Genomic DNA, 144,179 nt, shown 5'->3' on the forward strand with positions numbered 1-144,179 from the left:
AAGTCCTAACAAGCACACACTCAAATAACTGAACATGTCCAAAAAGTCATACTATGGCTAATATAGGGTAACTATAGTAAAGTTAAAGGGAACATGGAAACATGTAATGAAATAAATAGTATTAGTCCCTTCAGAATCAGTGCTGTAACAAATAACCAAGCTTGTCACTATCCATTCTATTAATCCAAAATCTGTAATATTACAATCTTTATTGCAAGCCAAAGTATCATTATTACCAGAAAATTAAGTGAAGGTATAAAGGTGGCAGTCAAGAAGTACAATTAACTGTAGAAATTTTAAATCTGAGTATTCAGGAGATCATTATGTATCTAATTTAAGAAACAAATAGACTTTATTGATGGATTTGTAGACAGAATTCTTGCAACCGGAAAAAAAAAAAAAAAAAAAAACCTGTAGTCTAGAACTAGGCTAGCCTATTGCCTTTCTGTGAAGCACAATCTTAGGCTATAGACTCTCCTCTTTAAGATCCAGGCACCTAAAAATGTGTATTCCATCTAATGAACAGAGAAACTGTGTAACTAGATAATGCCTTATATTTGCATCCAACACCAACATCCCTCTCTCTCTTCCTCTCTCTCTCAGAATACTTGTGAATTCAGTAAATACCTACCACAGATTTTGTACTGTCACTTTATTTATTTCATGTTTCTGCTGTTACAGGCTTGCTAATCATCCCAGATAGTATTGGCAGGTGCCTACACATTATGCAGTACCTGCAGGAAATCTCAGATTGTACCTCCTTTATGCTTGTGTGGCATCCATTTTATCAGCTCAAATAACTGAGTTCTGGATGAGTAATGAACAGGGTGTTGCTTTGGCTTTGCATCCACAAACTTGAGTCCTACAATCCCACAGACACCAAAGGCAGCACGTCCTCCTGGCTCACCACTGGCTTCCCCTCCCGGTGGGATGTCTCAGCAGCATTGCTACAGCCCTGCTTTTCAAAGCCAAACACTGAATTCAGATTCCACTCTCCTGCCAACTCAATGCCTCATTGATTTTCCTTTATTGTTTCCAAGTATATTGTGTAGATAAATGAGTGGTGGATAGGATTTAAAGTTTGTGCAAGGATTTAGTGAAGATTTTTAAAAAATCCAAATGTTTGGGTATTCATACATTGCTTATCTACTTCCCTTGGAAGCCAATGGGAAACCATCCAAGAAGGATTTTATATCTTTGCCAACATTTCCTGCTTTAAGTTGGGTGAAAACAGCATGTGGTCCTGCTTCAATAGTTACACATTTTCAATTTTGGTCATAGTCAGAAATTGCCTTAATAAGAAAGTTTGGGAAATAAATAGGTAAATCAACTCAACTTGAAATTTGGAAAAACTTAGGTTCTGGATGTAAATATAGGTATGCTTCATTTTGTCCAAAATGGTCTGGATGACCAAAGAGAACAGAGGAAGAATAAAAAGCAATGGTTTAGAAGGTGGAAGTCTTGGTTTTACAGTGATTCATTGGATAAATCTGAATAGATCTTTTAGAACCTTGGTTGTTTCATTGGCAAAATTTGCATATTCCAGCTAACAAGTTTGTCAAAAAAAAAAAAAAAAAACCCTGGGTACCTTATGACTAGAGGGAGTTCATGACTTTCTCTGGGATGACACACTGTGTGCAGAAAAATCCCAAGGGGCTAACATCATAAATACATACTGTCAAAGGGCCATTATCTGTATGCGTCAAGTTCCTAAGTGCCTAACTTGACCAAGTGATGACCCAACATAAGAGGAAATTAGGTCCATTTTATCAGAAAATAGGTCTATGTTATCTTTGTGTAAACTTCTCAGACAGTTTTAGTTTCTTACTCCTTACTCTCCTAGATTCTGTTGGCTATTGAACAATACTCAGGAATGTCGTCCTCAAACCCTGTGTTATTATATCATTTGCTTGATCACATACTTACAGGGAGCGTAAGTGTGTATATATCATCGAAGTTATTCTTAAAGGCTCAATACCAACAGCACTCCTTCCTTAATTCCTGATGACATGATTTTACATATGATGGCTAGGTATGCCGCTGGTTATGTTTCTCTAAAGTTCAGCCATGGGTGATTTTCGTATGATCTTCCCAAAGGTCAGCTGGGCGTTAGTTATTGGCTGATCCCTCCCCAATAAATGTGCTGACATCTAGGACATATATACCTCTGAATAAATGCATAAAGGCTTTACATAGCCTAAGCAGGAAAAACATAATAGGTACCTATAATATAATAGCTACCATTTACGGAGTCTTTAGTCTATAAAACATACAGAGCTAAACATTTATAAGCATAATTTCACTTTATTTTTATAGTAACCCTAAGAGGCAAGACTATTACTATTCCTGTTTTAAACATGAGTAAAACAAGATTCAGAGTGGTTAAATGTGTTGCCCAAAGTTGCAGAACCTATAAGGGATACGATGGGGACTCAAGCTTAGGCCCTAGCTTTCAGAGACCATTTTCACCTGGTTGAGCTATTACCAACATCCCTCACTATGCAAAGACAGGAGTATGGGATGGTTGTTCAACATCCAGATCAGCCCTGACCAGACCCTGACTACACCACCTCCTGCATGTCTTTCATACAAGGACCACTTCCTATACACCAACATTCCAGACTGCCAATTCATATTTAAGGGATATGGACAAACCAACAACTATAGACACAGACCACTGTCCCCAGATCCTCTACATGTCCCCAGCCCTACAAAGGAGACAGGAGTGTGTTGGGATTGTGTGGAGATTCAGAGGGCCATCTTTACTCTTTATCTACTTTCTAAATCCCTTAGTTACTCCTCTTAAAAGTCCAGCTGTCTATGCTTTTTGACATAATTATTCCAATAATGTCATGTCTAAACATCAAGTGGTAATGTGGAAAACCATGTGGGTAAATTTCCAAGCAGTCACAGGAATAACTGAAAAACATTCAGCCAGTGACTGTTTATCTTTTGAAAAAGTATATATTTCTGAGAATATGATACTTTAAACATGTTACTCAAAAATTGTAAGTAATTTCTATAATCAAAATGTGTGTTAATTCTACAACATAAATGTGTTAAGTTTTTGGAACATAAGAGTATGGTGAAATTTATGAAGTATGTATATGCTTTTGAGTTTGTTACAGGGATGACTTTTGGTAGAATCTGCTTCTGACTTAAGATCTTTACTTAGTTATGGACAATGCCATCCATGTTGCTTTCTCAAAATCCAAACAACAAATTGTTTTACCTGAGGATAGTGAGACTGGTAATTATGTTTAAGATAAAACACATGAATAAATGTGTAACATTTATCAACAATAATAAGTGTATTAAGAGCTGCTTGACTCTGGGTATAGCCAGTTTCTCATTATTAACTTACTATAAGGTCAATACCATCGAATCAACAAACTTTATTTTATTCACAGGCATGATTTAGGTCATTTGTTCTGAGGAGTCTCCTTTAGACTCAACTTTGAAGTCAACCACTATCCAAATTTTACCTAGCAAAAACTCGTTTGATAATATTTTTAGTTTTGACAGTATAGATATGCTTTCTGCTTACAATATCAATTAATCATCAGTGGGAAGGACTTATCTTTACATTATTTTTTAGGAATCCATTCAAATAGTTTTCACACTCTTTCTAATTTTAACCAGGACATGCAAAATCATTTAGTGCAAACGAGACTGTATTTAGTTAAAATGCTAAAAATTATCTGGGCACAGAACTAAAGATTTTTGTTTGGTCATTACTGGTCACGAATCTCACATACTCTGCAGCCTTTTATGGAATTGGTGATATAATCTCTTCATGCTTGTTGTACCCAGAAATATACATTACGCATGTTGGGCGGTGCAAAATAGGAAAATGAGGACACTTGATTGTTTCCTACAAGGGCCTTTTCGTGGTTTTATGGATTTATATTTCATTATTACCACACAGTGTTTATGTGGCAGCTTCTTACACAACTGCAAAGAGCACTTATAGAGGGTATAAAATTAGGGAACACATCCCTCCAGAGCTTCTCTTTTTTTAAAGATTTTATTTATTTATTTATTTATTTATTTATTTATTTATTAATAAATAAAGACACAGAGAGAGAGGCAGAGACATAGGCAGAGGGAGATGCAGGCTCCCTGTGGAGAGCCTGATGCGGCACTCGATCCCAGGACCCCAGAATCAGGACCTGAGCCAAAGGCAGATGCTCAACCACGGAGCCACCCAGGCATCCCTCCACTGCCTCGCTTCACTTGCTTCTCCTTCAGTGTCCTGTGGCGGTCCAGTGCACAGTCCTTCACCCATTCTGAATCGAATCAGAGGACCAAATGGCAGCTTCCATGCAATTCACAGATTATGGTGGGCAATAGGCAAAATTGTTTGCTTTGAATTTTTCTTAAACTTGCCAATAATTTCAAAGAATGTCTCGAGGAGCAATGATTGCATATTTTCTCCCATTCTTCGCATTTTTGTTCATGCACACTCTTCCTAATTCTGATTTTAAAGAAAAATGCTAATTGTACGTATCTGTTTATTATTTTAAGTTACCACACGTGACTTTAAAAGGAAAACAATTTAAACTGACACTATTCTCACATAATATGTCAGCAATGCTCAAAAGAGAGTTCTAGTTAAATTTTTTAAAGAAACACTTTAACTTACTGAAAAATGTATGCACACGCACATACTGAAAGGGAAATACTGAGCAACACTTCCTTCATATTTTACTCTAGCAAATGTCATGGAAAAACATCAACTTATTCTCAGGTAATGAAGCCTGGTGTGTCAGCCCAACTAGGAGGTAGTCATACATTTGTAGAACAAAAACTGCTCCAAGGACAGAATTAGGTAGGAGACAATGTCAAAGACCAGCTTTTATGTGTATCAGCAATTTGGAATTATTAGGTCCAAAATACATTTCTGAGAGAAAGCCATTCAGCTCTTAAAAGAAGATTGTGAGAACACACGAAGGCACTATTTACAGCTCTGTTATGTTCTGCAAAATACTGACCCAATGCCAGAAGGAAATTCTACACTTTACAAAAATAAAGTCACAATGGACTCTTCATCAGGTCTCAGTTTTTCCTAACTAATCATTTTGGATTATTTTGCTCGTTTTGAAATTCTATTCTATTTCCCATAGAACACCTATGTTCCAAAAAAATGGCCCAAAGCCTCAAAGGTGAGATGAAGAAATGATTAGCATAATGTGTTTTTATAGACCGCAAGATGTTCCGCATGCCTGATGGATCTACCACAATGGAAGATAAGTCAGCTGTGACATCAGTAATGACAAGAGTGCTACTAAGAAGGAAGTCATCCTTTGTAGGCTCAACTGTAGAGTGCCCTCCAGAGAGTCAAGAGTTCCAAGACTGCATCACAGGCAGAAGTAGATCATATCCTAAAAGCTCAGAAAAAGCACAAGAACGAGGGGAAGAAATTATTTCCATTGGATTATTCTTTCTATTTCTATATGATTGCATGAGCATGTGTACACGGACTAAACATCAGCTTCTTCGATTCTGGAAATAAACACCCTGCTAACTGCAGAGAGCCAGAAAACATAAAACTAAACAGTTCAGAGTGGCCCGAATTTGGAAGCTGTGGCAGCTTAAATGCTCCAAGTCCAGACTGCGATGTTTTCCCTCCTCTGTCAGAATATATACATGATACATTTTATATATGTAAAAGTCTATGATGCTTTGCTGTTTCTTTCCTTTTAATGCATGTGGGATACCTATAACTTATGACACACAGCAATGGCTTCATCAATTACATTTCCGTTCAAACTGAAGCTAAGATTGTAAAGGGAAAAAGCTTCACAAGTTTATGGTGGGGTCCTATCTCCACTTTAAAACTGAAAGAATAATTAATAGCTAAACAATTATTGCAAGAGATGTAAAGGCATTATGTGTATAGAAGCATGCTAGTCATCGAGGATTACTGGCCACATTAAAGATCCGATCTTATAACAGAAATTCTACCACATCTGCATCACTTGCCATCAGGGAAATACAAATCAAAACCACAATGAGATACCACCTCACACCAGTGAGAATGGGGAAAATTAACAAGGCAGGAAACCACAAATGTTGGAGAGGATGCGGAGAAAAGGGAACCCTCGTACACTGTTGGTGGGAATGTGAACTGGTGCAGCCACTCTGGAAAACTGTGTGGAGGTTCCTCAAAGAGTTAAAAATAGACCTGCCCTACGACCCAGCAATTGCACTGTTGGGGATTTACCCCAAAGATTCAGATGCAATGAAACGTCGGGACACCTGCACCCCGATGTTTCTATCAGCAATGGCCACAATAGCCAAACTGTGGAAGGAGCCTCGGTGTCCATCGAAAGATGAATGGATAAAGAAGATGTGGTTTATGTACACAATGGAATATTACTCAGCAATTAGAAACGACAAATACCCACCATTTGCTTCAACGTGGATGGAACTGGAGGGTATTATGCTGAGTGAAGTAAGTCAATCGGAGAAGGACAAACAGTGTATGTTCTCATTCATTTGGGGAATATGAATAATAGTGAAAGGGAATATAAAGGAAGGGAAAAGAAATGTTGGGAAATATCAGGAAGGGAGACAGAACATAAAGACTCCTAACTCGGGGAAACGAACTAGGGGTGGTGGAAGGGGAGGAGGGCGGGTGTTGGAGGGGAATGGGTGACGGGCACTGAGGTGGACACTTGATGGGATGAGCACTGGGTGTTTTTCTGTATGTTGGTAAATTGAACACCAATAAAAATTAATTAAAAAGAAAAAAAAAAAGAAATTCTACCACAAAGCATCCTACCTCAAGGGTATAAAAAACCCTATTCAAGACAAATAATAATAATAATAATAATAATAATAATAATAATAATAATGATGATGATAACTGACTTACCAACCTGATAAATCCTATAGAAAATCTTCAAGAAAATTCCATAGAAATTTCCAAGGAGATAGAATCTATGAGGAGAAGGTTCTATTTTCTGGTGGAACCAAGGGAACTGGAAAATTGATTATAAATGCAAATATTTATGCCAAGGGAATCTTGTTGCAGCAAGGGGTCACCATCGGGACTTGGCTTTTGTTTAAGTAACAGGGGAGTGTGACCAAGACAAGGGTGCCGGCAGCCAGAATTGTCTGAGAAGATGGTGTGTGCACTTCAGAGCATGGATCAAGAAAAAATGGAACACATTCTAGCAAAGGGGATAGCAGGAACCAAGCTCGTGGTCCAAATGGAGCACCAAGTTGAAAAGGCAGAAGCCAGTCCCAAGCCCACAGAATGCAAACCAAAGATACTAGAATAAATCTATCAGGAGCAGAAGAATGCTTGCTGCTGGAGAAGCCTTTACAGGGATTTTTAACCTCATGTCTCGTGGGAGCCAATGATCTGGCTCATCCAACATGAGGACCACATAGTCGGATCTGATTTTTCTTTTTTTTTTTCTTTTTTCTTTCTTTTCTTTTCTTTTCTCTTCATTTCCTTCCTTCCTCCTTCCTCCTTTCTTCTTCTTCTTCTTCTTCTTCTTCTTCTTCTTCTTCTTCTTCTTCTTCTTCTTCTTCTTTTTCTTCTTCTTCTTTTTAGTTTTATGTAAAGAGAGAAAAGGAATAAAGAGCTTCAGTGTCTGTGTGTGTGCATGCCTCTGTGAATGTGTGTGTGTGTGTGTATGTGACATGCATACACCCATTTGCAACCTTGGCTTAAATAATAACCAAAGCATCGTAACGACATAACCCCTTAAGGCAAGGTCTGTGGCATGTTTTGTTTGTTGTATTTTCTGTTTGTTTTTTTTCTATGTGTTTTAATCTTTCTAATATTTCCTGCAACTAAGGTATTTTATGTATAACAATGAATGTTTGTTTAATGAATGAATGAGGAAGAACCTCTGTCTTGTACACTGTGCTTTGCAGTTATATTTATCAGGGATGACCAACTTCATTGAAATACCCGATGCCAAAATAATAAAATTAATCACAATATCTTATCACACTATCTTTTTAACCTTAAATCTGCCCTTCCCAAAGCTTCTGTGCAAGGTATCTGGTGGGAAGGGAGAGTCTCGGGAGGGAGATGAGAGCCTTGTGGGGTGCACCAGATGTTCAGCATCCTGGGACACATAAGTATGACTCATCATGCCATACACCTCAGATCTGTGCATTTGATTGTATGTAAGTTATACATCCAATAATACCACTATGCAAACAGTAAAATGTGCCCTTCGGTAAGATATGGGGAAAAAAATCTGCTTTTATCAAAAGAATTGAATGCAGAAATAATTTTTCTCAGAACACAGCAAGGTAGATTTTTGAATAGGCATCTGAAGATGGGGGGCACAAAAAGGCTTTTGGTCCTGAAGTATACCTTGCATGCTGCAGAAGCATGACAATAAATGAGCTCATCATGTTATAGTCAACTGGCAAAAGAGAATTCAGAACATCTCTCGACTCTTCAGTGACATAAACTGAGTCTAACACTTTCCTACAAACCCACCTCCTTGGATGTCCTCCAGCCTCCTCCTCACAGCCCAAAAGGGTGAATGTCAGGGAGGTGGTTTCACTGTGGTTGAACACAGAAGGACCGTCCTGGCTGTTGGGAAGACTGGTTGGCCCTCTGCATCCATTTATCAGCTTCAGGACATGTTGCCTGTTTATTTTCTGTTAGCATGCTTCCCAAAGCACTGCAGATTCTCAGTGTGCTGGGAAGCCAGAGTCGGCAGGACTCACATGTCTCTCCAAGTTTGTGTGAGAAGAACCCCATGCAGCTCCTGAGACCAGCAGACCTGGCCAAAACCCCGTTCCACACTTTTCCCTGCCACACAGAGAAATGGAGAATGATCTGTTTGGCATCCAAATGAGTCACATAATACCAGCGGCAAAGAAAGTTATCATTTTTTTATTTTTTTTAGTTTACTTGGAAGGCGTGAAGAAAAAAATTAAATAAACAAAGATGGATTATTTTTTATAATGAGTGCAATCTTCTTAGACTAATAGTCAGAGAAGGGCTATGATGGTTACATGTCTAAAAATCCCAAATGGCAAAATATAATTAAAGTTAAAACTGTTGAACAAATAAACCTGTTAAATACATAATATTACCAGGCAAAATAGCTCTGTGTTTATCACTTTGCCACTGTAATTATGTTCACTGCAACTCTTCATGCATATATTAATATCTTGCTAACATTATAGAGGCTAAAACATAAATTGCAGAGCACTGAGTATAGCTTCAACCAGAAAAAACATGGCAAAAACTTTTGTTATTAAAAAAACAAAAATAAAAAGGACCTTTGGATTTAATATTACTACTAATTGCTTTACTGAGAAGTAAAAGATTCTTCTAACAACATGTGTACTGGTCTCAAATGAATAATCGTTACATACCCCCACATGGGTATCTTGTTAGAAAAGTAATTGAAATTATCTATTGCAGGTCTCCTCGAGCATGAAGCACAGAAATTGTTCAGTCTAACCTGAAAAAGGAAATACCAGGAAGTGGACCTAGGTTGTTATTCCCATGTAAATAGAAGTCAAATATTTTTAAGTAATTTTAACTAATTTTCAAAGATTACAGATAAACCATAATTGCATAGATGTGGGTTTAAGTGGGTGTGTTAGTTATTAGGAACCAGGAGAGGTCAGGAAATTAATTCCCCTGGGGTGAAACCCTGTCTCCAAAAATAAGCAAGAAGAGGCTTTGAAATGATTTCTGAAGGCTTGACAAAATCAGTGCCAAAGGATGCATGGGAAAAAGTAAAGAAAAAAATGATTACTTGCAATTAATAGCAAAAGAAGGAAAAAGAGGATGAGGGGGTAGGGAAGGGAGAAAGAAGACCCAGTGTCTGTAAGAACAGAGCACATCATGAATTTCTACTGCCTGGGTTCACAAAACACTGTTAATACCACCACCAAGTTATAGAAACAGGGGCTGGAAATTATAATAAAGATCACAAGCCCTTAAAAACAACAGCACAACAAAAACCTGACCTCTTGAAAACTCCCTAACATTAACCGATTTACTTCAGTGTAAGTGGAATTCATTCTCACAAATTAATTTTTACCACTAGAACATCTTAAGAAATATGAGGAGTCTAGAAACAGCAGAGCCGACCAATGAAGTATGGTCACGCGGTAGATGACAATCGTCACCATTATTTGCAGCGAACCATAATCATAGCCCTCTTTTAGAGGAACAGTTTTTACCACAATGGCTACATTTTATTTGGGAAATCAAGAGAATTAAATATTTTGTAAAGGAGAAATGAATGTGTCTTTACTTATGACCAAGCAAGTCATTATCTTTTTTTTTTTCTTTCAAATTTCTTTCAGTTCTCTTAAAGTAAATGCCATGAAATGACAGTCAGGTACCACACCTCCATGACACAATGCCTGCAACTGCCCTAACATATCCAATTTAATGGCCTTTGTGCTTGTGGTTTTAGAGTGCAAAGTTCTATTTCCTCTCATTTGGATTTTAATCAAATCACTCATTCAAGTCAGACCACTGAACACCTACCAAGTTTTAGTGACTAAAATTACTCCCATTTAGAGATGGATTAAAACTTAGATCGTGTTGAAGGACATCACCCAAACAGTTAATGTATATGTATGTGTGTGTATGTGTGTGTGTATGGGTGTGGAAGGCTGCAAATCTGGATGATCTCAAAATGGAACTATTATATAGCAACTGGTCTCCACACCCAACATGTCTGCACACAACCATGGCACAGATTTGATCTCTCTTGAGACAACAGTCCACTGTTTGCTCAAGCCTTGGAAAAGACCAAGATTTTTACAGGGATTGAAAAGGGGTCCTGGGCACCATCCTTGTCTCATGCCCTGCCCTCTCTCCACCACTTACATATTGCTACAGTAATACAGAGCCAGTTTTGAATTCCCAAATCCTTAAAGCTCCATTACCCTTGAGCCTTAGTGCACACTATTCTCTTTTGATGGAGGTGCCTCCTTGCTTTGTCAGCTTGCCATTTCTGGCATTTTTTCCTCCTCCCCTCATTTGAAGGATCACCTCATCCAGGAAGTCTTTGATGATGACAAAAGCCCATACAGTTGGTTTTGTTGGGGTTTTCAAAGGCTAATCTCTAGTTTGGTGTGTCCCTTTTATGGGATTATAAACTATGTAAAGAAAGAGACCTGTGGTATTAAACTTCAAAACCCTGGGACCTATCACAGAACCTGATGCATACTTGGAATTCATTAATTCGAGCAAGTTGAATGAAAAGATGAGTCAACAAAAGCCAAAATAGAGGAGAGGAAAAAGGAAGGACCAAATGAACATCAATGACATCTTTAACTTCAAAGCCGCTCTATGCTTGTGCTGGTCTGCTCGTCTAGCCCTGTGAGATATTCTCCAAATTCTCTTACAAATATTGCCCACATGGGACATAGACATCCTTCAGCTTATTATGAGGATATTGACCCTCAGATGGATTTTAACGATTTGTCTAAACGAAAGCAGGTAGTTGGTTACAGGGTGGGAGCCATGCCTCCTAACACCCAATCAGCTTCCTTCCACTCAGTTGGCATGTGTTATGTGCTCCAGAAGAGATGCATCTGGAAGAAGGAAGGAGTGATAAGAAAAAGAGTCTCCCCAGAACAATTCTTTGGACACAAAACCTTTCCTTTAACAAATGTAGAGAGAAAGCATCTCTTTGTGGTTTGAGTACAGGTAACTTCAGAACAAAATGAGACCGCTCAATAGTGAGTTGGATGGCCAATTTTCAGGGAAGAGGAGCTGGAGAAAAAGAAGCCTTGGTTGTGGTGCCAAGGTTCCAGGTAGCAGCTCAACTAGAGCAGCACTACATAAGAGCCACCCCCAACTGTGAGATCCCCTATGGAATTGCAGGGGGCAGAAACCGGTGATCAGAATGGGTTGACCTTTATCAGCAAAGAATGAGTTCAGGCATGGAACAAAAATCCTGGCCAGATCACTCAGCTGCTATCACAAAGAGGTCCTGGGAACTCAAGCTGTCATTGAAAAGATGTGGCTTGAAGTCTTTCCAAGACATTGGCAGGGTCCAGGGAGCCATATCCACAGAGGTAAGGATGGAAAGTCCCCCGAGGTCATCTGGTGTAGAAAGCCTCAAGTATTTTCAGTTATTCTTTAAGCATAAGAACAAAATTCCTAGTTCTCTTTAACATGATACTAAAGTCCAGTGACTCAGTGACCATGTTTTACTCTGTGCAGGAAAGCTTGCAGCAGAAATTCTCTTCTCACTTTGGAAGAATGGATGTCTTCTCTTGTTTAAAAAAAAAAAAAAAAAAAACACCTCTGTCCTCTGTTTCCCACTCATTTTAGAGGAAAGATCCAGTTTGGGATCCAGGGCCATCTGACCCTGAGGGAGATACTTGACTCAAACAGTACTGTAGAATATGCACAAACTCCCAGAATTGACCTTGGATGTTTGCAACAACCTTACCTGACAACACTGAATCCATGTTTGCTCCCTAATAAGCACAAGAAGCATTTGCCATAGGAACTTCAAATGGAATGAAACATTAGGATTCTTCTTCCAATCTGTAGCTAATACGACATCAGCCATCCTGTCTTATCTCTCTGGACCCCAAAAAATCTCATCCTTCAACCCACATATGGCCTTCTATAGCACTACAGGACTGAGATTCTAATGCATTAGTAAGATCCTGAGATATTTACTTAAAAAAAAATCACTCCGGGGGCACCTGGGTGGCACAGTCAGTTGGGCATCTGCCTTTGGCTCAGGTCATGATCCCATGGTCCTGGGATTGAGCCTTGCATTGTGCTCTGTACTTGGTGGAGAACCTGCTTCTCCCTCTCCCTCTGCTGTTCCTCCTGCTTGTGCTCTCTCTGTCAAATAAATAAAGAAAACCTAAAAAGAAAGGGGGGAAAAAAAGACTCTGAAAAGTACTAGAATGAAGAGGTGAATATAGGCAATTATAAGCAACAGCTCTCATGGGGCCAAGAACAAATCCTTGGAGACCCCCTACCAGAAATAAACAAACAAACAAACAAGTAAACAGACAAACAGACAAATCTGAATTTCTCTGCTGTTGCTGTGCTGAGGCCTATAAACATTTTATCACTTGACTATAAACCTCCCTTGAAATGTGTTCGGCACCAGTTGCAGCCAAGGGTTGTGTCTTACTAGGCTGTTACATCCACTGTTAACACTATTTTGGTACCTTTGGGGACACAGAACTCTCATTCGTCAGCATCTGAATTAGGAGTGTTTATTTTTTTAGAAATTTTTACATTATATTATTCCTTACTTTTTTTTTTCTAATTGAAATTCATTAAATTAAATCCATGCCATCTTGTCCCTCTATATAGCCATGATACCCAGAAAGTCGAAAGACTCTCCTACTTATTTGCTTATTTCTAAGGCCCTAGTGTTAAAAACACTGCAAGGGTAGAGGTACCCTGGCAAAATGCTGTTGGCTATTTGGAAGCTATACACTAGACAAATCTTGCAAATAAATAAATAAATAAATAAATAAATAAATAAATAAATAATATCTAAATGCCCTGGGTCTTTTGTTCACCAGATTTATCTGGCACAAAAGTGATACAGAGGACTGCCAGTAACTTTAAAATATATAAATACCTGCACTGGACAATTCAGGCACACAAATATATTGTAACTTGGTGCATATAGAAATGCATGTTTTCTGTGTTTCCATTGTATCAGTTAATAGATTTCTTGGTTTCTACATTCTCTTAACACCTAGCATACCTTGTCTTTAAAGTTTGGCACAAAATATCAAGAAAGCATTAATCTACCAAGTTTCAATCGTGTTTGTTTTTACCAACCATCCCAAAGCAGAGTTTCTCTCCATAATGAGGTATCTCCTAACGGCATGACGGAGTATTTTTAAATCAGGGGTGACAAGTTTATTCTGAAACTGACTATTCTCGAATGCATGCTCGTCTATCTCTGTACACACCATGGACACCACTGTGAGCTCTGGGTGGATTTTTTTACGTTTCCTCTTGTTCGGTCTCAATGGCCTGAGCTGCCAAAATGTTTCGTATGCTCGCAAAGGAGTCAGTGTTGATTTCTTAGGTTGGCGCGCTCTATTTCCTCACTTAATGTGAAGGAATAGAGACGAAGCATCTTTGTTTAGCTCCACAATGGATGATCTTCCAGCCACACTGCTGCACTGTTGTATTTGGCAAGAGAGTTCTGGAAATCATTACTTGCTTTGTATTTTCAGGGTTTTACTATTATTACTCAATGCAGCTTTAGAATTAAAATGTGTATATTCACTCCTGATTTTCCTAAGACAAATATAAAAATTTCCACCTTGGTCACTCAACCAGTTTCTCCTTCACGTGGGCAATCAACCAAAGGCAAGGTGTATGATTGTGTGGCAAGCGTTTAACTAATGAAAACTATGGAAGCTTTCTAGTCACTTAGGTTTGAGGAGTGTGTGCAATTGTTCTAAGACCTATTGGATCTAATTTACCTTTCTACTTCTGCCTCATTTTTGATAGCAAGAGATGATTTGTTTTAGTTCTTTCAACTTCTCTGGAAATCATAGAGATGATGGCACTGGCTTTTCTCCACCCTTCAAAAACAAAAACAAAACAAACAGACAAAAACCCTACCCTGTTGAGAGTCTAACACTGCACATATTTGGAATAAAAAGCATTAGGTAGTGGTATTTTCCAGTAGGAGATAGGTTTTAAAGAATGGCCTAGCTTATATTTTGAAAGACATTTCTTTGGATCATTTATTTATCAATTTTCACTTGCTTCTGACTTGACATCAGACGATTGACCAAGTCCCTCTTCCATTTATCTTTAGTTATCCTTCTACATGTGCTGGACTATAGCCCTGTCCCACATCTCTTTAGGGGAGTCAGGGATTTAGGCAGTCAGCATAAAATACGGGTGAGCTCTTTTCTCTAAAAACACTATTAATGGTGTGTGGTAATCGAGCCCCTCCTCCAGCCACCCAGGGCAGACAGTTTACTAGTCGGTGCAAGGACAAGTAAAATCAGAGCTGCTGCATGAAATGAGGACTTGTACACAGAAGATACGTTGAAACAAAGGAAATGGAAGGAATCCAATGGTCCTTGTGCCAACAATGAGATGTGTAAGCAATTCCACAGGTGAAGAACACTGAAACAGAAATGGTTCTGTTGTAACTGTGTTTCATATTTAATTGAATCAAACTAACATAGAGGATAGATTCCTTGCCTGGGGCTCACAATTTCGAGTCATCATCAGAGAGATAAGATAGTGGCACACAAGGAGACAAGAACAAGAAGGCAGGGGCAGAGGATGGGAAAGAAGGAGGGGACAAAACAGGCCCAGATAAACGGAGCCCAAAGGTGGGTGGGTCACGGAGGCAGTTGTCAACAGGAGCTTCTTTGGAACATTCCACTCCTGCGCATGTGCTCCATTCAAGTGGGCTTTTACAATTCCTATCATCCAACCAGATCTGTCATTTTTCCCTTTGTCCTCATGCTTTGTGTTCTGCGTTTCTTATAGCTTATCCAGTGTGTATTCTGTGTTGATTAATTATGTTTATGCACAAGGCGTCGAAGGCCTGTCAGAATTCCATTCAGGTTGCTTGTCATGGGCTCATCAACACCTGGCAGGTTTGTTCTTCTATCCTCTGGTGTGATCCAGACAGAACTCTGATGCAGAGAGGCAGGCTCCATGTCAATAACCAGGACCAAAGGTAAACCCACGGGTGTCACTGTGGGGTGATTTGCAGGTAGCAGGATATGGGAAAGGAGGATGTCAATTAAGCGCAATACAAGTGTGCCATGTGTACGTATTCCTAGTGTGGTTTATAGTTCCCAGGGCTTTTAGATTGTGAATAATTGACACCCCTGTAAGGTGGATCGCTATAATTGTCCCCATTTCACTGAGGAGGAAATTGTCTTGCACTCTGGAAAAGCTCATTTACGCTCTGTGTATCTTTGCTGCATACCCAGGTACTTCCCAGGGGTGCTGTGAGGACCAATTACTAATTATCAGGAAGAGCTCTTATGCTCCGATGAGATCCTCTGGAATGTGGGTATCTATGAAACACTGGTGAAACCTTGCTCGTATTTTCTATAACAGATGGCATCAGGCCAGGCACCTTCGGTCATCTGATCAGCACTGCCTAAACTAAATGGAGAAAGGAAAGAGAAGATCAAAAAGAGAGACAGGAGAAGTAGTGCTCCCCCTAGGCACGATTCGCAAGACTGTATCAGTAGAGAAACTAACCTTACGTGACCCTCCCATTAAAATGATAAAAAACAGAACGTTAAACAATTTTAGAATTGGAAGGGTCTTTATGGCTACCAGGTACTAAATCCACAATGATAAACACTTGGTACAATATCCATGAAGAGACGAACAAAGAATATCACATTGCAATAGGTAATAAAAACAAGGCAAATGACCCAAAGGAAGAACAGTGATAAAGTAAAATCAGTGCCCTGGGGTGCTTAGAGTTAACCAGGGAAGAATTTCAAGGGAAGAGTTTTGATCAAAGTTCCAACACAAAGTGATAATGGACCAACTCCTCAGATTGTCTTATGTCCCCCCGGTAACACGGTGGTTATGAGCTGGTGTTTTTCTCGTTGGCAAAATGGGATGAGTAATGGTATGTACTCCGTGAAGATCTGGGGGAGAATGAGTCAGGTGACACCTGTCAAAAAGTAAGAAGAGTCACTGACACTTAATAAATTATCAATAAATCCACCGTTTCATCACTGTTGGCAACTATTGCTTTGCTCCTGGCACAAAATAGTTACTCCACAGTATTTACTGAATGAATGCAAAATTCATCTCTCCTGTAGGTCATTTCTCTGCTTTGCTACAGTAGGGTCTGAAAGGGAAGGAGGGAAGTAGAAATCTTAGAGATGGGCTGAAAACCTAGGAGTAAAGACAAAACACAAAATAAGAGAGCAAACAATTTTCTTTGTGTAACAACATTAAATTCCTTATCCACTTCTCCAAAGCCAGCCTTCTTTAAAGCATCTTCCCTTCTTCCCGCTCCATGTGTTCTTCTTCCACCGCTGCCATGTGGTTTCTCCCCTTTCTAGTGACGGGGCTCCCCAAAGTCCTTGGGGCTTCCTCCAATCAGTCCTGAGGCAACAGCCATTCTGCAGCCCTCCTTTTCCTCAACTTCCCTGCTGCACCTGACACCCGGCTGGCCGCACTTTCACAGAGCGAATTTTCTCTCTCTCTCTCTCTCAGTGCCTTTTGTGATTCCCTGTTCCTGGGTTTTATCTTGTGTTTTTTTTCATGTTTTTAAATATTTTATTTATTTATTTGAGAGAGAGAGAGAATAGAGAATGACCATGTGAGCAGGGGAGGGGCAGAGGGAGAAGGGGCAGCAGACTCCCCCCTGAGCAGGGAGCTCAACAATGTGGGGCTCGATCCCAGGACCCTGAGATCATAACCTGGGCCAAAGGCAGACGCTTAAATGACTAAGTCACCCAGGTACCCCCGTCCTGTATCTCTGACCCCTCCTGTTCAATGCCTTTATAGTCGGCCACTAGTTGTTAGTGGTATCCAGGACTCTGCGTGCTCCGTGCCCCCCTAATCCACTGTGCAGAGGGTCCTCTGGACTCTCCAGCCTCATCCCTGCCACTCCTTCCCTCCTGCATGTGATCTAAACTTCTCTCAGTTCCATGAGATGTCCTAAGAATTACCATCTCTTCTTTCCATTGGTCTCATTTCTGGTGACCCCTCAGCCTGAGGGTGGACTTCTCCGACCTTTGCATGACTGAGTGCCCCCTCCAGGTACTTCCTCCATTGTAATACTCAGCCTATTTTCTTTGAGTGACTTATAAGTGTTTTTGTTCCCTGAAGAGTGGCCACTGGTGTCCGGTGCAGTCTGTTCTATAGGCAAAGGTTCAGAGGAGAAGAGGAGAACGGGCAGAGAAATCTCTTCTGCACTCTGGGATTCCAGGAGTGGGGAAGCTCTGCCCAGAGGCTATGTCTTTATCTAATTTGCACAAAGAGAACTTTCAGGCCAACAGAAGCCCTATTCTCTAATAACTGGAAAGTTCAATGAAGAAGAAACTGTGTCCATGTTGTTCACCACTGAATGCTCAGCTCCTATCACAGGTGCCTGGATCCTCGCAACTAATAATGGTCAAATAAATTCTATCCATTACTATGCTCTAAAGCTGCACTGTCCTCTATGGCAGTCCCTGACCCTTGTTATGGCTACTGAATACTTGAAATGTGGCTTGAGATGTGCTTAGTGTAAAGTATACACTGAGTTTGAGACTTAGCAAAAGAAAAAAAAAATGCAGCATGTCTTGTGAATAATTTTAATAACATTTTAGATTTATGGTTTTAAATAAGATATAAAATTAAGAGTACTATTACCTGTTTCTCTACATTTTTGTGAGGAACTACCAGGGAATTTGCATCTGAGGCTCTCACTAGGTTTCTGTCGGACAGCATCACTTAGACTTCCTTCTGAGATGCTGTTCTATATGCAAATCTTTCACCAGACATCTCCAGCTCACATCCCATAGCTACCGTCCCACTTAACCAAACTGCATTTATCACATTCCCCAATGACTTGCACCACTTCCTCAGGTGTCCCTCGTCGCAACTCACCTAGTCACCTAATCTAGAACATTGGACTATTCTACAACTCACCTTTCCCCATAAAAATGACTCTCTTTCTCCAATTTGCCCTTTTTCTAGTCTATTCTTCTTGTTGCTCTGAAAATGGCCCCCAGACCCTCCAATATAAATCATGTAATGACTCCCCATTAGCACCATGTAAAAGACTCTTTTTAGCAAAACATACATGAAACAGCTTTTCACTATGATCAGGTTGCTGGCTTCTGCTCCAGCTTACCCATTCTTTTTTTTTTTTTTTCTTTTTCAGCTTACCCATTCTTGTTTCACTAACTCTCTCTGCTTCATGCTAATTAAAAAAAGCCACTGAGAGAGCTGTTCCAAAAACATATCCCTGCAATACTTTATCATTTTCATTTTACAGGTGAGGAAACTGAAGCAGAGAGGTTAAATAATCTGCTGAGCATTTCACCTAAATAAGTGATAGGGCCAGTACTTGAACCCAGACCACCTGACAGTGAGTCTGCCCTCAACCAATGTGCTGGATTTCCCTCTCACAGTAATGAAATCATTGCTATTCTCAGGGTACATCAACACCGTATCTTTATTGTTTTAGTTTGCTAATATCAAGCACAGGAACTATGCAGTTCCTGGTTCCTGTTGTCTGTCTATTGGGTTTGGGGCCTCAGGGGGGTGGCTGGAGGGGACACTGCTTTGAACACATCATTGTTGGCTAGTGAGGCTGCTAACTGAGTCAACATTGTCTGGACTCTTGAGATTTCCAATTCTCATCTGAGAAATGCTAAGTTGAGAAATACGGGACCAGACAAGAATGAAGTTCATCCTAGTCAATCTCTTAGTGTGGAGGTTTTCATTCTTGGGACTATTTTTGACAAAGTGTCAGAGAATTTCAGGACAGTTTTAGAGCTGAGACAATTTAACGGCGAACGCCTTAACTATACATAGAAATAAATTGAGACTACAAAGTTCAATAACTCATCCACAATGATATTGCAAGTTACTGTTAGAGCATATACTTGAACCTGACCTCCTGCCTTCCAATCCATAGCCCTTGGTTCTTTCTCCTGGACACATAAACACCAGGATGATTTTACAGAGGTGCGTGAACGCACACAAACGCATACACATCCCTTCACTGCTAATGAACTCATTGAAAAAAATGCATGTTTCCTTACTTAAAACCCAGAGTCCTTTGTGGACTCAATGAATAGAAATTTGGTGATTTATACAAAATATCTCCTCATTTATTTCTATACAAAGAAATGCACTACTTCACTTTCCCCAGGACAGGGAAAATCTGTCCAGCCAACACTTTTCAAACCAGTCAGTGCAAAGAAATCAAGTTTACTCCATTTTGCTGACTTACTTTTTCTAGTTTTCCATTACTTTCATAATTATCACCATAATCACAGCCAACATTTTTTGTCATAGCTATTCTTGACCATGACTTCTACAAAATGCTTGACCTGCCTGACCACATCGAATCCATGAGGTATGAGGATCCAACAGCTATGAGGTAGATCACTAATTCAATTTCCCATTTTACAGTGAAAGATACTGAAATATAAAGAGATTTAATAAATTCCACAGGGCCACAGAGCTTTTCTATGGCAGAAACTGCAGTTGTATTTAAAGTAAACCTGACACCAAAGCTTAGACTCTTAACCAGTAATCTAGTCCATGTGTCTTCAGCAGTGTATTCATTTTCTGTTTAGAAAGATGGAATCACAGAACGAAAGACCTAGAAATTATTTAGAGTCTGTCTGGCCCCGAAGAATTATTTGGTAGAAACACAAAGTAAGGTCCTGGAAAATAAATGAATCAACCTCCTCTGGACTTACTGTTCTTAAAATGTTTTCCACATTTTTTGAAATCACTCAAGAAAGTGCTTCTCATAGTGTACATGGTAAATAGGGATGACTGACTTTCATGATTTCTTCCACAAATATATACAACCATATAAACACATGCATATGCATATATGTCTGTCAAAACCTAGTCTATGTAGCTCTAATAATACAGACCCTTGGAACAGCAACCAGCCTGTCAAAACATCGTAAAAAGGACCACATTTTGGAGAGTATTACAGTATCATTACCATTGACACGGGTAGAATAGATGAGTGTCCCTTAACTACTGCCTGTCAGAGCCCACTCCTATCTTAGCATCCAGTTTAAATAGTACTCAGCCAGCTGCCTGTGGATTTAGCCAACATTGCATGTTAATGCAAGAGTCTGATTGCCCAGATGGCTATTTCTAGGCTCTTAATCAAGAATAGTAACCGAGCACGGCTCTAAAGCATATCTGGGCTACACACAGGCTAGTGGCTTCTTGCTTTCTTCAGAGATCCCTCCTTTGTACATCCTGGGCATGTCAACGGCAGCTAGTTTGATAATTCCCACCAAGGACAGGAAGAGGGAAACAGAAAGGACTGGACAGCAATCACTAAAATCTGTGAAAATCTCCACAAAACTTCATCCCTCAGATGTTTGCACTCTTCCTCTCCTCACTGCTATGATTGCATATGGAGTATTATTCCCTCTATATGTGAACCTCCCTCGAGTGACTGTTCTCCCCTCCTTTATAGATCCCATGCATCACCAGCACAGTGGCTTTGCACTTACAGGCCAAATAAAGGCTTGGTGATTGAAGCAGCCACAGAAGAAACAGACAGAACAAACCAACCCTGAGTGCTCCCTGGGAGTCCAGTGGGAGGAGTTCTGGTTTTGAAGCTGGGTTAGCCCTCTGGTTGCCCCAAGAGAAGAAACAGCTAGTATACTGAGGAAAAAACAGACCTCTAGGACAACACCTTTGAACAATTCCATTAGTGACCAGAAGTAGAACGACCTTCAGTTTTTCATCGAAGTAACTTTCAGGAGTAATTCTCTTATTTTCTTTTATTAGGATGAAAACCACAGAGGTCATAAAGGTGCTGGGCACCATCTCTGCCTGGCACTCCCTGGATTTCTGGGGAGTCCCTCCTGATTACATTTCTGGCAAGAGAGAATTCCACTGCCCTGTAGGAGGGCCTCCCTTCCTATAAATTACATTCGTTCAGCTGTCATTGGCCCCTCTGGGTTCTGTTGCAAGGAACAAATGTAAGAATAAATAATCTCCAGCCTGCTTGCTTGCTTTGTTGATCTCATTTCTTTCCTCAACCAGCAAGCTTTTCTAATCTTTCTACCCCTGAAAAGCAGGGAATTTCTACAGGGTGAAATTGTTCATTTCCACTTCAGCATTTTTCTCTTACATTTGGAATAACTTGGCTCAGCTCCTCTGACCTTGAAATGCAGCCCCGCCACCCTACCAAGAAATCAGCAGGAGCTGTAAAGTGAAGAACATGAAGTTTCCATTTCTTCGCAAATCCATATTTACATGGTGAAGGCTATGCTGGATCCAAAGGCAAAGGGACAGCCTATCATCCAAAAAGAATGATAGATAAGGATTAGGCTTAATACTGGAAAACATTTAGAGACGGAATGAAAGACTGCATTCACGACAGAAATAAAAGGGGCCATTCTTTGGCAAAACATAAAACAGCATCTGTTGAAACAACTCAAGTTCTGAGCTGCTTTGCATGGCATCCTTTGTTGCCCAAGGATGGCAGCATCTCTCAGGCCTTTGAGGACATGAAATGATGACAGATAAAGGACGTGTGCCAAGAACCAAGCAAAAAATAAATAAATAAATAACCACATTTTGATGTGCAACTACTTGATTCTCAGCCATCTAGAAACGCAGAGAGAAGGCTGTCAAATGTACTTAATGAACTGCTCTGCTAGCACTGGGTGACTAATTTCCAGTTTTGCCCTGCTCGTCACAGAGTAGAGGGCACATTACCAGAGCTTTCTGGCTCTGAGGAGGAGATAAACTCCACGTGTATAATCTATTCCAGGTGTATGAAAGTGGGCTCCCTGCCCTCTTTCTTTGGCTGAGTACCCCACTGACATTCTGGTGTGATATATTCACTTTTTCTATGTGAAATATTCATGATAACATAGCCCATCAAACTCCTAAGTACTATATGTGTGTGTGTATATATATATATATATACTCATTTCTGTCAGTGTTTTTCACATATAATTTTTGGCATAAGATAGGGAAAACAAAAAAACACTATCTTGATCATGCCTTAAACCAAAGAACTAAATAACTGAATTCACCTACCATTTAGAGATTATTAACAAAGCTTTTAACACATGCAACTGGGCAGCCCGGGTGGCTCAGTGGTTTAGCGCCTCCTTCAGCCCAGGGCGTGATCCTGGAGACCCAGGATCAAGTCCCACGTCAGGCTCCCCTACATGGAGCCTGCTTCTCCCTCTGCCTGTGTCTCTGCCTCTCTCTCTCTCTCTCTCTCTCCCTGTGTCTCTCACAAATAAATAAATAAAATATTAAAAAAAAAAACCTTCTAAAAAATAATACATGCAACTAATCCTAAGTATCATAAACAGGGCGGAGACTTTTTAAATGGTCAAGGTCATCGTCACTTGTGTAGTGTTGAGAAAAGTAAACATAAGAGACAGAAAAGTTTCGATATTTCATAGGCATTCAAAAACACTTCAGATACCTCTGATAAAGAAATAAATAATTTTATTTCCCTAACATGTGAAGTAGCTAACAGATACTAGCCACGCATGCCAAAGGAGGAAAAATTACTTTGTTTTACTCCAAGAAGATTTTATGGCTTTTTCTTCTGGTGTCTGAACCATGAAATATGCCAGAGGTATTTTGATGCTGTTTACCTTTGTACACTATTATTAATGCATTGCCAAATTTTACTTCCTATAAGGAGCCTGGTAGTAAAGCATTTATCTACATATTGAAAAACTCCCTTAAATATGTTCACATTTCCAAAGAGGCAAACTCCAACAGTCTCCATTAGACGCTGTTTCTAAGAATCTCCATTTTGTCTACGTCTGCAGTTTAGCTATTCATGGTAGCTTAGAGGTTGAGAGACATGCCATTTAATTGAAACCATGATTGACAAAGGAGAATTTGGTTTCACCTGTTTTAAAGATATATGTTAAAAATGGGACAAGAAGTCCAAAATGAAGTTGCTTGTGCTAAGATCAGCACTAGTCAGGTCACCCGCCTGGTAGACCTCTCCCAGCCCCTAAAGGAAGGTAATCTTGCCATAAACAATCTGCTTTTTTGTCCAGTACAACTTCCTTGCTCTTGTTCCCTTTTGCCTATAAAAGTTTCATTTTATACACTCCTCAGAGTTCCTGTCTACCTGCCACATTGGATTCTGTTGATTCACAAATCATTGACTAAAGCCAATACAATCTTTAAAACACATTCAGTTGAATTTTGCTCTTTAACATGGATAATCTAAGACAAGGGGTATGGGTACTAAATCCTGAGACTTTACTGATAATGATCCTAATTTTAATTTCATTTTAGCTTCTCCTATACAATTTGGGAGGTGATAAGACAGTAGAAAAATCTTTGTGAAGAGTTGCCTTGGTGGAAAGAGGTTATTTTTGTTAATCAGACCCAAAGAGAGCAGTTGAGGCATTAGGGCCTATGTAATAGGTATCTTGAGTTTCTAGTTCCATGATGCAATGGAGTGGTTACCCAGCTTGAGGCCCAGTTAATCTTAAGAACTGCTGAATGTTGTTACAGAGGTAGAAATTATATGTACTGCAGAGGGGAGATGTTGAGACGATGTGAATCTGGGACTTGGAATTTGGAAAACAAGGTCATGGAACCTATTCAAACTCATATGTAGCCTCCTAAATTTGTGAGCAGAGTTTGGAACTCAATTCCCACAGGCTATACATCCTGAACATACATAGAAGACCCTACAGCCACATCTGGGGTTAAGGAAACATCATTACCTACCTCAAGGAGACATATATGCCTTCTCCTCTTTGGTGAGCATTCCTCATTTCTAAAGGGGAAAAAGAGAAAAAAAAAAAAAAACATATCACCTACCTTCTTCCTTTCACTTCTAAGAAAGAATATCATCTTAACTTAGGCAGAATGGTTTCCCTACTTGAGAAGAAAGAATGACATTTCTCTGTTGTTCTAATCAGTAAAGCCTAATTTGACTTTTTTTTTTTTTTAATCAGGGACCATTTTTTTGCTAATCAAATGCAGATCAATTGAAGCAAACAGTCCACTATTTGGTTAGAAGTCATCCTCCCTGCCTCCTTCCTGGAGCTCTCTGTAAATATTCAGAACAAATTTTACTATTTAACTTTTGAAGAATTCCAATAGCCTATCTCTTTAGGCAACGTTTTCTGGAAGCTTCCTTCTCTGTACAAGTGGCCTACAAAATATGCTCAATATTTTAAAAATTCATTGTGTTGAAAATGCTGGAGTTCAGGGCTTAGATTTACTTACATTGAAACTAAAAGATCAGTGGATTTGGAAGGTCAAGGAAACCATTTGGGTCTGAACGAGAACATGTCAGGTGTCAGGTCCCCAAGCAAGCCTTTTTAGCGCTCTACCAGCAGCATAAACCATGGATGACAACTGTCTTATTTGGCCTATAGAACAGTCCTCCCCTCCAAGTATGTTCCGTTTTATCAAAAAACTTGTTCTCCATTTATGAATAATTTACTAAAACATTAACAAAATATTAGAGAAAAAGAAAAGCATAGGATAACTAAGTAAATAATAGAGCCAGTCAGAGGGAGAACACATAGCAGCTCCAAAAACCTAGTAAGGCCCTTAGCCTGAATTAAATTAGATTAATCCATGTATTTTTCATATGATATGCCAACAAGTATTGCAAATGATCCTGTGAGGGGGTATTATTATTATTATTACAGATTTTAGAGAGAAGGATTTGGGGGGTATTATTATTACAGATTTTAGAGAGAAGGATTTGGGGACTCAGAGAATATAAAAGACCCACCTTGGCAGCTATGTGGTAGAGCAAGAATCTGAGTGCAATTTTTGATTCCAGGGCCCATAGTATCCCTCCTCTACCACGGGGGCTTCCACCCAGCTGAAGTGAGTGAGCAAATGCCCCATGCAGCTAATTTCACAAAACCATGTTTCTCTGATTTGAGGTTATTTCTTAAGAGTCAGCTCCCACCAGCTACCTATGTTCAGAAAGCCCTGGGCAAAGCTATTCTCCTATCTAAAAGCTATAGATATTCAAGTTCAACAGACAAGCTTCCAGAACCCAGGTGTGCCTTCATCTACAGCCCACTTCTTCCTCAGGATCAAGTCTTGGGTCAGTTTCAGGCACACAGAATACCTGCCTGACCCGGGGAACTCATCATTAAAGGAAATGTGTTCACTATGGGGCCAAAGTCCCTCAGCCCCGGCCTTTAAGGGGCCAGTAAGGCCTAGAGCAAGGCTGCAGTGGATTGTTTTATCAAGTTATTCCATTAAAGTTACATGAAACATCAAGAAATATCAAACAGCCTGGAAAGGCAGAAACCTGTTTCCTAATCCTCTCAAACAATGGCATTAACCTAAGCAAAAGAGGGTTTGATAGAAGAAAGAATCAATTGTGTAGCCTTGTCATGTCCTAACAGTTCATCACACAAAAGGTATATTCACAGTGGAAAGGTGGTTTCCCATTCCTTCAAAACAGGGGACAGTATATCATGAGATATTTTACAGAGAAGCCCTTCCTCAAAGGACTCTGCAAACAGTACCAGTTCAAGAACAAAAATCAAAGTTTCCATTCATGAGACTGCTTTGTCTTGTAGTTTAGAAATTCTGATGGAATATTTGCACCATGTACTGTAACCCACAGAAGGAACACTTCTTCACTTTTCCTGTTTGCTCACCTCTCAGCCTGTGAAACAATGATTTCTTTTCAAATCAGAATTTTTATTCGCTACAGTCACTGCATTTGACCCAGAATTCTTCTCCAGCCATTGCCTTCCAAGCTCTCCATCACATCCAAAAGCTGCTACAATTTAAGCTTCTGCCTCCTGCTCTTTATAGACTCAACTATTTCATCATGTCCCCTATCTCTCCATCAGCGCAGTATAAAATGAGTTCAGAATCAAAAGGATGTAAAAGACAAGCTAATGCTTTGTATCGTGCCTTCATTTTATTTGGAGAAACTAAAATACTTGAAAGTGAGTCTTCAAATGGTAGCTAACGCCAAATGACTCTAAGCAATGGAGAACAATTTTAAGTGTTAGAACAAGTGACGTAAAAGGATGGAACTTCTTGGACAGAAACTTTCTGTATTGGAAAACTGACCATCCTTCTGGATAGGAAACAATGCAATTTTAACAACAGAGCCTCAACAACTGCTTGGTTGTGGACCTCTCTGGAGAAGTTTGGGATTCTGTGACAATGCTGATTCAAGTAAAAAGCAATTACACTTAGATTTCTTCCTTAATTAGTAAAAGTCTTTATAAAATATCCTATGTATGCACTTAATCGAGATGTTACAAAATGATTCTGTGATGAAGTTTCAAGACAAGCAAATGCAGGTATTTGTCTCACTCTGGTCTCATTAGTTCAGGGACCCTAGAGGGAAGCTACTTTATATATTAGCTTCACAGATAATGCCCTGTCAGAACAGAAGGTTTGTGTACAAATCTAATTCCAAATACTTCGGGTAAGCAAACATTATTCCCAAAATATCCTGCAAATTCCCAAACTATGCTGCAAACATTATTCCCAAACTATGCTGGAACACAAATTGTGTTCCAGTGTGTGGTTTTTATCCCAGGTTGGCTCTGTCTGCACTTTACATGTGAAATAAACCCCATTATCGCCTCTTCATATTGACCATCCTAACAATTGATGTGGTTTGATCTGTGATTGATTTGGCTTCAGCAACTGCTACTTACTGAGCAAAATAAATGTCTACATGAGTGGATCCATCTCATGTCATGTTCCAACCTATCAAGTAAACACCTAATTTGCAACACATGTGCCTTAAGTATCTAATACTGTATTTTAGTGATTGACTAGACAATGGACTATCTCTATAAACTTGAACCTACAACTAATTTAAAAACACAACAAACTTCAGAAGCTCCAGGTTAGTGTCTAAAAAAATAGAATAAGTGCCCCTTATCAAAGAGAAGAAGTAAGTGACTCCTGGATTTGAATGCATCTATTCACCCTATTTTGTTATGGTTTGCTCTGAGCAAATGTACATGTTTTAAGTCATTCTCCAGCATTTGCCATCTTCCAGATCATCTTCTGAGGCTGGATAACAAACCTTCCCAAGGTTGCCAAAGGAAGATGCCAGGGAAAGAAGAGGACTCCTTGCCTCCAAATGTGGGACCTTAGAGTCCCCTTAGTAACTGAGAAACAGAAGAGTCCTATTGTCTGTGGACAGCTGGCAGTTGGCTGCTACCATGAAGCTTTCACCCAGGCCAGGGCACTCAAATACAGATGAGAGAGTAATAATTGAATATTTCAGTGAGAAACCTCTTCACTGGAGCATAAAAGATCAGTTTGAACATCATTGCAGTGTCACCTTTTCTTGGAAAGGGAAGGGCACACACATGTGTACTCATGCTTATTTATTTGCTGTTTGTGTGTGTTTCTTTCCAAAGTGTTCACCGCCTTGTGAGCAAAAACTTTCTCTTTTTTTTTTCTCAAAGTTGTTGGTTTGTGCTTTTCTCTAAAATGCCAATTTGAAAATTTTCAGATAGCCTTCTGAAACAATAAAAACTAATGATTTTCTTTAATATTAAATCACAGTATTTACTGAAAAGGCTGTGTATTTGACAGATTTGGACACTAAAAAGGAATTATTTCAAAGGCAGAGTATAAACAGAAGGCAATTGGTAAGCATCCTGTGTAAACTTAAAAGAACAGATGTCCATTTGACCTTAGGAAAACCAAAGGACCTCAACACCCTGTAATAGTAATTTTACCAGTCTAGAAACACTCTTATACCTGTGGGCCTGTATTTCAGCCATAACAAAGTAAGGCTGTGAAATACATACTAACAGTCAACACATTTAAAATTGTCAAAGAATTAAAAATATCTAATATTTTATTAGCTATTCCAAACTAGATAGGGATTTCAGTTGTATGAGACTAGTGCAGCCATTATTGATTTAATCAATACTTCCACGTATTCAGATTATTTTAAAAAGGAGTACATGGATGCCTGGCAGGCCCAGTCAGTAGAGCATGTGACTCTTGATGTTGGCATTGTGAGTTCAAGCCCCATGTTGGGTTAGAGATTAGTTAAAAAGAAAATCTCTAAAAAAAAAAAGAGAGAGTCTAGCTAGAGAAAGTAAATACAACAAATTAAAAGGCTATTAATTTGCATTACAAAACAACAGATAGGAAGCAGTGTATGTTTCTGTAAGCCCAGAAATAATTCTATTTGTCTATCTATCCATCTGTTAGTCTATCTCAATTATCTATTCAATGCACTTTGTGTGCACTGCCCACCCTATTGCACAGGTGTTGGAATACCTGAAACTACCATTCATCTTCCTTTTTTATATTTATGTTTTATTGAGACATATTTAAAATACATGAACTATACCAATACTAGAAAGGAGTCAGTCACCTATTTTAAATCAAAGACAAGCAATACACTGAACTGCTAATGTTCAAATTCAGATTATATTGGATGAAAAGAAGCTAAAACACATAGCATGATAAATAATTATGTTGGTGATTGATTCTATAGCAGTGGTTCTCAAAGTGTGGTCAGGGAATCCCTGGCATTCCTAAGACACTTGGAGAGGTCCATCAGAGCTAATTTCACAGTAAACTAAGATGTTACTTTTGCCGTTTTCATTCTTTCTTTCACAAGTGTCCAGTGGAGTTTTCCAGAGGGTACATGATGTATCAAATCATAACAGACTGAACAGAGAAGCAAATCTGAGAATCCAGCTGTCTTCTATTAAATGAGATAATAGGGCAGCCCAGATGGGTCAGTGGTTTAGCTCTGACTTCAGCCCAGGGTCTGATCCTGGAGACTAGGGATCAAGTCCCACATTAGGTTCCTTGCATGGAGCCTGCTTCTCCCTCTGCCGTTCTCTCTCTCAATCTCTCATGAATAAATAAATAAAATCTTAAAAAAATAAGATAATAAAGAAATTTTTAAAAAATCTAAAATCATGCCATCCTTTTGTGTTGAGAAAGATATATCTTTTAGAGATTTTCTTTTTTATTCATGAGAGAGACAGAAGGAGAGAGAGGGGAAGAGACGTAGGCAGAGGGAGAGGCAGGCTCCCCACAAGAAATCCGATGTGGGACTTAACCCTGGGCCCCAGGGTCACATCCTGAGCCGAAGGCAGACGCTCAACTGCTGAGCCACCTAGACATCCTGAAAAAAGATATTTTTATAAGAATATGCAATTATGTAAAAATGTAACGGGTTATTATTTTTAAATAAATTAATGATTAAATATTGACAACTTTCTCTATTTTAATTTCTAATATAAATTACTGACCGATCTAACCCACATTATTCCTAAATATGTAAAGGGGTCCTGACACCAAAACATTTGAGACTGCTATTTTACAGCTTTGGGAATCTCAATTTGTTTTTAAAGCTTCAGTTAGGAATTTCACAAGGTTCAAAATTAGGGTGGCATTTGTTATAAAAGACTCTAAAACTACTCTCAAGGGGGGCTAAATCCATATTTCTTATTGTATAAGTTGCTGACCAACAAAATACAGCCAACAGAGTAAATGCAAATATAGTTTTTAACATGATTCATTTCACCTCTTGCATTCCTGGCCAGTTACTTTTTCTGGACCTAACTTTGTACTAATACTAGTGTAGTAGGAGGCATCTTGCTTGATGTGGATTATGTATCTAATACACATTTGTTGTCTTGATTTCAATCAAGGCTACTACCTCATTTAAGTTTATTTGGCCAAATCGTCAAGTTTATGCCTTGTTTTGTTTTTGTAACTACCATTGTAGTCAGCAAAACTAGACTGGCAGGTGCTTGTGTAGTGGGTAGCAGAGGACTCTCTGGGGCATCCTGAGTCTTACTTACACCTGCTCCCGTAGGAACATGAAGCAGGTTTTTACCCAATCTGTGAGTAAATTTCCTCATCAGAAAATCAGGGATAAAAATAACACTTCCTAGGTAATAACTTTGTTGTTATACAGATTAACGAAGTTTAACATTTGTAAAAAATTTAGAACTAAACTTACCATATAATAAATGCTATGTGAAGATATCTCGAAATACCATCTAATTTCAACTGCCATTTAAAGCAAGTGCATGGATACTGATGATTTAGTTTTCAGAGAAAATGTGGCTACTGTAGTAAATTCAGACACCTACGTACATAAATTCAACCCATTAAATTCCAAGTGCATCCCCACCACCAATAGTTAAGAGTAGCAGTGAAACATAAGTAACGACACTGATAATACTGAGAGGAAAATGCAGATCAGAACGTAGACACAAAGCTCAGAAGCAGTGTAGAGAAATTCAAACGCTAATTGTATCCAGCGAGCAAAGCATCAAAAAGGCAGTTAACTGAAATTGTCTATCTGGGCAATAGAAGAAAGTTCAGCCAAGCCTTCTAATTTATTTTTTAATGATGTAAATGTGTAGTTTTTTAAGTATCATTAATATTATCATCTTAATAGTGTCTTTGCAATTCTAGATACTCTTCAAAAAATGTCTTACGATAATAAGTACATACAGGCATGTAACATCACCGAACTAAAAGCAAAGGAAAGATTAGAAAACTTCTAGAACTCTTTCACTCTTTGGCTTCCACGATTTCATTTGGGTTGATTTTCCAACTCATATCTTCCAACAAGATAAACTCCCCATTCTTTTTGCCAGACCCGAAGTCCCAAAGATGTGGACATAATGCAGAAGGGATGGACTGTACTTATCAACATTGGCATGTACTCAGCATCCTCCAGCTTCACCGTCATGCCAAATAGCCCAGCCTTTGAGTTTGTTTGCAACCATCAGCAATGCATAACTTTCAAATGATCATTGTTTTGCTTTTTCTTTTCCTTCAAGCATATTTGAATTCAAATCATTAGATGAAATAAAGTGCATTCCCAAAAACGATTTATTTATTAGCTCCAATTAACTTGTCTCTTTATTCATATTTTATCTAAATGAAATGAGATCAGGGGAATGCAGATCTGATTTTTTTTTTTAACACGAAAGGTGAATTTCCCTAAAAATGGATTATAGATCAAAGTTTGCTAGCACTTTGTCACAAGTCACAGGATGTCAAGTCCTCTGGTCTGTCCCATATTAAGTGACTGCCCCGGGAGGCAAAGTACATCCTCATCTTGTTGACCGTTTCACCCCACAGAGCTGAGTGCTGAAGAAGCATACTAAATTGTTTAATGACAGTTCATCTTAGGTTATCAACAGTGAAAATATTTTGCTCTTTAGATATTCCTTAAGATGGTTATGTTTAAAATCTGAAAGAGATACAAACAGATACACTAAAGCATGAGTACTTAGGGGAAAAAATCAAGTTTTGAGATTAAAAACCACGTGTGAAATGAGTTATTAAATCCTAACGGATATTTTGTTTCCCCCTGTGGATGTTTTTAGGCAGGTAAACTCCAGGTAAGGAAAGCCCATTTCTGTGATAACCATCAAATGCCTTTCATTCTGTTTTATTTATGACCAGAGAGGCCTGCCACCGAGCACAGACTGGAGCCCTATTTGGGTTTTCAAAGCAGTGAGCTACAATGTTTGGGGTGTAGCCCAGAGTGGCTTGTGGAGCAATCAGGGGACATGGCATGGAGGAGCTGCTCATCCCGTGGCTCCTACACTATTGCCAGCACAGCATGTGTCTCCTCCTTCATTTCATGACCACACTGGAATGGCTTCCTGGTGTCGCTTTATTTCCATGCAGAGCTGTCAGTCATGTTCCTGCCAGGTTCTGTAGGGAACATGAAGCAGGCCTGTTGTATCATCTCCACATCATGTGACAGGAGAAGTCCATTTTACAAAGCAATTTACAGAGTAAAATTAAGAGCTTTGCATCTCCCTGCCCCTTTTAATCTCACTCATAAAGCCAAACCAAAGGAATCCTGCAAAAATCTCTGAAATCCACTCTTTTCTTTACCAGTATTATGGGAAACAGGCTAAACTACCAAAAATGAGTGGAGGTGAAAGAGAGCTATCATTGTTTCTCTTGGGCTGGTGGGGGAGGGACTCTTTACTAGTCATGGGCAAATTAAAGAAGAATTTGGATATAGAAGAAATTGTGAAAAAAATGTTTATTAAGTATCTGAAATAAGACAGTAATGGTATAGATATGAACAAATCAAGAGTCTCTTACTTCGGATTATCGCTGAAGTGAATTTCCCTTGTTGAAGAAGTATTTACACCCTGGGCTTGTTAATCAACTGTGGGGAAGCAAAGATCTTCAGCCAAGAATTTCTGGACCGGGTGAGCTCTGGGAAAAAGAAGATTTCCCCCAAGTTCAACAATTCCTGTCCTGTCCTCTGAATTGGGGTAAATGTTTCTGAACACATCCAAAATGACTCTTTGCCTGACATCATGATGAAACCACATTGTAAGAGCCCAGAAAGAAATGTAGAGCATATTTACAGATGGAGGAACAGAAACTCATCTGTCGACTTCAAGAGAACGTGCCTAAGTACCCCATACTCTGAACACTCACAACAGAAAAAGCAGAAATTTCAGGATTATCTGAAGGAAAGAATGTTCCTCAAACTATGTCTATCACTATCACCTTTCTTTCACAAGAGAAAATCAGTAAATTATTATCACAATAGGTTTTTCAGAGATCGTCCTAGTTTTCTGAAAAAATAAATTTCCCAAAGCACTATAGATAAACTATATTAAGTGCCTGATAAAATCATGAATGATATATGTATTTTGGCTGCAGAAGTATTTATGTCTTTCATCAAGAAAAAGGATCTGTGACTATTGTCAAGGTAGTCATGGTGATGACTTAAATTCTGAAAACTGTATCTGTGGGAATAGCAACCAGATGGACATGGGATGCACAAAGACCACTTCTTTAATTAGCTGATAAAAATCAGTAAAAAAAATACTGGTAGGTAAAACTGAGACTTGGTTTTTACTGAGCTTATTCAATTTAATACATAAACCTAGTATAAATTCTATAATTATGTTATATGCTATACTCATGTTATACATTTTATGTATTTATTACAATAAGTGTGCTTAAACACAATAAAAATTTATTTTCATCTTGCCAATAAAAAAAAAAAAAAAACTGAGGAGAGAATAAGTAATTCTTTCAGAGGAGCAGAAGTAGTAAGTGGCACAGTTAAAAACAGCCTTCAGGACCTTAGGTTCTTTTTAGAAGCTCTGCTGCATTACACATTTTTATGTTGCTCCTTGAAGTTAAATTTAAAAGATATTTTGATCAACTAAAGAATTTGTATGAAAACCTAAAATAGAATGTGATATTTAATTCTTTCTCCTCCCTAGATAGGCGGATAGAGAAATGGTAGATGTTTTATTGATAATAGATGATAGACAATAGATGACAGATGACAGATGATAGACAGATAGATAGATAGATATATAGATAGATGGATAGATATCCTATAGAAAATCATGTATTGTTTCCCACTGGTCGTCTGTTAGAATAAGAATAAATACAAATAAAGCTCTATGAGGGAGAAGAATATATAAACAAACCAAATTTTATAACTTCATTATCATAGATTTTCATAGATTTTCTTGGTTTTCTCGATACTTGTACAGTGTTAACACAGCCTGGGTCAGGTGTGTTTGTTGGGTCCTTGGCCTTGCCTGAGGTCTTCAAGCTCTTGGCTCCAACATCAGCACAGCAGCTCGGAGAAGATTGTTACATGGTAGAACTGTTCAGTCAGTGGAAGCTTCTCTACTAAAAAGCATGCAGCACATTACTGAGATGCTGTCCGCAATTTTAATGACCCCAATCCAATTTCTCATACTGCAAACCTGTGGTGAACTCTGAATGTAAACATGGGGTCAGATTTTGGTTCTCAATTCACTCAGAATTGAGAAACTTCTGAGTAGGCAGTCTTGGGTGTAAGGCTGTGTGAAGACCCACATAGAATGGCATAGAACACATATGACATAGAAGGACAATTATATTTTTGTTTTTCTTTACAATTTGATATCTTAACTTCTGTTATCTTCCCCCAAAACGCTTCTACAATTTGATATCTTACCTTCTGTTATCTTCCCCCTAACACTTCTACCTTATTTTATAAAAATAAAAGTAGAGAAAGTATATTTCTAAATTAACTTTTAATTATATCTATTTACATCAATTCCATTATCCCAACTACCTTGTGTATACCAATCTTAGTATCACACTATACTGTGGCTGAATAAAAATGGCATAAAATAGAAACAGGCAATAGATGCACAAACCCAGAAAAGTCTCCATACAAGAAAATAACACTTGGATGTACTTTGTAAACTATAGACAGTCTTTTGTGGAATGGCGTTTAAAGACAAGAATATCACTTACATGATAGCCTAGAAATTAGGAAAAATCATCACTTTTCTTCAAGGACTTTAGGAAAAAGACTATTTGCATGAAATTCAGCAGTCTTGAGATTGTGGAACAAACATAAATTGGAATTTGTACAGTTCAGAGCAAGTTTTGAGCATAATGTTCTCAATTCTCATACGTCCCTCGTATGACTGGTTGCATTGGCTATACCATTCTGTCATGGGTCTACTTCTCTATCTTCATACTACCTTTGCCTCATGTTTCACAGTGCCTGAGGCTGATTTCCTACTACAATTACCTGGGAGCTTTACCAATGAGTGCCCCGGAACATCCCTCCTGCTTTCAAGGACAAGTAAAATCAACCAGGGTAGTAGCTGGAAATAATAGAGACTCAAGAATGAATCTCTTAAAATAAGAGAAGTTAAGTGAGAAAGATGGAGGTACTGTACTCTGATCCCCTATTTTTATGTGTGGAGCAAGTCACACTGGTTGCTCAACCTAATTTCAAGATAATGTTACCCATGGTATACTGCATTCCACAAACTACAATAATGGATACCTTTTCCCAGACCCCAGGGGGAAAAAAATGACATCATTGACTATAATCTCAGAGTTGATTATTTTCCACATAAATGCTTTAACTTATTCTTAATTTCTTGGTGTCTACTACTGTTTGTCCTCTGGGAAATGCTGGTACTGAAAAAACTTGCAGAGGTCATATAAAAATAGCAAACCCTCATAACAATAGCCAACATTTGTTGAAAGCGTCCTCCATCTTCTATGTGATACATGTATTAATTTTTAGAGAAAGAACCCTGATAATCACTGTATGTATGAAGTTTAAATAATTTTACTCTCATCTTATTTGTGAGAAAAACTCATAGTGGCTCATAGTGGCTATAGTGGTCAAGGTCACAGTGGCTGCTAACAAAGATAAACCCTGAAGTCTTAGGTGCTAAAACAGTAGAAACTTAATTCTCTTCTCTACAATAGTCCAAAGAGAGTACTAAGTAGATAATCTTTTTTGCAATAGTTCAAGACTAAGATTTGTACTGTTATAGCTCCACCATCTTCAATACTTGGCTTGCAAAGTCACTGTGGAAGAAGAAAATCATGGCACCCTAGAAATGATACTCTTCATTTCTGTGCACTTTCCTTTAGTGAGAATCAGTCATATTGAAGGATGCCTGGGTGGCTCAGTTGTTTAGCACCTGTCTTCAGCCCAGGGCATGATCCTAGAGTCCTGGGATCAATTCCTGCATCAGGCTCCCCGCATGGAGCCTGCTTCTCCTTCTGCCTGTGTCTCTGCGTCTCTCATGAATAAATAAATAAAATCTTAAAAAAATAAGAATCAGTCATATGGCTTCATTTAGAAGCAAAGATGATTGGAAAATTGAGACCACAACATAGAAGACTGTCCAGCGGTATATTCATACAATGGATAGCGAGCACAGATCTTTGGTGGACAGCTGGCCATTTCTACTAGAGAAGGGGTAACCTACTTTCTTAAGAGTACTCTTGAGTAATTAGTGAAGCTGGAGTTCTAACTCATCTTTATACCCATATGTGAGTTCTTACTCACACTGTCATGCGTTTGAAAGTATGGATTATGATTTCCAGGCTCCTTCACTGCCCTGCACATAAATCTCTATGGTTGTGACTGTATATATCATAGTAAAATTATAATAATATTTTACGGCATTCTGTAAAAAAAAAAAAGAAAAGCCCCATTACTTCCTGAAATTCTGCCAGCAAAATAATCTTGAGAAATTCCATTAGGGGGTTGGGTAGTCATATTCTAAGATCCGAATGGGTATCACAAAAAGATATAATTTTCAGTACTCAAAGGACATAATTTTCAGCACTTTCCTTATAATATTCCAGTATAGAAAAAATCCAAACGTACAGTTTGCCAAATCAAATATTATTCAATGGTGCTTTATCTCTTTGCTATATCAATCTTAATTGATGAAGTCATATATGGCCTAGAACAGAACTGTTTTTCTTATTAACAGCTTTTCTAATATAAAATTTCATAAAGACAACTTTGTGTAAAATATTAATGTTGGAAGTAACTACCCTCTCCCAATAAGATTTTATCAGTTGTGTCTAAGCACACCAGAATAAAAACCACTTGCCTCCCGCTGTTCAACAGCAATGAAGAACTATAGAAACTCCAGAGATAAAAAAATGTACAGAAATGGAAAAGACAATATTACCCTCCTCCATTATGTTCTTTAAACAAAACACCCTGACGGGATTTGCTATATACATTGCTGAGCAAGGTGAGCCACTCTGAAATTATACACAAAATAAAATTGCTTTACATAGCTCTTTAATTCAGCAAATTCAGTTTTACATGCATTTACTTAACAATGCAGCTGAACTGGAAATGCTGACAGATAGGACTAGCTGACTGACAGTCTGCACTGGAAATAAACTATAAGACCAGTATTTTTCCGTTTCTTTCTATTAACAACAACGTAATTATAATTTCTGAATCAAATGCACCAATGATCTACACTTTTTTAAAATTCAGATGAAAAGGTCAAAAGTACGACCTGTAAATAGCTACTAATCTTGTTTTCCTAAAATGTCAAAAATGGGGAAAATGTAACAAAACCTATAAGCAGAAAATTAGCCTTTTCAACTACTGACATTAATATCAGTTCTTTTCAACATTTAGTGAGCACTAACCATGCACTATGCATTGTGATAGTGTCCCACAAGAAGGAATCATATGTACTTTTTCTCTTCAAAGTGTTTATAATATATAGTTGGGAAAAATATGTGCATGTGTTCTTCAAAAAACAAAATACAGATGACATTCATTAATGTAGCTCTCCTTAGAGTTTACCCATGGCCGTATCTAAGAAGAGGTTGTATATTTATTTGTATCATCTTATAGAGGTCTGAAACTGAATCACCAAATTTAATTCACTGAAAAATATCCAATTACCAAAATATTAGGAATCAAGGTGAAGTTCTTTATTCTATTGATTTATAACCATGAGATGGAGGAAGGCCCCCAAGATGCTATGGGCTCCTCTTTCCAACTTTACAAGATTTCACAAACAGCTGTACACACAAGGGATGGTGACAAATGAGAAGTTCAATCACCACATTATTGTAATAATCCAGCTGTCATAACTCCCAGCTAAACCCCATAGTAAAGCCCCAAAGTAAATGCTTGACTTCAAAAGGAGAGGTCCTTCCTGGGCTTGAAGTTCTCATCATAAGCAAGTTGCTGAGCACAAATTGTGAGAAATCCAATGCATGTAAGCAGTTGTGTAAGATGAAGGAAGATGGCTCAACATCCTCAAAATGTCAGACCAAACTTTGCTTGTGGCTTTTATGATGTAGACAAGGGTTTGAGAAAGAAGGACATTAGAGCCAAGTATGCCTGCTTACTACATGGAAATAAGAAAGATGACAGAGCTACGTTCATGTGCACCACTTTTTCACAGAGTTATCCCCTCACTACAAGATGGGCCCAATTCGTGTTTTGGAAACTGGCAATCCCTCTGTGTGGTTGGGTAAACAGAAGAAATAGGAGGACTAATGAACAGGTCAACAGGGAAGAGACAGCTTTCCCAAAATTCAAATTCTGCTATCATCTATGCTCTGGAAAATGTTTCTGAGAGAAATTTCAATAACCAGGTGCTTTAAAAAATAATTGGCATTATGATAGGGTGTCACTACAAAATGAGTCCAAAAAGAAGATTGAAATGTGTTGAACTCCATATACATAGGTTGACTTCCTTTGGTATGATGGAGGGGACACAGCAAGGTAAGGAGTTAGTGAAAGTGGGTGATTTCCCCTCCACCACATGTAATATCGTGTTATTACATGGCATAAGCTATACCTTTGTCCTTTATTTTTGACAAATTTAGAACCATAAATAGTTAATAGACACTTCTAATTTGGGAAAAATTTATAAGGCTATACAAAACCCAATAACTTGTCAGTATATTCTGAAAGAAGGCCAGCAATAAAGCAAGTAAAGCAAATATTAATATAACACAAAAACCTTGCCCAAGTGGTAACTAAAGCTGTTGTTTTAAAAGCCAACCCATCAAATGACCTGTCATGTAACTTATAAACAATTTTTCTTGTCTTGTTTCTTTCCAGAAATATCACTGTATTTCCTTTAGAATAGTATTTCCATTTTTGAAGGCCTGTTGGTGCCTTGGGACATAATAAAGCTAACAAAAATATCTTCAAGAGAGTGATGTCACCAAGGTGGTGAGATATGAGACCCCATCCTTCAACCCATAAAGAACAACGTTTAGGTAGCTATTCGCCAACAACAGCACCCCTGGAAGATCGCAAGAATCCACTTAGAAACCTTCGGTAGCATAATGGAGCAAACATATTGAGAATAACTGCACAAAAAAAAAGAGTAGGCAAAATGGTTTCATTTTGTCTGCATGATCCTCTCCCTCAGGCCAGCACTCCTCAGTGCCAAGAGAGAACTTCCCAGCCTGAGACAGTTCTCCTCATCAGGAAAAGGAGAGTGGGGTGAACAACAAGCTGCCTCAGACTTTCAGGGGCCTGCATGATGGACTTCTTTGGATTTACCCTACCCAGAGCCCAGCACAGCTGCGACATCCAGAGATGGCTAGAACAAGGAAGGACAGGCATTACCAATAGCAGCCACGTGGCAAGAGTGACTATGGTTCCCAGGGGCCTTTGTCACTGAGGGCTTCCACAGTCCTTGCAAACGTTGTAGGTTCTAATAGCTTTTATCACTGAGCACCTTGTCACAGACCTCAGCAGACTGCTCCACAGAGGACCCCAGGAGCCTTCACCACTGAGGAAATGAACAGCCATCACAGCCACCATGAAACCCTGCAGCTTTTGCCACTGGGTACACATGGGAAGAAACCTGGAAAATTCAAAATGTGGGAAGGTTGAACAGCATGCTCCTGAACAACCAATTGGATAAAGAAGAAATCAAGAGGGAAATCAAAAATTTAAAAATGCCTTGAGAAAAATGAAAATGGAAGTAAAATACACTAAAACTAATGGGATACAACAAAAGCAGTCTAAGAGGGAAGGTTATAATGATAAATGCTTATAAGAAGAAAGAATAAAGAACTCAAATAAGCAACCTATCTTTATACCACCAGGAGCTAGGGGGGAAAAAAAACTAAGTCCAAAGTTAGTATAAGGAAAGAAATAAAGATTAGAGCAGAAATAAAGGAAATAGAGACTGGAAAGATAAAAGAAAAGATCAATGAAATTAAAATAGGCTTTTTTTTTTTTTAAAAAAAAAGATACAATTAATAAAGATTTAGCTAGACTGAGGGGGAAAAAAGAAGATTCAAATAAAATCAGAAATTAAGGAGGAGATGTCACAGAGATAAAGAGGATCATGAGACTACTATGACTGATCATACACCAACAAATTTGATAAACTAGAAGAAATGGTAAGTTCTTAGAAATACACAATTTACCAAAACTGAACCAAAAGAAACAGAAAAATAAAACAGAGCAGTAATGAGTAAGAATATAGAAACAGTTACAAAAAAACTAAACTCTCAACAAAGAAAAGTCAGGACTAGGGCCAGATGGTTTTACTGGTGAATTCTACAAACAGAAGAATCAATGCTCCTTCTCTAACTCTTCCCAAAAAACTGAAGAAGAGAGAACACTCTAAAGCTCATTCTACAAAGCCTGACTACCACCACCAAATAAAGACACTACAGGAAAAGAAAATGCAATGCCTATCAAAATTCCAGCAGCATGTCTTCCATAGGAAAAAAAAAATCAAATAGATAAAGCAACTTTGAGCAAGAAGTAAATTTGGAGGCATCTGAAGTCACAATTTCTAACTTCAAACTTTATTGTAAAGCTATAAAAACCCAAATCACATGGTATTGGCATAAAAACAGACATATAGAGCAATAGAACAGAATGGAGAGCCCAGAAAGAAATCCATGCATATACAGTCAAGTAATTTTTTACAAAGGTGCCAAGAATATACAATGGGGAAAGAACAGTCTCTTCAATAAACAGCGTTGAGGAAACGGAATACCCACATGCAAAATAATTAAATTACATCATAGCAGACACAGAAATACAACTCAAAATGGATTAAGACCTGAAACCATAAAACTCCTAGAAGAAAACACGGGAAAAACTCAATTTTGGTCTTAGTGATGATTTTCTTTCTCAATAGATACCAAAAGCAAAAAGTAAACAAGTTGGACTACTCTAAATAAAATTTGTATGCATAGCAAAGCAAATAATCATTAAAAGGCTATCTATGTAATGATAAAGAAGGATTCACAAACCACATATTTGATAATGTTAGAATCAAATCCTGCCATTTTCAACATGAAGGAATCTGGAAGATATAATGTTAGGTGAAATAAGCCACACACAGAAAGACAAATGTCAAATTATCTCACTTATATGTGGAAACTTTAAGGAAAAAGAGTGGAATTTATTTTTTTTAAGATTTTGTGTATTTATTTGAGGCAGAGGAAGAGAGAGAGGGAGAGAGCATGAGCAGTGGGGAGGAGCAGAGGGAGAGGGAGAAGAGACTCCCTGCTGAGCATGAGCCTGATGTGGGGCTCAATCCTAGGATGCCAAGATCAAGACCCTAGTCGAAGGAGATGCTTAACCAACGGAGCCACCCAGGTGCCCCAAAAGAGTGGAATTTATAGGAAGAGAGAGTAGAATGGTGGTTACCAGAGGTGAGAGAATGGAAGAAAAGAGTAAATATTGATGAAAGGGTGCAAATTTTCACTTATATGATGAATAAATTCTGGAAAGCTGATATATAGCCTAGTGACTGTAGTTAATAATAATGTATTATATACTTGAAATTTGTGAAGAAAGTAGATCTCAAGTGTTCTCACCACAGGAAAAAAAAAATAGTAACTATGAGAGGTGATAGATATATTCAGTTTGACTGTAATCATTCCACAATGTATAGACCTATCAAAAGATCATGTTGGACACCCTCCATATATATAATTCTTATTTATCAATAATAAATAAATTAAAATACATTTAAAAAATAATTTTAGGGGCACCTGGTTGGTGCAGTAGGTTAAGCATCCAACTCTTGGTTTCAACTCAGGTCATGATCAAAGGGTCATGAGATAGAGCTCTGCATCAGGCTCCTCACTCAGTGCAGAGTCTGCTTGAGATTCTCTCTCTCCCCCTGCCTCTTCCCCACTGAGCTCTTAAATGAATGAATGAATGAATGAATGCAAAGACCAGAAGAATATCATGCAGAAAACCAAATAATTTGCCAATCCCTTTCCTTTTTGAATCCTTAAGCAGCATACTCCATTTTGCTTTGAAGAACTTGGAAAAGATATGCTATCCTAGTACGAGCACTTCCATTTCATTCACCATCTTGTGAATTCAATGAAGTAACTGGCAGAATTTTCATAAGATAAGACTTAAGATAAGGCCATAATACTTTCAATAGAATTAGACTCTGCTTACTGAGCGAGAAATATTAGAGGAGGGGTCATCACTGCTAAGTTTGTATAGTGGAATGTGGAAGAATGGGCTCTGAGCCCGAGAGAGGGGAAAATGAGAAAAGGAAGCAAACCTTTTGACTACCTGACTCATAGAGTGATAGAATGGTACCCCTATAGCCTCAGGAATGTATCCTATAAATGATACTATGATAAGGCTAATTAAATATTTTCAGTGTATCAGACATTTTCCCCCTGCACTCAAAATGTGAAAGGCCTGCGGAGACCAGACACCCCCAGAAACACATGGGGTGACATCGCATGCTTTTGTTACTGGGGGTGCAGTGCAATGTTCAGCTTCAAAGCCAGAGCCTGTCTCCACGCCTCAGGGTTTTGTTTCTTTATCGATATCCTCAATAGCACATCCCTGAATGTTACTTATTGCTTAATGAAAAAACAGATTGCTCTGCCTAGCATCTAATAGTTGTTAATATCCTAATAACATTAATGTATGCAATATTGAGCTGAACTGGAAGGCTGACAAGAGCCTACGTGTGCAGAAATGTAATTACAGTGGAAGTTTAATGATAAATCACTGCAGTTTCTCTCTTCCTTAATAAACTGTCACGTAGTACCAAATAAAGCAGAAGCAATTAGAGGAAGCAACAGGATCTTGGGCAGAGGAACAGGAGGAATGGAAGAAATAAAACCTCTGCATTCCCAAAATAGCTTACATAAACTGCTGGGACTTAACAGGTGTTGCACTCCGGTCAGCGGGGCGACCAGGCCCCTCACACATCCACCTAGAATATAGCATTTTGATTTCTCATCGGAGGTACCTTATTTTCAACTGTGATACAGGACCTTAGATATCCAAACAGCTCACTAAATTCCACATATTATTTCTGTATTTCCCTTGCATCTGTTTAAAGTGGCTATTTATAAAACACTAACATTTTATTTAGTTTTTTCAAAGGCAAGAAATCCCTTATTCCCCAGGTCTTTTAGCTGTGATTGTTAGATAGACTGATGAGAATACAGATGGTGTAATGAATCTAGGACATGGCACAGGACAGGGACTATGCTGCCAAGCAGGGAAAGTAAAAGATTGAGAGAGTGACAGACCAGAGTCCACAGCCCAGCTCCATAACTTTAGAGCTGGGTGACTTTGGGCAAGTTACTTTGATGACTTTGATACCCCATTTCCTGATTTATACCATAAAGATATGTTAGTAAAATCCACTTTATAAAGTTGCTATAAGGAACAAATTAAATAACGTATTAAACTTCTGACATGATACAGTGCCTGCCACCAATAATGCACTCAATGCATAGTATTAATAGTTCATTATTATAACATCAGTTGCCATGTATGTATGTGTTCACCCCACACTGGAGCTTCAACCTGTTTGCTAGACCTGGTTCTGCAGCAAGACTACATGATGGAATCATTGCAGCATCTGGACAGACAGGATTATCGTAATTGTACTACCAATCATATGATTTCTTTTAAAGATTTATTTATTTATTCATGAGAGACACAGGCAGAGGGAGAAGTAGGCTCCTCACAGCAGCCCAATGTGGGACTCCATCCTGAACCCCAGGATCACAACCTGAGCCAAAGGCAGATGCTCAACCGCTGAACCACCCAGATGTCCCCTATCAACCCTATTATTGGACATCTGAGGAAACTCAGCTGATCTGAATTCATACATCCAATCTTCAATTTATACAAGCAGGCTCTGAAATGGCCACTCAAAATACAAACACGAATGGAGCAGGGTCCCTATTCACCTGAGATTCACCAACTTTATATTGAAACAGACAGGTTAGAAGAAAATGAGAAATGCACCAGCAGAGGCAAGTTGCTGTTGCCACTCAAACACCAAAGAGAAAGAACTTATCTCTCTGGCTGACAGTCTGAGAAGATGTTCTAGAGAGGAAGATATTTGCTCTGGTCATTGAAGTCTACACAAGATGGAAATTCTAAGAAGAAAATCAGAGTACCTATAAATAAATAAAACCATATGCAAACATCAGCAGTCATTAAAGATGCAAATTAAAACCCCAACCAGATACCACTACATAACAATTGGAATGGTCAAAATAAAAAATGAGGGCTGCCTGGATGGCTCAGTGGTTGAGTGTTTGCCTTTGGCTCAGGACATGATCCCAACACCCTGGGATTGAGTCCCGCATCCAGCTCCCTGCAGGGGGCCTGCTTCTCTATCTGGCTATGTCTCTGCCTCTCTCTCTGTGTGTCTCATGAATAAATCAATAAAATATTTTTTTTTAATTTTTTAAAAATTAAAACAAACAGCTAAAATTCCAACCATCAGAGATGATGTGGAACTATATATTTTTTTAAGATTTTATTTACTCATTTGAGAGAGAGAGAGAGAGAGAGAGAGAGAGTGCGGGTGTGCAAGCAGCATGAAGAGGAGAGGAAGAGAGACGAGCAGACTCCTTGCTGAACACAAAGCTCAACATGGGGCTCAATCTCATGACCCTGAGATCACAATCTGAGCCAAAACCAAGAGTCCAAGTACACCACCCAGGCACCCGGGAGCAGTTCTAGATCTTGACTATGGTGGTAGTTACTAGACTTCAAGGATCATAAAACTTTACTCTAAAAAGAATGAATTTTACCGTACGTAAATTATACCTTATTTTTTAGAAGGGCCCAACCAGACTATGTTTTAAAGATCTGGAAATACAATACTGAGTAGCAAATTCAGGTTTTGCACATATGACTACAGAATAGGGGGTTTCATATAGTTATTGTTTCAGTATCGTGGCACACGATAGAAGTCACATTACTATATGGAGCATAATTGAATGAAGGGGAAACACGGTGTCAAGAGACTGGGAATAGATAGGAGCCAACTCACCACAAATCATGATATTGTGAAATAATTGATAGTCCGTATGCTTGCTTTTGGTTCAGTGAACTAATGAATATTATCTCTGTCATTTATATTTTTTAGTTACTGTCTTTTTTTTAAGTGAATACTGTCATAAAGGGAGAAAACATACAAAGATGGGGTACATCATGGCAGCCACATGGGCTGATTACACTAAGAATGGTGTCTCTTAAATTTGTGCAATGTGCAACTACTCAACCACACACAGCAGCCCTGGGGGCATTTGCTGGGAAAATGTTTCTCTGTTTTCACCTCTCTAGGTATTTGAGAGACCTTCACTAAGAAAAACATAAACAACAATAGAAACACAGACGCAAAGTGCTAAAAACGAGAGCTACATAATTCCACTGGTTTTATGTAATTAGGACTCCTTAGTCAAATATTTTTTCAACAATTCCTCCATATATATATATTTGGTAGACCATGGGTATATTATACTCCAAAGTACTATATTAGAAGCTAAGGTAATACACAATTATTTTCATAGGAGTAAAACTTCATCTCAAACATGAGTCACAATAAGTAGTCAACACCACAACTCAACATCACAACTCAACTCACAACTGAAATTAAGGAAAATGAGGAGAGTGTACAGTCAGATTCTCATCATATTTATTATTTCTGGAGCGATGAGCATTTTGCGTGGTCTACTAACCACTATTAATTAATCATCCCAGAATTCCTGTACTGTTAGTAAACATTAGTCTCTTGGGCAAAAAAAAAGACTTCAGAAGGTTAAGATCAGACAGTCTAATGTTAAATAAGAATCCTTTCAATTATTTCAATAAAATGCTTCTCTACTCTAAAGGGATGGGTGTTCAACACCTTGTGGCTCTACTTTCTTCCAGAAGGGGGACAACTTGGAGGTGCTTGGGTTTTGGTTTGGTTTTGTAATAATTCTTCTAGGTAAAAGGTCAGATGGGATTTGGATGAGGGAAGAGAGCCAGAAACAGGAAATTGGATGCCAGGGGGACAAAGGACAAGTAGAGGAAAGTTTAGAGAAGTTACTCTGTGCTTCCACTGAGAATCTACACATTGGGGTTTTATCACAACTGAGTCTTTTGAGATTCATCCGTCACTAGACAGTACTAAGCACGCGGTCTTTAAAGGAAATCTTTGTTCTAATTCCCCCCTGACAGGAAAAAGCTTCTGGGTTCACTCAACCCTATCTTTATCCTTTACAAAGGAAAACTATAGAGAATGGCTTTACTCCCAGGGGCTTCGCCAGCAACTTCTTATTTAACTAGCTCTGTCTAACCAGACAAGTGCTCAGACTCCCTCCATTCACCTGCTGCAGCCCTCATACAACAAAAAAGCCTGCTTAGATGCTTTTATTTTCTTTCCTTTGGGGTTCCTCAAAGTGTAGGTGCCCCAGAGAGGAATCCTTTGAAACTAGGTGACCTAGGCGATTGATAAAAGGGCTGGAACATTCCAAAAATTCCAGTGGTTATTGCTTGTTTTCCACAACCCCACAATAGTGGAGAATACATGACCCAGATTCTAATCATCAGAAGAAGAGACTTCCAATCCTACATTAAAACACACAGAAATGGCAATATTTCTCACATTAAATTTAATTGCTGAGAGCCTCCAGCATCCATTATATATGAAGAATGCTGACAAGCCCTTGCTCCAAAGCAGGACTGCATCTACTGCATTGTAGAAAAATTAGCATTGACTTAATTTTAAGGAGCTCCAGTAAAGAATATTCAGTCTAAAAATTCAATAACATGTACCAACTTTTTATAGCACTATAAAGTTGAATTTTATTTTTTTTTAATATTTTTTTTTATTTATTTGAGAGCAAGAGACGAGGAAGGGCAGAGGGAAGAGAGAGAAGGAGACTCCCTGATGAGCAGGAAACCTGTCATGGAAACTTGATCCCAGGACCCCAAGATGATGAACTACGTTGAAGTCAAACACTCAACTGACTGAGCCACCCAGGTGTCCCTAGAGCTGAATTTTCTAATAGTTATCTCTAATCTATCTACACTCTGGATTATAATTTCACATATATTGCAGAACTGCAGAGATTTTCTCAAGAAATATTGCTAGGCTTGGAATTAAAATGATCACTCCCCATTATAATGATGTGCCATGTTCACCTCTTGTGTATCAGGTAAGATCTGTAGTTACAAGCAGCAGAATCTGGTCCTGGTAGATATAGAAACGTGTTTACTGGAAATAAAAGGAGTTCACAGAATCTGCAGGAAGATGGAAAAATCAGCCTTAGGAAAGAGATCAAAAGTAAGGGAATTTGGTAAAGACAAGAAGCAAAAACAGTTGCCAACAATTGTGGCAGAAATGTCCAACTGAGACATTGATTCAGTCATCATAGAACAGTAATGGGGCTAGATACCACACCCTCGCCACAGTGAGAGATATGAATACATCTTCAAGCCTTCTGTCTTTTGAATCCTCTGTTCCAGATTAAAATTTAGAGGCTGAAACATCTAATTAGCCAAGGTTAGGCCATGTCCTGGTGCGGGCTGACTGCTGTTCCCTCACACAAACCCCTTCTACAAGTCACTATTACCTACCCTTAAAAGGGAGCACCTTCCTTTAAAAGGTCTTCCTGACAATAAAAATCTGAAACTCCTGAGAGGGAGGAAAAATATCTTCTTTATATCACTACATAGCATGAAGTTGTAGCTCCAAAATCAACAGAGAACCATATGATAATGACAGAAAAATGAAAGCTGACCATTAATATGGCTCTGCTCTCGGCATTAATTTTTGGCTGAGGTTTGCTCGTGTTTGGTTACACCACAAACTAATAGGCCACTCACCAGAACTAACAAAGAGATTTCTCTCCCCTGTGTGGTTATTTCTTGATCACAGGGAAAGTCAGCAGCCTTGGAACAGGTGGCTTCCTTCAATCAGCTGAGTTCCTGAGAGATGAGAGGGGAGGCAGGTCTTGCAAGATCTGTCACCGTCTGGCAGTGGCTCAGACATCCCAAGACGTTCTGTCACTTTCTGGAAAGAACGGGACATTTCAGAAACTACAAAGCTTCTCTCAGCTTTGATTTGGTCTACAGCTCCCAACAACTGTAAAAGTTGAAAAGTTGAACCTTGGGGGCAGGGGGATGGGGAACAAGGTCAAGTTAGATTATAATGTGGTTTTGCCAGAGTGTATTGTTTTCAGAAGAGGGAAAAATTACTGTGTATGAATATGCAGAGAGGGGGGAACGAAAAAAAAAAGATGTTGGTTTTATTTCAAGCTGAAGAGACTGAGTCCACATCCCAATTATATACACTTTTAGGGGCAGGGGAATAACTGTCTCTGAAATGCTCTAACATCACCTCCAAAAAAACATTCACCGTTTTTAGTTTGTTTTAAGCTGTCACGATCTCAATAGTGAGGGGTGGTGGTGGTGTCTAAAATGCAGGTTATTAAAAGAAAATTATTTACTTAAAAATGAGTGATTTTTGACCATGTCCTACTGATTCAGAAGCAAAGTGAAGAATTTTTCCCTTTGGACTTATTTGCTTTCATTCATTCCCTACTATAAGGAGATTTTTTTCCCCCCCCAAAAAAACAATTTAAACATGTCTCTCTCTCCTCTCTAGAGATTCAAAGTGGAATTTTTGGCTTTTTTTAAAAGCAGTGGCATTGTAGCTCCAAATAGTTACCAGGTTTTTCATGGTTCTGTTATCAATTAGCCGCAAGTGTTCACATCACTTTTGACAATAAACGCCAGCAGGAAGGTAGCTCTATTTTAATTATTTAGGATAACAGCTCTTGACCCTCGAAGCATGTTAGAATCACCTGGAGCACTTCAACAAAATGGATGTCTGGGCCTTATTCCAGAGCAGCTAAATCATAATCTCTAGACATGGAGCCCATTCTGGTATTCTGTTGTTAAACTCTCAGTTGAATCTAATGGGAACCTGGATGAAAAACTCCTTCTCCCAGAGAGCTGCCACTTCTTTGTGGCTGAGGATCAAATTTGGTACAAAAGGATTTCTATCAGGACACAAAGAAAGAATTAAAGCTGAAGTATGCCTGCCTCTCTCCTATAGAGAGACAAAGGAACTGGTGAGCCCAGATATAACGACAACAACAGAAGTCACCTTACCAAGCCCCACAGCTCTGGCTCTCTTTCTCTCTAATTAATCTTTTTGATCCAGAAATGGTGCCTGAAACTTGTGGCTTTGGTATCTCTGGCTCTCAGAGATCTTGGCTCTCAAGACGTTACTTGCTACAAATTGTATTGTCCATCAGAAAATACAGGAATCCCAAGGCATATGTCCTTGCCAAATTCTGGAAACTTTTTTAAAGGACTTTTGAGATTCTAAGGGTGAGTTCCCCACTGGTATTCACTTGATGGGCAGAAGAAACTCAGTTAAAAGGAGCACAGAGCAGGTTGACACTGAGCCCAGCTGGGGCCCAACTCCCACAGCACAGAGCGATGGCTCTCCAATCTGACATTCTGATTCAGTACATCTGAGGTGAAACCCTAAGATCGGCATTTTTTTAATAGGAAGCTCAGAAGATTCTGCAACAGATGGTCTGCAGACCACCCAGGGAAATGTGGCCATAGACTATTACATGAAAAGCTTTCAGAGAAACCAGGAATATTTAGCTGGGGAAAGCTAAGCTGTCTTCAAATATTTAAAATGTCTTCCTATTTGGGGAAAAAAAAGTTAAATAGAGTTTTTTAAAGCCCTTTTCTTTAAGACCCCAAGAGATAGAGAAATGAAATATGGGTTGAAAATGTAGAAAAATTGATTTGGCCTCAATTTAGAGAAGAATTTCTAACAGTCAAACTGGACTGCCTTGGAAAGCACTATTTCTAGATTCATCCTAGAATGACTGTCACTTAGCAAAGATATGATCAAGGGGATTCAAGTTTATGGCGAATAGATAGTTCTGTCTGCAGTGTCCCTTAAAATACAAATTCATTCAGAATAATAAAACTTATCGCAGTTCTACATGTTTACCTCTACAGCAGAATAAGAAAAATACAGCCAGACATTTGTGCACCATATTAACTAACCCAATTTCCTAAACCACCTCATCACATCTTGAATATTTTATACAAAGGAATCTTGAAGCTTGCTTTTAAGGAAATCTAACCCAAAGAGATAACAGGGTTGCCAAAATAAAATGTTGCTCAACCATTTATAGCTTTATTTCCTAGCATCTAAGCTAATCTAATCTAAGGATGGATACCTAGATGGATAGATGGATAGGAAGATAGAGAGACAGAGAACCATTCACTTCCAGCTAAGACAAACTAAGCATTCCTGACTCCATCTCTCTTTGAATACAGCTTTAAAACCTGGATAGAAGGTGCAGGAAGTGGTTACTTGAGGATTCTGAAAAGAATACAGCAGCAAGTGGACTGATAGGACCAGAATTCAACGTACCATCAAACAGACAGTTCACCAGTCTTATTCCCCTCTGGAGTTTCATGGCCTGAATTCAATATAGCCCAAGAACAAGGTGTCCTTGACACAGACAGAAATGAGGACAAGCATCCTAGTTCCGACTCAAGGAGTACTAACAGGGTCTCCTAATGCTCATGAAGAGTGTGGAAGTCCCGTTTTCTTTTCTTTTTTTCTTTTCTGTCTTTTTTTTCTTTTCTTTTCTCTTTTCTCTTTTCTTTTCCTTTTTTCTTTTCTCTTTGCTCCTTTCTCTAGCGCCTCAGCCAAGGCTGAGTGCAACCTAGAGCACTGGTGGCAATGGCAACAAGTGGATCCATCAGGGGCCCATGATTTTGAGAAAAGAAAACCTTCCCTTCCAAATAAAGGGGTTCTGGCCTTAAAATAAGTGGAGAAGTTCTAGTTACTTCCCCTTCCCCTCTATTCCCGCTCCTCCGTTTCTTGACTCCAGTGTGGGTACAGTCAAGGACAGTGTGCAGCACAGTGGGATATATTACATAGCCCCAGCTTTATGGTCAAGAGGACTGAAAATGGGGAGCTGAAAGTATTAGGGAGACAGCAGAGAGGGAAGAGCTTGAGAAAGCAACTCCCTGAAGTTGCACACGAACTCCTATGCTGACTTGAGCTGTATGTGCAAGGATCTGACCTGAACAGCACCCACCAACTGTGAAAACTAAATGACAGGATAGCCCCATCACAGCCACCCCCTACACACAGAGTCCCAGATTGGCTGCGTGCAGGACAGATTTGAATAGCACTGCGACCGGATTTGAAAACCAAATCGACACTTGGAGCACGACCCAAAGAAGCCCTGTCAAAACGTGTGGTTTGAATCCTATCAAGTTGATTGCTGCTGGAACAAAGAATACCGGCAACTGTGTTAGGCTTTCAACCAGAGCCAGGGATGCAAGGTGGTATTCAAAATGTCCACAACATAACTCGAAATTTCTCAGCAGACGTAGAACCGGGAAAATCCCAGCTTGCATAGGAAAAGACAATGTGAGGTGATACAGGTTTGGGAATTGTCTGATAGAAACTTTAAAGGTGTTATATAAAATTCTCCAGCAAGAAAGGGTGACACCCCTAACACAAATGCAAAGATAGACAATCTTGGCAAAGAAATAGAAGACATAAAGAAGAATTTAAAAGAAAACTTTGGAACTGAAAAATATAGTAACTAGAATAAAAATGTCGGTTTGGTCTCAATGGCAGAATGGAAGTGGCACAGGAGAGTCAGTAAACTTGAGCATCAAAGAACAGACACTCATTTTGAAAGAAGGAAGAAAGGAAAGGAGAGGAAGGAAGGAAGGTGGATGGAAGGAAGGAAGGAAGGAAGGAAGGGAGAGAGAGAGGAAAACCAACAGAAGGAAGGAAAGAAGGGAGGGAGGAAGGAAAGAAGGGAAACCAACAGAAGGAAGAGAGAGGGAGGAAGGAAAGGAAAGGGAAGGGAGGGAAACCAAGGGAAGGGAAACCGAGGGGAGGGGAGAGGAGGGGAGGGGAGGGGAGGGGAGGGGAGGAGAGGAGAAGAGAAGAGAAGAGAAGAGAAGAGAAGAGAAGAGAAGAGAAGAGAAGAGAAGAGAAGAGAAGAGAAGAAGGAGCACCAGGGAACTGAGGGAAAACACCAAGTGGTCCAACACTTGTAACGTCATAGAACCAGGAGAAAGAAAAAAGTGCGTGTCTGGAAAACATTTTTTTTGAAGGAATAATGGCTGAAAAGTTTCCGACTTAGGTGAAAGAGTACCCACAAAGATCCTGCCGGCGGCCTTGGGCAGCGCAGCTGGAGGGCAGAGCCCAAGGGACGGGGTCAGGCCTCGCAGCGCCCCACGGCTGCCCCGGGATTGGCTGGCGCAGGCGCAGTCGCAGGCGCGGGCGGTGCAGGTGGCTCAGCAGGCGCGGGGGCTGCAAGCCCGGTGTCGAGTCCTCCAGCCGGCTTCCCCCGGAGCTTCAGGGCTGCAGACGGGGGCTCACCTCCGGAGGCCTGGCTGGGTTAGGTGCACGCCGCCGGGAGTTGCTACCAGGGTGGGGGGAAGAAAACTCCTTTGGTCTGAGGAGTCCGTTCCTCTCGCCCTCTGGCTCCTGGAAGTACCTGGGCCCAAGGTGGCTGCCCTGGGTGCTCTCCTGGCCTCAGTGGCTTTCCGCCGCAGGGCTGAGGACAGCTCCCTGTGGTCTGCAACCGCATCCCTCCGGAGTAATTGCCACAAAGGATACACGAAAAAATAGGTGTTTGGGGGGAAAACTGCTAAATATGACAAAATAGTACTTCTTGAGTCTCTGGATAACGTTTTCACGGATGAGTGCTAAAGAAGTCACCTTGGGTTTTCTGTTTATAGATTATTTAAAGGGCTCTAACTTCTTTAATTATATCCCAAGTCACTTTCCCATCGCACTGCGGATGCGTATGGAAGAACGAGAATATTTTAAATGTGCTCAAGAAAATCATCTTTTAGAAAGCTAAAGTGTCTCTAAATATATATACTTTACAGATTTAAATAGGATTTTGGACTCTTCTGCCATTACTATCATTAGTACTAACAGTGGGAAGGTGGCTATATGCTGAAAATACATTTCAGTCTTACATGTTAATCCTACATTCTGTATTATTTATTCAGCAGATACTTATTGAGCATTCCTCTAGCTCTGGCTTTGACAGTGAGGCAGGGAACAAATGGGGTAATGTCTCGTCTTCATCCTATCAGGGTGGATATTTGAATAAAATTTCATAGGCAAGCTGACAAGCGCAACTGTTCAGTATTGTTTTCAATGTGCAGGGTTTTTGCTTTTTTCTTAATTATTCTGTAAGTTGAGTTTGCCTATAGTGTGATCTTTACAACAAGACGGAGACTCGACTCATCACATTTCTTTTCAAATACACTTCACACGGAAAAGTTTGGGGCCATTATACACTTCATGTTCAACTGAGGGATATTAAACATAACAATGTGGTTTAGGCATAAATAGCCCTACTCACTGCGCATAACACTCCCTGTGAAATTCTCACCTTGAAATATTTTGCAAATTTTTAAAACGTAGGAAAATGTCAGCTTTACAAAAGAAAAACAAAAAGCCAGATGTTGAATCCAGTCTCTATACTCTGATTTGTGCTCTCCCAGTTGAAGTTAATAATTATAGCTTTAATTTTTTTCCTAAAGATTTTATTTATTTATTCATGACAGACACACAGAGAGAGAGGCAGAGACACAGGCAGAGGGAGAAGCAGGCTCCATGCAGGAAGCCCGATGTGGGACTCGATCCCAGGACTCCAGGATTATGCCCTGAGCCAAAGGCAAATTACTGCTGAGCCACTCAGGTATCCCTAGCTTTAATTTTTTTTTTTTTAAGCAACTTTTTAACTTGACAAATTACGTGACTTGATTAGCACAATTTTGTCCTTTCCCAGTGGTTTATTGACTGTCACAGTTAACAACCTCAGGTCTGAAAAATAAAGCTAAATTTGTAAAGAAAATGAATTTTTTGTTATTGTTGCCGTTCCTTCATTTTCTATCCTGTTGGGTTAGCTGCAAGAAAAAAGCACTTGCTACAAATTCATTAGCTCGTGAACTTGGGAGGATTTTAGCTAAGTATTTTGCACTTCCGCTCTGTGGTAGGAGTCATCATATTTATATGTTGGGTACTAGGCTTCAATTACCTCCTTTTCTCCTTTTTGTCTTCATCCTTTCCGCCATCATACCGGCTCTGACCCACCTTTGGTCAATTATCTTCCAGAATGTTTTCACCTGGTACTGAGAGTATGAGCATGCAATCATTTCTCAAATACATACAGGTGTGGTTTATAGCCAAGTGTAACAGACTAAGGCAATTCTATCATCACTATCATATGCAGTGTGCATGCGTCTGTTTATATGAGTCCAAGAATGCAAATAACCTTCACTTGGCAGAAACACAGTCAACTAATTAAAGCTGGTGGAAACTACAAAAATTCACCGAGTTCCAAAAATCATATAACCTCTCAGTTTGTTTTGAGGCATTTTTCCCTAACATTGGTTAAATAGCTATCATTTTTAACATTTGCATTCCTTCCACCCACCCCCCCAAGGGAGGATAGTACTATTGTAATTATACTACATTCTTCTGAGGTTCCATAACGAGCTATTATTTTGCTAATGGAATATTCAAGTAGTCTGTAGTAATTTATCAAATAGTCCTAAATCCCATTTTCTCAGTGTGAATCTTTTTGTTCACAGGTAAATTGATGTGTGGGGGGTTATCAAGGCTTTTTTGTAATTCAAATTATCCATTTCACCTCCCTTCGTTAAAAAAAAAATACGTGCAATCTTAGAAGACTTTTTAGAAATATTTAGAATTAAAACTGTATGGACTCCGTGCAAGTGGCATTTTTTGCATTTTAATTTGTTTTATATTTTTTGCATTTTGATACCTATTTTTAAAAATGCATCCAAATTGAGGGGTGGCAGGCAAAAATGTAATTCAACTTCTTCCACACTACAGTCTTTCTTTGTCTACTAGCAGGAGAGCACTATTTTAAATGAGATCCAGTGACAGGAAACCATCTCAGCTCAAGCTCTCCCACTTGCCTTCATTCTAAAAGACAAGGATTTAAACTGGTACAGTTCTCATGGATATGGACACCACTTTTCAGCACAGAACTCTTGAACATATAATGGACTGTGCATATATTGATGAATATATAAGAGCCCTTGAGCAAGAAAACTATGCCAACAGACCAAAGCTGGAAGAAGGGTTTTAAACTATTTAAACAGCAGCAACAACAAAGGCAAACAAATGCAAATTACTTGTAAAATTAATGAAGCAACTGACTTGGAGAGGGCCAGTTCTTGTCAAGATGGTGAAATGGCTTGTACAGCTGGCTCAGTTTCTTCAAATCAACCTTAAAGTTTATTTTGTCATATTGTCACTACAGGAAAATGTCTCTAAGAAATAACTAACAGGAGGCCCTGAGAAGGCTGAAGAATGTCTGAAATTGCCCCATGCAGAAAGCTTTAGGGTTTGCATCCTCCCACAAGATTCGTATCTTCTTATGGACGTACTCCAAAGATGACCTTGGGAAGACAAAGTGGAGAAAAGCCTTCCAAATTTGGCACTTGCCTTCCCCTTATGTGTTCTGTGGACAACCTCACCTTCCCATTTGCCTGAAGTCTGCTGTAGCAGCTCAGATCACTCAAGGGGGAACCCCTGAGAGAACACTGAAGCAGTACAGAGGCCCTGCCTGCATGATAAATTGTCAAAAACAGATGAAGATTGACCAGCTGCCCTTGAGCATTCACTGTCCCCCCCTCAATACTCATTCCCTGATGAATGTCAACCTAGACAGACAGCCTCCTCCCATTGCTGTGTTACCATTAAAAAACTCCTGAGTGACAGTTAACAGTCTGGAATCTATGAGGTTCTGTGGTTCCTGGACACTCTGCCCAAGGACTTACCACCCCCGCACCTCTGTTTTTCCATTCCCTACAATTCATGTAGACTGAAGCCTGGCCTTTGGCCCTTGCTCCCAAACACATTTCCAGAAATTCAGGATCATCTTTTCTTTTCAGAGGCCCTGCTGAATGAAACAGAGTAGCTGATGCACCAGGAGAACAGGAACTCACCAAAATAACTAGATGTCAACACCTACCATTACCTAAAAGAGAAAGCACAAACTGGGTAGCATATACCACCTTAAGCAAAAATAGTAGAACTGACGTATTAAGAACTAAAAACGGTGTGATAAATATAGAGATAGTAGACAATATTAGCCCTATTAAAAAAGAAAAATGATACAACAAAGTTCCAAGTGGGAATATGATGTATAAAAATTTAAACACAGTTTTCAGAATTAAAGAAAGAGGAAAGATCTTGGATTTAGAAGGACAGCTGGGTACCAAATAGGACTGTTAATGAAAAACTCACAACTAGACAGAGTACAATTAAATTTAAAAATATAAAAGACAAAGAGAAAATCTGAAATAGAAAGCAAAGGAAGAAAATAAGGCCCCAGCTGAAAACAACTTTAGAGGATGAAAAGAAACACATCCAGAATATGATGGAAGAAATATGATAAGTAGAATGATCAAATATTGTGGTTAACAGTTATTTTTGGCAAAACCTGAGAGATAATCTAGAGAAAATTAAGAAGTATATATACAATAATCCAGAACTAAAAGTTAACATGATTCAATTTGATGAGGTAGCAAACCTGAGTAGTAAGACTGAATTAAGATATTTGTCTTATGAAGGAAAATGTCCCTTCGAAAGTTATGTTCATTACTTGTTTTGTCAGAAGAGAAAAATATACAAAATTCTCAAAACATATATACATATATGCATATACATACATGTGTGTATACATAATACAACTTAAAAATTCTGCAAGAATATAATCATGATTACATAATACAACTTAAAAATTTTGCTACAAGAATATAATCATATCCCCAAGAATATAATCTTTGGGGAAGGACACTGCCATAATAACAAAAAAATGTCATGTATATATTTTAAGCAGCAGCACAAATTACAATCTATCAAATAGAAAACATAAGTAGAGAAAAAGGAAAAAAATGTGAAGTTTACATGAAAAATAAGTACCAATATAATAGCAGTTATATTTATCTGGTAGTTATAGCTATCTATAAAACTGAGTTAAACTGGGAAATGAACTGGGGTGGTGGAAGGGGAGGAGGGTGGGGGGTGGGGGTGAATGGGTGGCAGGACTGAGGGGGACACTTGACGGGATGAGCACTGGGTGTTATTCTGTATGATGGTAAATTGAATACCAATAAAAAATGAATTTATTAAATAAATAAATAAATAAATAAATAAATAAAACTGAGTTAAACATGAATTAATGGTATAGACTCTAATAATGCATACAATAAAGAAAGATTCAATAATCTGTTGTATAAAAGAAAATAAAGATGTATCAAGCAAATAGAACCAAAAGAGAACTGACAGAGTAATCTTATTACTTGACAAATATAATTTAATGCTAAGAAGGTTCTAATCAACCCATAAAAGAAACACTAGAACAAGAAGATACATTTATCTAAGCCACATCCATTCATTTATGTATTGTCTATGGCTGCTTCCTCAAAACAGTGGGATAGCTGTGTAGTTGTGGCACATTAAATGACTTGCAAACCCCAATCTACCTAGTCTCCAGTCTTTTACAGAAAAAGTTTATCAACTCTTGATATATGCAACTGAGTATTACACGTACTACACAGAGAGAAATAAAGTGGAGCAAAAATAATATTCTAAGAGAACAAGAATTACACAAATCAGAGAACTGGTAAACAAGAACATTAAAAAAAGTTGTTATGTCTGTATTCCATACGTTTAAGAAGCTAGAGGAAAGACGGTATGTTCAATGGAGACATGGAACAGATTTTTAAGAAACTAAATTGAACGTACACTGATAAAGACTACAGCATCTGAGATGTGGAATTCACTGATGGGATTTATGGCTGATTAGACATTGCAGAAGAAGAGTTTAGTGAAATTGAAAATATATCAATAAAAAGTACTTAATTTCTTTTTTAAATGTAGAAGATTAGAGGCTAAAGAATTATGGCCAAAACATCAGTAAGCACAAGAACAAATAAACACTTGATTGGAATTGCTGAAAAACAGGAAACCAGGAGTACAGAGAATATTTGAAGAAATAACAGGCACATTTTTTTCTGAATTTCCTGAAAGCCATATATCCCAAGATCCAAAAACTCAAAAAAAAAACCCAAATGCAAGTAACATGAAAAAAACTTTACCAAGTCACATCAGAATGAGATTGCTTAAAATCAGAGATAAAGAAAAATCTTACAAGTACCCAGAGGTAGAAAAAAGTACATTTCATATAAAAGAACATGTCATGGCAGATTTCTCGTTGGATATAATGCAAGCCAGACGTACTAAAAGAGAAACTCTCAACCTATAGTTATTCACCCATTGACAATATCTTTCAAAAACAAATATTAAATAAAGACTTCAAATATATGAAAATTGTGGCCAATAAAGAACTTTGGGAATAATAACTATATAGGTAAATACAAAGCTTTGTAAGAAAATTATTTAAATATCTTTTAAAAAGGGTTTATTTAAAGAAAAATTAATAACTGTGTAATATGGTTTATAACATATGTCAAAGCAAAATCTATAGTTACAATAGCTCAAAAGCTCAGAGGAGAAAAATGGAAATATACCATTTTAAGTTTCTTAGAGTATACATGAATTTGTGTCATATCATTTAAAGGTAGACTCTGATAAGTTAAAGATGCATACTCATAGACCCTAAAGTAAGCACTAAGATTAAGAGTTATAACTAATGCTCCATCCAAAAAAAGAAATAATATGAAATCATAAATTATACTCAATTAAAAAGAAAGCAGAAAAGAAAAAAGTAACAAAGGGAAAACAGGACAAATAGAAAACAAATGGCAGGATAATAGATTATCAATAATCACATCGAATCTAAATGGTTTAAACCCCAGTAAAAAGACAGGGATTGTATTTTATAAATTTATATGATTAATATAACACAAACATATATACACTTATACGTACACACACACAGAGAGAGAACACAGTATATTTATAGGTTGCTTAAAAGAAATCCATTCTATAAAGAAATACGTTAAAAGCAAAAATATAGGAAAGGTTGCAATATACATGAAATATATAAAAATAAATGGTCAATATATGAAAATATGTTTTTCCGTTATACATGAACAAAAACTTGGCTAGAAATGGAACTCTTTAGCTTATGTTATAGCTCTGTTCTGTATGAACTGCTGACCTGGAATTAGTTTAGAGACCATATATTTGCCTGCTGATGTGTTTTTCTTGGCCTGTGGAGTATTAACAGAAAATGTGAATTTGTCGATGACTTTATAATCTGGAGATTTCACATAAAAATTCACAATCCTGGCTTTTCTCAAAAGGCTAAAGTGGTTGGCAGCCCTGGATATAGTTCTTACATAGCAATACAGAACTAGAGTGCAGTGGTTCCTTCTGCCCCTCATCTGAACCTGTACTCTCCAATTCACTCTAGCACTCTTTTACATTACCTGTCTCACTTTTATCAGCAATTGGACAACTGGGATTGTGAGCCTTGATGTTGCTTGATTGGTTCCTAGAATTTTGTGTTACTGAAAAAAAAAAAAAAACTGTGAAACAATTCTGGTTTTTGTTGTTTGGTTTGTTGCAACTTCTTTTTTAATGCTTTGTCTAAATTAAGAGTTCTTTAAAAGCTGAAATAACAGGGGCGCCTGGGTGGCTCAGTGGTTGAGTATCTGCCTTTGGCTCAAGGCATGATCCAGGGTCCTGGGATTGAACCCTGCATCAGGCTCCTCACAGCCTGCTTCTCCCTCTGTGTACATCTCTGCCTCTGTGTGTGTGTGTGTCTCTCATGAATAAATAAATAAAATCTTTTAAAAAAAGTTGAAATGACAAATATACAAAAAAGAAAACAAAACTATACAAACTGATGTTTAATTATTTTTCTCCATTTACTTGTCTGGCACATAATTTGTTTCACATACTGAAGTATTAAGCTTAGTAAGTTTGGCTTCCATTATAATTTATTTATTACTTTTATTTCTTTATTATAAACCCAGTGAAGTATATGTTGAGGATGTTTCTGACTTTAATATCTATCGTCTTTTCTATCATTGTTTCTGATATAGGAAAGACATTAGAGTTTGAAGCTGATAGCCAATAAAGAATTCTTGAGAGATCTTTGGTGCAAAAGGGTGGTTTTATTAAAGGTCAGGGACAGAACCTGTGGGCAGAGAGAGCTGCACTGGGGTCATGAGGAGTGGCCCATTATGTATTTTCAAATTGGGAAGGGGTTAGGGAGAGCATTATGTCTCTAAGAAATTTGGAAGCAAGGTTTCTAGGACCTTGAGGGGGCTGGCTCCTGCTGGGTGAAGGTCATTTATTGCTGTCTAATAAAACTTTAGTCATAAGACCTTTCCCATGTATATCAGTGGGTCATATGCTTGGGGAATGATTGCCAACATATATCTTAGAGGTTAGAAATAAAGGAATTTTTATATGTTAAAGTAGACTTACAGGATCCTGGGGGTTGGGCTAAGATTTCCTTTTGCCCTCAGCAAAGTATTAACATCGAGGCATCCTAGAAGAATGTCACTGCCTGTTTCAAGGACTTGTCAGTGGGCTGTAGGTAGTAAGGTCATTGAATAATTTTTCTGCTGTCTTTGTTTCTCACATCAGTTTCCATTTCCGTGTTTCTTTTTCTTCTGGGTTCTAAGACACTCAAGATTTTATTCATTATTAAAAGTTAAATTTTCTGTAATGTTCTTATAGTTTATTGTTTCTAATAATTTTAATTGTGTGATTACAGTTTAGTTTTTGAACATTTTAATTTTATTAAGCACTGAACTATATACCAAACACCATTTAAACATTGTTTTTAAAAAGTTGCATTTACTTATTCATGAAAGACACAGAGAGAAAGGCAGAGACACAGGCAGAGGGAGAAGCAGGCTCCCTGTGAGGAGCCTGATGTGGAACTCGATCCCAGGACCACACCCTGAGCCAAAGGCAGACACTCAACCACTGAGCCACCCAGGTGCCCCCATTTAAACATTTTGAATATATCATCTCAATGATTTTTTTCACAAAAAAAATTATGAAAAAAATTTACTATTATTATCCCTTCTAAAGGTGGAAATAATGCGACTTTCAGAGATTAAGTAACTTTCCTAAGATAAAAGAGGTAGAAAATGAATGAACTAGGATGTATAATTAGGCTTTTTTCTTTTTAATCCAAAGCCAATGCTCTTATATAATAAGCCTCATGCCAAACTTTATCTCTAAATTGTAAAATAAATATTCCAACATCTGGATCTAAAGGGTTATCCACACCCATGTTGGCCTCAGTAGTATTTCACTGCCGAGGAATATTGGGCAGAAACGCATTGAAGTCTGAAGGGGGGCCAAAGGGTAGAACAATGTGTTTGGCTTCCATGTGGAGGAGCTTTCACAAAACAGAAAAGTGCACCTGTGACTCCATGTAGTGGTGTGGATGGAAATCCCACACTTTACTAATCCAAGTGGCTTTGCAATTCTGCCTCCAGGCTAAAGCTTTCCCTCCTGGACTCTCCACCTTTTCTGCCTGACACATTTTGGACCAACACTGTGGAAACTACATCTCTTTCCCTGTTTTCAGGAGCCTTGTAATGGAAAGACTGCAGAGGGAGAATCAAGAATTGCTGGCTGCCAAACAGGCAGCCAGAATGCCCTCTTTTCACATCCAAAAAAGATGAAGCTGGTAGTTGTGTTTGCCCTGATATGCCTAAAACCTGGTGTGTGCCAACAGCCTTTTTTAAACCATACACGTGGACAAGGTACCTTTTGATGCTAACTTCATCTGGTCTTTGAAGAACCAATTTCTATTAACTACTACTATCTTATCGTTTCCATCTTCTTATCTCAGAAGGATAGTACAGAAAAAGATATATGTAAGTTGTACAAATTACCTATATTATATCCAAATGCTATTTGTATTTCTCTTTAAAAATACCCACCTTTTTAAAAAAGATTTTATTTGAGAGAAAGAAAGAGAGAAAAGAACAAGACAGAGAGAGAGAGAGAGAGAGAGAGAGAAAGCACAAGCAGGGGAAGGGGCAGGGAGGAAAGCAGACTCCCTGCTGAAAAGGGAGCCCAATGCAGCGCTGGACCCCAGGACCCCAACCTCAGTGGAAAGCAGCTGCTTAACTGACTGAGCCACGCAGGTGCCCCAATATTCAATTTTTTCCCCAACATCTTTAAGACCAGGTAAAATTCTGATGGGATAAAGTGATATCTTTTTCATGATCAAGATTTGATGACTTCCAACCTTCCAGATTCTATTTCATATCCATAATGCATGTTAGTTTAATGAATGGCTTTTGTGGAAGTGACAATAGCTAAATTATAAAATCTGTTAAAAATCCATTCTGCCATGGTCTAGTTCTTCTTTATATGATTTAGGGAGGGTAGAGCAAGTAGGAACAGAAACGGACAGAGTGTGAAATTTAGGCGAAATTTGTGGGCTAAAGCTTGAAATTAAAATTCCAACTAAAGCTCAGTTTAAAAAAACAAAACCAAACTGAACCTCGAATGGGATTTTTTGTGTGCATATGTATGTGCTTGTGTGTGTTCGCTGTGGCCCACGAACATTCTATGAATTAGCTCATTGGCCATGACTGCAATATTTCTTAAAGAAAGAATGGGTAGCTTGTTAGCATGATCTCATCCATCCTCAAGGAGCAGGAGGTGGTTTATGAGCAAAGGCTTTTAACAATAATAATTTTGCTGCAGAGAGGAAGTGTTGCCCAATGCTTAGAATCAGCTGCTTGGATTCTATTTCTGGATCCATCAGCTTTTTTAAGGAGGTTTTAGACAGGTCACATTTTCTTAGGACTACTGTTTCTATATCTGCCTTTGATTGGCATACTAAGAGTTTCCATTTTATTACTTTATGGATATTTTGTGAGTTTTAAAAACTTCAGGTAAAATAATCTGCAAAAATGCTTTAGAGTCACTGGAGAACCTCCAAACAAAGGAGGAAGTGTTACTTCTCTGGAGAAAATGTAATATCTTTTCATAGCAAGTGTTGTGTGGTCTTTCATTCTTTTTTTTATTTTTTTCTTTTTAATGGAAAGGCTCAGCCGTGCCAAGTAAATTCTATAAACTTTCTCTCCAAAATTGCCACTTAGCAGCACCTTACCGGAAGCCATAGGAGTTTTATATAACTGCATTATTAGGTATGTTTTGTGACAAATACATTTTCTTATTTTCTCACTATATTTTGAAAGAGAAAAATCACCAGGGGGACAGAAATTTGGGAAACATTTCTGGAGCAATAGGTGTCGTATATTTTGGAAATGTACTTGTGAGAACAAGCCCACTCTTTCCTATAAGATGCTCTGGGTGGGTAAGTGTGCAGAAGCCTGTGATAACATTGTTTATGTGATTGGGACCGAAGAGGAAGCATAGGTGTTTGAGACTTAGCTTTAGGGGAAATGGCTGAGCTAATGGTTTGCAAGTGTCTAGAAGCCAAGACACTCTGCCAAATGCAGAGTTAACGCATTGGCCCAAGATTGCCCAGCTAGAGCACTAGTACTCTAACCCAATATTCTGATTCTCCAAAATAGTAATTAATGCTCTACCCTTGATTCTCAGCGAGGGAATGGAGCGGGGGCAGTTTTCATACATTTCATGTTCCCTACCTGGCTCATTTGAAAAGTTTGATAAGCAATGTCCCACCAGTTGAGAATTACTGACAGAGTCAGCCGTTGTGATGTATGGCTTCCCTCCAGTGTATTAGGATAGAACATAGCTTGCCAACCACAGAATATGGCTTTTTTTGTGGATTTTTTCTTTTTTTATGTAAATGATAAAGCTATATCATGAACATGAAATACTTATCTTTATTTTCTCAAGTAAGCAGTTTTTTTTTTAATACTCCCAGATACTCTGACAATGTTTAGCCCCACTCAGAGTTGAAATTTGGCTGCTGTTTCTATGCCCTGATAATAGCCCTAGCCATCCTCCGTTGCCTATATGTAAAACTAACATTCCCCAGGCCTAATTCCCTTCACTGCTGGTGCTCTGAGTTTTTCACTAATGTACATTTTAACTGAAAACACATGACATTGGAGAGATTAAAACCTTTCTAAAACATAACCAAGACACATTTCATACTCAATTTTCCTCTGAACCTTATTCCAATGAGATTGTCTTATGGTTGCAAATGTTGAACTTCACAGTGGCACCTATGTTTTGGCATAAATTTGGAGAGAGAAATAAAATGGGCTCCTTTTCTCATGAAAATCTCCTATCAGCCTCAGAGGAAGAAACGGGGAACTGTTTCAAGAGAGACGTACCTTAATTTTGTTGCAAATCCTTTCCTGCCTTCCAGACTTCAATATCAATATGTCACACTAAATCATTTCATTAAGTACTTCATCTCCTCTGTAACCTGCTTGTCTTTGAGGACAAACTTTAGATCTGCCATGTACACGTCGGCAATATTTCGACTCAAAGGACACCTGCTGACTCTTAACCGGAAAGCTGTGTGCATTCTTTTCCTCTCCCCTTCATAAATATATATTGCAATTGCCACTGTTATTAAAAAAAAATTATCCTTTGGTCCTTAGTGATCTACCATGCTCTACTCTCCCTTCATTCTTAAACTGACCTTGCTCCCTCAGAAAGACAAGAAGACAACCTTAAATGACAACGAGACAAATTTCATTTTGTTGGGAACTGCCTTTTCAATTATTTCTCTCTTCTCGATTTCTCCTTGCTGGCCTGGTCCAAGCTGTTACTTTGACAGGGGTCTCTAACCTCTAAATTAAAATATGCAAATTGTTATGCTTCCCGCACTAGGACCAGTAGAGCCTACGCATTGTAATTGCAAAAGATCGCTCCGTTCCGTTTTCCAGCAGAAGAATATAGTTACCTACTTCTTCCATTTCCTGTTATGAGAAAAATAATACCCTGCAGATGGATACATTAGAAGCAATACATTTATGCATCAGTGTATTTCTATTTTAAAAATGAAAGATGATTCTCTGTGACCCACATTCTGCCACAAGGAAAATACATCCAAATATATCCAAAGACTTTCAAAGACTCAGTGGATATATTTTTAAAGTTTCAATACTGAGACCTAGTCTATCTCCATCTGAAACCTAACTATGCTTTTAAGTATTTAATTTTTATTTAATAGACTTGAAATGCAGAATACTTACCGAGGTGGATTTTTCTTTACATTCTTCCCCTGGTAAATTCTTGGAATCGAGATGCTTCTCTACTCACCTGATCATTCAGTACTGTTCCAGGCCAATGAGCAAATCCCTTTCAAGACTATCCTACATACTGTTTGCCTGTATGTACAGATACAGTATTTTTCTAATATATTTTATAGGTTGTCTCTCAATCCCATAATAAAATCAGCTTTATAAATACCCACTCTGAAGACAAACAGTATTCACAAAAATTGCTTAAGGCCTAAATCTATGATGATATAATATTTGCCATAGTTTTCAAGAATTTCTAAGTGATCACAAAATGTCTCCTGAGCTTTGTGATTCTTTCCAGGTTGTCTTGGAATTTTGGGGTAAAAGCCTATTTGGAAACCACTAAAGGAGAGTCATCTATATATAGGAGAAATGGTAAAAATAAATAAAACCATTGGAAAGTCAAAAGTTTATTTATTCCTTTGAGATAGATTTGATATTTTCTATTTATTTTTTCCATCAAAATTTGATTGTCAGATTGGTTTAAAGTGAAATTTTAATACTAAAACATTTATTGAAAGGAAGAAAACATATCAAGTAATCAGAAGTAACCTATCTTGAGTCTAAAATTTTACACAGTGTAAACCACGGGGAGAGAGAGATGAACTCTAAATTAAATGTGAAGACATCAAATGCCAAGTCCCATCTCTGCTGGTAAGAAGTAATATAGACATGGGATAAATAACTGGTCTAGACCTTATTTTCCAGATCAATTAAATTCCACACTCTATGTCAATGAACTTTAGAGTCGAGAGGACTCTGATCACCTCGTCAATCCCTTGGTTTAAACAGGATAACAGGATAAATTATGTGACAATTAGCATTTCATCAGCTTCCAGAAAAGCAGACTGAAAATCCAAGTCATTTATTCTTTCTTTTAATGAACACTGCACTGAGGAGTGATAGGTTGGGGAAACCATTTGAGGCTACGTGAAGGTGGTAGGTGTGCAGGGGATAAGTGTTGATGCTTACCAAAATCCAAGGCAATTTGAAGATTGGCATGGGTTCCCCCAGTCTTGTCTCAATTCCTGAATGCTGCGGAGTTAGGATCTATCTCTAGTACTGATTCTTTGCTCTCATTGAGTTGGCCTTCCTCTCCAAGAGACTGTAAAAAGTCATCCCCCAATCACTTTGTTCCACCAGAGAGCAAGTAGTTGTTAGATTTTACCAAGAAGGGAACAGAAGCAAAAGGGCCCAATTTTCTTTTGTTTTCTTCCCCTCAACAATATTCTTAGATGTTTAGGTCTGACATTATGTAGTAGATTTCCTGGTGTTTCCCTCTTCTGCTGAGAACACATGGTCATTTGACTGTGATAGAAAGCCGACTGGATAAGAATTTAACAGAGACTGGGCTCCTGAAGGCTGGATGACTTGGAGACCCCAAGCTCTTGCCTGTAAACTCAACATATGCTTGCCTCTGTGTGTGTGTGTGTGTGTGTGTGTGTGTGTGAGTATGCATGTGCCCATGGATTTAATATTTGTGAAGCAAGGAGTTTTTGTTTGGCAAAACCCTAAGCTCTGTTAAAAGTAGTAAAAAAAAATCTATGGCAACAGGTACAACATAGGAAAGTACACAAACTCAGAATAGAAAGAAACTCAGAGGAAAATATGTGTTTCTTTATCAATCGAAATCATTTTGTAGGAACAAAAGATGGTCAGATGTGCTAGAAAACAATGTTTTGTGTCAGGCAGAGAGAAGCTAACATTCCACAAGGAGACACCCAATTTTAGGAAAACTAGACTGTATATGGATGTATGCATGTGTATGCATGCTAAAATCTAAAATTAGTTTCTAAAGACCAATGTAAGAAAATGTGCATGCATGCTAGAGTTTTGGTGGGTTTTCCCCTTGTGTGAGAGGTTGAAGGGTAAATGATAAACTTTTGCAAACTAAAACAAAAATATGGAAGAAAATTTCCCCTGTTCTCTTAGAGAGTACTGAAGAATATCAGTTCTGGAATCATAAGGCCCTCTTTTTTAACTTTTCTTGCTTATCGGGGGAATATAAATAAAGAAATATATAATTACAAATCAACCATTATAACTCTGAATATCTAAGATTACTAAAAATATTATAAAATAAATTATTTTGTCCTCTTCCTTTTGTCTTTTCTCTTGAGTCACTGTCTTTGAATTTCTCCCAATACCAATTCAAATCCTACATTTCATCTTTAGAAACTAATGGAGTTTTGGTAGCACCAAGATAGCAACAAAGGTCATTCCTGATTTCAGTCTGCCTCATAAGAGTATGGAAATACAATATACCAAAATTTATGGCATGCAGAAAAAGCAGTAAAAAGAGGGAGACATGTACCTCTACATGCATACATCAAGAACATAGAAAGACCTCAAGTAATCAACCTAACATCGCACCTAAAGGGAGTAGGAAAAGATGAACAAACTTAGCCAAAAGTTAGTAGAAGGACAACAGAATAATTATAGCAGAAATAAATGAAACTGAGAATAGGAAAACAATAACTTAATGAAACTAGGAGTTGCTTCTTTGAAAAGAGAAAAAAAAGAAAAATCTTTAGCTAGACTGATCCCAAAATAAATAAATAATAAAAGAGAGAGAGAGAGAGAGAGAGAGAACCCAAATAAATAAAATTATAAGTTAAAGAGGAGCAATTACAACTGATACCACAGAAATAGAAAGGACCATAAAAGACCTCAACCACTCCATACTAACAAACTGGACAACCTAGAAGAGATGGAGAAATCCCTAAAAATATGCAACCTATCAAGTCTGAAACAGGAAGAAATAAGAAATCTAAACAGTATAGTCATGAGTAATAAAATTGAATCAGTAACCAAAAATCTCCCAAAAAAGAAAAGCACTGCACCCGATGGCTTTACCAATAAATTTTACCAAACAATTTAAAAAAGAATGCATGCCAGTTCTTCTCAAAAACTTCAAAGAATGGAAGAGGTGGGACTACTTCCCAGGTCATTTTACTGAAGCCAGAGAAGTACAGTACCACAAAGGAAAACTATTGGCCAATATCCATGATGAATATGGATGTAAACATTCTGAACAAAAAACTAGTAAGCCAAATTCAGCAGCACAGGATAGGAGAATTAGGGAGGAAAATGATTTAGATTTGTGGAATCTTGCTAAGATTATTATGTTTAGAAAAGGTCTTTGAAGGAAAATTATCAGGATCATTGTGCATAAAAGCACTATCAATATTTTGGTAAATCTAAGCCTTACTGTACTTTATTGGCTTTATTTAGTCCAATAGAGATATCTTCAGGCACTACCATCATCAAATATGAGCTTGATAATGCCTGAGAGTTGTTAGTATGAACTTTCTGATGATAGTTTCTCCATGAGCAAGGTGATGTGATTGCAGGAATGGGTGTGTGGGGGAAGAGTGTTCCACCAAAGTAGGGAGGAAAGGCAGACAGTCCGAGCATTTACAGTTTGGGGTATGTTGATCTTGGAAAAATATTAGGAGGATTGGCTTTGAGTAGTGTCATTTTAAAAATAATTTACCAATAGGGTATATGTGTATGTAGTAGCGAAATAATGTGCGCTGATATTTTAGCCTAAGAAAAATAAAGCCAATAAGATCCTCCCAAAAATTCAGTTAGTATTGGTATTATTCAACCAATGGGCAAAGCAGGCATAATTAAGAGACATTAACATGCAAAGCCTTTTATATTTCTCTTTTATGGGAGTTTATTTCTTTCTGACACACTCGCAGTATGTGAGTGGTTACTTATTGGAGAATCTCCCACACAGTGGAGAGGAGAAATAGGAAAGAACCATCCCTCCAGGAGGCATCTCACCTCTCTGCTGGATGGTGATCAGAATCTAGTCACATGGCACTACCAGCTGTACGAGAAGCTAGAAAACATTCTTATCTGGGTGGCTGTGCATTCAGGGGAACTGAGAAACTTGCCTATCAGGTTAAGAAGAAGGGAAATTGGTAGACAACCAGCAGTGTCTGCCACTTCACATTCAATTGATTTTTATAGAATAAGCGGATGCTGTTTATGTGACATTTGCTTAAAACCCAGAACAGTAACATTGGGTGAATTCCCAACTGAATCAGAATAGTGTTTCTAAGCTAGTGTTATATAGTTTTAGTAAATATTTGCATTAAGTATCATTGATAGGAGAACATAACTCACAAATATTCTTTTTCTGATCACCAATATATATTTTCTTCTTTCTTCAGGACCACTTAATGTGGCTCTGTAGTTAAGGAGGAAACAAAATAAGCACACCAAAGTTGGTCTGAAAATACTAAGGGAACTCCATATACATACCTATTCTGAGACATATAGTAAGAAAAGAAACCAATATTCCATTACCTGTTCCTACCCCTGGAATGTCTCCACAATTCTCTTTTAACCTTTCCAGACCTACTGATTTAGTTCTCATTGAAACTACTTGGCACACCCTTATTTTCCTAAGAGTTTAAGGAGACTGTCAACTCCAACCACTATGCCACAGCTCTATCTACATTTTGCAACATCTAGCAAGGCTGTGGTTGCTTAATTAATTCAGAGCAATGGTACCAATAATTAAATACTATGTACAAATCCTCTTTAAGAAAAGTAGCAATGGGACACCTGGGCGGCTCAGCAGTTGAGTCTCTGCCTTTGGCTCAGGGCATGATCTCGATCTAGGGATCGAGTCCTACATCCAGTTCCCTGCAAGGAGCCTGCTTCTCCCTCTGCCTATGTCTCTGCCTCTCTCTTTGTGTGTGTGTCTCTCATGAATAAATTTTTTTAAAAAATCTTTAAAAAAAAGTACCAGTAAGTGATTTTGTTTTTCCTCCACCAAACCTTGTTTAAATTACCTATGTTCATTTTCTAGTGTGTTAGCTGGCCTTAATTGAAATTCAGTTTTACTATAGCTTAATGATTACCTACACATTATGCACCACTCTGCCAAAGGCTCTCAAATACACTTATTTATATGCGGCCTTTGGGCTTCCCAAAACTATTATAAAAGCAAGCTGACCTAGAGACGTTCATGTTTTCTCTAAGGGACTGAAATGTCTGCTTTATATAGGTAATATTATAGGCAATGATGTATTAAAGTTTCGAAGTAGATAGAGCAAGCATCAAAATTCAAAGGATCATAGAAAATCATAAAGGTAAAGGCACATAACATAAAAGTTGATCAAATTTTAATTTAAAAGTATCCTATGCAATTTTAATTAACCTATTGTTTCTAATGCTACATATAGTTAAATCATTTTTGATGTTGTTGGTGTGTTTTAGCGACATTATTAGTTTCTCATGTTTCTTTTCCTCTATTCACATACTCAATCCACCCCGTTGAAGTAATTAGCATAATCACCAACATTATAAGATCATTTTCCTCACTCCAAATAAATGACCATCAAACTCATGCCTTACTCTTTATATTCAGAAATGCTTAAATAGTTCATTATTACCCAAATGACTATGGGGAAATGCTGTGCATAAGATGAAAGGAATAATGACTCATGCCCCCCACAAAGAAGATGAAACTCTCCCACATAAGAATTAATTCACTGTAAGATAGCTGAGTATCAGGATGATAATTGAAAGGACTAAAAATAAAATTGAATGCAATAAGTGATCTAAAGGTCATGAGACTTGTTACTAAACAATTAGATTTTTTAAAATTTTGATAGGTTTTATAAATATTACCATGGCTTGTATTGTGAATGCAGATTACTTTTAAATGGAATTTTCTTGTATCTAAATGCATATCTAATGAAAATACTTCATACACTGCAAGCTTTCCCCTCTATCATATCAAATAATTATATTGATAAAAAGCTAAAGGTCATGAGACTTATCACAAACAGAAGATTTTTTTTTTTTAATTTTGGTAAGTTTTATAAATGTGACTATTGCTTCTGTTTGGAATTCAGAACAACTTTTAAATGGTGTTTTATCTATCTGCATGTACATCTAATGAAATTATTTAGTATGTTATGGCTTTACATTTCTTAGAGTAAATCTAAAAAGAATCTGAAACAATAATAGGCCTTCAATTATGCAACAAAAATATTTTCTGCTGGTAACAGGTTTGATGGATTTTCAATTCTAAAACTATAGTATCTGAAACAAATAAGGGGAAATTAGGACATATAATAATATCATCTTCGTTTATAAACAAATTTGCTTATAGGGATACATATTGATTTGCATGGCATCACACAATGGATTAATGATACTGGGTCATAATAATTTAGATTTCTTAATCTTGAACCTGGAGCCCAGGTCTAAGCAAAAGTGTGAAGAAGGGGGTTTACTCATAGCATATTTTCTTTTTTGTGCACAACCCTTTGTTTTCTTTTCAAATACCTTCCGTGTCCATGTTTGCCCCTAGCATCCTGGTACCCAGGACTAATGTGCATCTGTTAAGCTATAAGCCTGTTATGGTTGGCATCCAATGATGGGTCGGTGCCTACAGCATAATTTGAAACTCACCCATGGTGCATACTGTCTAAGCCAAGCCACTCCTTTCATAGGACACTTTCCTAACAGAACTCAATGACAACTTATCTCTTCCTCTTGAGTGTCTGCTCCACTTCAAATTCTTACAGTCCCAGAGAATCTTATACAAAACCAGGGTCCCTTTGGTTGCACTTTGGCCAATATAAATTTCTGAGGTGAGTCTTTCACTTACCTTTAATTTCTGTAGTGGTGTCTGTCAGTGACTACTGTTCACTGTTCATATCAACTTGGGTACCAAACATCTTTAGATATTGTCACGAACCTTCAAATCATTATAGATATGCAAGGTTTTTGCGACAGTTTTCCCAGCTAATGGCTTTCAAGCATCTTGAAAAATGAAGACTTTTTCCTAATTTGCAGAAATGGTCAATAAACATAATTTATTTTTTTATTTTTTATTTAATAATTTATTTAGTAATAATTTAATTATTATTAAACATAATTTCCATATGGTCAATAATACAACAAAAAGCACTCAACATCATTTGTCTTTAAAGAAAAACAAGTGCAGGGTGCCTGGGTAGCTCAGTCAGTTAAATACCTGTCTTCAGCCCAGGTCACAATCTCAGAGTCCTGGGATCCAGCCTTGTGTAAGGCTCCCTGCTCAGTGAGGAGTCTGCTTCTCCCTCTACCCCTCACCCCTGCTCATGCCTTCCCTGTTTCTCAAATAAATAAATAAAATCTTTTAAAAAGAAAAGCAAGTGCAAAATATGATACTACTAAACTTTGACAAAAATGCCTAAAATTAAAATAATTTAGAGCAAATTAGACTCATATGTGGTACATCTTCATGAAATTACTTCAATAAATTCTTGGCAGTATAAATCTGGACACACATATACCCACACTAATGCCAGCTGTGGATATACCTAACAGAAAGGCATATACATGGACTCTAACAAAACAGTAAAAAAAAAAAAAAAAAAATTCATAGCACACTTCGTTAAAAGCAAACTCTGGTAGTAAAAACAGTATCTACAGTAAATGGATAAAAAAAGTGTGATAATGGATAATGGAATAGTATCTACCAAGAAAAAAGAGCAAATACTGCTACAAGCAGAAAATATGGATAAATATTGAGAAGGCCAGTCATAAAAGATTGAATACTACATTATTCCACTTATATGAAGTGAAAAAGCAGGCAAAATGAATCTATACTTGTCTTTGGAGTTGAATGACAGGAAGTCTTTATCTGAGTAGTAGTTGAAAAGGGGTGTTTGCTGCATAAAAGCTGACTGGTTGCCTAGTCATAAGGTAGAACTGGGATGCCATGTTTTTGTTTTTGTTTGTTTTTGTTTTTGTTTTTAAAAGGAAGTCTGCATCCAAAATAGAAATCCATCTCTCAGGGATTGATATTCACATTACCCAGGTACACAAGAGTCAGATGGGCAAACAGAATGCCAATTCATTCATTTAAATTAATAAATATAGCGGTTTCATGGACAATGCTTGTGTCAATATAATCAACACATTTACGCCACGAAAACAATTCCCCATGGAAGGCAATATTATGCAAGAACAATGACTGTTGACTAATATCCTTTCGCTTCACAATGCACAGAACCTTTGCCATGCTAAGTATGGAGAGCAAGTTTGTTCATTCAATGACACTACTTCAATTTTGGTACTCAAACACACATTTTATCAAGTTCATTTAACAGCTCTCCTTTGGCCACAGACACAATTTGACATATAAAGCAGCTTGAATGAAGAACTCCAAGCCACTTAGGAATAGTGATTCTCAAAGAAAAGTCAAGAACTAACATTATCTTATTTTACAAGTAGTAAACCCAAGTTTAAAGACATTAAAACTTAATCCAAGTCATGTTTATTTTGATGCTACAGACAAAACCAGAAGAGGATTCAGGATGCAGGGCTTTGATTTGGAGGGGCTGCTCTCATTCATTCAAGAGCTATTTGTCAAGAATCGGCTTTTCTGTGGCCAACTGTTGCCTTTTGTGCCAGAGACAAAGCTTCATTGGAAAAGTCTTTGCCCTCAAAGTGATTACATTCTCTGGCAAAGACAGACAGACCCTCCATCTGAAAACAAAAAAATTTCACTTAGGGATGCCTGGGTAGCTCAGTGGTTGAGCGTCTCCCTTCAGCTCAGACCACGATCCCGGGGTCCTAGGATTGAGTCCCCCATCAAGCTTCCCAAAGGGAGCCTGTTCCTCTCTCTGCCTATGTCTCTGCCTTTCTGTGTGTGTCTGTCATGAACAAATAAAATTTTAAAAATCTTAAAAAGAAAGAAAATTCCACTTAATGGTAAGTGCTCTGAAGAAAGCATAATTCAATATTAGGGATAAAGGCTGATGAGAATTGCATACACAACTGGATGCATATACAGCATGGAGGGGTCCAAAGAAGAGCTTCGGGGCAAAGGAGAGGGAAAGCAGAAAGACCCTGAGGCAAGAACAAGGTTGGTCCATTTGAGGAGCACCAAGGGGTTCAGCATGGCCAGCATTCAGTACAAGGAAGGGTGGAAGCAAGTGAGGTGGAAGAGGCAGGCAGGGGCCAGAGCGTGTTAGGCCTCCAAACCCATAATGAGGGGCTTGGGTTTTAAGCAAAACGAGAAAACATTTGTAAGGCTTTAAGTAAAACAAACATAATGCTGATGCCTTGAGAAGAGTACGCTGGCACATTGTGTAGAAACATACTTCCATATTGAGGAAAGTTGGAAGTGAAATACCTTTCAAGCACCAGCACAGTTCCTTTCCAATGGATAAAACATTCTCTGAAATGTTTTATAGTAACACCCAGCTCAGTGAATTTTCCTTCACATCATGCATGCAGTTGATTCCTTGGAATTTTATCATTGCTAATGTCGCTGCTGCTTTCACAGAAATCTAAGGAATATCTAAGTAAAGGGCAGTCTTATGTAAGGGTTGTCTAAAGAGAAATGTAATGGTAAGGAGATAGCATGTAACTTAACACTACTGATACATGATCTAAAAAAAAATTCCCTTGGTTGCCAAAATTTGTAACAGCCTTTATGGCTTGCCTCCTCCACCACAGCTTCACGTGCTTCTGGCTGAAGGAACATGGGGGCTTCTTGGGCATGTTTTCCAGGTTGGGTGGATATTATCATCTCTAGTCCTCCCCAGACTCAGAGATTGTTTCTGCATTAACATAGATCTCTGCAAATAAAAAGCACCAGCTAGGTTGTTAGCTCACTAACTACAGATTGCATATTTGTTCTCGATTCACTTGAAACTACGAACTGCTACTTACCATGGTTGTTATCTTGAAATCCCCAGTTGCTTGACTTGCCCTGGAAAACAAATGTGAGAGGCCTGCTCAGGATATTATCTCCCAATTGGCTATCCCTTGAGTTCACCCTCAGGTGAATCACCAAGTATCAGGAAATGGGTCAGGGATGAATCCAATTTCATTAACATCTGAAAGCTCTCATCCGGTAGAACAAGCCGTCCTCCTCTCAGAGCACAACAGATCCCTCCCCTAAAAAGTTATTAGTTAAAAGGCCAAACTGGGGTCCCCGTGGTGATACTTTTAGTGCCATGAGTACTGGATTAAGTGAGGTAAATAATAGATGGCCTGTTCACTGGGGAATTTATGTCAGCCCTTCTCAAGAAGCAGATGGAAAGTTTAACCCACTCACATCTGATCTCAGTTTAGAGCCCTCTTTCTTTCCCTCCAAGGAACAGAGACAGAATTTTAGGCTAGGTAAATCACTCCCCCGCTATCCTATCGGGGCAAACAAGAAGTTGAAAATGATGTGATGAATCACTGCTCTGACCTCCTGCCTGGGATACAGTTAACTGCCTAAGTTATTTGTCTTCCAAACCTAAATAATTCAGTTCAAGCACTTAACCTTAGGCTGGGAAGGGTTGAGGATTCAAAGTGGAGAACCTGGACTTTTGGCTTTGACTTTACGGGTGTGTGTGCTTGTGCTCCCCACCCCCCCACCCCCACCACCTTAGGCATGACCGTGCGCGCACACGCACACACACACATACTCACACACACACACACACACACACACACACACACACACACACTGTAGGCTAACCTTGGCTCCCTTTCCCAGATTCACTCTGGCTTCTCACAGAGTTCAGCCAATGAGAGGCTCTTGGTAGAAAGGGCAGGAGCAGAGTGAGGTCAGGAGGTGCGTATCCCAATTTTGTCCCTGCTGGCCACTGGCTGGCAGTGGGTACATTTCTCCGGGAAAGGCCAGAGCTCCATCTGGCTGCCCTCTCCTACAGCTTGAGGTCTTTCCAGTTCTCTCAACCTGACCATAACTCTGCTCAAGTGAGCACATTCATTTCTTCTCATCTGAGTGTGCTGGCTCCTTCCTGCCTTGCTGTGTGCCAGCCTTTATTTACAGAGTTTGATTCCAAAAATATCACATGGCAGTTAAAGTTCCTGTGGTATATGTTTGTTATTATGATTATGATTATTTTACCACAGAATATCAAGGGTACAATATAGATATTTAAGATATTTCATTAGAATAATTTGTAAAAAAAAAGAAAGAAAGCAATTTTATATAACTTTCAGAATAGTTTAACTGATGAAGATTTGCCTTAGCATGTATCAGTTAATAAATTAAGGCTAAACTCTTCAAGTAAATAGGACATGAGGGTTAACATTTATTGTAAGTCCTCTGAGTACTAGAGAATTTGCATACTGTATTCCAATCACTATAACAACTATATATGATTTAGAATTAGTAAAAATCAGCAAAATATGGAAAAAGCTAAACTCACCCTGAGATATGTCCACCTTATCCACACTGCTACCATTCAAAGGTGTTCATGCATATTTCCTATTTTCATTATTTGCTATCAAAGAGATGAGAAGTCAGGATAAAGAGGAATTTATGAAAATTCTGCAAACGCTGTCATGGACACTTCAAAGCATTCTTTTTGGAAGCTGCTGGGATCTGAATGCTGTGCTCCCCCAAAGTAGATATGCTGATAACCTCCCCCAAAGGTGGTGGTACCAGAAGGTGGGAGGTGATTACATTTTGAAGGTACAACCCGAAGGAATGGGATTAGTGCTCCTTATAAAAGAGGCACCACATACTGGTGATTATAGTGAAAGGGACCATATGGGAAAGGAGGGAAACTGAGGGGGGGAAAATTAAAGAGGAAGATAAACCATAAGAGACTCCTAACTCTGGGAAACAAACAAAGGGCTGCAGAAAGGGAGGAGGGTGGAGGGATGGGGTAACTGGGTGACAGGCACTAAGGAGGGTACGTGGTGTGATGAGCACTGGGTGTTATACTATACATTGGCAAATTGAATTTAAATAAAATATTTTTATAAGGAGATATCAGAGAGCTCCGTGGCCCTACCCACCACGTGAGGACACAAGAGGTCTGCAACCAGGAGAGGGTCCCCATGCCCCGCTGCCAGCACTCTGACCTGGGCCTGCCAGCCTCCAGCACTATCTGAAACAAACTCCTGCTGCTCATAAGCCACCCAGTCTCTGGCATTTTGTTATAGGAGCCTGAACGGACTGGGAGAGAGTCACCCCTCTCGATGCCAACCGGCTCCCTTGAGTTTGGGTATCAGCTCCTTCTCGGGGTGCTCCCTTCTCAAGTATCGTAGATTGAGCACCTCCATGGGGCCGAGGAGGAGGATGTTAGCTCACCGGCTGGTCCACAGGTCTTCTGGCCACAGTCCTCCCCAACTAGGAACCACCGTCTCTGGAAGCTGAAGCCACAGATTCTTCTGTCTGGGGGGAAATTAATATCCTGTCTTCTACAAGTGGAATACAGAATGCATGTAATAGCTCAGGAAAGCCACAGGTTTCTTTCTTTCTTTTTTTTTTTTTCTTAAAGATTTTATTTTATTTTTTTATTCATGAGAGACACACAGAGAGAAGCAGAGACACAGGCGGAGGGAGAAGCAGGCTCCCTGCGGGGAGCCCGATGCAGGACTCGATTCTATGACTCTGGGATCATGTCCTGAGCTGAAGGCAGATGCTCAACCACTGAGCCACCCAGGCATCCCTTTTTTATTTTTATTTTTTAAGTAGCCACAGATTTTGAACACAATTTCCCCTCTGGCATATCAGCCCAAGTGCAAAACTGTAGTACAAATGGGCTTTTTCACATTTTTTCCCCCTCTTTCCGTTAACAAGTCGTTCTGGGCTGAAGGATTCTCAGTTCTCCCCAAACTCACTAGTGAGGTGAGCCACAGACCCACATCTCTCTTCCTTTGTCTCCTGACTGGGAGGGTTGGCAGTGGGGTGGGGAGCACCGAGAATGTCCTGAAGTTCAAAGCCCTGCAGCTCTTCTTCCTCCCACTTCCTCCTTCCGGGGTCTGGTTTTCCTTTGTTTTTTTTTTTTTGTTTTTTTTGTTTTTGTTTTTTTTTAATTTGAGAAAGACTGTTCTTGTGGAATTTTTTCTTTTTTCTTTTTTTTTAAGAATTTTATTTTATTTTATTTATGATAGTCACAGAGAGAGAGAGAGGCAGAGACACAGGCAGAGGGAGGAGAAGCAGGCTCCGTGCACCGGGAGCCCGACGTGGGATTCGATCCCGGGTCTCCAGGATCGCGCCCTGGGCCAACGGAAGGCGCCAAACCGCTGCGCCACCCAGGGATCCCTGGTTTTCCTTTGGATCTGCAGCTCCCCCAGCTCAGAGTGCAGGGTTGAGTACAGGAGAGAGAGCCCTGGTCCCCTTAGCCAATCCCTGAGCTCAACTGCAGAAGAGCCTGTCCACTGCAGCAGGGCAGGGTCCTGTCAGCATCCCCAGAGGAGACTGTCAGGGATGGTCTGGGCTTTTCCATTGCCCTTTCAAGGATTCATTCTCCTGTCCCCTTGGGATTTGCAGGTGCGACTAATACCGAAATCGCTGTGTTCCCCTCTCCTTTTCATGTTCCTATTTTCTTTTTCTCTTTCTTCTTTACTGTGCCATTTCTTTCCTTCCTTCCATCCTTCCTTCTTCCTCCTTCTTCTTTTCTCCCTGTCCTCCATTTCACCCTTCATTCTTGCTCTTTTCTGGGCAAAATGGTGAGCAAAGAATGGTAAGCAAGTTTCAAAGGTGGTCATGAATAGTGAACTCTGTATGCTTAGTCACCTATAGTTGAGAATACTTATTTTGAAAGAGAGGATGAACTTAATAAAAAAGGGCCAGGCCCAGGGCAGAAGGCATACTGAGTAAAAGAAGAAAGGCACAACTTTTAATACTATAAATTAGATGCAATGTACTTAATTTTTCACATATAAAGTAAGGGATGGCACAGATTGCATACAACTCAATGGGAGGGTTTAAGAGCTTTTCAGCCACTTTCACTTTCCATTTATAATCCTCAAGAATTAGCCTGACTCATACTGAAAAAAAATTAATTCTACACATCCTTGTCCACATAGGCATTTCATTCAAAATCAAGGATCAAGGGGCGTCTGGTTGGCTCAGTGGTTGAGCGTCTGCCTTTGGTTCAGGTTATGATCCCAGGGTCCTGGGATCAAGTCCCACATCGGGCTCCCTACAGGGAACCTGCGTCTCCCTCTGCCTATGTCTCTGCCTCTCTCTCTGTATCTCTCATGCATAAATGAATACTATCTTTTAAAAAAAATCAAGGATTGCAAAAGGCATGGCATGGCTTCCACACTTCCCCCCCCCCAGTGTCCATGCTGGTCTTTGCTAATCAATCCCAATTATTTTTCCATTTGGGCACAAAAGCAGCTTCTGTTTTTCTCAAAACACTAATCCAAGCTGACTCCACCCATTAACAGGGCACATCGCTAGAAGTCTATTTCCATTCCTGTAAATAGACACCAGACACTCATTTGATGATCTCTGCCTATGGCATTAAGGATTGTTTTTTATACTTCTTAAAAATTATCAAAACGATAATTAAAAAATCAGACACAGCTGTACTTGCCATGAAGAAATCGGCTACCCTCTGTAGTTGGAAGACAGAGGGGCCAATGCACAGATTTCCTTCTGACAAAACTAAAGTAGAGAATCGCTGTCAATTATCTGAGCAATTCTTTGTTTCCTACTTGATTTTCGAAGTATTATGAACAACCACAAGGTAATCATGTTTAGCTCTGTCATTTTAAAAACATGAAGACCAGTATTGATTTTTCCAAACATATCTTAAGACATTTTTTTTATGAATTTTATAGGTGTAAAGAGAGAAAGATGATAGCAAAACATACAGCACTGTGATGATCAGTGGAAGTTTGCAAGCAGAAACAAGGGGCTAAAAGCATAAATAAATCATCGTCTTTAAGGGGGAAAACATTTCATTTCTATTTCAACTGATAAACCTTCAAATCAGTTTCAGCATAGCACTTGGAAAAATGTTAGTTAACGTTCACGGCAATAATATTTACCCTAGCTTAAAGTATGTGTGTGTGTGTGTGTGTGTGTGTGCGCATATGTGCATAAACTTCTATCTAACTCAGTTACTTACCTTTATCTTGACATTTACCTGTACTTTGACAATGGCATTTATACTTAACAATTTATTCTTAACACACATCTTACAAGATTATTCGCAAAAGGAACTCTTTGTAAATATTGGTCAAGGAATCTGTCCAGGAGCCTAACATTGGCTTTCACTTTTAGCAATTTTTTTTTTCATTTCTATATAAAGAAAATCAGAAACCATTAGCACTCGGGATTTCAACTCTATTAGATGTCTCATGTACAGTCCTGGGTATGGTATCAAAACTATTGGAAAAATTGGAATAATATTATGATAGGTTGGTATGAGATATGATTACTAAAATGATGCAGCTACATACAGAGCCCTGAATACTCAAAGAAAAATCACAAGGTATGTGCATTTATTAATTTGAAAAAAATTATCAAGGGCCTCATTGTGTGTTTCTTAGAGCGTAAGATCTGTTCCCTGTCCCACTGTGCTCACAGTTTAGTGACAAATACAGAGAAACAAGTGCTCACCTATGAAAGTGTGCTAGGATGATTCACGATCATACTACATCAATACCACCAGGGGGGCTTTTTAAAAATACATGTTCTCAGGACTCTGCTCCAGGCATCCGGAGTCTGAACCATGTTTCGGCATTCCAGGAGAGCCAAGAGAGAGAGAGCTCATTTCCCAGAGGAAATGAGTCTCAACAAGGGATGGGAATTATCAAGGAGAGGCTTGTGTGAGGTTGTCACCAGGGCCAGGGTAGGTCAGGAGCAGCAGCGGTGGGGTGGGCAGAATAAAATGGGGGAGAGAGAACAATGTTGCAGTCTGAGGGGTCAGCACACATGCCATCTTGATGTGAACAGGCATGCATTGTGGTAACGTCATAGCATACAATGTAGAGTGGTGCAATAGTATGGACAGAGCCAGCAGAAATAAAACTAGTGAAATAAGCTCTAGCTCATACAGGAACTTGGAGGTGTAGACTATTTCAGAGAGTTTAGACAATTTCAATAGCGATTGGCAGAGGAGAAATGTGCTCAGCATCAGCATTAGGATGTCTCCAGCTTGGGCAATAGTATAGGTGCTGTTATCATTTGCTCATGTACAGAGCCCAGGAGGAAAAGGTCATTTGGGGAAAAGGTGAGAAATTGTATTTAAAAAAAATATTTTATTTATTTATTCATGAGACACACACAGAGAGAGACAGAGAGAGAGAGAGAGAGAGAGAAGCAGGCTCCATGCAGGGAGCCTGATATGGGACTCGATCCCAGGACTCCAGGATCATGCCCTGGGCTGAAGGCAGGTGCTAAACCTCTGAGCCACCCAGGGATCCCAAAATTGTATTTTTTAAGACAATTTTGAGACGATTATATTACTATCTAGTGGCAATTAATGGCTATAAAATGCAAGGGAAATGTAAGAGTCACCAATCATTTATTCAAGGAATCCTGAGCTCTTCCTCTGTGCTAACACCTTGTGCTAAGCCTAAAGGGACCACAGTGAAGAAAGGGAGAGACCCAGTCCCCATCTTTGTTACCAAGTGCATGGACATTTTTTGAAACTCTGGGAGTGCAAGAGATCGCCCAAGAAGGGGGTATGATTAAAACATGTAAAGGATTTAGATGATGAGAGACACACAGGAACCTCTATGTAAATGTAAACTACTAATTAAATAAGCAAAATCAAAAAGTATCATTGCAAAGCAGAGAATTAGAATAGGATGAAGTGCCGCCGCCAAATGATCCAACAGCTGTGGAAAGCCTCTCTGAGAATCGAATGACATTAAAATATTAAAAAGCCATTGATATGAGCATCAGTGAGAAGGAGAGACAGAGGGAATCACTAATGTGAAGACCCTGAGATAAGACAAGCACACACGAGGGTCCTGAGAATCTGGTTCTGGGCTCTGAAAGTCCCGTCAATGCATTTGAATTTTTGCCTAAATGGAAGGGGTAACTGTTCAATGATCTTAAGCAGGTAAGTGACTTGTTCTAATTTATATTTTTTCTATCTCTTTTTTTTTTAATTTAAATTCAAAGAACCAACACATAGTATATCATTCGTTTCAGATGTAGTGTTCAATAATTCATCACTTGCGTATAATACCCAGTGCTCATCCCATCACGTGCTCTCCTTAATGCCTATCACCTAGTAACCCCATCCCCCCACTCATCTCCCCTCCAGCAACCCTCAGTTTGTTTCCTAGAGCTAAGAGTCTCTCACAGTCTGTCTCCCTCTCTGATGACTTCCCATTCAGTTTTCCCTCCCTTTCCCTATGATCCTCTGTGCTGTTTCTTGTATTCCACATGAGTGAAATCACCTGATTTCTCTGATTGACTTATTTCACTCAGTATAATATCCTCCAGTTCCACCCATGTCAATGTAAGTGGTAGGTATTCATCCTTTCTGATGGTTGGGAAATGTCCACAATAGTCAAACTGTGGAAAGAGCCAAGATGTCCGTTGATAGATGAATGGATAAAGAAAATGTGGCATATATATATGGATATACAAAATTTATATGGGTAAAAATATTACTCTGGCCGTTGCATGGAAAACTGACTTTGAAAGAGGAAGAGTGAGGACAGCCTGGGTGGCTCAGCGGTTTAGTGCCACCTTCCGCCCAGGGCCTGATCCCAGGGACCCAGGATCGAGTCCCGTGTTGGGATCCCTGCATGGAGCCTGTTTCTCCCTCTGCCTGTGTCCTATGCCTCTCTCTCTCTCATGAATAAATAAATAAAATCTTTTTCTTCTTTTCTTTTTTTTTTTTTTTAAAGAAAGAGTGAAAAGCAGGGAGAGGCTTCAGGAGACTGTTTCAGACAGTCGAGCCAGATGATGGCTGCCTGGCCTCAAATGATGGATTTGGTTCATTTTCTGAGTTTGAGAGGAGGGTGGACTTGCTGATGAATCAATGCAGGGAAATGAAGGAAGCAAAGGCAACTCTTCGTTTAGGGGAGCGATGGTGGAGGGGATGCTGATCACGGCAACGTGAAAGAATGTCATGGAGAACCATATACTAGGACTTTTAGCCTAACCCTAATATATGGTTCTCTATGACATTCTCCTCCTCCATCATACAAACTGGAATCAGGATTTTCAGGAAAGAATACCAACAACTCCTTTCTTTCTCTATCCCCTTCTTCTCCTGATCCTGCTCTACTAGCCACCCTTAATCTTTAAAATCTGCTTGATGCATCAATCCAATCACTTCTACACACACACACACAGAGGCATACTATTCACTTCCTTCTATGGTGTCACATAAACAAAGAGCTAATTCAGGCAGCTAGGTTTGATTTTAGCAATAGGCCTGGCACTGAGAAAATCTTCTAGGACAGGGGGTTTTGATGTCTTTGTGCCATGAAACCTTTTCACCCAACACTTTCCTCAAAAAACAATGCCTTTCCTCAAAAAAAAGGTTTTTTAAAAAAATGTTTTTTTGAGGAGGATAATGCACATAGGGTTAAAAAGAAAGCCAATTATATGGAAATAAGGTTTCAAAATATTAAGGAAATATGTATGAGATATAGTAATTCCTACCATTTTTTTTTTACTGATCTCTTCAATAAAAGGTCTAGCAGTTGGTTCAGTAACTACTATATTTTTTTAAGTGCCAATTATCCTCAATGATATTTAGCACTGTCTGCAACCACCATAAAATGATATGAAAAATATCTGTGATTCTAATGGGTAACAAAACTACATGTGCTGCTAAAATGTGGTTTATTTAGAAATATTAAATTCTGTTAGCAGTTAGTGAAATTAAAAATATAATTTTCCCCTATCCAGGTACAGACCCCTTAAATTTAGGTGAAGAATTGCCCCTGCACAGTGAGTATCAATCAATATCAATCAATCTGGTAATAAGTTACCAGATTATAATGAAAGTAGGTTTCAGGCAACATTCTGCTGTAGCAAATATAGAATGTATTAAACACTTCTGCAATCAAACCCTAAAGAGTTGATATTACCTATTCTGTAAGTTTGACAAAAATATGACATTTCTGCCTTTGTAGATGCCCTGGCCATCACCCTGCATGAAACTTCCTCTCTGTATAGATGTCACCACATTCAGGAGGCGTGAAAATGTGACTTTGGCAGTCAGCACTAAGGACCAGCCAGAGAGAGCCATTAAGGGATTAAACATCAGGAGCCATTTCTAAGAACACTGACTTTGTATCATCCTGAATCCCCACATTCTATCCATGCAAGTAGGTACAACATCACTAAAATATTTTAGCCATGTCACATCCCTAGAACAATTTTCATTTTACCTAATCAGAATATGGCTCTACCTGCGATTATGCGAAATAACCAGCCACTGATTTCACCAAGCAAACCCATGTCTGACCTTCATTATGCTGATTAGAAAATCCTCAGGTGTTGATTGATCTCTAGATAGTTAAAAGGCTTTTAGTAGCCATCTTTGGAATGAGCTTTTTTCATATAATGGTAGGAGCCATCCCTGGTGTATGGATTCCTGATGACAGAAACGGAATGGCCCCAGAGGTGAGGCTTGAACCATGTAGCACATCTATAATATTGTACAGTGTATGCCAATGCGCTTTAAAGCACATTATTACAGACACGGGAATACAGCAAGTGTCTTCTTTGAACAAGTTCCTTCATCACAAATTTCCGGGTGCCTGAGAGAATGTTCGCGTTTTCTGAGATCTGCCAGGTTGTCACGTTATCTCAATTGACCGTTGCTTTTTCTCTTTTCACCCATCATCATGCCCTCTTCTATTCGATGCTTAGAGAACACTGGACTGAATTTCAGGATTGAAATGAGATCCTTCCTTTACAAAATTTTTAATTTCTATTAATTATCTCAAATTGACTTGTCTAGTAAGATCTCTGATATCTTCAAGTGTGAGTTACTTATTTATTAGTTTAGTTGCATCCTTTCAAGGAAGGAAGTTAAAAGGTAACATGAATTCTAGTTATTAATGCAAAAGTCTAAACATATTTTTTCTATACAGGATAGCAGCAAAATGGATTAATTCTAAAGGGACCAGGAAATATATGCTAGTGGCACTTGCAAGTTATTACAGTCTAATTGTAGTTAATTTTATTCTCTGGGACAACTCATCTCTCGATAACATTTGCAGTGATTGATTAAAATCCACTCCTTGCTAAAATCAAGGTCTTTAGGTAATTGATGTGCTAATAGACCTGCAATTATTTGAGGCCATGCTTCCTCACAGAGAGCAAGTCAAGGAATGGATAAAGTCCAAATAAAGTACCTATTTTGCAACAGGCACTATGATAATTGCCAGGAGACAGCCTGCTTATCAGCTGCGAGAGGTTTCCATCCTTCATTAATATGTAGTTCAGTTGGACATCAGAGAAACGGGCCCCCATGGGAATAGTCTTTGAATCTCCCATTATCTCATTTTCCATACACTTGGCTTGATCCACTTTTTATCTACATTCACAGAAAGATCTGGCTTTTCACATACGAGCTTTCTAAACAATCAGCTAGATGTGACCCTGAGTCCCCAAAGCTCCACACAGTGTCGGCTGCTGTAAATTTGGACAAGTGTATACACCATTAAAGGATCCGCTTAAATGTTCCAGACTAAATAGTTTAGAAGTAGACAAAATAAATATTCCAAAGTGGTAACCTGTGAGGTTTTCCATTCTGTGGCTTGTGCCTTCATGTGCTTACTGCAGTAGACTCTCAGTAGGGGCTGGCTATGGTCTTTACCGTCCTTAGGCACTGTGCAGAGTGGTTCTGTTCTGCTGTCCACTAACTCCTGATTTCTTGTGTGTCAGGTTGAGCCCTCTACTGAGTCTAAACATGCCCAAAAAGAGTTTGAGATGAATGCATTAAAAACTCATTTAGTGGGGCACCTGGCTGACTTAGTCAGAAGAGCATGTGACACTTGATCTCAGGGTCATGAGTTTGAGCCCCAGGTTAGAGATTACAAAAACAAAACAAAAACAAAAACAAAAAACAAAACAAAAAAGACTTAAAAAAAAACTAATTTAGTAAAATAACAACCACTTCTATTTCAGCCAGACATGATTCAGGTGGCCAAAATGATAGAATTGTTACTTGACACTAATCAGTTTTATTTTGTCCTGGGCTTGTGGGAGAATTTTTAAGTGGAATGCAATTCTTTGTGGCTTTGGCTCTCTTTATCTTTGGCCTCATAAAGAATATTCTTGCCTTAGGGTTTATAATTGAAGTTCATGAAAGATAATTCTTTACAATTATAATATGAGGGATGACTGGTTTATCTTTAAATTTCATCCTCATTATGGATCAAAACAAATAGCCAGTGAGCTTAATTACCGTGGACAAATAAAGAGAAAAGAACAGCTGTTCAATATTAGTAAAATACAATTTGTAGGTACTATAATAATGGTTAACCTGTATTGTGAACTGATTATGTGCCAGCCTCTGTGCTTTTCTTCACTCATACCATGTCATTTAATCAGTACAATATGTACTATTTCACTTACATTTCATCCCAACAAGTACTCTCATTCTTCCCATTTTACAGATGAGTACTGAGGGATGGAAAAATTAACTCGACTAAAGTCTCACAAGTGATAAGTAGCAGATCCCAGACCAAAACCAAAACAGTAACCAATTATCTGATGAGAACACACTCAAATATGACCTGTGCTATTTTAATAGAATAAAATTTAGCAAAGGCAAAGTGGCTATCAATCATTTTAACCAAGTTCACTCTTTGTGGTTGCTGTTGAAGTATGATTTTTGTCCCAGGAAATTCGTAGTGAGTGATTATGATTACATTTTCCTCATCTACATGCCTCTGACACTCTTGTTGAAGATGCTAATCTTGTATAAAGCTGTCTTTGGAGTTGATGATGCTGCCACATGCCACTCCTGTGGGAAATGGATAGATGTCATGCATAAAATAGGATAAAATGCACTGGGGCAAGTTAAATTGCTAATAAGAGTAAATCACAGTAATAGATTTTTAAAATTATTTTAAATCTAGTTTTAATTACATAAGTCCATTTCAGAAGTCCTACTGATGTGATGAGAAATTCACAAATTCCACACAAATTGAAAACAGAGATTATACTGTTTATTAAAATATGACTCTCTATATTATCATACATGTAAATTTATGCATACATACATAAATTATACATTTATATGTAAAATCTTTAATTTATCAGGACTAATCAATTTCATCTCCTATTTAATTTAGTCCTTAGTAACCTTCAATATTCCCATCAAGATATATTCTCCTATCAATGATGATAAAACATAAAAAAACATTCTGAGATTACTGAGTATATTTTCTAAACAAAATTTGCTTCCCATTTTAGAAACTTGATGTCACCAAGGCATCACCGTAAAATTTAACTTCTGTATTTTTCTTTCAGATAAAAATAGAGAAGAAATCTTTCTAAATGTCTAAGTCCAAGAAAAACTTTAATTAGACTCTCTGGCTCTTACTTAGGATTCATTCTACATCTTATTCCAGTTTGACAGTAGGCAGGAGACTTCCCCTTCAATTCTAGGTTGAAGCCTGAATGAAAAGTGCTTTGGGGGAAAAAAAGTCCTTTGTTTCTATTCATATAATACTTTTCTGCCCATAAAATAACTTATGCAGAATATTTGAAGTAGTATCTCAAAGCATTGTGGCACCATCGTGGCTCCTCACTCTTTGTCACTGAAGACACTGATGGCTGACTCCTGAGAAGTCCATTATTGATCCAACTGGAAGGCTGTAACTTGAGTGGATCCAGGGAAACCTTGCAGACTCACTGGAATAGTGGCCAGGCTAAAGGTTTCAGGTGCTCTAAAGAGTCTTATTTATTTTGTCACTCAAGTCTGGAGGGGTTTCTCACCAATGGCTTTGCCATTTGGGTTCAAAACATTGTTACTGTGCCTGAACAGTTCTTGTGGTTAATGGCTGGCATCAGTTATTGCATGAGCCTTGGGTTTTGATACCCCAGATAGCCTCCTGTAAATTCTCAATTTTCTTTTTAGTTAAGCTAGAAGACCTTTGGTCCATCTATCCCTCTAGCTGGGCTGTCAAAAGTGCCTGGTCTGAAAATGGATAGGCCTGCAGCCAAGAACTTGCTAGCCAGGAAACCTACAGTGTCAGGGCTCAATACACCTCCCCAATGATACACTAAGGAACGAAGTGAATGAGGTTGACTCAGAATTCAGGCTAGAATTGGAAACATTAGCCACCCAGAGGGAGATCAGCCTCCTAACTAGTCTTATTGTGCCCAGTGCAGTGAGCTTTCTCAAGTGCAATGTTGATCATTTTCCTTCCTTCTTTACTTAAGATGTTTCAGTAATCAGGACTTGGGGCAAAAATACAGGTTAAATCCCACATAAATATAACTAAATACAGGTTAACAAACTGATGAACAGAAGACATCTTGTGAAATGTATGCCTTTATGTTGACAAAATTTCACCACAATATGTAAAGTTATATATTATTTTATATAAAGGAAGTCAGGAACATAGTAAAGCAATTAATTATATTATTATTGTACATGCTTGAGTGTTCTATTTAGAGTCTGATGATGTTAGAATTAGTAATAAAAACACAAAAAGTATAGTTTATTATGTATTTGATAATACTCATTTTAGCAAAATCACTGTTATTTAATCAATATTTTACATTACTTATGTTCTAGTGGCTATAATGATCTAAAAGATGAGAAATAAAAAAAAAATAAATAAAAGATGAGAAATATTCCAAGATTATAAAAGTTTAATATATTTTCATTCATTCAAGATGTAAGTTAAAAATACAAGTGAAAAACAAATATTATTTTTCATATTTACAGTCATTTCTTCTAAAATATTCAGCATTACCTATGGAATGCCTGTGGACATGGGGTCAGTGATGTCCTGGATCCTGAATGTTCGTTGAGGATTATGTGTTGAACCAGGCTACCCCTGGTTGTACAACCCGAGTACAGAGTAGTCTTGTATTCTTTAAAAACTTTTTATGTGATTGTTAAATGAAAGCCTCTTAAACCATGGGCTCCAGAGCAAGGGCTCCTCCAGCCTAGGGGACATGAGCAGTTCTGTCAAAACCACTGTTGCCTTTCCAGTGAAATCCATATATTTGTAACACAATATAGAAGACAAGACTCTATGGGCAAACTCCTGGATTGTTTCTCCCCCCCCCCCGCTAGATGTCTTCCCCATTCTCACAGACTCTCCTTTTCTAGCCAAAAGGAAGTGACTTCCTGCCACAATATCCTTGCTTTTTCTTAGGTTGGGCATTTAAAATAAAAAACAAAAAACAAACCAAAAAAAAAACCCCTCTAGTTCTTTTGCTTTCAAAGCATTTTACTTAACCCCTTCCTGAACTACTGGTCATTAAAAACTCAAATTGGACATGGGATATCATCATTTCTGGGAAGCTTCCTTGACAGACCATGTGGGTGAAGGTCACTTCTCCATACTCTGATAGTACCCGGGGCCTCCTTCCATCATAGAATGAGCCACACTCTACTGTAATTGTCTGTGTACTAATCAGAAGGTCGCTCCTATTTATAAGCACATTAAGTAAGGGCAAGAACTATGTTATATTTGATTTTGTAATCCCTCCACCCCATACACTGTCAACTGATACATCATTGATGCCTAAAAAACATCTGATACAATAGACTCAATAAACTATGAAATAAAGCTTAACTCTGTCAAATCATCACTAATGCACAGATGTTATCAATTCTATTCATATTTGTTTGTGTGTGTGTCTTGCCAGAAAGCAAAAGGCGTGTTCAGACCAAAGCCAGTCCCTGGGCTGTCCCATCCAGAAGACACAGAAATCCTTAGACTCCTATCCCACTTGAGCCCTTCACAGGGCCAACAACAAATGCACCACCCTCAATATACACATACTTCTCTTCTTTTTTTTTTTTTAAAGATTTATTTATTTATTCATTCAGAGAGAGCGAAGAGAGAGGCAGAGACACAGGCAGAGGGATAAGCAGGCTCCCTGCAGGAAGCCCGATGTGGGACTCGATCCCGGGGCCCCAGGATCACACCCCAGGCTGCAGGCGGCGCTAAACCGCTGTGCCACCGGGGCTGCCCCACATACTTCTCTTCAAATCAAAGCCTAACTGGATGGCATCAAGTCTTGCATACATTGAGCTTTCTCCTTACGAGCCTCAATTTCTTCCTTTTCTCACCAGATGTGTGAAAAGGCAGCGGATGCCAGTGCTCCAAGCAGAGTTTTCAAAAAGGTCAACTAGCATTCAGATTTATGCTGGTAAAATTCATTCCTTCTCTTTCAAAAATTTAATGAGAAAGGACAGCTTTGTGAAATGGAGGAGCAAGAACAATATTGCTTAAATAAATTGGAATTTGCACTTTGATTACCTTGCAGTTTCTGCCATGCTTTACTGGAAATGCTCCCTGGGGTGCAGGTTTTCTCAGGAGTGACATCATCTTGTGAAGCCATCCTCGCTATAATTATTTCCATCCATATTTGTAGAGCACACAGCAAGAACATTCAGTAAGGAATATTCAATGCATATAGGACAATTTAAAACTGTAGAGTCACCAGAAAGCCCCATTAAAAGGCAAATGATATATCTTTATGCATGCCTCTGACCCCAAAGGAGATATCTCATATTCATATTAGGAAAAAAAGAGTCTCTTTCAAACAATGAAACTCTGATACGAGCAAATATCCTATGCTGTGAAATAACAAACAACATTCACAGTTTTGGTTGCTTTTCTTGGAATGACACTTTTAAAAATTGTAACGTAGAGAGAGCAGACATCTCTTAGTTCACGTTGTCAAGTTTAAATCCTTTTGGAGTCTAGGCTCTGTCTATTCTAATACCAAGTGTTGGAGTTTTTATTTTTTTTTGTTTTTTTTTTTTTGTGTTGGAGTTTTTAAATTTAATTCTTAGCAATCCTGCTGTCCCTTTTAGGGAAATTGTTCTTCTAGAATGTAGGTTTTTTAAACATTTTAATAAAAGTGAAAACACCAATATAAAAGTGTTAATTTTCTCAAAATCAAATAGCTCACTGAAAAAGATTCTTTTTTTGACAATTTAAGTAATTTTTCTTAAAGTGAAAGCTGTAGATTGGCTTTCCTGACAATTTGCGATTTGTTGGGGCTGTTACCCATGGGAGAGACCACAGCCTCCCACTGCTGTGAGCTAAAAGGCATGGGCCAGGTTCTTTGTCTCCAGGAAAATAAAAGCTCCTACCATCTGCTCACTGAGGCTTTAAGTGTAGAAAAACATGCGCTTGATTCTGCAGTTAGTGACAAATTCATTCATTCATCCATTCATTCATTCATCCAACATAACTCAGGAAAATGTGTGGAACATTGATTAAAAGGTTTACTTTGTAGAATGGAAATGTGTGTGTGTGTGTGTGTGTGTGTGTGTGTGTGTGTTTCTTCTAACTGCTGATTTCAGACTGGCTTTGTAAAAGTCCTATTTCCTGTACCCTAATGTCATCTCAATCATATTCTATCATTTGTCAACTATTATCAGTTGCTTAAAAGTTCAAACTAGGGGCACCTGGGTTGCTCAGCAATTGAGCATCTGCCTTCGGCTTAGGACCCTGGGACCAAGTCTCTCATTGGGCTCCTGCAGAGTGCCTGCTTCTCCCTCTGCTTATGTCTCTGTCTCTCTCTGTGTGTCTCCCATGAATAAATACATAAAATCTTAAAAAAAAAAAAAAGACCAAACTAATTTAACTCAGTTTAGGGGCACCTGGCTGACTCTGTCAGTAGATTATGGGACTCTTGATCTCTGGGCTGTGAGTTCAAGCCCCGTATAGGGGTGGAACCTCCTTGACAAAATTTTAATTGAACTCAGTTTAAAACTTCAGTCCACAGCCTGTTTAAAGCTTTTTTTTCTCTCCTGGCCCAGTGTGATTCAGCTCTGCAACCACAACTCACTTCCCTCTCCTCTCTCTTCTGGGGCCTGGTATCTCTGTGCTGTCCCACCAGAAGGATGATGGGACGAAAAGGACATAAAGTCCTTAAATATGTCATCTTGAGACTGTTGCCAAGGTCAAGTGTAGCAGATAAATCGATACTTGCTGTCTCAGAAGGAAAACTTTGGGATCTGGATAGGTCCTGGGGAGGCGCTGTTCCCAACATGTTATGGGCAGCAGGGTGACCTTCCTCAACAGCCTCCTGTGGCTCCAGCCCCCTACAATACACCTGCAGCATAATAACATCAATTTTGGCTGTTCAAGGATTTTCTTTAACATATTTGTGGGTTTGTAATTTTACTTTGAATGATCACCTATCTTTTTTAAATTTTTTAAAAGATTTTATTTATTTATTCATGAGAAACACACAGAGAGAGGCAGAGACATAGGGAGAGGGAGAAGCTGGCTCCCTGACAGTGAGCCTGATGTGGGACTGGATCCTAGAATCCTGGGATCACACCCTGAACCACCCAGGTGCCCCACGAATGATCATTTATTTAATAAAAACTCAAATGGTGAAATGGGGGCAGAATTACATATCCATGTAAGCCACATGCAACCCCCCATGTTTATGGGTCAGTATCACATATTCATCTAAGCCAATGAGCAAACATTCACCTACCACTCCTGATTTATGCCAAGGTGCAGAACCCACTGTTAGAGCCTCATCTGTCTGGATGTGAAATATTCCTGGGGCTGAGCCTACAGGGTTTCTAGTGAGCTTTCATTTCCACATGGCACAAAAGACATTAGTCAAGTTGACCTTGTAGGATAATGCTGTCAAATATATATTTTCGCTATTCTCATATTTCTGGTTTTCTTGATTGAAATCTGGGATGGTAAGTGGTAGCAAGTGGTTCCAGTCCTCAAACTTAGGAACCAAAGTCTGACCTCGTTTGTAGCAAAATGAAATTTGTATTTTAAAATGTTTCGTATTTTCTATCGCTTGTAAGGGTGGCTTGCCCAACTCTGTAAGGAAAGCAGTTACACTGCCCTGACGCTGGAGGGTTTTCTTCTGGCCACTGTTAAGCTCCTGGAATGTCATCACAATCAGAGCTCACAATCAGAAACCAGAAATGCTGACTGTCATGGAAAACCATATTTCTGGGATTTGAGGAATGAGTCATTCTGGTCACTAAAAATAAAGCTCTGTTTCCCAGAAAAGAAACAGTTGACACTAAACAAGACTGCGAAATACTTTTTTTTTTTTTTAAGTGCAGGGGGAACATTAGATTTGGGTTAAAGACACGTGTTTTATAACATCACAACAATAAGCACTCACCTCCCTGTTTATAGAGAAACAGTTTGAAATAAGTCACTCACACCTGCAGCCTTCATAAATCTCAGCAACTTCCATACACCTTGAAAGAAACTTAACACCTCTTTAATTATGCATTGTAAACAATATTGACCAGGAGGCAAATAAAGAGACAGACGGTGGATAAGTGCTTGAGGATTTGGTTTAAATCATTATACTCTCTTCATGTTTCAAAGGACATTAGATCAAAACTCATAATCCATCCTTAGAGCTCCCTCAATAGCCTTCTTCCTAATTAATGCAAAAATATTCAAATGTTGAGCTTTTAAAAACTTTTCTGTGAAGTTATAAATGCGAATCTACAGCTTTCAGAAATTCTTTCTTATAAATTTCCAATGTAAATTTGTAACTTGCTACCACAAGGGGAAAAAAAATTTACTATTATCATCTTAGAAAGGAAGATGAAAGTATTTTATCACAAAGAAGGTTGGGGCCCTTAAAACGTATTATTATTTTTTTGAAAACATATCTAAACACTTGCTGTTTTGCATGTGTAGAGAAATTTGTTCTTCTTGAGTAACAAGGCATAATTTTACATAAAAATACCTCTGTGGTTGATTCCCCCAAATTCCTCAATGAGCGTTTCCTGTGAGTGTTCTGAAAATGCCAGTAGAATCACTTGATAAGACTCAAGATAGAGCACAGTTGAGGCCAGAGTTGCTCACCAAGAAACATCAGGAGAACAGAATCTTGGCATCGTTGCAAACTACATGACATCTGATTGTTTCGCTTGGCTTCAAAAATTTTCCCGCATCCCCTTTTTCACTTTTCTTTATGACCTTTCTCCTTTCATTCCCTTTATCTTTAGCTTCAACTTCTGTTTATGATTACAACTGTTCGTCAACTAAATAGGACTTCATAAGGCCGATACTACTATAAAAACCCAAGAGTATATTTATGGTTGTAGTAGTAGAGTCTAATTAGGAAATATATTAATTATCCGTACTGTGCACATTTACATTAAAAGGAAATCTGGCTCATTCCAGCTACATTTAAATTCCAGATGAAGATGCTAGCAAATCTAAGAGTAGATCAAGAAAGCTGAATCAAGTTTTATTTGTAATAGAAGAGCTCATAAAATGTATAGATGTTGTCCAAATTAAAATGTAAACAACTGATGAATGTTTCAGTGATTTTACCTTGTCTACCTTCCTCTTAAACTCTTAAATTTATGGAATAAAGTTACTAATTGAGGAGCACCTGGGTAGCTCAGTTGCTTAGGTGGCTGCCTTTGGCTCAGGTCATGATCCTGAGGTCCTAGGATGGAGCCCCGCACCAGGCTCCCTGCTTGTGGGGAGCCTGCTTCTTCCTCTCCCGCTTCCCCTGCTTGTTCTCTCTCTCTCTCTCTCTCTCTCTCTCTCTTTCACACACACTCTCTCTCAAACAAATAAAATCTTTTTTTAAAAAAGATTGAAGCTACTAATTGAGACGATCACAAGTTACCTCATACTGCCTAATGTGAGACATCCATTAATTTGCTACACATCAATGTTTCCTGGTTACACCACTAAAATGATTTTTCCTCTCTGAAATAGCATCCCTATTTTCAGAGAGTCCAGTTGTTATTGAGTATTGATACCTTCTCTAGAGACAAAAAAATAATAATAATAACCCCTGAAAAGGGACCTTTGGTAAGGGGAAGCTATTTTACAAATGCAGGTGCTGCTCCCTTGGTAACTAGAGCAACCTCAAAAGAAGCCATAAAACCTTGTCTGCCTGAGAACTTTCCCACGGGTGTGCAAGATTGGGCAATTCTCTATTGATTGATTTCCTTGGTAAAATAAAGTTGCTGTCTATAGAATACCATAAACAATATTTTTCCATGGAATTATTTCGTTCTTTATTAATTTGTTAGGCCTTTATTCTGTGCCTACTAAAGCCCTAGCACACGTATTAGGTGTTCGGAATTTATTTCAGTTTATAGCTGTGCCAACATAGCTCAAATCTCAGAGACAGTGACCAACAGAGAGGAAGACCAGAAGATTCGTCTAGTAGTTGATGCATTTTATCAAGCTTCAGGAGCACAGCAGGAAAGCAGGGCCTTTGGTGACTGACTGCATGTATAATGAGCAGGGCAGCAAGGTTAAAAAGACAGCCACACAGTTACAATGAATTCAGCAAACTACATCTCACTAACACATTGTGGTGTGTGGGTGTGTGTTTAATGTATGAATTCTGAGCTACCTTGAATCAGTACCAGGCTCCTTCTAATTACTAACAATGGCGAGTCTGCCCTCTCAGCTGCAGCTGGATGCCCCAGGCATCTTCATAGCAAAACCAACAAATGATTGGAATATTATGATTTAAACTCAAAACCAAAGCACAGTGGGAGATATTTTTTACCAGGCTGCTTGAAAGTCTTGTGTTGAGGGTCTGTGAGATCATATAAGACGCAGAAGGACAACACAAGGTCATATACATCCCTTATACAAAGAATAAACTGGTTTTCTAATCCTTTTGCCAGAGCTCACAATCTGGAGAATGACATAGGATGGATAGTAGGTTCCTGTGCACATCGACCACACTAGTGACCTCAAGTGCCCTGCTATGGATAATGGCCATTAAGAGGAGGGGAGGTGGCAGCAGAAAGAATGGCCTCGCAGACACATGCTACGTCAATTATTTTTATGATATAATTCTTGGGGGGCATCTATTCATTTCAACGACCAAAACAGCTCTCCAAGTACAGCATGAAACACCCTGTCATTGACCAGATGTGGTATAGGGTTGATTTATTTTTCAAAATTGATGAATATGTAGTATCTATCTTGAACCCACACAATCAGGGGGAAAAAAAGGTTGAATATGCAGCTTCTGTAAAGGAAGTTTATCTTTGACTCTGTGAAAACAAATGTGGCAAGCTATGCCTCTGGTGGGAAGGTTTGGGGACCACCGTGTCTGCCATTTTTAACCTGTTCAGTATCATTTTTATTCAGCTTTGAGGGAATCTCTCGAATCAGAGATCGTGGGGTGAGCACAATTAGAGGGACTCCTGCATGGTGTGATATAAGTGCTGGGGGTGGGGAGGAGACATGAGAAAGTCGAGTAAGTCTTGTGCTTGGGCTTTTTGTTCCAGAGTGAGCCCTGGGGATGTAAAATATCATTTTCACCATTTTCTCTCTTTTTAACCGATAGTATCAGAAATATTACAGAATATCTACACTGAGTTATGTCTGCTTGGCATTCAAACATTTATATCAACGTGATTAAAATATAGTCAGGGTGCCCATTTCTCATGACAGCCATAAGAAATATGAGAAGGTAGACACTCAGCTCCCTCATTAATTGATGTGGTCCAAAGAACTCTCTTCTGCTTCAACCAAAGACCTTAATGTGGATTTCTTTCCCAAGGCTGTGACATTCAGACCTAGTGGCAAAGGCTGCTCACAGGTGAGCAATTGTTAGGAATACCAATCAAGTAGAAATAGCAAAGCTATGCTTTTCTCTGTAGTGTCAAAGGGGGCTTTTAATGTATCCTAAACCCATCTCTTTGTACATTCTGCACCATCATCTATCTAAAGGTGTTCATCTAAAAGACTAGCATTTCAAGGTAGGTTTTACAAAAATCCTGGATACCACAAGACCTCTCCTTGGGTGACTGGATAATATAGGACCCTGGAAACATATTTGATTGATGTCTATTATAACTCCAGACTCTGCTCCTGTCACGAAGCAACAGTTCAGGTCCTAGACCAGAAAAACAGAAATGGAGAAGGTTTTAAAGCCTAAAATGATCTAACTCTAGCTAGAAACTCAACCTACCTAGACGTATCCTCATGAAATCGAAGTAAAACCTTGATTTTGATCCTTACAACAGAGAGTTGTCTTTAGAATATTTCCCACCTGCACACACACACTTCCCTCCATGCACGCACTCCAGTATGAACCACTCAGTTTGTGTTCAGGGATGTTAGCTAGTGAAGACTGGGGTGGGGAACTGCTTGGGCCAATATACTGACCCTGCAAACCTTAAACTATAGGCATACAACAACATGCCCCATGAAGTTTCCATGAGGCTGTACTGGCATCCGACCTTTACCATAACCCACGTCTCCTATGTCTCCTATGAAACTAATCTCACCCGCGCACATGCTCTCTGGATACTGAAATGTGCTGCCAACACCTGCCTACATTGTTACTCCATTAATTTCAGTTAATTAATAACAATGGGTGACTCTTTGTGAAGTGATCTGCTAGGCATTGCTGGAGATCTGGGAAATTTCATGGCCTCTGTACTTTCTATTTGGGGAGAGAAAAAAAGCTGAAAAATGTTGAATAGCATAAAGATATAATCTCGGTCTATACCACGGTGTGAGAGATGCCACATGGATGTGTGTGACAGCTTGGCAAATAAGTGGAATTGAGCAATGGTTCTCATTTCAAGTATTAAAGTACTTGCATGTCTCTCTCTGCTGTGAAGTGTGATATATTATAAATAACATTATATATAGTATTAAAATGTAACTATTACAAATAATAAAGTATTTGGGTGTGTGGATTATTTAATTTTCATAAATATATTGATTCAAGGTCATCTTTGTAAAGATGCTGCTCTATTCACTTAGATTCTGATGTGATGGCTTGAGAGACAGGGAAAAAGGAGAGCCCCAAGGGTACATGTACACTTGGCCACTGCCCTCACTGAGTGGTTTAACACAACACAATCCTTGCCGGCTACTCTCCAGCCCAGCTCACCCAGCTTTGTTTTTCCCTGTATCTTTTATAATCTTCTAACATACCATAGAATTTCCCTACTTATTAAATTTATTTTTCGGGCAGCCCAGGTGGCTCAGCGGTTTAATGCCACCTTCAGTCCAGGATGTGATCCTGGAGACCCACGATGGAGTCCCGCGTCGGGCTCCCTACATGGAGCCTGTTTCTTCCTCTGCCTGTGCCTCTGTCTCTCTCTTTCTCTGTGTCTCTCTTAAATAAATAAATAATAATTTAAAAAATTTTTAATTTATTTTTATTTGCCTCTCTCTCCCTGCTAAAATGGAAGCATCAAGAAACCAGGTACTTGGTTTATATTGTTTACTGATGTATCTCAAGCCCCTGGAAGACCATCTGGCACACAGCAAGCACTCAATAAATGGGTGCTATTGGGGCACCTGGGTCGCTCAGTCAGTTGAGTGTCCGACTTTTGGTTTCAGCTCAGGTCATGATCTCAGGGTCCTGAGATGTAGCCCCTTGACGATCACTGTACCAAGTCACTCCTAGAGTCCAGTGTCAGGATCCCTGTCAGGCTCTGAGCTCAGCACAGAGTCTTCTTGGGATTCTCTCCCAATCCCTCTTCCCCTCCTCTGTTCGCTTGCACTCTCTCTCAAATAAATAAATAAGTAAATAAATAAATGAAATCCACACATACAGGGATGTTTCCTGGCATGAAAGTCTCTGGGATTTTTTTTTTTTTATGCCTTAAAAAGACTGAGATTCAGTAGCAGAGACAATAGTGCTATGAATTCACAGAAAACCAGAAACATTTTGTTGTTTTAAACACCTTAACATGAAGTGAGTCACAGACTTCCTTGGAGCCTTATAGTACACAAAATTTATTTTTCCTTTCTTGGCCATTTCTGTGTCAAATTCTGATATTAGCACATTCTGAAATTTCCATTGTATTCCTTCGTTGTCTACTTATCTGTTTCTCCCCTAGAATATGAGCTTCATGAGGGTGGAGAGCTTGTCTGTCTTGTCACTGCTTTATTCCCAGTGCCCCCAGCAGGCCCCACTGCAATGCAGGTACACCGACTCATCTGTACCAAGAATGCTCTTCCCTCCAGCTCCCCCAACCTGCTATCCAAAACATGGGAGAGCAACATTCTTATGAGGTTTTTAATAACTTAGCAGATTTTTAATTTTAAAAAAGAAACAAGTGACTCTCATACCATGTAATGCTGACTCTTGTCTTTTCCTATTTTTACTTTTATTTTAAAGAGATGTTTGAGGTCCTCTCCTCAAAGCATTCACTATCATCAGTACTTCTGTCCCAACATCAAAAAATGAGAGCAAGGACAATAAGGAAAGAATCGAAGTGGATGGTGTGCAGGCTGAAAACCAGACACTCCTGAGGAGTGGCCCTCAAAGAAGCCACTGCATCCAGGGGAGAACCTGTGACTGACGAATCATGAGCACCCAAAGAATCACAAGTGAGAGGGGACAGTGGGTCTTGTTGACAAGTGAAGAACAGCAGGCAGTGAGAAAGGAGCCGAGCTGAACATATTTTTTAATGAAGTGTTAAGTAGATCACCAAGTGCGGTGGATAATGACTGCGATGAGAAGTCAGCCAGGGTGTGAAAAAAAAAAAGAAGCAAAATTAAGTGACACTTGGTAAATCACAGGAGGACGTGAGTCCTGACAGGGTTTCTGGAAAGAATGGTCAATCCCCTGTAACACTCCAGTGCCTTCTAGTAACCAAATTGGGCAGCTCATTAAAATTACGTGTGAACAGATAGGTACCCTGGCAAAAAGGGAAGGGAGCCAAGAAATAGCTAGAACAATACAATTACTATTTCTAGCATTGGAAAAAAAAAATCAGGTCTTAGGAGGTATTCGAGGAGGTGTACTTTAAAAAAATGCCCATTGGAAAACATTTGAGTGGCTCCTAGGGAAATAACAGGAACAATAAAAGCAGCCACAGGAGGGATGAGTCATGCCAAAGAGGAGGAATATTTAAAATTGGATATGTCTGTATAAAATAACTCAGCTAACAGTGGGGGAATTTAAAGAAGCTATCTGAAGAGCAATATGAGGAAATGGGAGAACAAAAGACCAGTTTCTGTCTGTGTATGGGCGGCTAAATATAGCACTATCACGTACATCTCCACGAGGGAGATGCTTGGCATCTGGCAGAGGCCTCCAGTGTTTTCCTAAATAAAAATGTTAAGGTGGGTTCTGATGACCTCAAACGGGATGGTCGGTTCTCTGGACTACGTTGCAGGGAAGGGAGCCTGTTTTGTGCTGGGTCCTGTGCTGGACATTTTAACATATATGAGCTCATTTGCTTTTCACAACAAACCTGTCACAGGAAAGTCATTATCACAACTTTTAGCTGAGGGAAACTGAGATCACGTGGCTCTTAAATCGCAAAGCCAAGAATTAAATCTGACTTTGGATAGCTCCAAAGCCAGCTGCCACGAAGCTGATTCTTTCATTAAAGGAAGTTGATAATGAAGTATTATACTATGCAAGAGGAAAATGTAACTTAAGGAACAAGACATTGTGTTGAGTATGTGATTCAGATGGTGACTTTGGATGATTTGATTGACTTTCCTTGGGCTTCAGTCTTGCTGAAGTTTGTTATTTTATGAAAGCAACACCTACTTATATATGATAACAAAATAATCTTTTAATAACCAGGGCCCACACCTTTTAAAAAAAAACCACACCCTTACAGTGTTTTACTCGGCATCACAGAATTCCACAAATTTCCCTCCGATGACTGCAGTGAGAGTGGGTTGATTTAGTCATTCATCCATTTCTTTATTAACAACCATTTACTGAGAGCTTAGCATAAACCGGGCACTTTGGTGGCTCTTAGAATGAGTAAAATGGACACACTTCCTGTCTCCATAGAGTATATAGACGAGTGAGTGATACAAACCAGTAAAGGGATCTTACTGTTTTACTGAGCAGAGTAGATGTTGTTATGGGAAAACCAGGGTCTTGTCCAACATTGGAGCAAAACCTAATTCTGATGTAGTAATTTAGGGAGAGCTTCATCAGGGAAAGAGGAAATGCAGCTGCTCGTTTTCTGGGCAGAAAGAAGAGCTTGTCTCCAAGTGGTAAAAAACGAGAGAGACAAGGGCACTCACCAAATGACCCACAGTCCTCAGGCACGGACCACACACCAGGGCAGGAAGCAGGTGAAGCTTGTTTTTCACTGGTCCCCATGCCAAAGATTTGACCATTCCATGATGAGGAGTGCCCTGGACCAACAGATGCCTCAAGCTGCCCCAGGCCATCTGGAGCCCTTTGCTGCAATCTCTTCTGTGTGCTCTCCAGCAATTCTCAAGACCATTTCAGTGAAGTTGAAGTTTATGTGTAAAATCAAACTGCAAAGAGAAAATCGCCTGCTGTCAGAATTACTCTAGGAAACCACTTAGGAGGTCTCTATTTTAAAGATCTTAAAGTCTAATACAGTCAATTTTTCCACCAAGAGTGGGAAACATAAGTGTTTCTATACAAGCCAGATAGTTGGCTTGTGAGATTGGGGCCATATTGCGTAGTGAACAGATCCTGTTCCTTTAAATATATTCCCTTCTGAGAACTCTCTATATACCAAGTGAGGCATCTATATCACAAAAGGCTGAAGGAATGGCAGATCCAAGTTCTTCTTGGCATACTCACACTTTATTGTTGTATATATTTTGGGCTGAAGGGTTAATACAGGCTCCTATCTGAAGAAGGCAGCAACCAGAATGCTCCCTTGCCTACCTGGGCACCCAGGCATTATGAAAATGGGGGATGTAAAATCTGCACATGTCATTAGTGAACAAGTCAGTTTACCCTGCTTCCCTGATAGGGTCAGAATGTGTTCAACTTCACATATGACTTTTATTCTAGAACCATGATTATAAGGAGATCTGACAGCAGACTTTGAAGCATTTAGACTATATCTACTGTGTGCTTATAATGGCCGATTTTGGGAATGGGGATAAAATATCAATGACACATATTTCTTTCTCCTCCATTTAGTGGGAAACCAAAAAACGAACAGGAAATTAGAATACAGTCAGTGTGAGCATGGAGCACTACAGGAACACATGGGGTGTCTCTTCCCTTGAGTGGTTGGCCAGGTCCAGAAGAGGGGGGCGGTGTTTTCCAAATGCAAAGAGCAGCATGTGTGCGCAGCATGTGTAGCAGAAGCTTCTCTTTGACAAACGTGTTGACAATGAATGAATAGAAAATGCCCTATGTGCCCTGAATATCTACTATATTCCCAGGAAACAAAAAACAGAGGTACAGGCCGCAGAGAAGGATCAGCACCTTTGGTGAGAATTTGCAGGACAGGTTGAGAGCTAAAAGACAGACACATAATTTACAACAGTCAGTGGCAAAAGTCGCTTGCCAAAGTGACGTAATCAGTGACGTTTGTGAAAAATATCAAATGCTTGGAAAGCCTTACTGAAGCCCGTATGCTAAATGCATCTGCAGATCACTGACAACATGCTGAGCATGCATTTGCATGGAGCACTTAAACAAGATCTTCCGAACGCTCATGAACACCTTTGGGTACCTCCAACACCGCATCGGCAAAAGGCCCAGCAGTTCTCTCTGTTCAGCAAGGTAACTAGTTATTGATCAGTAATTTTGTCACTGAGGCACATGTGTTTCAGAAGAAGACAAAACCATACAAAGAAACACGGCCCTGGAATTACCGAGAAACCAAAAACATTTTACAAAATAGCATCGTTTTCAGTACACGCGCACACACACACAAAGGAAACGTTTCTTGACCACAAAAGCATACAAATAGGGTCTGCTACGTCAGAGAAGAGGACTGAGAATACAGATTTTCCACATTTCCCTTTATTTATTGAGTCTCAATTGTGTTTGCTAATTCCTTGTGTCACTATTCAGAGATACCCTTAGTTGGATTATCATTTTCACTACCATATTATAGTTGCCGGGAAGGCAAATGTATGCGAGGCTTCTTAATAAACACCAACTTTTTTTCTATCCCCAACATTAGAAACAAAAAAAGAAGAAAGATATAATACAAAAAGAGAGACTCAAATGGTCATAATTTCATTTTCTATCTTTCAGGTTATTGAATCATTTCAGAAGATGTGCCTCCATAAAAACCTTATCAAAATCACACGCTTGCCTGTGGCAAATATACCAATCTATATTTGAATTTCCCATAGTCACATACTTCTTGAAAAATAGGGAATGTGCAATTGTTCTCATCATTTCACCAAGTCCTTTAATGACAAAACAATTGTCAGATACCCCGGATTTTTTTTTTACACACCCACTAGCAGCGTTTGCTAATATATTCTTTGCCATACACATTTCTAAATGTTCAAAATAGTAGAGAAAAATAAGCACTCCCATTTTGTTCAATAGGAAGTCTTGTTTACTAGGAACCCATAAACTATAAAAGACCAAAGCATCTGTAACCTTTGAATCTTGGCTCAACTCACCAGTTGTCTCACCTTGCTAAAATACTTAGCAACTCTGAACCTCAGCTCTCCCAGCTTTTAAACGGAGGATAGTAGGTACCTAATTGGGTAGTTGTGTAATAAAGACATTGTGTGTGGAGCATTAATTAGCTGCTCTCATGATTAGTTGTTATTAATCTTAAAAGAGCAGTTTTGTGAATTTCTGATTTCCTAGTTAGTGCTTTTTTTGAATGTGTAATTCAAGGGACAAAGCTTAGGCTGGGACCAGCAAAACTTGTATTTGAATCCTGAGGGTCCTGTGAAGTGTAAGAAAAGCCATTTCACCTCTCTGAACCAAGCTGTTTCCAATGGAAAATTTGACTATCAATGTCTACCTACCCAGATTATTACAAAGATTGAATGAGGTCATTCTTCTCAGCACCTGGTAAACATTCATTGAATAGTAAGTTCTAGTATAGATATGACTGCAATAGTGGCAGCTGAAAAACAAGGAGTCATCTTGATATAATTCCTTGGAGGAAAATAATATCATCTTGTACAGGGCTGGAAAATAGGGTTGTCTTTAGTTGCCAACCGTGTTGGTTGGCAGGGCCTGGCACGTTCTACGAAAAGGACTCCAGTATTTACTAAGCCTCCACATGCATGCATTGTTGACAAATACCTGGAAACCAGCATGTAATCATCATTAAGGATATTTAAATATCCTCAGATATATGCACAAAACCACTGAAGAAAACAAAATATTCTGCGGATACGACATATTTTAAGAACTGGAAATACAAAGCAAGGGCCTTTTATCAGGAGAGTAGTGATGAGATCTGGGAGGGCAATCACAACAATTAAAGGAAGGATCCATCCTCTTACCCTCCTTCTGCTCTAAATCTGTTGTCTGATAAAGCAAGCAGAGTATTAGAAACCCAGTTATAGTCCTAAGGGGGTCACCATTCAAACATTTTAAGTTGACGTCTTTCCATTGGTCCTACACAGCGTGGGGAGACTACTACAGATGGTGTAGAGACGCTGAAATAACGAAGTTTTATTGGGGCGGGGTTTCTAAAATATCCCTGTACCTTACAAATGATTGCCTTTATCACAGGATGTACAGAAGATAGGAGGGGCCTTAACGTTAATGGCCAATTCTTAAGGAACCAAAGGAACAGACCTGAGATTTGTTGAATCAACGGGTTTTATTTCCTGGAACTGAAATAGTTCAGTTCTCAACTTCCAAAGCTAGTCAACAATTTTTCATCAGAGCCCATGGGAGAGGGGCAGGGGTAAGGAGACAACAGGGGAAAGGCACATAGAGAGGCTCCAGGAGAGGCTGCGAGGGGGCACTCACTTCCCTCTGCTCAGGAAGTTACATTTCAGGTCTGGTGACAATGCTGAGGGGGCCAGAGTGCGGAAGGTGGATGGGAAATGGCACTGCCCGGGAACACCAAAGCCTTAACTACAAAAAGAAAAGTCATCGAATCCCAAACAGAAAGGGAACCTCCTAGTCCATCTCTGAAATGGAGTTAACAATGGCAGAGCTGAGAGCCACTGAAGGCATAGCTGAGGGTAGTTTTCATTTGTCAAAAAAAAAAAAGAGAGAGAATCTTTTCATTATAACAAAGTTTCCCAAACTATGTGCCTTTTCCACCTGAGTGACATATATGACTGACTGCGGGGTGGCCTTGAGGCTGTGGAAGAGGGAAAGGGGTGGCCAGGCGTCTTCCCAGAACATCCCGTCTAGCCCCAGAGATCTAAACAGGGGACAGGTGTTCCTCAGCACTTCCATCCAAAGAGCGGGGGCAAAGCTAATCCTCCGCATGTCACAAACAACTGGGAAGCTCCCACATTATTGGATGAGAAGTGACAAATCCCAGAACTCCCAAAAGAGACTCAGAAAGGAGGGAGGCCCACCCCCAGAAGCTGTCTGAGCAGCTGGGGTAAGAGGCAGCAGGGGGCGCGGGCAGGAGCCCCGGGGGCTGCTCCCCACCAGCACCACCAGGCCCTGGAAGTCACCCCCCAAGCCCCCCGCCGCTCTGTATCCTCCACCCCTTCCCCTCCTACCCCCCCTCCCTGATTCCAACGCAGAGTCCAGAATGCCGGGGAGGGAGAGACGCGTGTCTGCAGGTGCAAACGGCCGGGCCGGGCCGGGCCCCAACTGAAGCCTCGGGGAACAGTTCCAGGCCGGGAGGGGCTGGGCGGGTGCCCCCCATCCCGGGACTGGAGGCCCTGACCCAGGTCACAGGGGTGTGGGGAGCACAGAGCTGGGGGCCGGGCGCCTGCCTCTGCAGGTCAACCCCGGGCCGGGTGGCGAGGGGGGCGCCGGGGGTGGAGGAGGGCAGGTGGGGGTGGGGGTGGGGGTGGGGGAGGGGGGGAGGGGGAGGCGTCCCAGTTTGCAGGCCGCGGCCGGTTTCCCCAGTACCAGGCAGGCCGCGGCTGCAACGGGGCGGGGGCTCTTCCAGGAGGTGGGGACTACGGGCTGTCGCGCTCTCCGCCGCCGCCCGGGGCCTGCGCCTCGGCGGCCGCCGCCTCTCCCCGCCGCTGCTGCTGCTCGGCGCCCTCGGGGGCCTGCTGGGCCGCGGCGCCCCGGGGCTCCTGCTCCTCCTGCGGCGCCCGCGCCCGCTCCTGCTCCTGCGGCCGCGGCTGCGGCTCCCGCTCCGGCTCGGCCTCCCGGGGACGTTTCGGGGCACCCTCCGGCAGCTCCCCCGCGCTCCTCTTGGCCCGCGCCTGCTCGGGCTGCTGCTGCTCCTCCCGCGGCCGCTGCTCCTCCCGCGGCCGCTGCTCCTCCCGCTGCCGCTGCTCCTCCCGCTGCCGCTGCTCCTCCCGCTGCCGCTGCTCCTCCCGCGGCCGCTCCTCCCGCTGCCGCTGCTCCTCCCGCTGCTGCTGCTCCTCCCGCGGCCGCTGCTCCTCCCGCGGCCGCTGCTCCTCCCGCTGCCGCTGCTCCTCCCGCTGCCGCTGCTCCTCCCGCTGCCGCTGCTCCTCCCGCTGCTGCTGCTCCTCCCGCGGCCGCTGCTCCTCCCGCTGCTGCTGCTCCTCCCGCGGCCGCTGCTCCTCCCGCTGCTGCTGCTCCTCCCGCTGCCGCTGCTCCTCCCGCTGCCGCTGCTCCTCCCGCGGCCGCTGCTCCTCCCGCTGCCGCTGCTCCTCCCGCGGCCGCTGCTCCTCCCGCTGCTGCTGCTCCTCCCGCGGCCGCTGCTCCTCCCGCTGCTGCTGCTCCTCCCGCGGCCGCTGCTCCTCCGCGGCCGCTGCTCCTCTCAGCTGAGACACTATTTAAAGAAGAGACATTTCTCCAGATACAAGAGGGATTCTAAACTGATACTTTGGGGAGTTGCCATGTAACTGCATTTGTTAGAAAGATGGAGAAATCCATCTTTTTTTGAGTCCTGTGAGCTTCCACTTTGAAGCCTAGCCAAATTTATCAATATGAGTACTCTTGGCTATTATGACAAACACCCTTCAATATTAATCATGTGTTTAAGTACACAGATGTCCTTTCCTAGTGTAACCAACAGTGACCAGTGGAGAATTAGAACCATTAACCAGTTCCATTACAATGCAGATTTGTTTCCTGTTTCCTGGGTTGGATGATCACCAATTTGCCTCTGGGTGATGGAGACCTGCTTTGGGCAAAAGAAGGCACCTTCTCCCAGTAAGACAAAACAAAACAATGCACTTTGATAATTCTAAACAAGTCCTTGTAGCTTTTTCTGTCAAGCCATTTTCTCAGAACATTTTTTTTAATGACATTCTGCTACAAAGATGAATCTGATAACGTTTCCTCTTCAACTTCATAGGGAAGTTGAAAGCACCAGAAAACTAGAAATGTTTAGTGGCTGTAGAAGATAAATAGAACATCATGGGCAACTCTGGAGCCCATGGTAGGAAGGAATGTGGAGTTTCTGTAAGCAGAGGTCTTACTACACACATGCAGCCTTTTTTTTTTTTTCTCAGCCCTCACTATGCTGCACTGAAGCACAGATCATGTAGCAAAGTCACTCAAAGAGGAAAAGTCTGGTTAGACAGGATGATGGCCAGAAAAGACATTTAGTTATGCCATCCCATCAGTCTGAAGGCATGACGAGACCTAAAAACCAATGGCTCAAGGTGAGTTTGATTATGGACAAATGGGCCATAGCAATGTAATCCAAACATCAAAGATCATGTGTCATCAGGGTCACAGCAGGTAAACAGGGAGGTGTGAGGGTATTATTTGGAGGGGGGCATTTGAGGAGTAGAGCAAATAACCAAAAACGTATCAGAATCTGAAACAAAAAGGAAACAAGCAAGAAAGTCTAGTAGAGAAGCATCCAGAACTGCAAAGAGTAAAAGGAATTGTATTGGGCACAAATGATCATTCTCCTGTCTTCACCCCTTATCGGTATGGTGCTACAGGGCCAGCACAAAAGATCTTTATCTTTGAGGACTTGAAACTATAATTTAAGAGCTAAGCCACCAGAGACTTCACTAAAGAGAAACCCAAGCTAGTCTTCAACTGATGAAATGTGTTCTTTGCATAAATACAAAGGAATTCCAGGAGAACTCAGTGGGAAGGTGGTTAATAGGACAGGGAAGGGGTGGTAGGAGACAATAAAAAGGATTCTCGAATCCCTCATTTGTTGGCCAGGAGTAGATAAAATGGTTCTGAGCCTCTGCTACATGATCTTAAGGTGATGAAGTAATACTTTGAATTTCTCTCAGGATTGTTAAAAATATTGATGAGATTATGGGTATGAAAGTCCCAACAATGGGTATGAGGGTCAGTACTAATAAAGTGTGAAGGAGAGTTTCATTTTGGGTAGGAATTAGGCTATTTTTTTTTATTATTAGACCCAATGAGGATAAAGATCTAGTGAAAGGAGTCGATTCAGGAATAAGGGCATTGAAGGAGGAAGAGAAGCCCTGTGCCAGCTGATTATCCATATGACAATATGCAATGTCATATCCATCACAACTTCTACACCAGCCAATGCAAGAGATTTTGTTATGTGGAAATACTATTTTTAAAAACAATATTCCTCAGTGGAACTTAACTGCTAATGGTAGCTTACTCCAGAAGTGGGAGAACTGGACGAAGGTTGAGGAAAAGTGAAATACATTTAAAAAGTTAAATAGGGACCATTTTCATGGAAATACAATTCTTTTACACCTCTGTTCTCAATGATGTAATTAAGTGGCATGATCTTGGCTTCTTTTACCCTTGAAACCAACTTATTTTTAAAAGTTCTTGTCTGGGTGCCTGGGTGGCTCAGTGGTTGAGCATCTGCCTTTGGCTCAGGTCATGATCCCAGGGTCCTGGGATTGAGTCCCACATCAGGCTCCCTGCAGGGCACCTGCATCTCCCCTCTGCCTATGTCTCTGCCTCTCTGTTTCTCATGAATAAATAAATAAAATCTTTAAAATAAAAATTTAAAATAAAAATGTTGTCTTTCTTGCTTGAAGCGGAGAGAATAGGGAAGTGGTGTTCATGATAACCTGGTTAGGGGTAGATTGGGCTGTCATACAAAATACTTGTGGGCAAGTACAATTATCATTTCTTAAAACTAGATCTCCAGAAGTGCAACTGTTTCTAATAGATCAAGATGTTTTAAATATCAAATGTACCAAAAACACCTGTTTGGCAAGGGGACCTAATTTCAGTAGAGGCATACATTTTAAAACACCTTAGAATCCAAAATGTGCATGGCACTTCTCGGTCCTTCTCTGGAAAACTCATGATAGGATTTAAAAAACTGCTGTAGCAATTATGAAACACAGCTAATAAAACATATAATTACACAAGAGAGACAATAGATACCTAATTGATGTTATCTTGTTTAATTAGTTTAAAATTTAATTAGTCTGATGAAATTATGATATAAAAAAATGCAGTTGTTTTCTGTATGCTTTTGTCTTCATTAAAAATATTAGCCGTCTCCGGGTTTATACAACAGAAATATTTATACATGGTTGGTATGTGGGGTCAAGTCTTTTCTTTTTAAAATGTTCTAGCAGGCACAATTGTATGGAAAAGAAATCCTCTCCCTGACCATGGGCAGAAAATCCCCACACTGTCCTTTTTAAAAGCCATAGGAGATGCACTACTTCTATATTTTGTCTCCTTTATATTTTATCAGTGACCACTTAGCCTACCCCTTAAAGCCTCAGAGACTTCTGAAATCCAAGGGATCTGCTGGGAGTAGGATAAACTGTATCAGTGAGGGTGTCCCAGGGCTAAAGGATAATTTAAGGAATGTTTCCAAGGAGCTGTATCATTATCAATTTGAATAGTGAGTCAAATCTGTCCCTAGGTTTGATGATGGCATTTGGGGAAGGGAGACAGAGGGTACAGATTTTCCAATTCCTGTATGTGTGCCACCAACTTAGGCCTCCTTGACCAGTCACAAATGTTTATGGGGGTGACACATAGGAGGGAGCAAATAGATCACAATTGTTTGCAAAACTGCTGTTTTCATAGCTATAGAAAGAATATTGCCACTTGAAAATTAATAAAAGTGGCTGAATACAAATTATATTTTATTATCCTGATTTATTGGGTGCTAGAAGATTTTACAGATTACTCTTTGGGAAAAAGTTAAAAATTAAATGTTTCAATAATATGAGTGTGTTTCTAATTGGAATCTTGCAGGATAATGTTTATTCAAACGGTCACACAAAAAAATGTATGAGTTATTTTTTTATCTATATAATTAGCAAAGTTTAAACAAGTTATCAATGCTGGTGAGTATCCAATAGTTGAGGATTGGAGGCATATAACATGGCCATATTCTGTCTTTAAGGCTTTTATAGTATAATTTAATGACTTTGAAAATGCTTAAAATAGGAAGTTGAATAAAAAGAAATAACCAAATATATAATGTAGGCAATTTTTCAGCCTATGTAAAACCTAGTTCTTCAATAAACTTAAGACCCATTTGAGAGAAAAGCTGTTTCAAATGAGCAAAAAGTATGTGTCCAACAGATTGCCTGAGATCTATTAAATTTTCAACTATTATTCGTCATCACTATTAAAATAGGAATCACTACTCTATTTTGTTAAAGTGTGAATCTTTTTTATTTTTGCTTCACGTGATACTTTTGAGGGGCTTACTATTGTTTCCCCCCCCCACAAATTGCTTCTGGTTCTAAATTTAGCTTGATGTCTTGCCAGTGTTTCTTTAATCTTATTATAATTGCATACTTTTTTTCTTATCATTTGGAGGGAACATAGTCTTCATGCAATAGAAACACATTTTTGAAAGATCCAAGATCAGAGATCCCTGGGTGCCTCAGCGGTTTAGCGCTGCCTTCAGCCCAGGGTGTGATCCTGAAGTCCGAGATCGAGTCCCAGGTCGGGCTCCCTGCATGGAGCCTGCTTCTCCCTCTGCCTGTGTCTCTGCCTATCTCTCTCTCTCCATGTCTATCATGAATTAAAAAAACAAAACAAAAAAAATAACTAAAGCTTTCAGAAAGCCTCTAAAAGTTTTTGATGTTACAAACTCAGTCTTCACCTCAATACCCTCTTACTCTTCCTTCTAATAGTCTCATAGCTTTCAAAATAATTACCAAAATACTAATCTTTGGGGAATAAGTCATTTATACTGTTTCCATCTAAGGAAATCATCAACAATATGCATGACAAGGAAAAATAGGTAATTTTTAGACCCAGATTTCTAATTTTGAATTAATGAAAATGGTATTTGAAGATGGGCAATAATTTTGATTGAATTTTTCATAATTTTTTTAAGTAGACTTGTGTCCCTGAGATCAAGAGTTGGAGACTCAACCAACTGAGCCACCCAGGCACCCCAAGTTTTACATATTTCATTATTACAAAATGCCTTAAATTTTTCATTTAATTTTGGATTAGAGATACCTGTATTGAGTTGGTATTTATCTTTCTCATCAAAGGATTATTGGAGGTGAATGGCTTTGTCTTTTTAAACATTGTGAAAGAAATATTTTGCCTTCAGAACAATTTAGATTTCTCTAAATGAGGGAATATGTATATTATTTGTTGAAATATATAAATACTCTAGGGAGTTTAGAGATTTCATATTAATTCAAAAACTCATAAAGCATGGAATAGAGATCCAGTAAAAGAATGTCAGAGCATAGAAATTCAACATAAACCAGCATTTGAAGTGAGCAAAATCTTCAACAAGCATTCCTTCTGTCTTTTATAGAGTTTGTTCATTATTTAGATGGAATCAGTGAGGAAAAAGCACTTTCAATGCCTCAGAAAATGCTCCATATGACACAAATGATGACTCTTTGAACAAATGATGTTATCCCTTCTCTCTTTGGCCATTTTTCAAGGTAGACAAAATAGAGTATTTTCGATACTTATAAAATTGAAATACATACATAAGACACTTAGGATATAGCTCTTCAAAATCAGACATAACAAAAGCCCATACTCTATTCCCACTTGTCAAAGTATAATCATAATGAGAATATATTCATAAGTAAAATTATAATAGAGCTGCTGTTTACCATTTATTGGGCACTTACGTGGCACATTATTAATAGAAACACTTCATACCTGTTTTCTTAATTAATTCTTAAAACACTTTGCTACATTATACTGCTTTTCTTCTTTTTCTTTCTTTCTTTTTTTTTTTTTCTTGTCCTCCTATTCCTCATGAGCAAAGCCATTCAAAAAATACAACCTACCAGCGGCTAGAAAAGTTGGTTGAGAGAAAATGAAGAGAAGGATGAAGCAAATACTAAGAAAGCAGAAATGTCACAAACTTAAGTTACTAGAAGGATCACAAAAGTGAAATGGGGAGTAGTTACAATTCCTAAGGTTACTCCAGTTACAATTTCAGTCCCATTTATATGCATTCTTATACTAAAGATAGTGAGTCAGGGGTGCACAGCTGTCTCAAGCAGAAGAGCATGTGACTCCTTATCTCCAGGTCATGAGTTCGAGTCCCATGTGGGTGTAGGCATTACTTAAATAAATAAAACTTAAAAAAAGACAGTGAGTCAAATGTGTATCTATCTGCCTTTGATGACAGTGTTTGGAGAAGGAGATAGGAAGAAGCAGATTTAAGCTTAAGAATGAGCATCTGTTCTTACAATAATAGGTAGAACAATACTTATGCTGATAATCGATGATGGGCCGTTATGTATAAAGGTAAAATGATGTTAGCTACACATCAAGTAGTGTTAGCAGGGACATGGGATCTCCCCAGGTGTAAAGTATTACAGATAGAATGTCTACTTTTCTTTAAAATGGCTAGCCTTGGAGTGCCTGGGTGGCTCAGTCAGTCAAGTAACCAACTTTCAATTTTGGCTCAGGTTATGATCTCAGGGTCATGGAATTGCACCCCACATCAGCCCTATGTTGAGCCCCATGCTCAGCAGGGAGTCTGCCTAAGATTCTCTTTCTCCCTCTCCCTTTCCCCTCCCCATCTCCCTCTCAAATAAATAAATCATTAAATGGCCAGCCTTTCTTTTTCTCTCAGAATAGTTATAACTATAAACTGCAATCACATAAGAGCATTTTTCAACACTTTCTTTTTAAAAAAGATTAAAAGGTTTTATTTATATACTTGACACAGAGAGAGAAGGAGAAAGAGCACAAGTAAGGGGAGCAGCAGAGAGAGGGAGAGGGAGAAGCAGACTCCCCAAAAAGCAACGAGCCCAGAATGGGGCTCTATCCCAGGACACCGAGATCACGACCTGAGCTAAAGGCAGACACTTAACTGACTGAGCCATGAAGTGCCTCCCTCCCTTTTTAAAAATATTTTCAAAGGACATATATTCTGAGACTTTTGCAAGCTACCATATTGATTCATGATGACTGACCACGCATTTTTCTCTTGTCATAATAGCAAAGTCAATAAAATTTTCAATTAACAGATAAATCCAAAATGCCTAAATAGTAAATTGAACAATTTAATGCTAATAATTAATAACTCTTCCACCAATTGTAACTTGAAATAGTTCATCGAGTTTTGTCTTTACTAATTTTAGTTGTCTCACACATTTCAAGTATACCTGAAAAAAATGAAAGAATGATAGCATGTAGCTTTTTTATATTGTGAAGGACTGATTTGATTTTGTTCAGGCTTCTGCTTTTTATTCCTGTTTGTTTTATAGGACTCCTATGACTTCACAGAGAATTTTTAGGCTACATATGTAGAAAACAGCAAAAAGTGAAATCTGGAATGTAATGCATCTTTTCGGATACCAGTTCAGGGTCTGATTGCTTATTGCATGCCCAGAAGAGAGCTAGTGATATGGGAAAGACAACATGAGTATAGAATATTTTAACCAATGGTCATACTGGGTATTCTATGTTACATCCATTCTCTGATAATGTTTTGAAATATTATTTGTGATCTGCCTCATGATCTGTTTCATAATTGATATAATATTTTTGTATATACATTATCAACATACATAAGCAAGCTTATTAATTGTTCATTCATATTTCCATACACCTACTAATATATTGTCTTCTTCATTTATCTGTGATAAAAATACATTAAGATTTTCCATGGTATTTCTAGATTTATCGATTTCCTTTAAACTAAGTTTGTTTCTGCTTTGTGCATTTTGAGACTTTATCGTTAATTATATACAAATTCCTCATTTTTATATTGTTTGGCTTTTATTAGAACTTGTATTTTATCAGAATGATTTTGCTCTATTGAAGGCTTTTGCTTGAAATTCTACCTTGTTTGGTATTAGTATGCCACAGCAGCTTTTTTAAAAAGATTTTTTTAAAGATTTCTCTTTATTTGAGAGAGATAGAGAGTGTGTGTGGGGGGGGAGAGAGAGAAAGAGAGAACGAGAGAGCAAGAGTCAGGGGAGGGGCATAGAGAGAGAAGCCGACTCCCCCTGAGCAGAGAGCCCTATGGGGCTTGATCCCAGGATCCGGGGATCATGACCCGAGCCTAAAGCAGATGCTTAACCATATGAGTCACCCAGGCACCCCTGAAACAGCTTTTTTGTTGTTGTTGTTGTTAGCACTTAAGTGTTAGAGTTCTTTAATTTTAACTTGTATGCCCTTTTGTTTAATGATAATACCCTTGAAACCAGTCTCTGGGTAGATTGCATTCAACCTAAGGTTTTATTAAGAGAAATTTAGTCTTTTTAACATTTTTTTTTAATTTTTAATTTTTTTTTTTATTTATTTATGATAGTCACAGAGAGAGAGAGAGAGAGGCAGAGACACAGGCAGAGGGAGAAGCGGGCTCCATGCACCAGCAGCCCAACGTGGGATTCGATCTGGGGTCTCCAGGATCGCGCCCTGGGCCAAAGGCAGGCGCCAAACCACTGCGCCACCCAGGGATCCCCTCTTTTTAACATTTTGTGATGGATTCTCACTTTGTGTTTTTGATTTACCATGACTTCGTTGTTTTTTTCTCCCTGTTTTTCTACTTTCCTGCAGACTGAAAGAATCATCATCATCACTACTACAGGTTTCCTTTTTGCTAGTTCCTTTCACCGGTTTGGTAACTCTCTTCTTTCAGAAATTACGACTGAACATACATAACTCTATAAATTTTTTAACGAAATCTGAAGACATGTGCAAATATCCCCAACACTCACCTTTGTAATTGTCTAAAATTTTACATCTTTAAAATTTCATTTTTATAAGTAGTTTATTACATTTATTCATATATTTTATCATTCATTTCTTCTACACCTTTCCTTTACTTTGTATAAATGAAATACATTCACTCAATAATTGTTTTAGTGAGGGTGTACAGTAGTAGATAAATTCTCTTAACTGTAGATAGCTCAAAATATGTTTATGGTAACCTCACTGTTAAATAGTACATTAGCTGGGTATGTGTTTTATAATTAAAATTTTATTTCTGCCAGAATGTGAGGAAGGCATTACTTTGTTGTCTTCTACAGACTATTATTGCTGCTGAGAAGTGAGCCACAGTGCAAAAGGCATTTCAGGTATCATGTCTTCTTTTCCAGTTATCAAGTCTTTATCCTGATAAACTGCAATTCACTAAGACATGTATGGGCTTATTTTTACTCATTACAATTGATACTTTAAGACTTTACTCTAAACTCATGTCTGTCTTCAACTCTAGAAAATTCCTGTTTTTAAATATAGCCTCTCAGATATTTCCTTAATCTCTTCTGGAACACTTAGATAAGTATATTAAATTATCTTGAACTGTAGCCATGTCTCTTATACATGCTTTAAATCTCTATCTACTAGGATACTTTCTGTAGGATTCCTCAAAACTACAGTCCCATGTATTTATTCCTGTGTCTGATTTAAAGGTTACACCAATTAGTATCATTTTGGTAACAATAGTTTGCACTTTACAAATTTCCAATTTTTTATATCTACCCTTCATTATTTTATTTATATCTGTTTTGGTTTCATATTTTCTCATGTTTTTCATGGAGTTATTCATTTCTCTATCCCTTCAGATACTCTAAACATGCTTATTTTAAAACCATCATTGATATTTGTCTCCTATTTTCATTTAATCTGTCATGATTTCATTTCCTGCTGCCAACAGGTGCTGGCTCAAGGTTGCCTGGCTGCAGAGCTGTCTCTTTGTGCCTCTAGCAGAAGCAACATTACAAATGTTGTATCCCACCCCACCCAAATTAGTAAATCTGGGCTTTTTGCAGTTGCTTTTTCAGTGTCAGGAAGCTGCACACTGGCCCAGCAGCAAGACCAGCTCTAGTGCCCCCTGCATTTGAGGGACTTATTTCCTTCTACTCCACAGAATCCAGACACGTGGTCACCTCTGCTTGCTTCCAGTCTCAGATTCATACCAACCCCCAGTGTTGGTTCCCCTAACACTTTGCATGTCATTCCATTTTTAGCCTATGGATACATTTAGTACTTTGAAGTTATTTAATTGTATCTTTTATATTTTATCTGCTATTTGCCATATGTTGGATCAAAAAGAGAAAGTCTCAAAGCTTGAATTTATAGCGTCTTAATTAGGTATCAGGAAGTTATAAAATGCCATGCATACCCTTCCCTTAGCAATTTGCAAGTTAATTGAGGAGAAAAAATTCTATGCATGAAATATTTAGAGAATACAAAACAGATTCTAATAAAAACAAAAACTGTATCCATTTATAAAAAAATAATCAGGGAAGACTTTTTGGATGGAGCAGGAGTTGAGATTTTTCTTAAGGAATGAGCAAGATTTGGATGGAGAAGACATCTAAGAATTTTAACTTCCTTACGGATTGGCCTCATTAGGTGCCTTGAAGATACAGTTTATGTACCTTCCATTAGTGGTTTTGAAGGATACAAAGACAGTGTGTTAAAATTGTACATCTCTGGGTTCACAACCATGGGAATATTGAGAAAAAAAAAACAGTTTTATGGAAGTCCTAGCAGTTTCATGTAAACACTCATCCCAGGGGAAGATATGACAAATCAGAAATTTGTAAAGTGAAAACTATTGTTGCTGAAATGATACTAACTGGGATAACCTTTAAATCAGACACAAAGAATAAATACACAGGACTATATTTCTGAGAAATTCTACAGAATGTAGCACAATTGATAGAGATTTCAAACTTGTATTAGAGACATGGCTATAGATCAATTTTGGAGAAGCCAATGCAAGAAGGGAAAGTGTGTGCATGTATCTATCTATGTCCTCTGAGAAATATGAAGACCATAACTACTATGCTATTGCATTTAAAGCCATGTTTTTCCAGGAAATTATTAGCAATGACTAATTGGATCAGTATTGACTCATTTCACAGAGAAATCCGGTATCAAAAACTATTTTATTCCACTCTGTACCTGAGTTTTCAGCTTTAAGCTACTTTATAAACTTCTCATATGCTCAGAGAAGTCTAAAAATAATTGCATTGCGTAATGTTCTAATATATTTCTGAGATCTGCTATTCAGGGTTCATTACACATGCCAAGAGCCCTGCAGTGAATAGTAACAGGAGGCAAGGCACGTACACATAGGCTCACAGTTTATTTAATGTCTCTCTTATTCATGCTGCGCCTAGGTCCATTGAGCCATTTTACAGAAATAATGGATATAATTGGCCCTGTGCCTTGTTAGTTCTGATGGTTAGCCTGACTCAGACAAACGGTATTCTAAGTGAATATATATACACATATATAATATATATAATATATAATATATATATATATATATATATACACACACACACACACACATACATCTTCTGTTGCATAAAGAAGAGTGCAGGCTTCAACCACAGGCTTTGGTAAGTTCTACAAATGGAAGACTAAATTGTTTCAAAGTAGGTGATGGAAATCAGGAGACAGAAAGATTAACCCACAAGACATGTCTGTTTTGAGTCAGCCTGACTTCCATTTATTGCAACTCTGACATTGGAATAAACCTGTTAAATATATTTTCAACATGCAACCAAGTGGTAAAACATGATACTTCTCTTTAAAGCTTTTTTTTTTTTTAATTGAATGCACCTGGTGCTGTTCTCAACCCATTTATGTTCATGCCACACACAGGCAAGCAGGACCTAATTACCAATTAAGCAATAAAGTTGTTTATAAGACCAAATGTTATCTGGGTGCAGTCAATGAACGATACATATATGTTGATATGTTTGTGTATATGTATATGTGCATATGTGTATATAAGTATAAATATGTGTGTGTGTGTGTATATATATATATATATATATATATATATATACACATCTTTATACACTCCACATTTCTTAACCTTTGTTATAATTGTCAACTTGTCTGGTTTTATAGAGATGTCAGTGATTTGATCTTAGTAAATGATGATAGGGATTCTCTAGTTATATAAAGTCCTGGTCATTTCAGGTCTAAAACTAAGATTCTTTAAACTGCATGAAAAATATTTCTGTTTTTCAAATGGCCATTGATAAGAGTCCTCTTCTTCCAGATGTGACTGTTTAAGATCTCAAACATTGTTCTGGCACCAACCCTGATTCCCCAACTATACCTTTCTCTGGAGCACTGGTGAAAAACTGAAGGTCAGGAAATAGAAGGCCAACTTTATGGTCTTGACACTGTCATTGTCTAAACTAGGGCAACTTCAGGGCTGGCCGTTCACTGGTCACTATACATTATTGATATGGCAACACAGGAAAGAGAGTTCTGAGAATTTTCATGATATAATTCGGTTTAGGGGATTTTGCCCCTGGAACCTAAACTCTGGAGAAGGATATCAGTTGATTTCAGGTCAGTTCCACTTTAGGAAACAGTATTGAGCATCTGCAGGCAGTGGGAATGCAGGGGTGAACGATGTCCCTGTCCTCAGTGAGCTTATAGCTCAAAGCCTTATGTCATCTTGCCCCTTACTTGTCATTGCCGTGCTTAGAGCCATGTGCATTAATCACTCCTGGATTTAATAGTCAGTAGACAATGGTTCCTGATGGGCTGCCCAATTTCAGTTTTGTGTGTGGTGTGTGAGAGAGAGACAGAGACAGAACCAGAGCCAGTGAGGGATTGCAGCCATGGAGAGTGGAGATAGTCTTGCTCCTTAGTCCACAGCACATCACGGTTATTGGTCTGTCCTAGGGCAGTATCATCCTGTCCTCTCCACCCACCCTTGATCCTAGGCCTCATCTTCTTCCCTCATTCCCACACATGACATTCTAGTGGGCATGCTAGAGGGAGTATGCCCTTTGTGAAATGTGCAGCATCATTTTGACTGTTTGTGTTCTCATTTACATAAATGCAATGCACTAGGCTCATTTTATCTTGTTTCCACTAAATATTATGTCTTCATGATCTAAGTTGTCTTATATTGTACTGTTTGGGTTCCCAACTGACCTATAACTACCTTTTGCGGGCTTTTTGTTGTTGTTGTTGTTTTATTTGTTTCTTAGAGAGGGAAGGAAGGGGGTATGTGGGAGAGGCAGAGGAAGAAGGAGAGAGAGACTCTTAAGCAGACTCCACATCCAGTGCAGAGTCAAAGGCAGGGCTCCATCTTGTGACCTTAAGATCATGACCTGAGCCAACATCAAGAGTTGGACACTTAACTGACTCAGCCACCCAGGCACCCCAACCACCTTTTACTTATTAATTCTTCTAGTGACAAATACCTGGATTACCTCCACTTCCCTTGTCTCTTACATACACGCACATTCATACTAGCTCTAATGAAAGTTCTCCTTCCTGTTTACCTACTATGGGAGAATTTCTTTGGGAAATTTAATGTAGGAATTAAGTGTTTAAAAATCACAGGAAGGGCTAGCAAATGAGGACAAGTGAAAGCCCTCATTAGATTTCACGGAGTCAAGGAGTCTGAGCCAACACAGCTCCCTAGCACTGGGATGGATGATGTCCAGTAAGATGTCCAGAGGCCACTGTGAACCATCCTTCCAGACCCAAGCACTTGCTGGCCGCTATAGTAACAGGCATCTGCACCTCTCAGATCACATGCAGGTGTCTCCTGTTGTGGAATCTTGGCCTGCAGGGATTTTCTGAATATAGGCCATAGATTTCCAGCCCTTGCACAACAGAGGGGAGAATCAGGAGACAGCCCATCTTTGTTTCACTCTCCTTAATTTTGTCTTGCCAACCTTCTATTGAATTTTTTTTTTACTGTAATCTTTTTAATTTACAAGAGTTTTCACCTCTTCTGACTCTTCTTTTTACAGTGTTTGGTTATTTATTTTTTATGGATGTGATATATTCTCTTTCTTTTTTGGAGATATTAATAATTGTTCTTTTGAAATTTTCTTCTCTGTATTGTGTTGATTTCAAGCATATTTCTTTTTATGTTTATTTTGATCTCTTTGTTTCATGTTAAGGCTTTTCCCTTATATATCTTGTGGTAGTGTTGGTCCATTCTTGTTTAAGAATGAGGCACTAAATTGATGCTTGGAAGGTCTCCATATAGGAGTGGGGCTTGTTCTATGGCAGTCCTCATTGCCAGTTGACCCTGGTGACTAGGACATTTTATTGGAGGATGCTTGAATGTCACTATCTGTTGGTCTCTTCTCTTAAACTGGTTGGCTTCCAGAAAGATCTCCCACTTGAAAGAGAGAAGATGAGTTGGTGAGGCTTGGAAGTGGGTATGATTAGACGCGGCTGAGTGGGGCTTAGTGTAGATACTAAGAAAGGAGCTAGAGATCATTTTGTAGGTACTGATCTAGTCCTCATTTAGAAAGATGACTCACATTCTTACTCCTGCCTTTGCCTGGGTCTGATGTCCCAAAATCCAGAATCTATCTGGATCAACCTGTCCACATGGCCACTGTCTAGTCCTGGGCTGGAGTAGAAGAAGAGTGTCAGTAGCTTCAAAAGTCTGGGCAGATGCTTTTGGAGTCCAAATGCTTTTATTTAAAACTTCATCTTTCCTCCTGCCTCTGGAATCCTCCTGATTCGCATCTTCAGCAGTAAGAGGTGCTTCTGATGCCTGGGCATGTCCCGGACTCTGACGACATCAACTCATTCCTTCTGGTTTCCCTTCCCCAACCCCTCCTCTTCTTCTACAGGCTTAGCTAGATTCTCTCTTCTGTAAATGAGCTATCACATGCCTATCTATCCCAAGTTTCTAAAATATGTTATTTTTTATGTTGTCTTCACATCTCATTTCTCTTTTTCCTTGGAAATTTGTGCTTCCTTTATCTTCCTTTTCAATTATTTTAGTACTGTTTCAGGAGAGAACAGAAATAAATATTAAGTTCAACTTCTGTCATGCTGGTAGATAATCAGTCAAAATGTTCAACGGCAGCCTTCTGAATGAAAATATTCTTATACTTTAAAACAACAAACTCGAGATGAAAATGTATATGTATTAGGGAATATATAGTCAATACTATTGTGTGTTGCATGGTGACTAATGGTAGTTATGCTTGTGGTGAGCATTAGCATAATGTACAGACTTTGTCAAATCACTATGTTGTACATCTGAAACTAATATAATATTGTGTGTCCACTATACTTCAATTGAAAAGAATGCATGAATACTGATCTAAATATCCAACCATCCCTCCATATTCTATTTTTTTAGTTCTATAGTTATATTCTACTTTTTGATGATTTTATCCTTCAGTGTAATAAAACATCAATCTTATTTTCAACCTCTGTGAGTAAAATATACTGAAATTTGCACCAACGTCTGAGAAGAATTATCTTCAAGTGTACATGTTGTTTCTGAAGAAATAAGTGCTGGAGTGAGTTTCTGATTATCCAGGTTATGCTTCCTTAAATACCTTAAAAATGGTTATGAACTGGATCAAAAGCCTATCATGAATCAAAAGTCTGCCTTTGTCAAACATGAATATGCTAATGTCCCACAAATACTATGGGTTAATTTCAATTTTAAATCCAGAGGATTCTTATTTCACCCAAATATTGTTCATACTTCCAAACATGAATTTCACATGCTTTCCTTCTGAATTTGCCACTGAATATATTATTTTGATTAGTGTTGTCAGGAAGTACCTAAACATGTTTCCTTCTTGATTGGTAGCTAACATTCTTCATCAAATTTTTTATTAATCACAAGCAGTGATGGTATGTGCAGGAAAGTGTAAAGAAGTATGAGTTCTGGATCTTGCTGTGTTTCATATTCTTCAAACCCACTCTTGGCCTCAACTTTTCTCATCTGTATAATAAAGAGCTAAATCATTGATTCTATAAAGATAGCAGAATCATTGATAAGATAACGCGGGCATGTCTGTCCATAGTTGTTGTGAGTGCGGTTTCTAGAGTCAGACATACCTGGCTTGAAATCTCACATGGTCCACTTACTAGTTTTGTGGCCTATTATTTAATTTTCCTGAGCATAACATATCCTTATCTGCAAAATTGGGGTAATCAAAAACATTCTCACTTGTGTGCCTTTATGTGAGTGTGAGAAAATTAAATGTAATAAAGTTTGTAAGGCATTTTACTCATGCTTCAAATACAGTATGCACCCAGTAAACATTAGCAACATCAATAAAAGCAACATTGCTCTGGCATCAAAAGGGTGCTTTGGGCTGTAGAGAGAAAATGAATCATAATTTATTCACATATTCAACATTTATTGAGCATTTCCCTAAGTGCCAGATGTTGTTCTAAACACTGATGTTATAAAATGTCCTCACCTACAGAGTTTTCTTATATTTTAGTGGGAAACACAACAAAAATATGACATAACAGGATATAATGTAATATCGATACCATATAATGAGAAAAACCCTGTAAGGAAAATAAAGCCAGATAAAGGAATGCAGAAAGATTTGGGGGTGATGTATGTTTTCTTCTGTAGGGAAGCAGGGAAGGCTTCTTTGAGAGGGAGATTATTGGGTGGACTGGAGTAGACTACATGGAGTAGATTACATGAGGGCAACGCTTCAGGGCAGCAGGACCAGCATTTGCAAGGATCCTGTGTGTGAGCAAAACTGCTCTGTTAGAAGAGTAACAGGGAAGCCATGTGACTGTAGACAGGGATGGACAACTCTAAAGGTGGAGATACAAAGAGAAGTCTGGAAGACCTTAAATAACATGACAGAGACTCTGGATTTTGCTCTAAGCATGATTAGAAACCACACTTGGAGTATCGCAATCGGGTAATTAACACAACTTAAGTTTTGAATCCTTCGTGGGATAGACACTGAAACCCCCTTCCCCGGCTTGCTTCTCCACTTGTTCTTGGAATGGTTAAAGGAGATAGTGCATGTGAAAGCACTACAAACTCAGGGTTTGGCATAAAGTGCTTGCTCCATATCCTTGAATATTAGAGATTCTTCCTCTCCACCTAAAAGTCTGGCACAAGAATAGATTCCAGATCAGTTTGAGCGAGGGCTTTCCTTCCCACTGATTAATTCACAGCTCTTGAGATCATTTCCATTATAGCCACTCCTTTCTCATTTCAGCATCTTTCCCCTGAAAGACCCTTATAATAACACTTGCATTACTTAGGAGATATTAGCTACACTGGCATTTACTAACAGGACTCACTAGTTACTAGTTGGTTATACTTGGAGCCAACAGGGAGCAAGACTTACACTCTGATTGATAGGGTGGTAAAAGGGAGTGTATCTCATATGGGACATTCTGCAGAGAGAGCCCTTGAATGAACCCACAGCGTGATCGCTGGATGTGGGGTTGGAAACCGCAAGTTAGATTACAACAACCTAGGGGAAGCAGGAGCACTGATGAATAAGACGTTGTCTTCAGACAGTACTGAACTCCAGGCTGGGATTCATTTTCTTTATGCTTGAGAAGTAGGCATCACAGTGAGCCACACAGAGGGTAACAGACATGCTCATACTGGAGGCCAAGATTTCAGAGCCAAGTGCTTCTCGGGTTGAAGGCTTGACTCCTGAGGCTTTCCTGGACTAAGTGTTTCATTTTGGAAAGAACATTTTCCATTTGATCTTTGCTCCTTATTGGGTCCTTCTTAGTTTCATCTTTTATTATAATATTTGTATTGGGCCATTGCCTTTCAGTGACTCAGTTAAGTGGATATTCAGGGCTGTGGATTTCCTTTCTATCTAAAGCAATCAATTGTGCAGATCTAAGAATAGAAGAAGACTTCCATAAAATACATAATTTCTTGTCAATGATTCAAAGAATGTTTACCTATCTTGGACATCATTTAGCATGAATAATACACATTTTAAGAGTTAGGAGAAAAAAAAATTTCCAATGTAATTATATCTGAAATCCTAGTGAAATGTGTAGCACATTTTAATTATAAAAATATTCTCTTGGTCTGCTCCATATAGAAATTTATCTGACAGTTTGTGTGACATGGTTCAACACCTTAATAGCAATGCGGTTCATGTATTGGAAGTTGCCATGTAGGCTCAAACTCAACATTCAACATTGAATCTCTAGGTTTCCAAAGGCACATCCATCCAGACTCAGTCTCAAGTCTTGTTTTCATCCAAATGGAGGGATGGGGATATTTTCACACTGGGCTCTGGAGAGACTCACAACTTTTCCCAAACTATAGTTCTAGACAACATTAGAGTAGTCTGGTAGGTGTGATAACAATGACACAATAAGAGATTGATGGTCTGCACTGTTGAAATAAAAGTGCTAAGTGAAAATAAATGAGGGTATAGATGACATTTCCTTTTGAATCATAGGAGCTTATTCCCCAAATCTTTTCTCTTTGTTATCTTTTCATAAAGAATTCAATGTTAGCTATCTATGGCTATAAATTCGCGTGCAGCTGTTCCAATTAAGTTATTTGGGATGCAGTTTTAGTTCTTTTTACAACATTCCAGCTGCTTCTAGTTCTTTTCATGTAGTAGGTAGGAAATATAAATAAATGAGAAAATAGTTTTCATCAGGTAGCATATCTCTCAATCTTTCTTGCCCTTTACTAGTAACTGAATTGTATTTCCACTCATTCTTTTTTTCTCTCTTCTGATTTGAAGCTAACTGTTCTAAATCTGCTATGGATCTCATATCTTTCTGACCTTCTCAATAAACTTGCTTCTTCAATGCTCCCTCCTCTTCTAATTTTTCACCCCTCATTAGATCTTCTTACTCCAAGCTCTGATTAAAATATTTCCCATTAAAACTGTGATTTCCTCAGTCTTCCCTCCCAATTAAGTTCACCCTCTCTATCTTTTTCCATCCTATTCACACTACTCAGACACATTACTTCCCCATTTACCTTTCTCTCCTCTGCTCATCTCTCTATATCTTTTCTCCCTGCTGCCTTAAAAACTGCTTTTTCAAAACTGCCTTCTAATTTTTATGTCCAGTGACTTCCCCTCGTTCCTGATCATGCATTACATTTCCTCTGAATTTTAAAATGGTGGCCATTCACTCCTTATCAAAAGTCATGATGTGGTTCCCTTACCACACTCCTTTAAAAACTTAAATATTTATTGATATGTATTCTCTACCAGGTAATATGCTGGTTATCAAAAGTAACTTAAATGCAGGTTCAAACTGGATAGAGTTCATGGTCCAAGAGGATAAACAAAACTGTACTCACACAGAATATGTAAGTCCTTCTCATACCACCTTTTCTGATAATACAGTAGAAGAGATTACCAGAGACTTTTTGCTAAGAAGAACAACAACCAAATGCTTAAATTAATTCTAAACCATTTTGGGTAAAATTTCACTAAATGTTCTGTTGTACCAGCAGGAAAGCAAAGGAAATCTTCTAGGCCAGAAAAAAATGGAGAAATGTGAATCAAGGGAGATAAACACATTCAGGAAATTGTGAATTCTCTTTGAGAGCTCCCAGATCCTCAATTGTAATGGCAGACAGAGACATAATTAGGAGGAAAAAATATGGTACCCAATCAAAGTGAATGTTTGATCAGGGAAAGACTTTCTTTCTCATTTTCTGCCACAGCCCACCCTCCGACTCCACATAAAACTTGGGCTTCTGAAGGATAACTTCTTTAGCATTACCTATTTTTTAGGAAGGAAAATCTGGGATACCTAGATTCAGAAAACCCAAACAGAATAGTTACAGTGAAATTGGTGCTTGAGCATAACACAGCAGGAAAGGAATCAAGCACCAGAGAGAAAAGTAAGAAATGACTAAAATATTAGCAACAAGAGCCAAAAGGCAATGAAATAATACCTTAAAGGCATCAGGAAGAAATTACTTACAATCTAGAATTATATACTAAACTAAATTATCCAAGGTTATGGACAGAGAATTCCAAAAAACAATATCCTTTGCAAATATTCCTTCTGAAGATCACTCTAAGTAGAAGAAAAAATTATGCCAGAAGAAATGATGAAGAAAGAATATGTTAAACACTTGAGTATATGTAAACAAACATTGCATAAAGCAAGAACAACTATTTCATAGGGGTAATAAACACAAGACTGAGGGGCATCTGAGTGGCTCAGTCAGTGAGTGTCCAACTCCTGATTTCAGCTCAGGTCATGATCTCAGTGTCCTCAGCAGGGATCTGCTTGAGTAGGGACTCAGCAGGGAGTCTGCTTGAGATTCTCTCTCTCCTTTTCCCTCTGCCCTTTGCTGGCTCTCTCCTTCTTTCAAATAAATAAATAAATCTTAAAAAAAAAGATTGAGATGAATACTAATATAATATAGCACATAAATAAAAAGTTGGAGTTAAATTATCTTAGCTTTACTATTCTTCAGCCGATGGTAAATACTTGGTAATTTTACTATCTGAAAATTTCTAGACCAACCATTAAAACAACAGAGATAGAATATACAATTATAAAACCAGTAGAAGGGACTTTCACTCCTACTCAGAAGGGAGCGGCAATGACCAGATTTACCCTCCTCTCCAAAACAACTAGAGAAAAAGATCAAAGAACAGAAATCAGTGATATTTTTATATACTAGAACTGAACAATGACAACCCAAAGTTCAGCTGACTGGTGAATGATTGTCAAAGCAAACCTGTAATATGTGGAAGAGGAGATTGCTTACACAAATGTTTGAATACCAAAGCAAGAAATCATGGATCATGAAAAATCAGGTAAGCATACCATGCCAAAGGAAATTAACAAAGCTCCAATAACTGACCCTAAAGAAATGGAGATCTATAAACTGTCTGACACAAAATTCCAAATAATTCCTTTTTAAGAAGTTTAGTGAACCACAAGAACATGCAGACAGATAACCAAACAAAATAAGGAAAACAATGTATGAACAAAATGAAAAGTTCAACAAAGATATAGAAAACAGCAACAAAACAACAATGACAAAAATAGAAATCTTAGAGCTGAAGAATATAAGGACTGTACTAAAGAATTCAACAGAGAGCTTCAAGAAACATACTCGACCAATCAGACAAGAAGCAAGTAACAAAGGCCCTACAAAACAGTCAGAAAGCAATGAACAAGATGGTCATCATTACCAATAATTGCTTTAAATGTAAATGGATTAAATGTTCCAATCAAAAAGCATAGAATGGTAGAATGGATAAATACAAAACAAAAACAAAGGTCACAATGATATGGTATTTATAGGAGACCCACTTTAGCTTTAAAGACACACAACTCACATAGACTGCGACTAAAGGATAGAAAATATTTTTCAAGCAAATGGTAACCAAAACAAACAAATGTAGAAGTAGCTAGACTTACTGCAGTCAAAATAAACTTTAAGCTAAAAATGACACAAGATTGTACTGGGATCATAAACCAAGCTGGGAGCGGCATTTTGTTTTGTTTTGTTTTTGTTTAAGATTTTGTTTATTTTGGGATCCCTGGGTGTCGCAGCGGTTTGGCGCCTGCCTTTGGCCCAGGGCGCGATCCTGGAGACCTGGGATCGAATCCCACGTCAGGCTCCCGGTGCATGGAGCCTGCTTCTCCCTCTGCCTGTGTCTCTGCCTCTCTCTCTCTCTCTGTGACTATCATAAATAAATAAAAATTAAAAAAAAAAAAGATTTTGTTTATTTTGAGAGACAGAGGAAGAAGCAGAGACATAAGCAGAGGGAGAAGAAAAGGTGTCCTGGGAGTGGTATTTTTAATGAATATTTTTAATTATCTGGAAGATTATATGTAAAGTTGCTGTTACATCATAATTAAAATGTTTGGAAAATTTTACTGGTAACACTGACAGTGGAGATGGTATGTTTGTGTAGCTTCATGCATGTATATGTGTCAGATGGCAACAGAGGAGGAAGATTTTAATGATAGATTCTATTCCATTAAAATATACGGATTGGGGCACCTGGGTGGCTCAGTGGTTGAACATCTGCCTTTGGCTCAGGACATGATCCCAAGGTCCTGGGATCGAGTCCTGCATCAGGCTCCCTGCAGAAATCCTCCTTCTGCCTATGTCTCTGCCTCTCTCTGTGTGTCTTTCATGAATAAATAAATAAAATCTGAAATAAATAAATAAATACATACATACATATCTCTGGGGTCTTTAATGATGCCCTCCCTTTTATTCCTGATAGTGATAATTTGTCTTTTTCTCTCATACATATATATACACTTTCTTGAACCTTTTCTTTCTGGTGAGTCTTTCTATAGATCTCTGTTGTATTCCTTTTCAAAGAATCATATTTTGACTTAGGTGATTTTTGTTCATCATTTATTTCTGTTATTATATATTTTTATATTCTTTGAGATTAATTTATTGCTTTTTCTGATTTCTTGAAACAGCTAGAGAGTCAATTTTGAGTCTTAAAAATTTTCTAATATATGAAGGCAAGACTGCAGCTTAACTCAGCTTTAACAGCATCCTAATAATTTAATGTCTATTTGCATTATCACATAGTTAAAATATTTTTAATTTTATTTTGATTTCGTATTTGACCATCCTATTATTTAGAAGTATATCGCTTAATATACTAGAAGTCAACTACTTTTTGGTTAACTTTGTTACTGATTTTTAGCTTAATTAGGGTCTTAGGTATCAAGACAATAATTTTGGTCTCTGTTATTGCAGGATTGCCAAAATCTCCAGGGGTTCTTCTGCCTCCTCATAGGGTGCGTCTATCCAAGACACCAGACATCAGGTTAAGTCTTTTACCCTATATTCAGAATCAGCAAATGCCCTCAAGGTAAAAGTGAGTTCTCTTGCTCTGCATAGTTACTCATTCTCAGTGATTGCTTTTCTAAAAATCTTGGTTGCCCCAACAGTTCCCCAGTTCTTTAAATTACCAGATTTTAGAAAACTTTCTTAGCTTTAGGGGTGTTATCAGAGCCTAGGTCTGGATGAAATCATAGCCCAAAGTGAACGCCTTCTTATTTAATCTTGTATTTGTAAATTGCAAACATGTATATTTATAAATTTGTAAATCTTAAAGATCATCACCAAAATTATTTGTGTTTTCCCACCTGAAGATATAGAACTTCCTCAGTTTCAATTACTCCTTTGTTGCTAATAGTGGTCTACTGTATACCATTATCCAATAAGTGGGTAAGTTCTTGAAGGCAGGGACCAGTGTGTAATTATATTTTCCTATGGAAATCTTAGTTGTTATTTAAGGGAGACATTTTAAAAGAAGTGGAAAGAAGCACTGGAAGAGCTTATTTATTTATAAAATAAACCCGAATGAAAATAGGAAAATATGATCTATTTTTCAGAAAAAGACTTTTTAAAAAATTCTGTGAAGGAAACAATAAAATCTCACACCCGAACCCTTACAGCCCTTTGAACTTTTATATTGTGTGTATCAGCGCTTTTACTTTTTAAAAAAGTAGGCTCTATGCCCAATATGGGTCTTAAATTAATGACCCTGAGAGATCAAGAGTTGCATGCTCTCCTGACTGAGCCAGCCAGGCACCCCCTTTTGTCTGATTAATTAAAATGAGTTGGAAAATTCCTGATTATTTTTTCTCTGGATATCATTTATCAGTCACACTCCTTTCCTCCACCACTACATGCAGCAGAAAAATACGGAGTTGTGTTTCTTATCAAAAAGCAATTATTATTGGAATATTGGGAAACAGGGATTGATATATTTTTATCAACACTTCCCCAACTAGTTACATCATGTTGCTTTCTATATGGCTGCCATTGACAGTGATGGTATGAAAAGCCATGGTGCATGCTGTGTAATGCAGACTTCAAGCATTCACACTCCATTAATTAATTCATCACCTAAAAGCTAAGTATTGATTTTTTAATGGTTTTACAAATCTATTTAAGTTTCAATGATGTGATTAAGAGGATATGTGTTTACTGTAAATTATCTAACAAGTACAATGGAATTACTTTCAGAAATAGCAAACAATTTATATTGTGAAAGAAGAGGGAAAAATGTTGGTTAAAATATTTTCTCAAAGACTGATTATTTAATAGCCATTTTAAGCCATTAAAATACAGCTTTAAGAAAAAAAAAAACAAAACCTGTTACTTCAAACCATGGATGCTATGTTTCTTGATTTTCAGTAAGAATGAAATCATGCACCAATGATTTTTTTCCCTAACCCTACTACAAATTATAGTGAAATAAGTATTCTTTGATTATTAGAGTTGATCCAAAAATTTTTGCTTAAATTCTTACTGTGGAATATTATGGAAGATGTGGAATTATTTTGTATTTTTCCATTTTCATTCATAGAAAATCTTTTGGCTCACAAGTCAGTTAGAAATAAATATTCCTGTGGATACTTATTTGTAATATTTCCTTTAACTTTTATAATAATGGAAACAAAGCCATCCAGTATATTCTTTAATTCTTAAAATTAAAGGTTAACTTCATTTTACTTAAATTAGAAATTGTGTCATTTATGAGATAAATTGATTTTTCAGAGCAATAGAGAAAAATAAAGCACTTTGGAAATCATGGGAATTGCATTCAGAAGAAAAGTTTACTGTGTACATTTAGAAAGATAAGAGTCATTTCTATATCTGCCCAAAGTTAAATATGTCCTTTGATGATATTCAGCATGAACTGTCATAGGCTATGACAGTGACATGTATGCTGTGGCTTATCCTCTTAAAGGAATTTTAATGCAAAGCCTATAAAGATTCTGAAGATATTTTACCAAAAACCCTACAATTTTTCTTGCAGTCCAGTACAAAACAATCTGAAAATCAATTGATCCTGAAACATTTCAGACAATGCTAATATACATGGTTCAGGAATGCAGAGAATGTTTCTTTCTAAAATTAAAATGGAAAAAACCCTGGTCATTAGATAATTATGTGGCTGCTTATCTTCTTTCACTGCATACTCTGGAGGAAGAGGTTGTATTATTTTAACTGGGAACAGTTGCTGTGATTACTCAGTTTTTAGGTGACATCCAACTGGTAAAGGGAGATGGGAGGCTATTTGAAGCTACTCATCATGCAGAGATAAAAAGCCTGCAGAATAATCCTGCTCAGTCTTTTGATAGCATTAATTAGCAGCAGAATGAAGGTTGGTGTATATCTGTGACTTCCTTAAGTCAAAGATTTTTTTTTTATTCCCAGTGTCAAAAGGGGGGGGGGGGCATCAGAATGCTTCATATTTTATGAATAAGAAGAAAAGATATTTTTGCAACTAAAAGCAAACATGTGCAAGTGCAGAAGTTATAACTGTACTCTTTTTACTCTTTTTTTGAGGTTTGGTTCCTTTCTAGGGCTCCCCAAATAATCACCATTTGGCATTTCTTAAAAAGCACTGGTAAATAGGATTTTTAAAAGGCTTTTGCAGATTATGAAGAAATCCTCTCATTTGTGGTTAACTTCAAATAAGTTTTTGGACCTGCAAAATGAAATTAAACAGTTATTTCCATATTTCTGCATACAGCCCATCCTTCCTGTATCTGTGCCCTACACATAAACAGAAACCCACCATTCTACTAAATTATGCCACCAACAGAGTATCAGCAGAGACCTCTACTACTTAAGTTCCCATTTTTGGAGAATGAACTCAGTGCATTTCTCCATGGTAAATGAACTCAGAAAACTATTATAGAGTGTGAGTTCCCTGAAGAATTGCCAGAAAATACAGATCTTGGGGAAAGAAAAGATAATAAAGTGTGATTTCCAATATCAGAATAAAAGAAAGACTAGTCAACAGGAATTCTATTCTAGAAGAAATCCCTGGTGTCCAATATTTACCACAGTTGTGGAATAGGACAGATGTCAGGGCCAGGCTGCATGGGAATGGTTAGCCTGGTGATACCTATCAAAGGCACAGGAGAAGATGTCCTGAAGACATTTGGATTCATAGACATGATCACAGAGTGGAGAGATTAGGTCCTTGGGTATGTTTGATTTCAAGACTGGAATGTGCTGTTGACCACATATATACGTCTGTATTTATATCTGTCTAACAATAGTTGTCTATATCTATATAGATATATATGTCCATTAGATCTAATGGATCTATATATATTTATATCTAATGGATCTATATTTATATATACTAATGGGATATGTATGTATATAATATGTATACCTAATCCATATTTGTAGATAACCTACATCTACAGTCTACATTGAATCTACATCTATGTCCATACTCATACACTGATATAAATACATAGAGATAGATGCACACATGTATTTCTCCCCTCATCTCCAACAAAATAGCATAACTCAATGCAATGACTTTATAAATGTTTCCATTTATTCTCTAAGGAACTAATGGAAAATAACCTTTCAATACCACAAACAATAACCATTTCAAAAACTGTATCATGAATCCATGAGTGGAGGGTTATTCAAAATGAGTATCTCTGATACTTTTATTGTGGCTCACAAAGTTGATCTGATAGCTTAGACTACTTTCATTGAATATAAATAGGAGAAAAAAAATCATTATTAGCCTTAAAGTATAAGCCACCAGAGAAAACCACTTTCTGAGATTCTTAAAGGTACAGATCTGGGCAGATCATCTAATTTAATAATTAAATTAAATAATAATTTAATTATTTAACATGTATTTCTTAAGTACTTACTATACGTCAGGCACTAGTCTAAGCACCAGGGATATGGCAGTGAATAATTCAGACAAGAAGCTCTGCCTTCATGGAGCTTCCAACACAGTGAGGAGACAATAATTAAGTAATAAGAGAAGGAATGGGAAGAACTTCTGGAGAGGTGTACAATTTGCAATAGGGTAGCCCGGAAGACCTCATTAAAAATTATATCAAACACATGAAGCTGAAGACAAAGCTTCCTTCATGCAGTAGGGCATTTCCATTATCCACAAGGCAGGCAGCCTTGGTTTCGACCTGTTACAGAGGGAGGACCTCTTCAAAGAGCCTGCATCCATTCAGCCTCAAATCTGTATGATGGAATCTAACATGCAAATCCAGAATGGTTATTTACCAATGGTCAGTCCTTCACTAACTGTGGCTTTGGGCTAGTTATGGAAGGCGTCTGTTCTCAATTGTCTTCTCTTTGCAATAGGTTTAATAATACATTGGGAAATCTGGAGTATTTTTGCCAAGAATGTGGAGGGCACTAAATACATAGTGACATTGCTCCATAATTATCTCTCATATGCAAAGGGTAAGATTTGCCAGTGAGGATCCCGTACTTTTGATGAGATCTGCATCCAATGATCGGTAAACTACCAATGCTATTATAAGCTTGGGGGAAGATCAGGAATATAACTGAGATACCATCAGAAGGCTGGCAGTCCCCTTCTACAAACTGGTAACTTCTCATCCTCCCTCTTGAAAGCCAATGTTGTCAGTTAGCAATTTATTTTAAAAAAAGAGAGAGATATATACCCTAAGTTGGCATTCAGAAACCAACTAGAAATAGAGCTCTTAGATTAGTGATGGGCTTACCGTGGAATATCGGGCCATGTCTGAGAGCCCAGAAAATGCAGAGTAGTCAGGCAGAAAGAGCCAGTCAAGCAAGGAGACCCCCCAATCCTTTCCAAAGATGAACCAGAAATCTGAATGGAGACATATCCAGGTACGAAAAAGGTAACATGGCTCCAGCACAATGTGGCTTGTTTTTATAGTCGCTGTAAGAACTGCATCCAGTCTTGTGCCCTTTGAGCCTACTTTCTGTGGTCATACTCTTCCCTTCTCTGTGTCCTCCTGTGTCCTAAAAGGCCAATCAACCCCCAGGTACTCTTGCCTGCTGTCTGCCAGCTGGGTTTGGCCAAGCAGAAGAATTTGTTAAGACAGTGGAGGGCAGGGGATCCCTGGATGGCTCAGCGGTTTAGCGCCTGCCTTTGGCCCAGGGCGCGATCCTGGAGTCCCGGGATCGAGTCCCACGTCAGGCTCCCGGCATGGAGCCTGCTTCTCCCTCCTCCTGTGTCTCTGCCTCTCTCTCTCTCTCTCTCTCTCTCTCTCTGCCTATCATAAATAAATAAATCTTTTAAAAATAAACAAAAATTAAAAAAAAAAGACAGAGGAGGGCAGGAAGAGAAAGAGAGGTGGAGTACTTAATCTGTACACTCTTTCCATGCCTTGCTGATATTCTCTGCATCTCTACAGATGCATTTCTGTATGGCCAGGATTCTTGTCAGGAGGTCCCGCTTTAGGGAGGCTCTGAGAATTCAGTTCCTTCTCCTTCAGGCATAGAGATGATAACAGCATTGGTGCTGGTTCCTACATGACTGGTGAAACCTCCTGTCACTCTGATCATGTCTCTCTAGTGGAACATTGGAGTAAATCAATTTTCAGTGAAATCCTTCTGAATATGCCACCTCATTCCTGTACTGACCCTTGACAGATATAGATCCATTTTGGTCAGAATTGGTTCCAGATCAGAATAAGAACTGCCATTCTTTTAAAAATATATATTTCATTTATTTATTCATGAGAGACACAGAGAAAAGCAGAGACATGGGCAGAGAGAGAAGCAGTCTCTCCGCAGGGAAGCCCAATGCAGAACTCGATCCCAGGACATCGACCTGAGCCAAAAGGTAGATGCTCAACCACTGACCCACCCAGGCACCCCCAACAAGCATTCTTAATCATTGGAATACACGTGTATTCTCACGGTGTGCAGTTTTACCTGTCATGAGAACCACAGGCCACTAAGTTGTCACAAAGAATTTGATAAATGACAAGTTAACTAGAAAGGGGATGATAGGCTCTTGCCCTTGGAGCATTGGCATCAGCCTTTGGGCATTTCTGCCGGGAGAGGGCAAGGGCCTCAGCCAAAGGAAAATGAGGGAGGAACCCAGTCCAGAACTTAAAGTGCACCTAAAGAGGACAGATGATGGGACGTAAAGAAATGGGATTAGCCATCTGTTAAGCAGATTTTTCCCACTCTGGAATTTTTTTGTTGGGTGGTTTGTTTGTTTAACTTACCTGGACTTCTGGGAACCAGGAAAGAACAGGAAGTAAAAAGAGCCTCTAAAGAGACTGAAAAGTCTGTTAGCTGCTGGGGCTGGGCCTGAAGACTTTTTCCTACAGAGATCTCTAGGGTCTGGGATAAAAGCAGTCAGGAGCAATCTATTTAAAGACTTAACTAGAGCTTGACAAAAATAAACCTAAATTGTGGATATTTTAATAGGTCCACAGACCTATTAGAAGAATAAGTAATAATAATTCTAATAATATTAGAAGAATAAGATCTTATTCTTAAATCAGTAATTGTTAGTGTGTGTTAGATATTCAATTTGGTAATGGATGGTTTGAGCCAGGTTAGTGTCTCTTGCTTCTCCATTTTCCCTAAATGAGAAAATGCAGGTGAACTCAACAATTGCAAACCTCGAGAAAGGCAGTAACTGTTTGATGGGTCTTTCTAGCCAGATAGTTCTGGCTACTTGGATTGAACCCACAAGTCCCTGTTCTTTTCCTCTGAAGACACCGCATCCTGTCAGCTACTCAAGGTTGACTACATTACATTCAGAATCTAGTGGTTGCAGAGTTTGAACTTGGTTGGCAATAGTAACTGCTTTTTAATCAATCTCTTGGTGTACTCAGGGATGGGAAACATTTATGTTCTGTTGAGGAAATTTAATGATATTCCTAAACATGTCAGTAACACATGATTGACTGTTTCTTCCAACCCAGCATGTGTAGTAAAAAGTAAATCTCTTGGCAATGAAGTCATTTAGAAGACAATTCTTTTTAGAAATTCTGACTGTCTTGTGCTTAAATCCATGATTGTTTGATTCTAAAGCATTAGGTTCTGTTACTCAAAATCTTGAATATCACTTTGGCATTATCAGTCACCTGAAGAAATTATTACCAAAAAAAAAAAAAAAAAAAAAGATCCTTCTGTGTTCTCCTATCAGATACTGAAGTGAGTACTTACCCTACACACTCAGCATATTGTAAGATGGATATGTACATCACGCTGAAAAAACATACCTTCAGAGGCAAAATTTGATTATATTTTCAATTTTAATTATTTTCTCCATCACTGAATCAAGATCAGGAGACATATTATTGACTTCCAACTGTTATTTCTAATTAATGTGGTAAGTGGATTGCCATCTTTGTGCAACTTCTTTTGTTCATGTGACAATGCCTTTCCTTGTTGATCGGGTAGCTAAAAAGATGTCAATCATGAACCAAATGCCATTTCTAGTTTATATTGTGTTTCTTAAAATAATCATTACTTAAAAATGAAAAGACAATTGTTTTATCCAACTGCAATATAAAAATACCTGTTAGCACATAAGAGAGTAATTGAATCTCCATATTGTATGCCACTGATAACAATATCCAGATGTGCCTTCAGATTAAAGAATACCACCAACCAATCATCCTACTCTCTCTCTCTCTGAAACAGTTTTCAGGAGGCATGCAGGTTTTACAACTTCTTAGCAATACTACGATGTGTATCTAGTTCAGTGCCTTTCAATGAAGCCTTTTCACACCAAAAGCATTATTTTATCCTGTTCTGGAAATGCTATCTGGAGTATAAGAAAGTTCAGTGTACTTTGAAAATAAGAAATCTTTGCAAAATATATGCTTCTCATTGACAAAGATCCACAATAAACAGTACTGTGTCTGAGGAGTTAGGGGAAATAGATTGAGTCTTCAATAAAGCCTTATTTTCAATATTTGTTATTGATTCCTTTTATATTTAGTGGATAACTTTTGGGATGGTTTATCTTTATGACATGGTGGTACAATCCAATACAATAGTAAAAATACAATGAATTCAGCCAATAAAAAATATAGCACTGGATTTTTAACAATTAGTTAAGACAACCTCTACCCTAACGGTATGTTAGTCAGGATAAACTGACCACATCAATCCTTAGAGCTTCTGTCAAACCTTAAAAATGTAACATTGGAGGATATACCTAAAACTTACGATTAATATATATTTCATTTTTGAAAAGTATACAGAATATTCTAACATGTTTTCCAGTAAAACCACTAAACTGCCAGCAGACTAGTTACTAATCAAATGTGTGTGTTTATTATCCAGCAGTGTGTTTCCAACAGCATTTAGAGAGTCTTCTAGAAAGGATGGCATCTGTTTTATTCATCAATAGGTTTTAATGCTTAGCACACTGTCTGACACATAGTAAGTGCTTAATAAATAACATTTAAATGATAAGTAAATGTAAAATTGTAAGACTCTGAGAATATAGTATGGAGGAGTCTAAAATGAGGGCTTTCTACAACTTGCTTTTCATGTGAGTAATTGGTTTGTCCTGAGTGCACTTGATGGGTTCTACAGTTTGTTATTGTGTTGCTGGTCCTGGGGTTCCCTGGATATGCATATAAGTACCTGTGGCTTTTGAAAGACCTGTTAAAGAGGAGTTTCTTGACAAATCTTAAAAACTAAGAACTGTTGGTGAAATATCATCAATATTATTGAATATTATTAAAGTAAATCATATTAGAATCATAAAGTACAGCAACATTTTTAAGGGCATGTGCAATATAACACATGTCTGTTGTACAGTAAAACACATAGCAGACAGTAAAAGTTTGTCTGCCACTCCTCACCTCATATACACCCAATATTCAATGATGAAGTAGAGACAGTAGCCACATAAAGCTAATATTTGAAGAGGGAACAATGGAAGACATTCAGCAGTTTCTGGTTTGTTCTGTTACTATGGTGCAGACATTATAAAGTTTCCTGAACTGGCAATAGGGAGGTGCCCTAATTAGACTCCATTTTCCATTTATCTGTATAGCTCTGGGTTCTGACCTCAGAAGGGAAGGGGTTTTTATTCACCATCCTCCATGGCTACATCTAACGTGGGTATCAGGAAGTATGCCCTTTTGAAGGTGGTACACTTTTTGGAACATGTTCCTGCTTTTGGAATGGTGGTAACTCAAGTGCATTTTAATTTTGAACAAAGACATTTTTAGTTCCAGCCTTTGGTGTTTTAGGAAATACATTTCCTCCAAAAACTTAATAGGCTTCTCATCTTTTCTTCTAGTTAGTTCCACGTATCAATATCTATATGTAGTGTTTTCCTAGATATTATTCTCAAATCTGCCTACTTTATTACATCTTTCAACCCCATAACACTTCTCTCTCTACTTAATGGTAGCCACTTTGAAACCTACATACTCACAAAACCATGACCTCAATTTGAGATTGGGCACAAGACTGGGATTCAGAAAGCTCTTATCACTCAAGGGTATTTTGCTCTTTTTCTCCTGCATCTGGGAACAGTAAGGTGTTAAATTCTTTAAGGTCTCAAAGTCCTAGGCTTTCTCTATTCTTGTTTATTTCTGCTTACAAAATGGCCATTTTTCTTGTGATCTTTTCTTTTTCTTGTACCATCTTGCTAAATATATTTAATATATTAATCAATAATCATTAAGAGTTTGAATCTTTCTAGCTATACCTCTTTCTAAATGCCTGTAAAGAGTGGAGTGCCTGGTTTCAATGAGTTTATAATCTAATTAGAGAAATAAGGTATATATATTAAGGCAATTACAATTTAAAATAGTAGGGCACCTGGGTGACTCAGGGGCTGAGCATATGCCTTGGGCTCATGTCATGATCCGAGGGTCCTGGGATTTGAGACCCTCATCAGGCTTCCATAAGGAGCCTGCATCTCTCTGCCTATGAGTCTCTCCCTCTCTCTCTCTCTATGTCTCTCATGAATAAATACATAAAAATCTTTTAAAAATATTTAACATGTTAATTTCAATATGTACTGCATGCCTAGTGATTAATGCAGAACGTAAGTTTTATTCCACCTCAAAAAAGTAATGGTCTCCATCCCAATTCAAACAATGGGAATCATTGCAAAATTTCAAGGGAAAGAGCAACGAAATCTTAAAAGAGTTTTGGAAAACTTCCATGTCACTAAGCCTATACATGTAAGACTGAAAATGTGCTATGGACAGTTTCTAAATTGATGTTAGGTGCCCCCTGGGGCTTTAGTGTTGTTTTGAAAGGATGTTGGAATTCAGAATATCAACGATACTTTACAGAGATGATCCATGCAATGATTGGATTTCTCATTTAATTTCTCCTTAGCTAAGAAATGTCAGTGTGCTGAGAAAAAAAATGGTATTCCTACACCCTGCATGTGTTTGTAAATATCTACCGATACTTTAAGTTGAGCACTGAAAATAATTCACTAAGTGATAGCTGTAATGAAGTGTGAAATAAATTATCATCTTTGTTGGTGATAAAGATTATTGTGTTGGGCGAAAGACATATTTATCACACGGCCTTGACAGTACAGACCTGCTACAACAAGGGAAGTAAAAAAACAAACAAGAAACCAAACATATGAAATTAATTTGCTATTTAAATCCACCTGGTGCTTGTGACTCAGATACCTGTCACCAAGGTCAGAGGGTGTCTTTGAGGCCATTTGGATTTCCAGACAGCAGCTAAGTGATTTGGTCTATCAATGCTGACTTTCAGCTGCTTCCTAGGGTCTGAGGAGGAGACTATAAGTGGTTTAAGAGATTTTTCTTAACCCAAGAAGGTTTTCTCAGGACACGTATCCCAATTGTGACCACCACGGTGATTTAGCCAGATTCATATCCAGCTCAACAAAAGTGTTGTGATATTTTAGCTTATGATCAAAATTCAATTATTCTGATGTAGACATTCTCATACCATCTTCAGGAAACTTCTCGTAATCATTTCACCTAACATTGATACATCCCTACCAGCATAGCCTCTCACCGCAAACACTCTTACTCCAAAGCATGAAGTTTTTTTTGTTTGTTTGTTTTTATTATTATTATTTATTTATGATAGTCATACAGAGAGAGAGAGAGAGAGGCAGAGACACAGGCAGAGGGAGAAGCAGGCTCCATGCACCAGGAGCCCGACGTGGGACTCGATCCCGGGTCTCCAGGATCGCGCCCTGGGCCAAAGGCAGGCGCCAAACCGCTGCGCCACCCAGGGATCCCAAGCATGAAGTTTTTGAATCACACAAGTAATATTCTGGCATTTTGCAAAGGAAGGAGAGGATTTCCATCCCCAACATCATTTCTGAAATTTTTTATTATTTTTGTGCATTTCTCTTCATATTAATTTTGGTATGTTAAATTTATAATATTTAATAATTAATACGGTACACTATTCAAAGCAAGTACAATATGTGTGTTGTCCTATGTATGTTGTCCATGTGTATTTTAACTGAAATTTACATAGGGCTGTGCTTCACAATGTATTTCTGGCTGCTTATTATATGTTGAGTCTTTAGTTAAAATTAATTAAAATTATTACTATAAATCTCAGTTAAGTTGCATGTATTTTTCATTTTAAGAAAAATGAAATAGGAAGATTTATGTGTACCACAATTGCTCTTAAGGAGAGTCCTGCCTTTGGGGAAATGCTTTAATATACAGCTGATGTAGTATAGAATTACTTCCCTTCTTCATCACTACAGCCGAGGGGTTGTCTCATGCCCTGATATCAGAACATGGGCTAAACTGTCCTGCATAATAGAAGGAAAATAATGGGGTAGTTCCAGAGGGAGATCCAGAACAGAAAAGTATGAAACTCAGAAAGCTGAGTATGACATGGAGAGAGGCTAGAGCAGCATTTCTCAAGCTCAGAACTACTGATATTTTGAGTTGGCTAATTTTTGCTTGGGAGGGCCTCCCTATACATTGATATTTAGTAGTGTCTCTGGTCTCTACCCATTGGATACCTGTAACACACCAACAGTTTTGACACCCAAAAATGTCTCCAGAATTTGCCAAATGTCCCCTGAGGGGACAATTTTGTCCCAGTTGAGAACCACTGAGCTAAATGAACGTATCTGAAATGGCAGGCTGACCATATAGGATTTGGGCTGAACATGAACGTTTAAGTTTGTTTTGCTTTCTTTGATCTCTGTGTTGATACTTAGAAAGAAGAGTCTAAAAAATGTGCACCAAAAGCTGAATTCAAAAGCAGTTAGGAGATAAGCTCAGGAATCTGGCAGATGGATCTTAAAATACTAGTTGAATAGTGATAGAAAGTAGATTCAATTACATGTACTAGTTGTGAAATAACTGGATCACAGGGTAGGCATATTTTTAGATCTGTAGATTCTACCAAAAACTTTTCCAAAGTGGTTGTATAATTTTACACCTGCATTAGCAGTGAATGAAGGTTGAAGTTTCTCCATGTCCTCACCAAGTTGCCATTTATTTTCATCTTTGCTATTAAAATTTAGCTATCTTGGTGGTGTATAGTGATACTTCACCATGTTTGTGCATTTCCCTGAAACTAATGATGTTAGTTTCAAACTAACTATTGAGAATCTGTTCATGCTCTTACTAGCCATTTGGATATTTCCTTTTTAAAAAGCCTATTCAAGACTTTTGCCCTTTTATTAAAAGATTAGTATCTCTTTCTCTTGTTTTTGATTGATCTGAAGGAGTACTTTATATATTTCATATACAAGTCCTTTCTCAGTATATGTGCTCACAATAGCTTCTCTCGATTGATGATTTGTTTACATATGCTTACTAGAGTTAATGTAAGGCTTTTTTTTTTTATTTTGTTGAAACAACAGTTTGTAGAATTTTTGTTATCTTTGTTAATGATTTAGAAATTTTAAAAAAAATCTTTGCTACTCCAAAATCATCAATATATTCATTCTACTGTTTTGTTGTAGAACTGAGGTTGGCCAACTATATAGCCTATGAGCCAAATACAACCTACCACCTGCTTTTTATGAACATAACCTAAGATTGGTTTCTACATTTTTTAACAGTTCCGAAAAATTCAAAAGAAAAATATTTTAATGACACATGGAAGTTATGTAAATTTCAAATTTCAGTGTCCATAAATATTTATTGCAACATAGCAATGTTTATCTGCTTACAAATTGTCCTTGGCTGAACAGAAGAGATGAATACCCATGTGCTTCCACGTGGATGGAACTGGAGGGTATTATGCTGAGTGAAATAGGTCAATCAGAGAAGGACAGTCATCATATGGTTTTACTCATTTATGGTATATAAGAAATAGTGAAAGGGATTATAAGGGAAAGGAGGGAACTGAGTGGGTAAAATTAGAAAGAGAGACAAACCTTGAGAGACTTCTATCTCTGGGAAATACACAAAGGGTTGCAGAAGGAGAGGTGGGTGGGGAGATGGGGTAACTGGGTGATAGACACTGAGGAGGGCACTTGATAGGATGAGCACTGGGTGTTATACTATTTATTGGCAAATTGAATTTAAATTAAAAAATGCAGGCAGCCCGGTTGGCTCAGTGGTTTAGCACTGCCTTCAGCCCAGGACGTGATCCTGGAGATGCAAGATTGAGTCCCATGTTGGTCTCCCTGCATGGAGCTTACTTCTCCCTCTGCCTGTGTCTCTGCCTCTCTCTCTCTCCCTCTCTCTGTCTCTGTCTCTCATGAATAAATAAATAAAATCTTTTTAATTTAATAAAATCTAATTAATTAATTAATTTTTAAAAATGTAAAAAAAAATGTCTTTGGCTGTTTTCCATGCTGCAGCATCAAAGTTGAGTACTTGCCACGGATACTATGTGGTCCAAAAAGCCCATATATCTGGACTTTTATAGAAAAGGTTTGCTAGTCCCTGTTGTAGAGAGCTGATTTCTTTAGTGCTCACATTTAGGTATATGAATCCTTTTGAATAAATTTTGTGAGGTAGAGGTCAAGGTTCATTGTTTTATCCATATACATATCTTACTACATGATCATTAATTTATTTATTGAAACACCTGTTTTCCCTTCTTGACTTTCATTAGCCTTCCATATGGTATTATAGAAGGCTAATTTAATTAATATAGGATGCTAATTTCATTAGCATTCTATAAACATATACTGTTAATAATATATATACATATATATTATAAAATAGCACAGATGTATGATATTATATATCTAATGATTCTGGACTCGGTTCTGTTGCATTGATTTATTTAACTGTTCTTATATGAATATTATACTACCTTAATGATTAGCTTTACAGCAAAACTTAAATCTGGTAGGGTAAACCCTCTACTTGTTCTTATTGTTTAACATTATCCTATTTTAGGTTTTTTGCATTTCCATATAAATTTTAGAGTGGGTTTGTCAGTTTCTAGAGCAAAAGTCTGAAAAAAATTGCTTTGGAACTATAGATTGATTTAGGGAAAAACAATGTCTCAAAAATACTGAGTAGTCCAATTCACAAATATGATGGATATCTCCATTTATTTAAGTCTTCCAGAACTTGGCTCTGCATTGTTTAGTAATTTCAAGTGTAGAGATTTTGTACATCTTTTGGCATATTTATTTCCAGGTATTTGAAGCTATTATGAATAGTACTATCTTAAAATTGTATTTCCTGATCATCTGCTGCCAGTGTATAGATATAATTGATCTTCTCTATAGTGACTTTGTATCATGAAATCTTTCTAAAGTCATATGCTATTCTAATGGTTTGTTTGCAATTTGGCTTTTTCTTATTAGACTGCCTAAGCTTGTCATATCATATTGAATAGGATTGGGGGTAATTGTCCCACCCTAGAGAAAAAGCTTTAATACATACCATTCAATGGAATATTAACTGAAGGCACTTTGTAGATCCTTTCCTGAATTGATAAAGTTCTTTTCTATTCTGGTTTGCAGAGGCTTTGATGAGGAATGAATGATGAATTTTATCAAATGTTTATTCCACATATGTTGAAATAGTATTTTTTCCTTTATTCTGTTAATATGGTAAATGATACTGATTTTTTTCCATCCTAATTTGTCCCTGCATATTGTAGAATAAACGCCACTAAGTTAGATGCATTAGCCTTTTTATATACCTCTAGATTTGATTTGTTAATGTCTTATTTAGGATTTTTGTATCTATATTAATAAAGGATAGACTTCATTCAAACCCTACTGGTCAATGGGCTAAACATTACAATTAAGACAGATTGTCTGATTGGCTAAAAGCATAAGCTTCTATTTTCAAGG

Source organism: Vulpes lagopus, chromosome 10, assembly GCF_018345385.1.
Source record: "Vulpes lagopus strain Blue_001 chromosome 10, ASM1834538v1, whole genome shotgun sequence".
NCBI classification, from domain to species: Eukaryota; Metazoa; Chordata; class Mammalia; order Carnivora; family Canidae; genus Vulpes; species Vulpes lagopus.